The sequence below is a fragment of the Mercenaria mercenaria genome, chromosome 7, assembly GCF_021730395.1.
Source record: "Mercenaria mercenaria strain notata chromosome 7, MADL_Memer_1, whole genome shotgun sequence".
Taxonomy (NCBI): Eukaryota; Metazoa; Mollusca; class Bivalvia; order Venerida; family Veneridae; genus Mercenaria; species Mercenaria mercenaria.
The window spans coordinates 5,259,303-5,375,892 of record NC_069367.1 but is presented as its reverse complement, the minus strand read 5'-3'; the positions used below and the strand labels follow the sequence as shown (position 1 = coordinate 5,375,892).

Here is a 116,590-nt window from a genome sequence, read left to right as displayed (position 1 = left end):
TATAAAGGATCAGCATATTAGTTAAATACATTTCTTTCGATTCATTATTTATTTTTCGTGATATACCTGTTCATTTCGCCGTATTTACGCACTCATATCGTATAGGCCGATATTTTGTTCCGTTATCAGCAAATAATCAGAGTCTTTATCGTCATCGGCGTGTTTATAGCTTCCTAAAATAAAGTTTATAATATTTTTTTGTAGTCTATTATATATTGAAAAACATTTTTGATAGATGATGTCAATTGTCGGCGATCCTTTAGAATTATGTCTTTTGATATGTAATTATCTTTCACAGTATACGCTGCCTTAGAATAAAGAGTTCATTATTTTGTTCAAACAAACAATTGGAACCAATCACGATTATTGACTACTAAACAAATTGTCGGAGAAATTGTGTAGTAATTAATTTATTAAAGACGCACGTTAAGAATGAATCACGGTATCTCAAATAAACAGGTTATACACAATAATAAATAATAAATCACAAGAAACGTAATTTATTTAAATAACATAATGATCTTTTATAAAATAGTTTATTAATTAAAGCCAGCTACCTTGACTTACATGTTCATGTACGATATGGAGATATAGAGCCGCTACCTAGCCACTGCCTAAGCAATTTCAATCAGCGTTTGCTTCAAAATCCCCTCTCTCTCTAAAATCTTTGGCTGATATGAAGGTCCAGGATATCGCAGATACAGATAAAGAGATCCCAGGAAAAGAAACGTACAGCCCACACAAACCTATGCCTGATATTGAAATTTCAACACAAAGTATCGAAAAACTTCTTAACAACCTTAATCCCCATAAAGCTGCAGGGCCCGACCAAATAAGACCGGTCGTACATAAGAATATTAGCCAAAAGATCTCTCCTATCCTTACAAAACTCTTCCAAAAATCCCTGCAGTCCAGTAATCTGCCAGATGTATGGAAAATGGCGAAAGTCGCTCCCATTTTTAAGAAAGGCTCTAGGTCCAACCCAGCCAAATATCGCCCAATCTCTCTTACCTGCATCTTGTGTAAAACCCTGGAACACATTGTGTCCTCTAGCAAAACAAAACACTTCACAATGAACGATATGCTCTATGAATTGCAGCATGCATATGGTTTCGGAGAAAAGAGGTCTTGTCAAACTCAGTTACTAATGTTAGTAGAAGATATCCTTCAATTCTTGAACCTGAAAAGTCAAGTTGACCTCATACTCCTTGATTTTTCAAAGTTTGATATGGTCAACCATGAAAAACTACTCTACAAGCTGCATTTCTATGTTGTAAGGGGTCAAACTCTTAAATGGATTAAAGCTTTCCATGATAACAGGTCACAGTCAGTTGTAGTTAATGGGTCCACATCAGGCACCATACCAGTCTCCTCAGGTGTTCCACAGGGTTCGGTCCTCGGGCCTCTCTTATTTCTTATCTATATCAATGATCTACCTGACTTTGTTAAACACTCTAAAGTTCGACTCTTTGCCGATGACACGGCTATCTATCTTTCTCTGACTGTCTCTTCCCATTCAAGCCTACTACAACAAGACTGACAACAACTGGAACTCTGGGAAACAAATGGGACATGAAATTCAATCCATCTAAATGCCAAGTATTACAGATCACTAAGCGTAAAACACCTATATCAACACATAACCCTTTACACAATACCATCTTACATACAGTACCATCTGCAAAAAACAATATCACACATCCTTATATGGAATGACCACATTGACAACATCACCAAAACAAGCAAATCAAACATTGGGTTTTCTAAAACGTAACATCAAAGTGCACTCAGAAAGGTTAAAACCACAAGCAAACAAAACACTCGTACGGCCCCAGCTGGAGTACAGATCCACTGTGTGGTCCCCCCACTCTGATACTGTCATTGATCAGCTTGAGTCTGTGCAGCGCAGGGCTGCACGCTGGGCCAAGCGTGATTACGGTCGTACTTCCAGTGCAGACAACATGCTAGCTGACCTCCCTAAATTGGCGACGCCTTGCACTCCGTCGCATTGACCAGCGCCTGGTTATGTTTTATAACATCTTGCATAACCAGGTCGCCATCCCACTACTGGACTACCTAACACCCGATACGAGATCTTCCAGAACCAGAACCACTCATTCCCAGGCATTCGTTCAAGTATCACCCTCATCCAACTATCATAAATTTTCATTCTTCTCTCGTACAGTATATCATTGGAATGCCTTGCCTTCAAATGTTGTCAACTCGTCTGGGCCAGTGTTCAGTCACGCTGTAAGCCAGATTGAGCACGTCTCACCTTAAATACACCTGTCATGCTTTTAACCTGTTTTTTTAACCTTTCTTCTTCTTGCTTTTTACCAGTACTTTTTACTCATTTAACATTCTTGCTAGTTGACGCACAAAGTCTAGGTCCCCAGCAGGGGTTTGACTAAATAGAAGATAGATGGATGGATAGATGAATGGATGATGGATAGATGGATGGATAGATAGATGAAAATCGAGGCTTAACCCCTTACTGACTAAATGAGTGTGTATGTAAAAACATCAGTGAATGAAAAATATTTGATAGACATTTAAAAAGCCGAATGTTATTGAAAGGAAAATACATTATCATTCTGATTTATAGTTAAAAAATCTTGGGAAGTTTGTTTAGATGTGGATTTTAATTAAACTAATAATGGAAAACATGACCAAAGCTATCCTGTACACCCTGGAAAAAATAGTTAACTATTCGCTATACCCTAAAGTACTGTATAGGTATGACGGTAGTAATGCGCCGTGGTAGTTCCTGACACTATACATTTGGGGTTTTTTTTCGGGGGGGAGGGTGCGGGGTGGGGGGGGAGTAAAAACGCATTTTCATGCTAGGTATTGCTTTTATTTTCAATTTGGTAGGTAATCATATAGGCCTTACAAATTATTTTAGAAGGGGTCAGATATATGAAAGTTGGCAATATGTAGTTTAAGGATGTTGCTTAGTGACAGCTGAGGATGCTGAGGAAGTTTGCGGAAGAATACATTGTTTGCAATAGTGATGTCATTCAAAGTTAGCCGGTGCTCTTGCGTTATGGTCGACATATTGTTGTTTTTTCTGTGTTTTTTTAATAGCATTTGGATTATTTTATACAAGGAACATGGTCTGGCAACAAGTGAAAGAATTGAAAAGTAAAATCAAATATTACAGACTTTGACAATTTAATATAATGACTCAAAGAAGAAATATATTTAATATCGTCATACATTTATGACCTAACTATAGTAAGGAATTAGCGTGGGAGTTATCTGGTCTAGTCGCGTAACTGCCGACAGTTTTTTTAACACAAATTTTTCACTTGGCACGGCCAGAGAGGTCTAAATGAAAGGTGGTTTCTATTTAAATCTCATTGTGGGTGTATTTTTGGACATTTTGGAAGAAAAATTTGGAGAGGAGGTTGTACTTGATGAAGTGAAACTCATTTTTAATACGAGTAGTACTTCCACAGCAGTGTGATTTTGATGTGTTTTTACAGTAGGCAAATGTGACAAGAGAAATATCTCTTAGAAGACACATGGCCCCTACTTTTTTTCATTTTATGTCAGATTTATCATAACTCTTTAAAATGTAGTAAGGTTTTTTCTCTAAAATGGGTCTAACTATGTTTGGTAGTTTATTAAAAATGTCAGTTTTATAAAGAATAAACATGGAATAATAATACATAAATATAGAACTATCCACATTTTATAGAAACACGACTTCAGGTAAACATTAGCAATACCATCTTAAATCCTGTCGTAATACTGTCTGGCCGAAGCAGTAGTGGGAAATACTACAAAATACAGACGATGCTGCAGTTCTAGAAGCTTAAAAATAACTGAACACTATAGTAAAACGCATGCCTTTCATAACTAAGAATCTTATTTCAACTTCTGTTCAATAATACTAACAAATTGCTTTCAATTAATATGGTTAATTTTTAACCGCAAGATTCAGTTTTTGATTTCAATGTTAATTTATGGGTAAAAACTGTCTTGTGGAACCTGGAAAATATTACGCACAGTGCGTCTTCAATTCTGTTCATCTGCTGTCCGTCGGATATCTTTATTGTCTTCAAATTGGTACCCCTAATACAGTCGTAAACAGTAGAAATAGATGAAAACATATCAGAAAGTAAAATATTTGAACACCTGCTACCACGTCTGTCGGCATGAATTTGCAGTCTGCATGAATTTGCAGATATATATGTACAGTGACAGAGGGCAATGCTCCCTTGAACATACGAAAAGGTCACGAATTAACAAAAACCGCTTTCTAAAAAAATTGTATTATGAGCAGGACGTCGTCATAAAAAGTGTATTTCAATAAATGTTTCTTACATCTTTCATCATTACAGACATGAATCATTTACAACAACATTGGAAGTAGACATATTAAAGCAAACTAGCTTACGGTTGTCCTTTGCCAAAACACCTGTAAAATTGGTAAAATTATCTACTAGTACATGTATTGTCTAAAATTAAAAAGTAACATATTTTTTACGTAATTTTGTTGGAATATTATTAGGAAATGTGGGATGAGAGTCGACTCATTCTTCTTAAGGAGCCGTTGTTTTACTTACTGAAGTGCATATACTGACTCTCAAAAAATAGCAAAACTGTTGTAAAGTAGCAAAAAAAAAAACAAAAAAAAAAACACTAAAGCTCTTCAATGATTTGGGAATTTTGTATTCTGAACTAGGAAAACAATCACTTTTTGGGGATTGGGATTGCACTGTTTAACCGGATGTGAATTCATCTGGAAAAAATGCCTCGACTCGTTATTATATACAATGCTTACCTATCTAGTTCCAACTTTAAAAAGAATATATGAAAAAGTTTCAAAGGGAACTTACCTTTCCTCGGTAATACATGTACAGGATTAGATACATACAATGACTTCCTAGTTTGAACAAGTTAAGCAAGAGGATAACAATGAAAGAAGCATAGTCTTATACAGTTCTTTTCCTTCGCGGACAAAATAATTTGTGCAAATATTTGATCTAGGATCTGTAAATTGAAACTGAATATAACTGTAAGGAGGAAAAATAAAAATAAAAATAATTTGTGCAAATATTTGATCTAGGATCTGTAAATTGAAACTGAATATAACTGTAAAGATGAAAAACAAAAATAAAAACAATTTGTGCAAGTATTTGACCTAGAGCTGTAAATTGAAGTTGAATATAACTGTAAAAAAGAAAAACAAATATAAAAATAATTTGTGCAAGTATTTGACCTAGAGCTGTAAATTGAAGTTGAATATAAATGTAAAAAAAAAAATAATAATTTGTGCAAATAACTGAGCTAGGAACTGTATCTGGACAAAATTTAATAAAAATGTAAAGAAAAAAATTTAAACATTAAAAACATTAAAACATTAAAATTCATGTAGTCTAACAATAAGAAAAAACATGTAAGAAAAAAGAGACAGAGAAGGAATGATTAAGGATCGTGCAAATCTAAGGGGTCTCTTGCATCGTTTATGTCGGATAGTACATGTGAAAATATGGTAGTGTCCAGATCAGAAAAGATTAAGTTTACCAAATAAAATTGGGTCAAGCTCAATATCAAATTTAGATCAACAATTTAAAAGATCTTTATCACATATTTCATGCGATAGATGAAAGCAAATGTCATTGGATGGCTATAACTTCAGATCCCCTTTCTAAATTCCAGTTTGTTTAGTTCTGCTCATTGTTGTCTCGTTTAGGGCAAACCCATTATTTTAACTAAATGTCTCTAAATTATTTTTGTATTTCTGGCTTGTGTAAATGTTGAATTCTGCTCAGCCCGCGGCTAGAGGGCGTGAACGGTAGCATGTATTTCCACTACCGTCAATGAACAGGCTGTATCAAATCGAGCCTGAAACATTTTTGTTTTTGTCGTGTTGAGCAACTTGTGGAGTTTCCACTTTTTTCTACTTGTTTAACTATTAAAATAACGCAGATTTCTTGGGATGGATTACAGTGTCACAGGTTTCATTGAATGGATGAAAATGTCAAAGAATACGTGGAATGAAAGAAAATATCTCAGATTTCGTGGGACGAATAAGAGTATATTTTATAGGATGGATGACAATATCGCAAATTTCGTGGATGACAATATCGCAGATTTCGTTCATTGGCTGACAATATCGCAAATTTCATGGATGACAATATCGCAGATTTCGTTCAATGGATGACAATATCGCAGATTTCTTTCAATGGATGACAATATCGCACATTCCGTTCAATGGATGACAATATCGCAGATTTCGTTCAGTGGATGACAATATCGCAGATTTCGTTCAATGGATGACAATATCGCACGTTCCGTTCAATGGATGACAATATCGCACATTCCGTTCAATGGATGACAATATCGCCGATTTCGTTCAATGGATGACAATATCGCAGATTTCCTTCAGTGGATGACAATATCGCAGATTTCGTTCAGTGGATGACAATATCGCAGATTTCGTTCAATAAGGGACAATATCGCAGGTTTCGTTCAATGGATGACAATATCGCACATTCCGTTCAATGGATGACAATATCGCAGATTTCGTTCAATAAGGGACAATATCGCCGATTCCGTTCAATGGATGACAATATCGCACATTCCGTTCAATGGATGACAATATCGCAGATTTTGTTCAATAAGGGACAATATCGCAGGTTTCGTTCAATGGATGACAATATCGCCGATTTCGTTCAATGGATGACAATATCGCAGATTTCATTGGATGGATGAAAATGTCATACATGTATTTTGTTGGATTGATGAATCGCAGCTTTTGTTCAATGGATGAAAATATCGCAGATTTCATTGGAAAAATATCGCAGAATTCGTGGGATTGAAAGACAATATCGCATATTTAGTGGGGTGGATGAAAGCATATTTCATAAAATGAATGACAATATCATTGGACGGCTGAAAATATCATACTTTTGTTGGATTGATAAAAAAGGTCGATGATTTTATTAAGTAAGTTAACATATCACATATTTCATGAAATAGACGAAAGTAGATGTTCATCAAAGTAATTAGAAGTAATTACATTTATTGAACAATTTAATGTAAAAATCATATGCAAAATGTGAAAAATAACTATGAACATTTTAGAATATGACTTTTAAATATGCTTTGGTTATTCCAAGACATATAAAGAAAATAAAATGAGCCGTGCCATGAGAAAACCAACATAGTGGGTTTGCGACCAGCATGGATCCAGACCAGCCTGCGCATCCGCGCATTCTGATCAGGATCCTTGCTGGTCGCTAATGTTTTCTCTAATAACAATAGTCTTTGAAAGCGAACAGCATGGATCCTGACCAGACTGCGCGGATGCGCAGGCTGTTCTGGATCCATGCTGGTCGCAAACCCACTATGTTGGTTTTCTCATGGCACGGCTCAAATACATTGTAGTATCCAAATGTTCAAAGCTATATTTCATCCTTCAAATGTGCTATGGCTTCTGTAGTTTACAGCAAAAGTATTGAAAGCACATTTTCATAATCAATGTTTTAAAGTACATTTAAACTGTACTCATAATTCATCTTTTGTTTGCTGAAAGCTTGGCCCAGCGGTGTTAAGCGGTTCCACAAACCTTCCAATAAACAAAGGTACGTTAAGCCTGTGATCCCAAATCATAAAAAGGAAAGGATGGTCCGCCGTAAAATCCAGCAGTGTCTGCTTTGTAGAGCATGTCACCACGACAGCGGCAGTAGCGGCAGTTGCTTCTGTACCCTCTTCATTGACATCAACAAAGGCTTTGTGATACACCTCCGACACATAAAGATCTCCCCCCATTCCAGACAGGTTAGCATGAGGCAGAAACAAATCGTTCATTCCTAAATCAGACAGAACTTTTTTCAGCTTCAAGGAAGTTTCAAGTTTGAACTTCGGTAAAGACACGTCAACTGTGCTTGGATCGATTTCAGAAACCAGATTTCGCAAATTCTCAAGAGCGAGTTGTTTCTCAAGGACAGGTAACCCATAGTGAGCACGTGGTAAGACAATAATCATAGCCAGTTCTTTCCCTTCGTACGGCAGCTCCAGAGTTTTGCAGGCAAGCGATCTATTTTCACCATATTTTACCTTTTTCATGTGCCTGCTCATCATGTCTACCAGTTCCTTGTCTGAATTTAGTTTTGTGAAAGTGCCCTTCTTCGTATCTTTGGGTTCAAACTGTGTTTCCCAGTTCCCTTTAAAATATATGGCATTTACAACTACCATAACTGTGTCCGAACCCAACGAACCTTTAGGGAGCAAGTCTTTGATTTTGCTATTAGTCTCCCTTTCAACCCATTTATTTATCTCAATACGTGCTCCATCCGCATTTGTTGTATAATCCATTGACTTAACCCCAGCCTTGAAATGTTCTGAGACAAGAGAAATATAATCTTCGAGTATAATGTTACTGGTATTTGGAAACAACCGATTAGCGGTACTTAAAGTGACAGATTTACTTCCCTTTTTGAGAGTGTTGACAAAAGTCTCCATGTCTCGAAGTACAGCCTTTTTATCCAGTTTCTCAAGCTTCAGAATCTGCGTCATCTGGTCTTCAGTCTTCTTGCGTGCACCAACGAATAGCATTGTCAAAACTACCATCATACTGGTCGGAGACATGAACACATTTCCTGAATAAAAGAAACGAGATATCTAGTTTATTCAAAGACCATCAAGTTTAAATACCAAGTATACTGACATTCGTCAATTTCCGTTCGTTTCCGTATCCTACTATGTCGTGAAACATCTGAAAACACTGGAATATGGCCTATATACGTGTGGGAAAACTGTAGTTCGAGTCACAAAGTCATAGCTGGGCTTATTGGACTGTGTATTTATTACAGTCGATATCTTGATATTTGGCTCAGTATGATAGTGGAAACCGAAATAAAAAAATCATCTCGTTCAGTATTCAAGCCAGTGATTTGATTGATCTTGCTTCTGAGCAAATTTAGTGAACATTCATGTAGAAATTAATTCATAATTATTTAAGGCTTTGAAGATGCACCTATTTAAACCTTAAAGATTTGAAACATGTGGCAATATGTCAATACAACGCATTTATGACCAAAAGATATTACGTAATGGTAGATTTCTCGAAAGCAAAGTGCACCAAAAACTCAGCCTCAGAGCCACGCATTTGCGGAGTCAGCCCACAACAAAAAGAAGCTGTAACGGAAAAATAGTTTTCAAACGTTTTAACGTTTAATAAAAAATGTCAATATTTCACAGTCCCGATCTGGACGTTATAATGATGTATTATAATTATCCAAAAGGTAATGTCCATGGCCCCATTTCCATATCAGTTGAAAAAGACTGAGATCAGAGATTTTACCTGAAAATTGTTCACTGATGACATACTTGTAGATATCGACTGTGAATTCGTTTATACAGTCTGATAATACCTTGTCACTGGAAGCCATTTGACTTAATGATGATTCTGAAATTAAATAGTAATAAGAACCATAAACATACTTAGTTATGAAATGAAACATCTGACATGAAACACCAGGCTTCCCATTTGGGACAGACTGAGATTAAAATGTTGAATAAAAGTCAGTAGGGACATGTTGAATGTCACATTTGCTTACTGTAAACTGACATCAAAATCACACAGCTGTGACCTGGAAGTACTACTCATACTAAAATTGAGCTTGAATTCACCAAATACAACCTGCTCTCCCATTTTTCCTACCAAAATGTCAAAAATACATCCACAATGAAATTTAAACAGAAACTAGCTTCAATGTATACCTCTGTTGCCAAGCCAAGTGAAAAATTAGTGTTCAAATACCTGGCAGCCGTTACGCGACTAGACGGCTCCCACGCTGGTTCCTTTAGTTTAGTTAGGCCTATAAGGGGCAATACATGTTATTTTCTGAAACCCCTCGAAAATGAATGGAAATGCCATTAATCTGTTCATTATGATATAAAACGGTAACAAATGGCTGAAAACGCTTAAATTTCTTGTATTTTTGGAATTTAGATCGAATTTTCGACCAGGTGGCACTATTTTGGTTTGTTTTAGGACCTAGTAAATGTCTTTTCTCGCATTTTAGCACTTCGGTTGTCTAAATAATATTGAAATTAGCATGTTTCTGAATGAAAATGACAAACATCGTAACGATTAAATGGATGTTTAATGTAAATTCCACGAATAAGGTAAAATTAATTGAAATATTGCTTGCACAGGGCTAAATTTTGCATATTTTGGGGGATGGGGGTGACCTGTAATGAATTGTCATTTCTCTATATTTTCTCAATATTTTGCACCAAAACAAAGCAGAATCATTGTGAAATAGGTGTACCTTGAGGATGAATGCAAATTCATGGAAAAATCAAACAAAAATTTTCTCTTATAGGCTGATCACTACCAAATAGAATGTAAGCCTCCGCAGGTCTAGTCACAAGTAGTCCAAATATAAATAGTACTAATCTTTTTTCCTTTCCTAGTGCATTTTCTCGGCAGCAACGTGCTTACTTTTACCCTACCGCGTTTCAGTATGTATCACTTTGCATTCTAATGAAATCGGCATGTTCCTATCGCATGCTAGATAAAAATGGCGGCGTAAGAATTTAATGTCACGAAAAGAGAAATTGAAAGAAGCGAAAAGTAGTAAATTCAGCGGGTTGTATTTAACGAACTGTAGTTTTCTTATATAAAAGTTAACACCCCCTTTTCTTTTTGTTTTTCTAAAGTAGCGATCTAGTTCTTTCTGGGAATATAAGTGTCTGAAAATCTGATATGCTAGAAAATGTCGAAACACCGTTATGAAGTGAGTGGATTTTATATGAAATAAAGAACAGCTGGATTTAGTGGTGTTCAGCCTATAACATAGACAGAAGAGCGATAGAGTCAAAGGATTCCAAATGATGTGACCTACTTCTGGTTTCATTATCTTGGACATAATCCAGCAAGGGAGATAATTTAAAACTCACTAAAGTCCCTTATGGTTATATACCAATAAAAGAAATTGTTCTTTGTTTCATATAAAATTCAGCTATTTCAGAACGATTTTGTTACAGTTTCTAGATTTTCACTCCGACGTAGACCTTTTTTCCACAAGATATCCATACATTTGCTTCAAGAAAACGAAAAGAAAAAGGGGTGTTGAATAGTATGCAGTGAAATGCAAGTCAACTGAAGTAAGGTACCCTCATACTGCCGCATTTCAGAAAGCGGTCCGTAGAATAAACACCCTATTTTCGTTTTCAAGTAAACAACTCGAAAACATGCGAATATTAGCATGAAAAGTGTCCTATTTCATGTAAAATTCATTCCACGAGTGAAATAATGCCCATTTGGCTCCCGATTTACGCGCAAATGTGTGAAAAATGGAAAAAATAGAATCTATTTATTAGGGACTTCTTTCGACTACACCACGGAAGCACAGAAGCACATTTTGGACCTAATTACTGCATTATAACCTATAAGAAATATTTTTTATCAAATTTCATAACATTTTCATCTCTATTTTCAAGAAAAATGAACATGTTAACAAGTTTCATTGTGAAAATTCGAGATTTTAGAGAAATATAGACATTTAAGTGAGGCCACCCCCTACCAATTTTCTGGGCTAAATTTAGGCTCTATGGTCGCTTCATTGTAAATTTTGGTAAAAGTTTCACCTGTATGCATTATTTTTCACTTTGACTCAGTGTGATATATTATTCATTCCGTCATGAATATGACTCAAATGGATGCATTTTGTGCATTTTCACACATTCTGAAGACAAAATAATGGCCTTTCTATTGCAGAAATAGGCGCATCTACTCAAAATATGGTCAAAATTCAAAATTTTTCCAAATTAATGATTATTTTGCATTTGAAACATCATTTTATAACATATACAATCGATTTATGACTATTAAGACTAATTGTGATGTGTTTCGAGAAAAGTCTTATTTTAGCTCTTATTTAGGATGTCGGTTGTGGTTATTACTCATCTGGCGAACTCTAAGATTAAAATGTTGAATGAAAGTAAGTAAAGGAAACTTCCAATGTGGGATATGTTGAATGAAATTCAGTTGGAGAAACTTTCGATCTGGGACAAACTACAATTAGAATGTAGAATGAAAGTCAGTAGGGGAAACTTCCAATTAAGGAAACTCCGCCACCGATACTTTTGTAACAGCTGCCTGTTCATAACAGATAGTGACAGGCTATATTCTTTTTACCGAAATTGAAAAATTGAAAAGGTTGTCTGCATTGAAAACAGCAAAAATACAAACGAATGATAATGAGATCTAAATATATTGACGCGCCACAGAATAACTGTATTCCTTTGTACAGTTTTATTTCCATGATGGTAATTATAAATTATTTGCTCTAATAACTTGAGAAATCGAAGCGACTGCTTATTAAATGGCAGTGACATTATATAAGGCCAAGCAAATGTGTTTAATGTCTAACATTACATTGAATAAATGAAGCATTATGCACATCATTTGGCGTATTAAACTGAGTTTAGACCACTCTTTATTTCTGCATGGTAAGGTATTATTTTAATGTTTTAAAAACAATACTGAATAATAAAATCTGTGAAAAGATCCTTTGAAGAAGAATGTAACCAAGAAGAAAAATAGCAGACTCGGTTTGATTGAGCCTGTTCTTGAGAGGTAATGAAATTTGCAACACCTCCCTGAAGATATTAAGTGAATAGGTTCCCAACGAAATTGTTAAAGCACATTAATTCAGAGACGGCTGAAATTGTCCACATTTCATTTTGTAGTATAGTTGTATTGTAGCTGTATTGTATACCAGAATTATCAGAATGGTTTTCAAGAAGTTCATGTGGCAGAAAAAATCTAGGTCACTACATTGTGGTGGATCTTTAAGAAGTGTTGAAGTAATATAGTCATCCAGAAATAACTGCAAAACGTTTTAATGTATTAACATGTCAGCAAATCGAAAGTCTTTACGAATAACTTGTTCCACTTTCACCTCCTCAAGCGTTTAGTTACATAATTATGTACCACCAAATCTTGTCAAGGCTCAATTTCTTTTTAATAATCAAAATATTTAGAATGAAATAAAATCAACATGGGAATATCGAAAAGTGTTCAATATGCAGTAGAAGTTTCCAAAGGAATGCATAGGTTTACAAATAAGTCATCACCTAAAGAATTAGCTACTCTCTAGCAAAAACGAGAGTTAATAAAGTGTTACGTATATATTAACACATACCATATGAAAAAGAAACTTGCAGAAACGTTAATTGCCAGTCTATAAGAAAAATGAAAAATGAAAAATCATAAATTACATATTTTTCCATTAACCGTTGACTTTTAAATTGAATACCAACATTGAATGAATGAGCAACGGTGTGAATATTGTATGATTAATAATGTGCTGCATGAAACAGTACAGTGTTGTTATAAAGGTTCTTTACTAGAAAACAATTTATCCTGTCTTGAAACAGAAGTTTAAATGTTTTCTTTTTCTTTTTAATAAACAAAATATTAAAATGAAATAAAATCAACTTAGAAATATCGAAAAATGTTCAATATGCAGTAGACTATGGTTGCATCGTTGCTAATCCATATCATACGATTGTCACAAGAGAGTATCCAGATACCATAATTGAGCCGCGCCATGAGAAAACCAACATAGTAGCTTTCGACCAGCATGGTTCCAGACCAGCCTGCGCATCCGCGCAGTCTGGTCAGGATCCATGCTGTTCGCTAACAGTTTCTCTAATTTAGAGCATTTTGTTTACTATCAAAATCTTTTAATTATGGAAATATAACACCCTTTTTGATTGGTTATCTTTATTCTCCTCTCTTAGGTCATAGGTTATTTTATACACTCAGTTAGGTCACAGGTCATATTTGTATTCCTACGCCGTGGTTGATAAAAGAATATACTTTCGCGCCTTTCAGCACAGTTCTGTCAGACACATATCGAGAAAGATGTTCTTTTGAAAATTGATAAAAATTTTGGCGGTCTTCACTGTGGCCATTGTTAAAACTACATTGTTATTTTGGATTATTTGATGTCTACTTGAGGAATGATATTTGGACATTGATTGAGTGAAAAGTTTTCAGTGCTGTGTTCCGAAAGGAATACGGAATTGTCGAGTTCGTCGGAATTGTGTGCATTATTGTTGTTTATTTTAATAAGAAAATCAGAGAGAAATAAAAACTCTATAAACTATAAAATCATGAGCGAATCAGGACTGAAATCAGTGGTCGACACAAAGGAAACCGAAAAAGTCACAAAACCTGTTTCGTCGTCCAATACCGAAAAAATCCTTTCGGATGCATCCGCAAATGAAAATGTGAGTCTTACAAAAAGTACGGAATCACCGGAAAAAACACTTCCGGCAAGCCGAGACGAGAAGAAAGAGTTGCTAGCTCGTCTAGCTCAGTTAGACGAAAAACAGAAAAGATTACAAGAACAGAGAGAATTAGAAAATTTGAGAAAACAGATAATAGAAAGAGAAGCCTACATACAAGACCTAGAAAAGTCGGTAAACGTAGAAACAGTGACAACACCATTAAAATCGACTACCTCCACAACTGGCACAAGAAAATCTTCACGAGGTAAATCCGAATCATCTACAATCAATGCAGGAGCCAGACCCAAATCGACCAGCATTCCACAGACAACAACGACCAACGTTATTGAGGTGACACCCAAGAACAAAAAATCTCGATTGGCAGCATCACTGAATTTCCCAGCAGATCAACCTACAGATCATTCAGGTACGATTAACATTGAAACATTACGCAAATTACCAGGCCTAAGAAAAAAGGCAAAGAAACAATTGGCAGAACTTGATCTATTTAGTTCGTCAGATTCTGACTCTAGTACAGATTCATCAGATGATTCCTCTGATTCCTCTTCCTCTTCAGAGGATGAAATATTTGATAGTTCGAGCAAATCAAAAAAGAAATAAAAAAAAAACATAAAAAACATAAAATAAAGTCTGGAATCACATCTAAATGTTCAGATTCTGTAAAAAACAAACAGAGATATCCACATTCAAACTTAAGATTCGATTTCGTTAGCAAAAATGTTTCTTTTGACAATTTAGAGTTTGACCTATTTGTGGCTGGTGAACTAGAAATTATTTCGTCATCAAAAACCAGTAAAAAAGAACAAAAAGGGCGATTAAATTTACTTAAAAAGTTGATGTACCTCAATTCTTCCTATGATTATTCAGCAATTAAATCATTGTATGCGGCGATATTAAGGGAAATTGAGTTAGGACACAGTAACTGGGGGGTGGGGGACGACTTTGATTACGTAGAATCTACTGTACTTGCTAGACACAATCGAAAAATCAAATCAAAAAGTTCAAAGGGTGAATTTAGACCGAGACCAGATTATAGTCTACCTCAAGACAGACCCGGTAATGGTACAAATGAAGATTCCAGGATTTTGATCAGTTTCTCTAATTGCAATAGACTTTGAAAGCGAACAGTATTGATCCTGACCAGACTACGCAGATGCGCAGGCTGGTCCGGATCCATGCTGGTCGCAAAGCCACTATGTTGGTTTTCTCATGGCGCGGCTCATATATTCATTTATTCATTAAAGCCTTAGACATGCACATTACTCATAGAAACTATTATAGCATTGGAAAACAAGTTTCTTTTAATTATTATTATGGATAAAATGGATATGGACTGTTTTATAAACCATAAAGCTCGTGGCACTTATATAACTGAAACAAGTTGACAACGACATTATCATCGCCTATTCGTTACCCCATTATAGCTTTTAGCAAACTTGTTTTATCAGCTGAAAATAAAGTAATCTATCCGAGACGATAAAAGATATGCCTTGGAGTGCTATCACACAAAATTTTGTCACAGTTTGAAGATAAGACTTGATATTTTAAGTAAATAACAGGTAAACTTATATTAAATCTCAATTCTTATTCATTTTGACGGCAAGAAAATCCCCTGGCCGAGTATTGGAGATCTCAGTATTAGCAATGACACCCATAAATACTGATAGAAAAACAAGTTTACCAGAAAAAGACAATATTACAGGCGAACAGAATGACCAAAGTACAGTTCATGAATAACTTTCTTTCTTTTTGAGGGGTTTAAGGTTGGTTGGTTGTTTTGGGTTGAAGGCCGTCAGTTTTCAACAGTATTTCTGTTACATAACGGCGGACAGTTAACATAACCAGTGTTCCTGGATTTCGTACCAGTACAAACCTGTTCTCCACAAGTAACTGCCAACTTCCCCACATGAATCAGAGGTAGTGGACGAATGATTTCAGACATAATGTATTTATCAAATCGACATGGAGAACATACGCCTCGCCTATAGGACTCGAACTCGCGACCCCGCCGCTATCCGTATATCTGCGCTCTCCCTATTGAGCTGAGCGGGCGGACTGGTTGCACCAGCACAATTAAAGGTCATAAAATTATGGCAATTTTCCAGCTTTGATGGTGGAAGAAGATCCTGGTACCCCTCCGTGCATTATTTCATCACGATCGAGCACCTAGGTAGAACCACCGAACTTCCGTAAGCCACCTGGATGGCTTCCTCACATGAAAAAAAATATCGATGCCCCGAGTGGAATTATTTATGCATTTATGCTTAACTGTCACAATAACTAAATAAATAAAACATCTGCGCAAACATACTTACTTTTTCTCTTCCGGGTATACAATTCAGACACCTGTTTAGTATCACTTTCAGTATAGAAGAATGAGCACTGATACTTTAACCGAAATGGTTAGAAGATACTAAATGTTTCTCAAAATGTCCAGAGTCATAATCACACTATACGCTATACGCTATACAGTAGTAAATAAATTTACAATATGTTTTATAAAAAACTAATAGACTTCTGAGAGCTGTAACACATAGCCAGACCCATGTCCAAAATAGAATTACTAGCCTTATGTTCTTAAATGACCTATAAACCACCAAAACAAAACACCAAGAAAAGTAGGGATCATTTATGTTCTAAGGCCATACCAAATTGATTAATAGTTCTTCGGAAAATTTTCAAAAAAAATAGGAGCGGGCGAGCGAAATTTTTATTTTATTTTTTTTTTCTCAATTTTGATTTTTTCAGAGGCGGGTAGATTTTACATGGAGCGAGCGGGCTTTTTTATTTTTTTTCCCAGCTTGAACCCTTGAGGAGGCGGTTATGATTATATATAAAGTTAACATTTCTTTAGAAATAACACAGAAATCAAACATTTACAGTGTGGGTAACACAGTATATAGCTTTTCTATATGTTTTAAAGACTACATGAATGATTTTGCAAATAAATTCTTGCCAAAACTCACTGAATCACTTTATTTTTTTTTATTTTGTAATTTTAATTACTAAGGAATGAGTGTCTTATTTTTAATTTTGATTTTTCTACATTAATCTGAAGATGTGCCTATTTAATGACACAGGATGAGGAATATTAAAGACAAAACAGGCACATGATTGTGTGGAATAACATTTCTTCTGAAACACAGTTAGATGGCTTTGACACATGAACAAATTTGTGCCCCTAGTGGAACTCCAACCCATAGAGGTGAGGGGAAGTAATAAACCACTTGACCAGTGCGACCAAACGGAGTTGGGCATACAGATGCTTCGACATTGCTCGAATCGATTTGGAATAATTTCTTAACAGATCATGATCAGGCTAGCTTAAGCTTTTGTGGTAGAGATTCATTTCAGCCAAAAATAATAACAGGCGGACAAAGAATGATCCCAATATGGCCACCCTTAAAAGTGTTGTTTGTTGTGCTTTGACTGAACTATACATTTAGAGTTGGGGAAGTCTGTTTTTTTCAGTTTCTTTCGTTCGATCAATTTACAGCCAATTTTAAATATATCCTGGCATCTTGTGTACAAACAGGCAAAACTGGGGTTACAAAAGGACAGATTTTGTTAGAAATTATTTTCATATCAACACTACTTATTTGAAAAGCTAAACAATTTTTAACTTGACTAAATGTGTTTTGATAGAATATCTGACTGTTGTACTAAAGAAGTTACGTTCAAAAGGAGTTGGGCCGAGACAATGTGATAGGTCAGGATCTGTGAACAAATATTTTTTTTAAGATAGTAGTTGGCCTCAGCTTTGGGCTCTAGATCTAACATGCTGAATTAAACAACTGATAACAAATGGTTTGAAAACTTTATATCTGAACAATATTTCCAAACATTTTTAACTGCATCCCCGTGCAGGTCTTACACAGGTCTAGGAAAGTGGAATATTTACAGATTATCTGTAAATTTACAGATAATGTATAAATTTACAGATTTTTCAATCTGTAAATTTACAGATTGTGTGTATGAAAACTGATGAAATAACATTTATCCTCAAAACCGCAGCTTGGAATTAACTGGTTTATTTACAGCATGCATAAATTAAGGTCTTTTGTGGGTTTCAGCCGTTTTTGTTGACTTTGATTTTTTGGCATTTTCAGAAAAATCAAAGTCAACAGAAATGACTGAAAGTTACAATTGACCTTTATTTATACATACCATAAGTAAATCAATTAATTTCAAGCTGCGATTTTGTGTCTAAATATAATTTTAGCAGTTTTCAAACACTTGATCTGTAAATTTACAGATTGAAAAATCTGTAAATTTATAGATTATCTGTAAATTGACAGATAATCTGTAAATACTCCACTTTCCTAGACCTGTTACAAGTCGGGCTTCGTTCTTTTCACTGTATTGAACAAAAGTAGAATGTGCCTATTTCATTACCTACCGGCACATCGAAGGCCATGTGTGGCACTAGCACAGACACTCCAGATTTAAAACAAATGATGAACACCACCATAATTCCTGACTTTTTGAGTTTGGATCATCAGCTACATGTATTACGGACGAATGAAATCCGATCAATATCACTTTGACGCATTAAAACAGCGATAAAACCTGTTTTGCCGTTATTATTCCGGACCGCGTAATCGAAAAAAAAAATTTTTTTCGGAGATTTTTATGTACGTGCGGGCGGGTAATTTTTATTTTTTTTTCTCGGGAATGAAATTATTCATGCGGTGGTTCCGACGAACGACATATCAATTTGGTATGGCCTAAGAGTAATTTTGATTTTTTGTCTGACAGGTCAACACTATGGGATAGCTTCCAAACCGACAGATAAAATGTGGGTATGAACAACATGAGTAATAAGTTTACATTTCTATAAATGCAAAAAAAAATCTCCCTGAAAATGCTACAAAAATGTCAAGTATAGGTCCATAAAATAAAAACAGTAACTGACTTACATAAAACATGAAAATATACCTTTAGCTAGGGGAAAATTGAGGATTTTTTTTCTTTTCGCCATTATCTGATTTTCCTGGTGTTACTTGATTACCTATATAAGGACTATTGTTCCTTTAAGAAAAATTGCTTTTCTGTAATGGTGCCAGTTTAATATATTTAGTAACAGTAGCTTATTTGCATGAAAATACCATGTTTAATAGCCTGATAAAACCATTTTTCAAGGTTAATTTGCATTTTCAGTAACACGTGTCACTATGGCTAATACTTTTCGCGACATAACTTTTAACCTTTGGCGCCATATAACCTATACTATGTTGGTGCGCCGTAAAACCCAAATAAATAAATAAATAACTTTTAACCATTTCTCCCAGTCGGAGCTTTTTTGCCCTACTCTTCTATTTTATACTCAAATTTGCAAGCAAATAACATATAAACAGTATTAAATATACAAACTATCTACTCTGATGGCTATGAATATGTAATATTTAGGTTTTGAACATACATCTTCTGAAAAAAAATCCAAGACGGTGAAAATGAAATGTTTTGGATTTTTCAAACATTTTCCCAGCAAAATGCAATGAAAGGATAATTTTCTTTCAAAATCTGACCAAATAGCCAATTTATATCCATATCTAGACAATTATTAATTTTTGCCAATAATGATGCTATAGGCTATACAGTAGTAAATGAATTTGCTTTATTTTCTATATAAAATTAACAAACTTCTGAGGACTTTAACTCATAGACAGTCTTATTAAAAACATGCAACCCTTTTTTTGTTTAAATCCCTATAACCCACCAAAAACACCAAGAAAAGTAGGGGTCGTGTATCTTCTAAAAGAGATTTCTTTTTTATCTGACAGGGCAACTGAACACTATGTATTATCTTCCGAACTGAGTATGAATACCTGAGTAATAAGGAATGTTTACTTTTCTATCAATTCCAAAGTCTCATTGAAAATGCTAAAAATGTCAACAGAAACTGGAACTGGCTTACATAAAGCATGAAAATGTCACTTTAGCTGGGAAAATAATGAGGATTTTTACTTTCCGTCATTATCTAACTTGCCCGGAAGTGCTGCTTGAATACTTATTTAGTTTTGTTGTTCCTAAATATCTGGTCTTCTAGACGTTTTCATATAAATGAGAAACTTCCAATGGTTTTCGCACAGAGCAGGGCTCATTTCAAATCTTTGTAAGTTATTTTTCTTGAAGAATATTGTCAGTGCTGAATAAACGTCTAAAGAAGAGGAGAGGGCAAAATATTTTCTATCAATTTAACTGTTAAATCAGCTAAACCAAGACCTAAAATTGTAATGCTGGTATATGACCTAAGTTTCCTTGACAAATTCTGTAATATTCTTATGTCATGATGAAATGATACCTAAATTCAGGTATAGATCTGGCATATGTTCTCAGCAAAACAATTGCAATGAACATCAGAGAAATAGCTCTACAGAGCAAAGAACTGAGCCCATTATGCAATACCATTTTAGCGTCATTATCCTATTCTATATCAATGTACCTTCAGAAATAATTGAGCTTTAAATATCAAACATAAATAAAGTTATAGCTATTATGAAAGTATGGCCGAATATATTTGTTTTTTTAACTTTTTACGCTAATTTATAGTCACAAGGAATTGTCGATATGGACGAATTGTAATTCATTTCAGGATTCCGGAGGATAATGCAAGATAAAAAGATATTCCAAAGCCAAAAGGTCATGCAGGGTGTAAGTCACATTAAGAGGAGCGGTGGTTTAGTGGTCAAGGTGGCGGCCGCTAGACCGGGGGTGGTGTCGTGGGTTCGAGCCCCACTAGGGTCACAACCACGCATTCTCATATGACACCGATATTGGTTTTTCCAGGAAGCGGAAGGGTGGTTCAAATAAGCAATCAAGCTAAAGTAAATTAGTACAAACTTATGCACACTGCAAGAGTTTCGATGTAAAGTCACATCCGTTAAACTAGTGGTAATCTTATAGGAAGAGGCCAGCCTCTTGTGGGATTTAAGCCCACAGCCTTCCGCTTCAGCGGTTGACAACCCTAAACTGGACACGACTTTACTGTCGTCATAATGACCAACAACTGGCTATGCTTCATTGCATCACCCGTAATCCAGTTGTTTTTCTACCTCAAGCCTGTCTTATCCGAAATAAAAGAAAGATGATCTGTCTTACTCTGTGGCCTAAAGACAAATCCAAACGATCTCTGAGTTTTGTATTTTTTTCACTTTTCCATCGTACTACTGTCCACTGGAGTTCTCTCCCCCGGGACGTTAGAGCTAATCAATTCCACCAGCCAGTCTGTCAGGTTGAACATGTGGTCCTCTTGACACCTGCTCTATGAATAATCTGCTTTAATATAAACGAATGTATTCTGTATTCTCTCTTTTTAGACTCTCTGGCTGGTGACGCACTCCAAAATGTACGTCCTCGTGAGGGTTTTTTCACTTTCCGAGATAGACAGATTATTTGGATAACTCAAGGTTAAAACAAAATTAGGACTATTTGAATCCGCAATAATGCGGATAGGCCCCTACATACAAAATTATTTCACATTAATCTCACAAAATAGTTGACTCACAGTCATAAAAACATGACAGGGGTGTTATAAATAGCATGGGAAGTTGTGCAGCTGGTGTTCTGTTTTGGACTTCACCAAGCCAGACCAAAGTTATGGACCTCGACTTAGTTAAAATTACATACAAAGTGCTTTAAATTTTGTGTTTGTAAGTTTGTATATATCAAAAATATTTCACCTAGAATCCTGAAACCATGAAAGAATATTATTTAGCATGTGAATTTGTGCAACTTTTTTATACTCTGCAAGCTAAGAGTTTTGGCCATTAACCTAGTCAAAAAAATAAAAGTCTTTGTTCAATGTATCATTTCTTTCGCGCCATCTTCCAATTTAGTGTCTGTGTATGTCTATGGGTTACCAACTCTAACAAAAAGTCACATGTGATACAAAGGTAGACGGGTACTAGGTAAATGGGATCAATGATGTGGATAATATTCTATTAATAAACCAATAGTGATTCTATATTTATCAGGTAACTAAGTGGAATTCCTTGCATTCTGTCAGATCAACCGGAAAGTACATTGAATTACTGGAAGGGTTCGAACTCGGAAAATCAATTTTACATTTGTTTCTAGATAACTAAACTCCCCGGCATCCCAATCTATTACAACATCAAAAATTCTAAAGACATCCAAATACTTTTATCATTTTTATAAACTTTCTATTCTGGTATGTAAAGGGGAAGTCTATGTTTATTAAGGCGCAGAATCCTACATATCTATACTGGATACAAAGTGATTTATATCGTGCATGTGACTAGGCGTCTTCTCGAGCGGAAATGTCTTCTGTACGTCCTCTACACCCAAACAATTCTGAAATGACTGAAGCTTTTATTATAGATTTGCTAATAAACCCAATGCTAAGACAAAATTTAATCCAAACGCTCTCTGAGTTTTGTAATTGTTCACCTTTCCACCGTACTACTGTCCATTGGAGTTCTCTACCTCTGGGCGTTATCTTTTTTAGAATCAATTAATTCCACCAGACAGTCTGTCAGGTTGCAAATGTGGCCCTTTTGAAACCTGCTTTTTGGATTACATGTAGTCTGTTTTAATAATGAATGTATTCTATATTCTCTCTTTTTATTCATTAACTCTCTTTTTAGTCTCTCTGGCCGGTGACGCACTCCAACATGTATGTCATCGTGAGGGGTCTGACACTTTCGGTGATAGATGGTTATCTCGGTTTGTTTTATTTAATTTATTTAGATAATAACTCAATGCAAAAAAAAAGTGGACTATTTGAATCCGCAATTATGTGGATACATACAAAATTGTGTCGCATGTATCTCAAAATGTATTTGACTCACAGTCACAGGATTGTTACGTAGAATGGGAAGTGGTGCAGCTGTTGTTCTGTTTATTGGCCTTGACTTAGTGAACAATACATATAAAGTGATTTAAATTTTGTGTTTATATATATCAAAAATATTTCACCTAGAATCATGAAGCCCGCATGACAGAATATTGTTCAGCATGTGAATTTGTGCATCTGTTTTTTCTTTTTTTTTTTACTCTGCAAGACATGACTTACGGCCCTCGACCTAGTCAAAAAATGAAAGTTTGTGTTCAATGTATCATTGTTTTCGCGCCATTTTCTTATTTAGTGTCTGTATGCCTATGGGCTACCAACACTGACAAAAAGTCACGCGTGGTACAAAGGTAGGCGGATAGTAAATGGGACCAGTGGTGTGGAAAATATCTTACTAATAGTGATTCTATATTTATCAGGTAACTAAGTGGAATTCCTTGCAATTCTGTCAGTCATCAACCGGAAAGTACATTGAATTATTGGAAGGGTTCGAACTTGGAAAATCAATCTTATATTTCTTTCTTGATAACTCAACTACCTGGCATCCCAATCCATTACAACATCAAAAATTCTAAAGTCATGCGAATACTTATATAATCTGTATAAACCTTATATTCTGGTATCTCATAGGGAAGCCTGTGTTTATTAAGGCTGAATCCTACATATCTAAATTGAATACAAAGTGAGCGGAAATTCCTACACTAAAAAGAATCTTAAATGACTGACGCTTTTCTCCTGGATTTGCTGATAAACCTAATGCAAACAAAAAAAAAACAACAAAAAAAAAACATTTAACTAAACCCGACAGATGAATGACCCTGTAATGAAGAGCTCTTGCCTGTAGGCTACATTCAGGATTAAGGTTTTTGCCTTTGACTTTCGCCTTAAAATACAGATACTGTTCCTTTACTACACAAGCCTTTATAGCATGCTGTGGAAGATCCATTTAAGGCATAGAAAGCAATCGGGCAACATAACAGCAGACTCTGTCTGTTCAAGAGAGGTAATGAAATGTGGAACACCTATCACACCCCTTAGCACCGGTTTTATTTATTTATTTATTTGGGTTTTACGGCGCACTGGTTTAAGCTGAATAAAGTATCACTGGAATCACCCACTCGAATCCCTTGTTGATAGTTATAATTGAGATACGAATTGATCGAAGAACTGAAAGACTAAGGTAGGTTGAACAAAATCCGATCATCTCTGACTTTATGCTACGCTGTATTATATATACGAAGGATACGGAAATACCCGATATTTCACGATTGAGGTTGGACAGTGTGGTTTGCCTACCTTCAGGCCTGGAACTAGTTAGTCTGGATTATACCTGCCCCTACCCCTGGACTGCTACACAGTGGGGCATACTATTAGTACAAGCCAGTCTGTACAAGTAAGTATTATAGCTCAGATTTTAAGCCACGCCCAGGCTCTTCCATACGATGCAGATTAATAAACATAATTTAACAATGATCAACAAATAAAACATTTATTATAAACGATAAAATATCACAGTAGAGTTAAAAATGAACACAGAAAATATGAGTGATATATGTTTATGTGGTAATAAACACTAACAAACATAATATCAGATGAGGTAGACGAATGTGTTGCCATTTTTCAAGCTGAACCAATTCCCTTATTCAACAAAAGTACTGGCTAAGATTAAGAAAAACTTAACTCATGAATTAACAAATAATATCAACAGATATGAACCGATTTAAAATAATACTTGGCCCCATCCACATTAATAAAAAAATGACATCAGCTAAATCAAACTTTAATTATATTAACATCATTATCTATAGAAGATATATACAAAAGATCTGGATTCGAAACACCTGTGCAGATTTCATCCCCGGCTTGCAGTTCAAAGAACTGAATAAATACACTCGGCTTTCTAAGTTCAGAGTCTTCTTTTAACTTGTGTTCAATAACACTAACATATTGTCTCTTGAATACGGTTTCTTTAATATCACCAGATTCAGTTTTTGATTTCAATGTTAATTGATGGGTTAGGACTGTCTTGTCGTCACCTGCTGGAATCCGGAATGTAAAACGGGAAAAGACTAAGTATTTTCCGTCATCCGGTACCATCAAGCACGGTGTGTCTCTGCTTGGAATGATTGTGCTCTGTTCGTCTGCTGTCCATCGTATATCTTTATAGTCTGTAATGAGATAAGGTATAAAGAAATCAGTATAGAAATATACAATTGTTTTACTTTACACGAGCTAGTCCTGCTTACAATGCATACTTTTTTGAAAAGCGATTTGCTATTTTTATTACCTTTGTAGCTAGTGGCATAAATGCCCCACATAATGGAATAAAATGAAATTGAAGGCAGATATCAAAATTATGTGACATGGTTCAATGAAAAGGGGAATACTGTATTTGTGCATACATGTGATCACATCTAGAAGTAAGCCATGTTCAAAAGTGGACGATGGGATAAAGTATTATTCCATCTTTTTGTAGCCACTATGCTTATTCTGGTTTTAATGTTTAGAGTAGCCATTAGTGATTATCCACGTGACTATTCTGTATCACTTAGTGCCAATCGCTCGAATCAGGTAACATTTTTACTTATAATTGCTTTATTATTTGACATATTTTGATAAAATAAAAAGCATTGAAGACAGGAAAATGTGTCGTTGTATTTTTCTCAAAAACTTTGGCCAAATGCTTTTACACTGAACAAATATGTAGGTAACGTACACACTGGACTTTGGGCAGAGTGTCTGAATACAGTATTGATCAAGCGTGGCAGATGATTTGTGTCCTTGAAAGTACTCGTTTTTCCCTCTTCTAAGCTTTTTATTTTATTGAAATGGAAATTACAAACAAAAATGTTACATAAATCGAGTGATTTTCCCCGTGTGTACGATACCGAAAAATCAAGCTGGTTTGCGACACTATATAACATCTTTCAAAAGATTTTGTCAGTTTATATGCTTTTTAAGATATTAGCGAACACAATTTCATTAATCGTTTGACAGTATTTTAATCAAATTAATGTAAACGTTTGCTTTTGCTTGATGTTTTTTTTGTTGTTTTGTTTTGTTTGTTTTTTTTTAAAAAAAGCTTAGGATAAACATGTGTAAACGAAAACGGTTCAGCATTATTGTACTAATGAGAAATAATCACTCTTTCAGTAATACGGTATGCGGCAGTCTGTCAAGCCAGCCCAGAGATTAAGACTTGTTTACTAGTATTATATAAGGAAAATTACCGCATACTTTAAATGGAGACAATAAACTGTGCCTTTTCGAGTATATTTCTCAAAATTATTTTGTTTAAAGTAGACAGTTATTTTAAAGTATATTGTATAATTACCGGAAAGATACTGCTGATCCAGTTTGAAACTTCCGGATATACTGTCAATATTTTCAAATATTGGCTCTGAAAATAGAGAATGAATAGTTCAGTAATCAACGTGTTTGTATATACAAATAGGTGCTAAAATGTAATAATGACAAATCAAGAGTATTTCAGATTTAATCAGATTAAAATAGTAAGCAGAGCTAGATCTAGTATCTGCGGTACATGAATAGTTAGACAAGCTTACTGTCGCTGAGTGGCTGCTTTTTAATTTCTGACTTTTGCAGCCACCGCGACGTTTGTTTGACCGTCACTGTATACGTCGGATTAGTTTGACTACATGAATAGTATAATACTTACTTACGGTAAGGCGTAAAAAACGGTGTTTGTTTCCGGTATCCCGACCTACGATAAATTTTTGGCCTGACCCTAAATGTTTTTATGGCCTTGGAGAATATTTTGTTCAACTTTTTAACAAAAAGTTGCAAAACTACACTGTTTATGCTTTAAATATGGCCAGTGATGTTAGAAATCAACTTACTGATGTTCTAAAGGCAAAAACCCTTTATTTGTATATATTTTTTGACATAAAAATATTTTCAGAAAAGTCTCCCTTAATAAAAACATTTTTTTCCGACTTGTTTTGAGCATGTTATCGGAAACAAAGAATTCTTTAGGCCTATTGTTATTTACTTTAATATGGTAACTATAAGTATTATTATATATCTACATTATGTACCTACCATGATTTGAGTGTCCTATAATAACCTCGGGTAGCTGAACTTCACTGTTAGTTACCTATAATTATAGAAAATGAAACAAATATTACTTGAATATCAAACAGTCAGCAGTTTCGGTTTCACGAATGTACACGTAATTTCTATTTTTGTAACCGAAACCGAAACTAAAATTGCGTGGATAAAAATAAACTCCTATAAATGGGGGCGTGACTTGTAAACATATCGTTACCATGAGTACAGTCACGTCTCAATGCATTTAGTTCCGGTTTCGGTTTTAAAAATAGATTACGGTAGTTTCGAAAATATACTTTCGTACCTGCTTTCTCTTTCATATTATTGAATTTCATTTTTGATTTTTTGCCAATTTATTGGACTTTACTCAAGGATTGACGGTTATTTGCGCTGGAAATCGTTTTGACTATCCGCCGTGATCCTATTTGAACTTTTTTACATACACTGTCACCAAATAACCAACAACATTCGATTTAAATACTTCGTTTAAAAATATCCAGAAATCCTTAATATTTCAAAGAATCATTTAATTCGAAAGCTGTGGGTTATTTGGTAACTATAAATGTAACGAGTTTCAGGAGAACACGGCGTGTAGTCAACACAGCAGCTTTATATCCAGCCGCAGAGTACCTGTGGTTATTTGTACTTGTATTAATCACATTAAATCTTTAATTACTATAAATAAGATAGGAGATTCCTTGTCATAAAATACATGTAAATCATATAATTTATCTCAAACGGCCAAAACGGGAAAACATATCTAAGGACAATTAAAAATCGCATGGAGGTATCGATACAATTTTCAGCTTTACTGTTATGAAAACAAACAAACTTTAACTGAATGTTTTATTTAAAATTTTAATTGCGATTTTTTCAGAGAAATCATGTTCGAACGATGTCAGATCGAACCTGTGACCCTTGATTTTATTGCATCAATGATTTACATACGAAAATTCAAGTTATTTTCTTTCTACACAAAATACTTAGTGGATGAAAATATTCATCACTGAGTCTCGATTTCTGACTCTAAAATGTAGGTGTGAATGTTTCAACATGTATTTCTTTGTTCGCTTAGCTTACTCGACGCGACAAAGTAATGCTCGTTACATCTTAGTAAATCTAACAAAGCATGTGCAATAATTAATCTAATTTTTCAACAAATTAAAAAAAAAATGTTACCTTGTAATATAAAAATAGTACCAGTCCAAGCGCCATTAAAGATATCAGGACTGTGAATGCTTGAACGGTCCAGCAGCAGCTTCTGTTATGCTTCTCTCCATTCTGTTTCTTTGAAATCTCCGTGAACATAGTGTCGTTCGAATCATAGTCATTTAAAGTAACTGAGGTTGAACTGACCTTTTCAACGAATGGGCAGTTACTTTGTTGTCTTGAAAGCAAGTTCTTTTCTGATATATAAGAAAACTTACACGGTTCTGAGCTCGGTGACAAATTATTTTCTTTCACTTCGTTTTCACTATTCTGTCTATTGTAATCTTTCATATTTATTTTAAACGCGTGTTTCTTATTTCCTAGTTTCACAAACCCTGTTTCATTTGCTTTCATACCGTCTTTACAGCCACTTTGAATACATTCTGCCATGTTTAAGATATTTTGCTTATCCCGTCTTTCTTCCAACAGTTTCTGTTAAAGTTTGGATAACTATCTCGCTATTATATACTATATACATATAATAAACATAATGTATTCCCGTTAATACTATTTATAGCATTGGGTTTTACCAGTGACGGGAACCAGCTGGCGGGAACAACATTGGTTTTTGCAATTTTGATGTTTCTTTGAGTGTGCTTTAAAAACGTACTAAGTTAGTTCTCCGTTTTGTGTATAATTAATAAAAAATAAACTACAAGAATGTAGTTATTCTAGTTTTCCACCTCGCTGGTTTATAATAGTTCATGCGTAAACATATGAACAAGCCACATCATTACGTATACACTTGAGAAATGTAATTGTTCTTAATGGTGTTTTTTTTCTTGATGAACCAGTAAGAAAAAATCTTCCTATTGTGTAGCTTTACTTGTCATCCAATGAAAACGCCGTATTTCTTCTTTTGTCTTCGTTTTATATTTCGTGGAAAGAAAAACCCCTTTCATTATATGTGTTTTGAAATCATTACATAGTACCGTCTGTCGTTCATAGAACAAACTATAAACTGGATTTAAAGCCCTGCTCCGCGGCTATTCAAATTCTTTTGTGTGTATGCAACCCATGATTGTAACAATTGGTAAATTTCTACCTTGACCTTTTTTGTTTATTACCTCACGTTAGTGAAATCCCGGAATGAAAATAATTCGGAAACTTAAAAGATGGAATTAACAGGATTAAGTTCACCTGTAATTAACTGGGATTCCAGTAATCTCCCAGAACAATGGGTAACAGTTAACGGCCACACGCCACACTTTAGCACGCAAAACCATAGGTATTTTATATAGAATTTTATATAAAATAGACTATTTTGACAGGCGTCACTGTTCAAAGTCAGGATTTCCATACCTTTTCAGTGACAATTTAAGGTTAAAAGGTAGGACTGGAGCAGGTCTTTAAGTTTGTCGTTCATAGTACTGAAATTCAGAAACCTGTTCATGCACATTAGCTATTTCTGCGGGCATCTGATCGAGGTCGTAAAAGGCCAACACATGAATATTAATCCGGGTGCGGCAAGTCTTAGATCTGCTTACGAGTGCGCAGCTCACCAAGATAAAAATGTATAAAACAAAAACAAAAAAAACAAAACTATTAATGTGGTCAACGTAACTTGCGCACAAGAGCTGAGGTCATAAAAGATCAAGGCATGAGAAATTTCAATTTTCACATTTACTGCAAAACTTAATCTCGTGCCTACTTTAAATCTACATTTACAGAGTCATCATATATTGACCTTCTTTTTCTTCGTCATCTTCGATTATGACTTCGTTCAGGCCATGCGGTGTTGGGGGTGGTGGTGATGTGTGTGTATGGGGGTGGGGAGGGGACAGAGTGGGGGGGGGGGGCTTGGTAAAAAGTGAAAGACTATCAGGTTTCCCAAGCTACTCAGTCCATCTAGTACTCCCTGGCAGTTGGTGAACCTAACACCTTAAAATAGCCCTATTAAATGTAAAAGCATGTACATACATAAACTGCAGTGCAGGAAAAGAGAAATATTAGTAAGGTTTAAACATGATAAAAGTGAGATCTGTATAATTATATAGTAATTATGGTTGGAACATCAATGCAGGCAGTGCTGATTTGAATCCGAAGACTGTTTCAGCACTGACTACATGAGATGGTAAGATATTTGGCCATACCTTTTTGCGGGTTGAATGACAGAGCGTGAAACGAAAGTCCCAACCTTCGCGCAGGAATATTGTCAAACAATCATCTACTGTAGGCTCGTCTATCGATAAGGGGAAGTAGCACTGTATTGGAGTTTGTGAAAGTCCTTGAGAAATACAGCACTGCCGACTTAAATATCTTTATTCAATCAATTTATAGTAAATGGGTACTGGATTTTTTATGCGGGGGGTGGGGGGGGGGTGGGGTGCTGGGGGTCTGAGACAGTCTATTGATGTTTATCTTTTACCAAGTACAGCATCATTATTGACCAAACAAATGAGCCGATTGCCTATGATTTTATCCCCGTTAATTCCATGCACACATTTATGTATACGTTCAGGTTTTATTAGCTGTGTGACGTCAAAGTGCTAGCGCTGGAGGGTGTGAGGGGAGGGGGGGGGGGGAGGAATGACAGAGCGTGAAATGAAGGTGTTCGTGAAATGTAAATACATTGATTTATTTAATATTATAAATGGGTGCTTTTTTTTTTGGGGGGGGGGGGGGGGGGGGGCGGGTCCTGGAATGTCTCTGATGTTTGATTACATATATTATTGACCAAACAAATGTTTTGCGTGTCTATGGTTCTGACCATAAAAAGTCAGACAATACGTGGACTTAGTCAACGGTTATTATATTTTCTGATAAAGTTCATTCCTTGTACCTTTATAATGATATCCCGCTTAAACCGGCGCTAGTGGGATGTAAGGGATGGTATACATAAAATTCTTTACTTCTTCTGAACCAATCGTGAAACATCGGTTATTTCCGTATTCTTCGTAACTGGTGAATAGACGTTTGCTATTATTTTACTCGGTTGCATTCTGTGCTTTCAATGCGAGCTTTCAAAATACACTGAAGCTCTTAAGTAAACAAATCTCACTGATTAATATTCTTTCTGATATTTGGGACAATAAATCCGTTCAGTATATCAGTATAAAAATCCATTTAAGTCGGTTCAGTGTTACACAATTCATTGCCCCTCTTGAACCGACCTAATTAAGCTGATCGAGTCTGCTAGTATTTTCATTGACCCTTTCTTGGCTTTTAAAGGATCTTTTTAAACAATCTAAGTGTACAGTGGCCATGTAGTTCCTACCCAACTAGAAACTACTCAGTTCGCGATTCATATTATACATTGTACATTTTTGTGCCCCAAATTTTTTTTAAGGAGTGGGTGTATTTAGAGTTCCCATCGTCCGTCCGTCCGTCCGACTTTGTGTCGCGCATATCTCAAAAAGTTTTTGATCAAGAGTCATCAAACCTAAAAAGATTGTTATTCAGTGCGTGCAGTTGTGCACCTATTGTTTTAATTGGTATCTCAAGGACCAGAGCTTTGGAAATTGATCTCTCAGTCAAAATATGCATAAAAAGAGACTAAGTTTGTGTAGCATGTATGTCAAAAATGTTTGACCCAGGGCTCTGAAACATTAAAGGCATATTATTCAGCATGTGAAGTTTTGCACATGAGGTTTTGTTAGAAATTTCATTCAGCCAAACCAAAGTTATGGACCTTTTCTTAGTCAAAAAGCTGTATAAATGGCAACCAAAAATTGTCTCGCATGTATCTCAAAAAGCAGTTGACTCAGCCATAAAACATGACAGGATTACTTTATAACATGTCAAGTTGTGAAACCACGAAGGAATATTATTCAACATGTGTCACTCTGCAATATCAGAGTTATGAGTTTTTACTTAGTCAAAAATAAAAGAAGCTTGTGTCAAATGTATCGGCCAAGAGTCATAAAACATTAAATGATTGTTTCATAAAACATTAAAGGATTGTTTTAAGGCATGTGAAGTTGTGCACCTGGTATTCTCTTTCAAGTTCATTCAGCCACGTCAGAGTTATGTTCCTTGACATAGTGGAAAGTACACATAAGTGCTTCAAATTGTGTGCTGCATATATCTTAAAATCATTTTACCAAGAGTTGTGAAACCGTGAATAAAAATGACAGGAGCTATATAAATATCTGCAAATACAAATCGTCCAATCATGTAGCCTCGCAACACACGTCCGATAAAATTATAGTCTTTGGCTGTTTGTAGGTGCAAATGGTAATACCCGGCTCGAAGGAGCTCTTTAGGAACAATCCAGACTTGTACGAGATAATTAGCAACTATTTCCTTATTGCATGCATATGTCCAAAATAACTTACTGAGAGTTGTAAATTTAGTTATGACTGATGTTCTCTTTCATTCTCCTATGCAATTAATCTCAATGTGTTGTACAATGACTTATAATTAATACAAGTTCTGTTAAAACAAACATATTATAACTTCAGAAACTGTCCCACCTTAATATCTTCTAAGCGGAATAGGTAAAATATAATTAACAATTGATATAAACAAATCGATTTATTCAACATTCAAATTATTAAAAGTTCTAGTCTAAAACAAAACTATTATCTTTACAAATAACTTAAAACTGTGTCCACGTACAATATATAGTCCTTTCGCGACAATGCAGGTTCCTAATTATTGGAAAAAAAAAATCACATCTAACTATTCAAACAAAGCAAAAATATAATTAAATCAATTATAAATATGCATGTTCTAAAATATATAATTAGCAGGGTAACGATTAAAATCGCTTTGTAAGGTAAGTATGTAGATGGTTCTCCATCCCTATTATACTAGGTACGGAGATAATTAACGAGGTTACCTTCTTGGCCAAAAGCATCAAATATACGAATCCACATACTATCGGCTAGGCTCCCTAAAACTACACTAAACAAAAACTTTTAATGGTAAGAACCACTATAAATATTATATATATATATAGAAAGAGAAAGAGTAATCACATTAACTAAACTACGTACTTTGTTGAGTAATCAACTCGAGGTAGAACAATTTAAAATGAACATGACAAATACAAATTGTGCAAAAAAAAAATGCTTCCAGAAGCACCTGGTACAAAGATCTCGTTTCAAGAAGGAAAGATAACGGACACGTAAAGACAATCGGCAATTTCCGTACTTTTACGGTATTCTCCGTATGCGATTTCGGAATTCTTCGGTCTTTATAAATAAAATGTTCTGTTAATGTCCGAAGGATGCCGAAATGTCATGTCAGGATACGAAATCGTACGAAAATTGCCGACTGACACTGCAAACATTCAAAAATACAGTCTTGAAAATCGTTTCTGCCTATTTACAATAGATATTCATACTTTGATTATGTTCACGTCATTGTCCATTCTTGATTCGTATAAAAGTTTTGGACTAGACACATTCGGACAAATTTGGTCATTTGCATCTAAATCAAAAAATTCTATAAAAACACTTGGTTTCCGTAACTCCTTATTAGCCTTAACCTCATTGCTCGTCCGCAGTTTGTTCTCTAATACGCTAACGTATTTTCGCTTGTAGCCGCCATCCTTTTGTACACCCGCACTTGTTTTTAATTTGAAAAAGTGTATAATAGTTGTGATGTTATCTTCGGGAAGGATGTTGAAGGTAAAGCGCGAGACCACGAGATATTTCCCGCCATATGGCACTTTAAGACAATCATCTACACTGCTTGGAATAATTTCACTGGTTTCGTCTTTTAACCACACGATTCTCTTGTGCTCTGAAATGAATACACAAAAAAAGAAAAATAGAAAAAGTGAACAAGAGACGTGGGAATTCCCCCTCAAGCTAGTTTTTTTTTTACATTTTCTGTTGGTTTTTTTTTTTTTTTTTTTTTTGGTTTTTTTTTTTCATTTTCTTATTTTAGTAACATTGACTGAACAGTGATCGACCTTGACCGTAGTGGCCAGGAAAAGAAACAAAAGCCTACCTTGCTAACCTACATACAAAGTTCCATTGCAATATCTCGTTCCTACCTAGAGCTATGGATAAAGTTTCTTTTAAATTTTTAGTTACAATGACCCTGACCTTGACACCTCCCAAATCTTTTACAGATTTTATTGGAATCATGGAGCATTAAGATTTTTTGGTACTTGTATCATGCGCAAATGTTGTGTACTGCTCGACCCCGGGTTAAAACGCGTGGGCGGTATACTGATAGCTTGAAATTCATCTTTAGTCTGCTTGTAACATACATGTGCAAATGTTGTGTACTGCTCGACCCAGGACAAGAAGGATGCATTTCAATTAACGTCGATAACCAGGCTCAATCAAATAGAGCCTGCAACATGTTGGGCAGCCTGTAACGAGAATTTAAAAAGTCTTTATAGAGGGTTTGCTCCTTTACTCAATGATTCAAATCATGATTACGCCATACTAATACATAGTGAATAGTAGCAGTTTAATTGGCAAAACTGCGCCGCGCCATGTGAAAACTAACATAGTGCGACCAGCATGGATCCAGACCAGCTTGCGGATCCGCGCAGCCTGGTCAGGACCCCATGATGTTCGCTAATGGTTTCTCTAATTGCAATCGGCTTTGAAAGCGAACAGTCGGGATCCATGCTGGTCTAAAACGCACTATGTTGGTTTTCTCATTGTGCTGCTCAAATAGACTCCCTTCTACTCACCACGTAAATACGTTTGGTTTATTTTGAAACTTCCGGCAGTGTTTACTTCTGTGGCAGTTTGGCCTACAAGAAAAAAACATTCAGTTAATTTTTCAATAATTTGATATCGCAAAAGTATATATTTTAAAGAGTACAAAGAACTTTATGATATATATTCACTCAAACTAAAATTATTTGTAAGAGTAAGAAGTAAAGTTCTATCTGCATATACGACGACAAAATCAGCCATACATTAAACACCTGTTAACAACACACAAGTTTATGACGGCGGCTGATACGAAAGTTTACCTTTGTCTTTTGCGCTTGATTAGTCCAAATTATAATCAAATTAATTCAAAACAACATTGAAATATGTATATTATGTAACTGTGTTTTATGGTAACTATTTTTTTTTAACTTACCTGGATGAGAAAATCCCATACTTGTTGCAATTTCTTGCTTTTCAGTTGATACCTGAAAGATAGGAAGACCTTAAGATTTAAGAACCTTGTGGTTCGGGTGTTTTGACTTTCAAGTTTCATAAAGATGACATATTATATTGAAGTAGGGGTAAATTACAAATTTTGAAATAATCTTAGTTGTTTAGTATATATATAATTGATTCATAAAATACGTGAAAAGATCACTTGGGAGCATTAAACGCAGCCCAGCACCCTTATAGGAGACTCAGGTTGATTGAGTCTTTTCATTGTGCGACATCCCTCACGCCCCCTAGCACCGGATATTATAGTACAAATGAATGCTAGGGTCAGAAAAAAATAACAACAGAGTTCAAGCGAACCTTTTACAGCCGTCATACGGCACTTAACAAAATAGGTACAATATATTATTTTTTTTGTTAAACTCGAGTTTCCGTTATAATTTTCAATCGTTTAGTTTGACTCACAGGCCATCTGCGCATTTCTTTGGTCAATAATGATGCTATTCATGTAAAAAAAAACATCAATATAGTCCAGGACCCAAAAATTATATAGTAAATAGGTGCAGGATTTATTTGTGAGGTCTTGACTGTCTATTGATGTTTTTTTTCCATATACAGCAGACAAATACGCAAAATGCCTATGGTTAGATTGTAACCGCATACAGTGATATAAGGTTTACATAGCGAATTAACTAAATTTACAGAATGCAAATATGCAGACGATGTGATTTAATAATATACCGAAACCGAAACTGACGGTTTGAACCAGGAAGTTAAATGATAAAAAATGATCATATAGAGTGCGTAGACCGTCCCGCAGTCTAGAAATAAATTTGTAGAAACCGGTTCACCTTGATAAAAAAAAGTCGTAAATTTATTCATATGAGCCGGTGCGGCTCATAATTATGTTTATAGTCTGCTGGATATTTGCAACCTCATATAAACAAACTCTAATGAGTTCTTTGGAAATGGTAAAACTATCCATATTTATTTAAATTATTATTATATGGCTTGCCTGTAAATGATCAAACCAACTGCACGAGGTCCCACAGACCGAGGTCAAATACATTTGATTATTGACTGGTACGCCATCTAATATTAAGTCTTTGATTAAATTTTCACAATTTTACTTATTGTTATTTATTTTTTACTTTTTAGTCCAGTAAACCTGTGTTGAATATAGACCGGCCGTATAGCACAAACTGTGGAGAGGCGTTTTATATAAGGAGTCGTGTAATATTATCATTTATGAGAATACCTTGAGCAAAACGAACACTACCAGTCCAATTGTTAGAACGGACAACAGACACGAACATCCGGACATACTGTAAAGACACACCCCTCCATTTCTCCAGTGTTTTTTCTCATTCCAGGTTGGATCTTCTGTAATTTCACTTCTTCCTAACTGATGCTCACTCTCGATAAGAACAGTTTCTGTCATTTTCTTCTCACTATCCAAAGATGTACCTTTTTCTAGTAGTTTTTCCGTTGCAGATGTAGCACTGATCTGTCTAGAATAAAACGATTTTATGTTTCTACTGTCTTGCGAAATGTCATTTCTTGCTTTATTCAAAGTCGAGTTATGAATCCCAATTTGTGATTTGGAATTTACAATGTCTTTATCTTTCTGGTCTTTTAGCTCGTTATATTCCTTTGAGTCATTTATACTGTTCTGCCTGGCGTAAGAATAAGGTGTTTTATATAAGTAATCTCCAGCGCTTCCATCCATAGAAACAGATCTAAATGGACAGCGGTTAACAATTCCTAAGTTTTCATTCTTCTTAACTTCATATGTATCATCACTTTTAGTACCCATTTCGATTTCATTGATTTCATTTAAATCCATTTTGACTTCAAGTATATTTAATCACCGAATCATACAAGTCGCTTATTGTTTCTAACACTACCGGAATTAAAACAACTAAAGTTATGGAAAAGACAATTGTAACAGCTACAGTCTGTCCTTGCGGTTACTGATTGGGTTATGAGATGTCGACTGTTTATGCATTCACGCAACGCTCTGCTGTCTCTATTTTTAAATCGGTAAAATCCCGCTATGCTATCAGGTCAAGTTTATATTTGGTTTCGTCGTAGGTTTTTTTTTAAACCAGGTAAATTGGAGCAAACTAAATAATGGATACCTGTACTGACACAAAGATCCTAGGATTTGGTCAAATTTTAGAACAGGGCAGGTTCGTTGCTGGTCCATCGAATTATTGCAGAGTTTCTTGACTATAGTAAACGTTAGTCCACCTCTGGCGTAATGATCACTTTCATTTCATTTCAGTCTGATATTGAAAAACAACATAGTGGATTTGCGACCAGCATGGATCGAGACCAGCCTGCCCATCCGCGCAGTCTGGTCAGGATCCATGCTGTTCGCTTTTAAAGCCTATTGGAATTGGAGAAACTGTTAGCGAACAGCATGGATCCTGACCAGACTGCGCGGATGCGCAGGTTGGTCTGATCCATGCTGGTCTCAAACCCGCTATGTTGGTTTTCTCATGGCGCTGCTCAATTATGTCTAAATAAGGGTCGTTAATTTCGCATCCGACACAATAATTATTACAGGTCATATGGCGAAATTCCAGCTTTGATGGTGGTGGAACACCCAGGGTGCCCCTCCGTGCATTATTTCATTACGATCAGGCACCTAGGTAGAACCACCGTCTTTCCGTAAGCCAGCTGGAATTCAGCACCCCGAGTGAGGCTCGAACCCACATCTGTGAGGTGCAAATGATTTAAAGTCAGAGACCTTAACCATTCGGCCACGGAGGACCCTTATAAGGGCGTTGTGAGTTTAGCTGCAGTGAGGCTGCCACATGCTACTTTTCTTTTGTTATGAACATTAACTAAATCACTGTTTTAATTTTCATTGTCGCATATATTTGTCGTACGTTTGTGTATTCACTTTTTTGTTATGAACATAAACTAAAACACTGTCTTAATTTTCATTGTCTCATATATTTGTCGTACGTTTTTTGTATTTTTTAACATTGTAGAAAGTAATTGAATCAATTCGTTTGTATTACCTTGTATTACCCTTTGTGTCTCTGGCGGGATATGATCTCAGTAACATTGAAAGTAATATTTTTCCATCCATGTAATATGTATATTCTCTAATTTGACAGCTCTACTTTATATGTTTATAAAAAATAAGACAAAGCGTGGAACTATAAGGTTTATATTTATGAGAGGGTATATTAAGGAATCAAAAGATGACGGGTTTAAAGTTTTTATATTATTTTATACTAAACGGAAGATTCGTGATTCAAGAGATGGTGCCATTCAAAATGACTTCTGCCCAGTACTCAAACACGTTTTGCAGATATAAAGTTTGAAAGGTAAACTTAAAAGTTAAACTTCATTTCCAATATATTTTTAACAAAACAAAATGTTTTAAAGAACATCTTTAAGTCCTTCGTTTGTACTTTTGCTTTGATTTTTATTACGTAATAATTGTTAATCAGTGTAACCGAATGTTTCAGGTACACGTATTTTTTTTTTCAGCCAAAAATTTTTCAGCAAACTGATCCGAGTCTTTCAGTTGCGATAGTTATGTACGTGAGGTAATCAGTTGGTAATAGTGTTTCACGGAAAATATAAAAAAAGTAGTTTACACGATGAATCACGGGTATCTCAGTGTATGTCATACGTTACGGGCGAAGTTCTTTCAGGTTTATTTTAATTTACTTCTTCTCCGGATTACCTGCGCCTTAATCACTTATATCGTGGTAAACGGGAACCAGTCTAATATAACAAAGAGCTATAAAATGTATTTTATACTTCTTTGAATATAATTAAAATTAGCTTTATTCACAAGATTAAGATTTTTTGTTGGAGATAACCGATTTGTAATTACAAATTGTGTGACCTTTGTACACGATTACCCGTTCGGCTTATCGGGATGACCTATTTTATGATCTAATATTTTACGGGAGAGCGACAGCCTTATGTATTTGTAAAGGTATAAAGTTAACTTGTATTTTCCGAAATGAGATGTACAACTTAAAAAATTTAAAAAAAAAGAGTAAAAATAGTGTTGTTAGAATAAAAATTGCATGAGAGTGAGGAAAATTTATTATACGTAATCGGGCACTTTCTGATGACATGTATTCAGAAATCCTCAGTCATATTCATTTGCCTTCTCCAAACAGTCTGCACACAGCCTAAGTCAATGGAGCGAAAACAAGTAGTGTTACGGAAGTGCCGACAGTGGTGCAGACAGGACAGTCACGTGATATATGACAATGGTAAAACAGGGTCTGGTTCCTATCAACTAGCATGACCATGCTCCTTTTAATTACCCAGACAAGTTCTAAAAGTGTTCTGAAAGTCTTGAGAAATCTTCTAATTTAGTCAACGGAATCAAGAAATGCATTGTTCTGCTCTGGTACCAAGCACTAGTGAGAATATTCATAATTGGCAGGAGCAAAGACCTGTTTTTCATTGTCTCTAGCCCCGACACCATGCCGGTTTACAAAGCCTAGGCATTCCAACACGTCACGAGATGCATAATTGGACAAAGTCTGGAAATACTATTGTTGCTTACTTTCACAGCCTCTCTCTGAATTGTTAAAACTTTTAAATGCTTATAAGTGCATTAGTGGAAGGCATGTGAAAGAGATATATCTCAAAAAGTATTGTTTTATCGGTAAATAATGACAACCAGTATTTGCGACTGAGTGAGTTTTTAGGGACCGTCCTGTTATTCTATAAAAGTTTAAAGTCATATGAGCCGTGCCATGAGAAAACCAACATAGTGGGTTTGCGACCAGCATGGATCCAGACCAGCCTGCGCAGTCTGGTCATGATCCATGCTGTTCACTTTCAAAGAGGAACTGTTAGTGAACAGCATGGATCCTGACCAGACTGCGCGGATGCGCAGGCTGGTCTGGATCCATGCTCGTCGCAATCCCACTATACGTTGGTTTTCCCATGGCGCGGCTCATATGTAAAAAGAATGACATCTAATGTTGTAACGCGTTATGAAAACATAACATAGATCAAAACAACATATACAAACTTGTCAATATTTTATTATTTCTTAGTATAAAAAGTCAACGACTGCTCTAGAGCAACACATATATAAAAATAAAAATACAATTTGTAAAAGAATACGCGGTGTCTCATACATAATTTCTTCATTTTTTTGAGACGTAAGGATAAGACAGGATTAGCCATTGTTCAGTCATAATGAACATAATAATACATCTATATAATAATAAAACATTCGTGTACATAAATTTGCATTTCTTTTATAAGCTTACAAAATGAACACATAACATGAAAGACGTGTGTAGTCTTAACCGAGGTAGATACCTTATACAAATATCTATAAGACAAAACAAAGGAAGACATGTAAAACAACAACATTCATTTTTAACCTTTAGCCTGCTGGCGGCAAGTGATTCTGCCTTTGTGAGCAGTGTAGACCTAGAACAGCCTACATGTCCATGCAGGCTGATCATGGTCTACACTGTTCGCTATCCAGTTTGTAAATTTTCAATGAACACCCCTTGGATTAATAAATGGTACTGCCTAAACTGAATGACGGACCAGTCCATTTTAGAAATTTAGCAGGGTAAAGGTTAACGTAAACTCAGATCTTAAGGTTGGATATGCCTGTTTCAGTATCACAAACAATGAACACGTTTAAATAAAAAAAGGCAATGCTGGTCCTATATCGCTCATCTGAGTTTAAAATGCAAATTACAGATCTTTCTACAACACATATGAACTAGCACACTTTATAAATGCAATAATTTAATACTGGCACCTTTTGACTAGAATATATGTGTTTTTGAACACATAGATTTGGTAAATATAGTCTAATATGCATTTTCGTCGTTGGTAATGGTAAAATATAAGCATGAAACACTTTAACATAACTAAAACGGTTAAACAATGTTTGATTTTATACTGTCTACTCATTATTCATTCTGTGAATTTTCGTAATGTATTTATTATTTGCTCCGGCAGAATCCGTGTTTTAGTAGTTTCTGACCTAATATTCATGCTATGCATGCTCTGGTTTCGTTACTAATCATGTCCGGTTCCGTTACGAGCCATATTCCTGTAGTTGCTGCTGTTACACCTTGAATATATCAATCGTATTGTCTATCGGTGAACCATAGAGGTATTTCATCTTACCGTCTGCGGTGTCGAGACATATACTTCCATTGGCCTCCATACTCGGAAAGGAAATTATGGTGCTTTGTATTAACTCGGGATTATTTCTGTTCTCCGGTACTGGTACCTTAATAATTTTACGCTTGAAGAACTGTTCACCGGTCTGGAATCCATAAAGTCGCATATAGTGAGCGAGCTTTGTAACAGTGTCATGTTTTTCTACAAAAAATGTTAAAACAGAGAAAACACCATACGTTCCTCTTTCAGGAACAATGAGGCACGGGCTATCTGGACTTGCGGTGATTAAGTTGTTTGTTTCTGTGGCAGACTTCCATCTAATTTGCGTTTTATTTGATGCTGAAAATATATAAAACAGTTTTGAATCAGGAAATACATATACCTAACTCGCAGTATGCTGTACTGATACTAAAATGGCCACATGTTCTCTTCAACACTTAAGCAAAATTCCCAAAGTAAAGTAGGCATGCATTAAAAACTATACGTACAGAGAAGCTATTTTTCACAACTTTCACGTGACTGAAGTTAATTTGATAATGCTTACTTGAAAATGCATCCCGGTCCAATTTGAAACGGCCAGTTATTTTCCCGCTTCTTGAATGCCCTGAAAATTGAAAATTGTCATACATTATAGAAATCAGGTTACATGGAATTATTACTCGTTTTCAATTTAACAAGATGGCAAAATTAATATATTTCTCTCATATTTTCTAAGTTTTAAGTCAAGAAATTTAATTCTTTTTAAAAATCAAGTGGCAATTCTTGTATTTCTGGTACCTTTCTCTTTCGAATGAGCGCTTTTCTCACCCCATTCTTAATTGGCAAGCGGCCAAACAGAAAAAAACAACAACAAAAAACAACAACAAAAAACAAGATATTTTTGTCATCAATAGAGTAGTACCTCAATATTTGGCATAAGAGACAGTAAATTTGTTTGGTTACCTTGTAACGCCGAGCTTTGTCTTTGAAAATTATCTATATTTGACGGTTCAGTTACAGATTCAACCTGAAAAATAAATTAAACGTTGAGCCGAACAGCTCCAGCTTTCGATTTCCATTTCAAGTCAATGGTTTACAACTGAGGAAACTATAAAACGAAACCAGTGTTAACTGGAGTTATTAATAGAACCAACTTAACCGATATACGTTTTGATGTATACTATTGAATGATATCTGTATTTCGGATCAATAATTGTAATTGTAATCGCAAAAAGGTAAAAAAAAAAGTCTAAACACTTTAACAGAAATCGTTCTTGTTAGCTTTTGCGACATTTTGAAAGAAGTTTAATCACTATTATAAACAAGTGATAGAAGGGCCAGTAGTTCGTCACTATAACGGTTTGACCGTCGATTGAAAGAATTATTTTTTCAAAGGTTAATTAAAAGCGTAACGACTAATTAATACGAGATGAAGCTAGTAGGAACTCACTGTGTTATTCCTGGTGTAATACATATAAAACACCCCAGCTATTGCCATGACAGAGAGAAGCATCGAAAACCCGTGAAAAATACAATTACAATTCCTCCAGCTTTTCTTCTTTTTTCCTTCGTCAGAAGTGGATTTAACAGATCTATTTTGTGCACGAGAATGTTTCACATTTGATGATGAATCTGCTGTGGTGTTAAAACGAGTTTTGCTCGCCGCACAACTGTTTCCAGATTTGATAAAACTATTTTTATTTTCTGTCAAATTATCACATGTGTTACAGTTACTTGAAACGTCGACGCCGTTGGGGCGCATCAGTTTTTGGCTCTCTTTATTTTCAAATTTACTCGTTTGTCGCACGAAACTCTGCTCACGTGAATTACGTTCACTGTTGATCTCTGTAACGGTCATTACAACATCGTCGCCAATTTCACTGTTTTGCGATGCTGATCCGTTACATTTTAACGTATCTGACCATTGTTGTCCCGCTTCAACGTCTGTCATATTGTTTGTAGTTTACTCTTTTACTTTTTCTTTTTAATATATAATATCTACAGAGGTCTAGCTGTATGCGTTTTAATTCCTTTAAAAACTCGTCTGATCTAATTTGATGTTTAAGGTTCCGAGACTTTAAATATTCATAAGATCTACAGAGTTTCGAAAGGATTTTTGACAATAGAAAATAGATCAAACTGGATATTTGATTTGCGGGAATTCCATTAACCAACTCATTTGATGGTTTCACATGAAACAGGCCTACGTACGTCCGGTAGTGTAAAAAATACCGTGACACATTTTGTAATACACATATTTTTCTATCTAACACATGAAGCGTTCGCTTCTTTGTTACTTTTTTCTACCCCCTCCCCCAACCCCAGATGGCTAGATCAAAAAGTGTTTAGATTTTGCTAGGGCCGAAAGAGGGTTGAAATTTCCCTGATTGAGTGACCCCCATATTTTCAACCTAATGTCACGCATAATACATTGAACGATTCACCGACACAGTTTTTAACTTCCGGTTTAAAAACAACAAAACAGACACACAGATTAGATTCAGATTTAGATAAAATATTAGGCAAGATGTGTTGAAGTAGCGGCATTGTCATGAGTTTCCACTTTGTGACAATAAAATTTGTCAATGACAAAAGTTGTTTCGTCGCGTTAACTTCCAGTATTTGTCAAAACCAGGGGAAAGAGGTAGGCGTCAAATAATTTGTGCACAGTCGCAAACATTAGAACATGCAGTCACAGTAGTCCTTACATAGGTGTAAGAAAGCAGGGTTCTCACTAGCAATTTCAAGTTGCAGTCCTGGGACTCCCAAAGCTGAAAAAGTTGCAGTCCCAACTACTGACTAGACTGACGGACAGACTTTAACGTTTCGTCAAAACACAGGCCTCTATTATACTGTCAAATTAAGTGTAGACTGACAGACATTTTTTCACCCAAATATTGTTCAGGTGAGATAAAAAGGTAAAGGTAAAATAGGTAAAATGTAATCAAAAATTAATATAGGACAAAATCACACCTGGACACCCCCACCCCCTGCTGTTTCTGGTCTTCCTGGACGAAATCCTCCTGTGAAATTATCAAGGTGGACAAAATCCCCCTTGTGAAAATATCAAGGTGGACTAAATCCCTGGTGATAGTTTTTTCTTTAGCTTTTTATTTCAGAATGGAAACGTATATAAACATACAGTGAAAAGAATTATACTTTTATTTTATTACTTATTAGGCCTTTTATTTTTGATCTTTCGGTTTACGGAACCGCTGCTCTAAAAAACGTGTTTTCAGAAAAAAAAAAAATTGGAAAAACGTGATTTTTTTATTTCCTCCGCTATGACATGAAAGCTTGCAGAAGAAAAAATGCATCTCGTATTCCAAAAAAAAAAAAAGTCTCGTTCTTCAAATATCCGTCACGGCGAACGAGTCAAATCAACATTAGGGATTCCTATAATTCTATTTTTAAACTTCATATCTTATGCATGACGTAAACGTCCAATTAGGCCTAAAAAAAGATATGTTTGTTTCCTGTAACCCGACCGACCGTAAGTTTTTACCGCCGACCGCAGTTTTTTTATGGGCCGAAATTCGAGATTCTGATCATATCTTTATTGATTATAGGGATAATTTAGTTGTACCCGACCTCGTCGCGCATAGTAACGAACGTTCCTGGTACCGTCGACATGAAACAACATGGCGAAAAGCCCTCGAGGTTCCGGGTTTTCACCCGCGAAAATCGAGAAGTTTTCTTTGATGCATATCGAGTTCAAAAGTTCTGCCCCTTGTCAATCAAAATCTCGGTGAATTTCAATACTGTTCGGCGCCACAAGCGGAAGTATGGCAGTAGGAGGAGCGTCATATACTAATTAGCTACTGACAGATGTCAATCACGCCACGCGCCGACTGACATGTGGTCATCTCGCGGTTTGTATTTAGTACAATAATGTCCTTCATTATGAAAGGTGTTTATTTATCAATATGTAAACGTTAATTGATAAACAATTCGTAGAAGAGCAGCCTATTATCATGTTTGTACCACTTGTTCAGGGGTCACGCTGTCGGTTGCACTTGAGCCATTTGCGACAAAAGATTAATTGTGGCCCCGAAAATCTCTAATTGGCGAAAACGGCCCGAAGCTATGTCTGTCTGCAAAACTATGAACTTTGCCTGTTACACAATGTTTACTGAACAAAAGGAATCAGTGTAGAAAAAAACTTGTATGAACAACATCTGTTATTGAAAGGCGGGAGTAAATTTTCAACAATTTTATTTACTGCAGGCCTCAACCTAAGCGGTGGACCGTTGGACCGACGCAACCAAAATATCGACAGGTCCACTATCAAAAGTTGGGTAGACCGACGGTCAACCAATTTTCAGTCACGGTCTGCAAATAAAATAAAACCCTTAAAAGTGAAAAATAGGGGGGGGGGGGGGGGCGAAATCGTACCCATATCGGCGAATTCACAAAACGAAAGTTGATTTTGCCTTAGTACGGCATTCTACAGTTATAAGCATTGGCGAGTTAAAGTCAGGATAGCACGAATGGACTACTCCACCGATCGGGCGAGTGGTTTTTACGTGGTAACTTTACCAAATTGAGTAATTACATCAGGCAAAATTACCTGGATTGACTGGAATTTACCAGCGAATCGTAAAAATATCTTTAAGGTATTAGGCCCCTAATAGTAATGTTTTAAAAATGGCATTTGCTTTGTATATTCTTACAGTTGACCATGATTCGCACTGTGTTGCAAATTTTTAAAAACTTTTACCGTGCCGTTTTTTATAAATTTTGTGTAATTTATGGTATTTCCTCAAGCTCAAGTAGAGACAAGTTTCAAAATGATGGCCTTTATCTAAAGCGTTTGCAGAGAATTCATTATACCATTATTTTTTATGAAAGAAACATCAAACTGTTGGTAAACAATTATAAAACTTAAAATAAATCTGTCAATATCATTTTTTCTAGGGTGCCTCAAGTTAACGGATTTAATGAGACAGAATTCTAACTCCCAACACCGTAAAATTAAGGTCGAATCCTGCGGGTCTGTTTTGAATTTTGCTCACTTTATTCAAAAATAACCTTGGGGCAGAAGTAAAACCTACCAACATTTCTTCCACAATATGTAATCTAAAGAATGAAGGCAAAATAGAGAAATTTTACCGCATGTAACTCGGTATTTTTAAAGATGTCTAACTCTACCCCTTCTGTTTCAGAGGTAAATTTGCTTTGAACAGCAAGAAATCGCTTATCAAATGAATTTTTTCCCACTTTTGTACAATAAATCAATAACAAGTCTTGAAAGAAGTAAAAACTTGCTAGAAAAAAAGGAAAATAAAGAAAAAAAAAAGTTGGTCGCAGTGGGGCTTGAACCTACGCCCCCTGAGAATTGCAGTCAAAGTAGGTTTATGGTAGGAATTGGATACTCTTCAAAAAGGAGGTACTCTATTATAGGCCTAATACCTTAAAACTGCCTGGTAATTAGTACGTCAGAAAACAATCAAAGTTACTTCAAACACTACGTAATCCGTCGTTAACTATTAGAAATTGCCACCTATGCAATGACGCCGACAATCACATGTATTCAAGTTGATCTGTCTCGCGGTGTAGTGGACGCTGATTGGCTATACGCGGTTATCGGTGACAAGCGAGTAACACCGCCCACATATTTTGCTCTGGGGTCAAACCTTGTGTATTCGCAGGTTTACGTAATCAATTAACTTTCGATTGCGTTTCACTGCAGAAACGTGCGTCCGGGGACTCCCAAGTTGCAATAAACACGCGTATACCAGGACCAATTATGCGTACAGGGACGCCGATTTCGGCGTAAACTTCCGAGAACCCTGAGAAAGTGTTTTTCACATTTCTCCCACAGCATATACTGTTTCTTATATACCATAACCTGCCTCCTACTTCCTACCACCATATCACTTAAACCCCCCACCCCCCATACACACACACTCTTAGAACAATATTTGTTTTTAGAAAGTGTCTAGCCGTCCAGTAACGGGACGCCTAGCCTGCGTTCTAGCCGTCTGGTAATAGATTTCCTAATGAATAAGTAATGATACCTGTTACCGGTATTTACTAAAGATATTGATACTTATCTGCGAAAAGAAAAATACAGTGTGATGTTCAAAACTTTTAGAAAAACTGCAGGGATCTAAATTACTAGGAGCTCTGTAGCCCATGGCCCCTAGATTTTGGGCCGGGTCCCTAAATTGTTAGAGAAAATGCCCATATACCTAATGTTAAAAATTTATTTTCAACAGTCTGGGCCCCTAAATAAAAATAGCTCGTTTACCGGTATATCCCTAAACTGTAGTTAAACGTTAAAATTATCCATCAACCTTACATTAACCACTCTTACAAAACTTTTTTTAATGTCTTATTAATCCCCCGCCGTGGCGGAGGGATTATAGGAATGGTCTGCGTCCGTCCGTCCTTCCGTCCGTAACAAAATCGTGTCCGGTCCATATCTCCTAAACCCCTTAAAGGATTTTCATGAAACTTGGGTCAAATGATCACCTCATCAAGACAATGTGCAGAACCCATGAGTCAGCCTTGTCGGTTCAAGGACAAGGTCACAACTCAAGGTCAAAGGTTTGAGCCTGCCATTTTGTGTCCGCTCTATATCTCCTAAACCCCTTGAAGGAATTTTATAAAACTTGGGTCAAATGATCAACTCATCAAGACGATGTGCAAAACCCATGAGTCAGCCATGCCGGCTCAAGGTCAAGGCCACAACTCAAGGTCAAAGGTTTGAGCCTTCCATTTTGTGTCCGCTCTTCTTAAACCCCTTGAAGGAATTTTATAAAACTTGGGTCAAATGATCACCTCATCAAGACAATGTGCAGAACCCATAAGTCAGTCATGCCAGCTCAAGGTCAAGGTCACAACTTAGGGTCAAAGGTTTGAGCCTTCCATTTTGTGTCCGCTCTATATCTCCTAAAACCCTTGAAGGATTTTCATCAAACTTGGGTCAAACGATCACCTCATCAAGGCGATGTGCAGAACTTATGAGTCAGCCATGTCGGCTCAAGGCCAAGGTCACAACTGAAGGTCAAAGGTTTGAGCCTTCCATTTCGTGTCCGCTCTATATCTCCTAAACCCCTTGAAGGAATTTTATAAAACTTGGGTCAGATGATTACCTCATCAGAACGATGTGCAGAAATTATGAGTCAACCATGCCAGGTCAAGGTCAAAACTCATAATTTCTGCAGCCTTGTCGGTTCAAGGTCAAGGTCACAACTCAAGGTCAAAGGTTTGAGCCTGCCATTTTGTGTCCGCTCTATATCTCCTAAACCCCTTGAAGGAATTTTATAAAACTTGGGTCAAATGATCACCTCATCAAGACGATGTGCAGAACCCATGAGTCAGCCATGCCGGCTCAAGGTCAAGGCCACAACTCAAGGTCAAAGGTTTGAGCCTTTCATTTTGTGTCCGCTCTTCTTAAACCCCTTGAAGGAATTTTATAAAACTTGGGTCAAATGATCACCTCATCAAGACGATGTGCAGAACCCATAAGTCAGTCATGCCGGCTCAAGGTCAAGGTCACAACTTAGGGTAAAAGGTTTGAGCCTTCCATTTTGTGTCCGCTCTATATCTCCTAAAACCCTTGAAGGATTTTCATCAAACTTGGGTCAAAAGATCACCTCATCAAGGCGATGTGCAGAACTTATGAGTCAGCCATGTCGGCTCAAGGTCAAGGTCACAACTGAAGGTCAAAGGTTTGAGCCTTCCATTTCGTGTCCGCTCTATATCTCTTAAACCCCTTGAAGGAATTTTATAAAACTTGGGTCAAATGATCACCTCATCAAGACGATGTGCAGAACCCATAAGTCAGTCATGCCGGCTCAAGGTCAAGGTCACAACTTAGGGTCAAAGGTTTGAGCCTTCCATTTCGTGTCCGCTCTATATCTCCTAAACCCCTTGAAGGAATTTTATAAAACTTGGGTCAAATGATTACCTCATCAGAACGATGTGCAGAAATTATGATTCAACCATGCCAGCTCAAGGTCAAGGTCAAAACTAAGGGTCGAAGGTTTGAGCCTTCCATTTCGTGTCCACTCTGTATCTCCTTAACCCCTTGAAGGATTTTCATCAAACTTGGGTCAAATGATCACCTCATCAAGAACTCATGAGTCAGCCATGTCAACTCAAGGTCAAGGTCACAACTGAAGGTCAAAGGTTTCAGCTCTGTATCTCCTAAACCCCTTGAAGGATTTTCATGAAACTTTGGTCAAATGATCACCTCATCAAGACGTTGTGCAGAATTCATGAGTCAGCCATGTCAGTTCAAGGTCAAGGTCACAGCTAAAATCAAAGGTTTACCCTTTCACTATCCATAGCAGTGGCGGGGGATTTAGCTGTCTATTCAGACTGCCTTGTATTCTTAAATTTTCTGACATTAAATTATAGCCGCATACTGCATGGTTCTACTACTTATCGCATGGTGCAACTCAATCTTTTTCCTTTTGATCTTTACATCACGATATACATGCAAACATTCTACACTGCCAAAAACTGAACTAACTGTGCTGATATAGGCTGTATACCAATAAAAGGAATTGTTCTTTGTTTCATATAAAATTCAGCTACTTCAGATCAGTTTTGATATAGTTTCTAGATTTTCACTCTGTTGTAGACCTATTTTCCAAAATATATCTATACATTTGCTACAGGAAAATGAAACTTAAAGGAAAAAGGGGTGTTGAATTGTAAAATTACAGTGAATACAAGTCAACTGAATTCAGGTACACTCATATAACCGCATTGCAGAAAGCAGTCCATAGAATTAAACACCCTACTTTCGTTTTCAAGTAAACAACTGAAAACATGCCAATTAATATAAGCATGAAAAGTGTCTTATTTTATGTAAAATACATTCCACAAGTGAAATAATGCCCATTTGGCCCCTGCTTTATGCACACATATGCTAAAAATGGAAAATTCAGGAACATAGGTTCAGGCCCCACTGGGACCAAATTTTTTTTCCTTGTATTCCTTTTTTTCTAGAAAGTTTTTATTTTTTTCAACACTTATTAAATGATTGAACAAAATTATTTGATAAGTAATTTGCTGTTCAAACTTCTTCTTCTTGTCGTTCGTGACATAGCGATATTGCATGGTGCTGTGGTTCGTTAAGAGAGTGCCAGTGGCCCAGCACCTCTGTCTTCAACTCTCTAGGTTTCTTTCGGGTTACCTCACCCTTAGTTCCAAGTTAAAACCCTATCCTGGGAACACAGGAGCTATTTGTCCCATAGCTGGGGGTCTGTTCATAGGCATCAGGGCGTGTCCACACACCGGTGGGCCTGGCATGCCACATGTCTGGGGGCAGACCTCCTCCGAGTCCCCTGCAGTTCTGCCTGAGGCCGCAAGGTGCTCACTTACCCTGTGGCGCCAAATCGGAGGCACCGCAAAAGGGCTTGTCTGCAGAGAGACTATGTACTGGCATGGAAGACTTACGCACTCGGCTCCTTTTTCACCAGAAGGCTAGCCAGCGGTGGAGGCTGAAAGCGGAAGGTGACAAGCACACAACACACAGCACACCACACTTGACGCATCAGCAGACCAATTGCCACACGTTGTTCAAACTGAATTTACATCTGAAACAGAAGGGGAAGAGTAACACATCTTTAGAAATACTGAGTTACATGCAGTAAAATTTCTCGATTTTGGTTTTACTCTTTAGAGATGTAGGTAGGCTTTACTTCTGCACCAAGCTTATATCTGAATGAAGTGACAAAACTTGAAACAGACCCTCAGTATTTGACCTTAATGTTTGAATAGGTTTTCAAAGAAAAATTGGGCTTGTAGATTAGGGCTGTGTAGGCAGATGAATGGGATAATGAGTCTCATGTTAACCTTTTTGTTAACCTTTTTGTTCATGCAATATCTGGACAAGTATTTCACCTAGGACCTTGAAACTTCATAGGTATGTTGGTCTTGATGTGTACATGACCCATTTTGATTCCGGGGTCACTGGGCCAAAGGTCAAGATCACAGGGACATGAACATTAAAAATTGTTTCCACACAATATCTGGACAAATATTTCACCTAGGACCTTGAAACTTCATATGTATATTTGTCTTGATGTGGACATGACCCCTATTGATTTTGATGTGAAAGGTCAAGGTTACAGGGGTATAAACATTGAAAATGGTGTTTTTCTTACTTAAGATGATTTTTTTTTAAAGTAATATGGACTGTTTTGTAACACTTTGTAATACTTCACACTTAGTCATATCACAGTTTTTTATTTCTTTAATTTCATCTTTCTACCTGTCCTTTTCTTTTTTTAGCTCACCTGTCACATAGTGACAAGGTGAGCTTTTGTGATCACCCTTCGTCCGTCGTCCGTCGTCAGTCCGTGCGTGCGTGCGTCAACAATTTCTTGTCTGCATGATAGTGGTTTCATTTATGATTTTATTTTAACCAAACTTGCACACAACTTGTATCACCATAAGATCTTGGCTCCTTTCTTGAACTGGCCAGATTCCATTATGGGTTCCAGAGTTATGGCCCCTGAAAGGGCCAAAATTAGCTATTTTGACCTTGTCTGCACAATAGCATCTTCATTTATGATTAGATTTTAACCAAACTTGCACACAACTTGTATCACTATAAGGTCTTGGTTCCTTTCTTGAACTGGCGAGATTCCATTATGGGTTCCAGAGTTATGGCCCCTGAAAGGGCCAGAATTAGCTATTTTGACCTTGTCTGCACAATAGCAGCTTCATTTATGATTTGAATTTATTCAAACTTTCACAAAACTTGTGCTGCCATAAGATCTCAGTTCCTTTGTTAAACCGGCCAGATCCCATTATGGGTTTCAGAGTTATGGCCCCTGAAAGGGCCAAAATTAGCTATTTTGACCTTGTTTGCACAATAGCAGCTTCATTTATGATTTGATTTTAACCAAACTTGCATTCAACTTGTATCACCACAAGATCTTGGTTTCTTTCTTGAACTGGCCAGATTCCATCATGGGTTCCAGAGTTATGGCCCTTTAAAGTCCAAAATTGGCTATTTTGGCTTTTGCAGCCATATTGAGACTTCATTTATGGTTTTATTTGATACAAACTTCCAAAATATCTTCAACAACAATAAATCTTGGATTTCATGACAAATCAGATCCAATCGTAGGTTCCAGAGTTATTTTATATCTGATTACCTCCCCTGATTGTAATCAAAATGGATTTATATCAGTAAGTACTTATAGGACTTATTTGAAATTTCATTATTGTCATTAGTTGGACTGAGCCAATCAGGGTAGATAACTATGGACTGATTTTATTTCAAATTACCTCCCTTTATTTCAAATTAAAATGGGTATATCTCCGTAACTAATGAAGATACTGATCTGAAATTTCATTTATGTCAACAGATTTATTTGGCAGATCCTTCTTTTGTTCACTTACAACAATTTTCTTTTTAATTACTTCCCTTTTACGTTACTATAAATAGCTTATTTTTAGTAACTTTTTTATTATTGGCCGTAGGGAAAAACCGAGACCACTTTTCTGTGGTACAACATGGATGGTATCTCCAATTTTTAGGTGTATTTTGACATATCTGTACCTTGTAAGAATTTTTTTTTTCTTTTTGGTTAAATTTCTTCCCTTTGTTGTTCCTGCCCTTTGGACTTAGATATTTTTTCTGAGGACCTTCTTGTCCTCAAGTGCTATGATAACAGGTGAGCGATATAGGGCCATCATGGCCCTCTTGTTCCCTTTTTCCTTCAAGAGTGATTATTGATTTGGGTTTTATTTATTGTATGGCTTTATTAGAACTTTAACTCTTTATCACCTAATTTGGAAAACCCGGCCAAAACGCCATTGGGCGTTAGCTGCTTGTTCAATTTTGGAGTTAGAATTCTGTCTCATTAAATGCTTCTACTTGAGGCTCCCTAGAAAAAAAAGATACTGGCAGTTTTATTTTGTGTTTTATAATTGTTTACCAATAGTTTGATGTTTCTCTCATCAAAATTAATGGGATAATGAATTTGCAGCAAACATTTTGGACAATGGCCATCACTTTGAAATTTGTCACTACTTGAGCTTGTGGAAATAAAATAACTTATACAAAATTTATAAAAAAAAAAATGGCACAGTAAATTAAAGTTGTTTAAAAATTGCAACATAGTGCAAGACAAGGTAAATTTTAAGAATATACCAAGCGAATGCCATTTTAAAACATTTCTATTAGGTACCTAATACCTTAACTATATAGTAATGCATGCATTCACTATAATTAAGCCCCATATGCTCTAAACACTCATTATTTAAATGTTCAGAAACTCTGCAAAATATCTTAACAGTCAGTATTGACTAACTGACAGTATTGACCAATCAACCAGTATTGACCATCAGAGAGTATTTGATGGGGCGGTTTTAACTGGTTAAGACAGTCTATTAAAACCAGGGATGGTTCTAACTGCCCAAAATGGTCCAAAGGGCACACCAGAAAATATCTTTTTTTTTACATTTCTCACACTTTCATATTAATATCTTGGTCGAGTGCATTGTCCTTCTGACAGCTTCTTGTTTCCAGGCAGACGTATGCTTACATTTTACCTTTCACGCATACCAGAGGTGTACCATAGTTCCTTAGTTTTTTTGTCTTGGATTTTTAACACTTAGCCTGTTGGCAGCAAGTGATTCTGCCTTGGCGACCAGTGCAGACCAAGATCAGCCTGCACATCCGTGCTCTGATCTTGGTCTGCACTGTTCGCCATAATGGCAGTACCTTTTTGGTAAGCACCCCTTTTAACAGTTAATTTAATGGTACTGTCCAAATTGAAAGATGGACAAGTTTATTATAGAAATTTACCAGGGTAAGGGTCAATAAACCTCTAATGGATGAGAATGCATTTTACAGGGAGATGTACAAGTGTTTGAGGTTGAGGACATAGGAGGTGGGAAGTTGTATGTGAGCTGGTCAGGGGAGACAGTAAGGGGATCTGGAGGGACTGATGGAGTTCTACAAATTAATGGACTTTTTGGTGCAAAAGTTGGACTCAAAGATGAAGACAAGGTGAGTAACTCCGCTGAGATAGTTTTTCCTAGTAGTAGCAACAGACCAGACATAGGAACTCTCAACTGTGTGTTAATCCACACCAGGGATGGGGTCAATTACTTTGTAATACAATGCATTACCATTACATTGAGATTTACCCCATTACCATTACATCTATTTTGAAGATAATGCATTACTATTACCATTATATTTAAACATTTTGAAGAACAGTACCATCAAAGCCTCGAAGTTTAAGAAACATTAAGTCCTGTGGTTGTCAAACTTCATATGATGATTGCCTTTAGCCGGAAGATTAAGGTTTCCGTAGGGGCCCCTGTGGCCAAGTGGTTAAGGTCGCTGACTTCAAATCACCTCCCTCATCATTGTGGGTTCGAGCCTCACTCGGGACGTTGAATTCTTCATGTGAGGAAGCCATCCAGTTGGCTTACGGAAGGTCGGTGATTCTACCCAGGTACCCGCTTGTGATTAAATAATGCATGAAGGGGAACCTGGGGTCTTCCTCCACCATCAAAGCTGGAAAGTCGCCTTATGACCTATAATTGTGTCAGTGCGACATTAAACTCAGCAAAATAAAAATAAAATAAGGTTCCCATGAGCTTATGGCTGAAAGCAGTATCTGATCAATAACTAGGAAAACTGACCTATAAGCTGAGAATGTCATGATATGATTGTCAGTGGTCATAAGATGATCTAGAATTTTTAGGGTCATTACTTCAGGGGTCCAGGTCACACCATACACCGTCATGTCGGAGTATTTATTTTACATACAGCTGATGTTCATGATTTAGAGTTCTAATACATCATTTTTACCACACAGATTACATACATTGTACATTTTTTAGCTCGCCTGTCACATAGTGACAGAGTGAGCTTTTATGATCGCATTTTGTCCGTCTTCCGTTCTCAATTTCTTGTGAACACGACTGAGACCACATTTTGCAATCAATTTTAATCAAATTTGCACACAACTTGTATTGGCATAATATCTTGGTCGCTTTTGAAAACTGGTCAGAGCCCATCATGGGTTCCAGAGTTATGGGCCCTCAAAGGGCCAAAATTTGCTATTTTTGGCTTGTGAGCACGATAGAGACCACATTTTGCAATCAACTTTAGTAAAACTTGCACACAACTTGTATTGGCATAATATCCCGGTTCCTTTAGAAAACTGGCCAGATCCCATCATGAGTTCCAGAGTTATGGGACCTTAAAGGGCCAAAATTTGCTATTTTGGGCTTGTGAAGATGATAGAGACCACATTTTGCAATCAACTTTAATCAAACTTGCACACAACTTGTATTGGCATAATAGCTTGGTTCCTTTCAACAGTTGGTCAGATCCCATCATGGGTTCAAGAGTTATGGCCCCTTAAATGGCCAAAATTTGCTATTTTTGGCTTATGAACATGATAGAGACCACATTTTGGAATCAACTTTAATCAAACTTGCACACAACTTGTATTGGCATAATATTTCAGTTCCTTTCAAAAACTGGCCAGATCCCATTATGGGTTCAAGAGTTATGGCCCCTTAAAGGGCCAAAATTTGCTATTTTGGCTTTTGCAGCCATGTACAGACTTCATTTATGGTTTGATTTGATACAAACTTGCAAAATATTTCAACGGCAATAAATCTTGGATCAAGATGGATCTGTCAGATCCAATCATAGGTTCCGCAGTTACGGCCCCTGATTGAATCTGTTAATTTTTACCTTGTGAACACAATAGAAGTGACATTTTGTATTTGATTTTAACCACACTTACACACAACTTAAGTCACAATAAGATCTCAGTTTGTTTGAAAACCGGCTAGATTCGGTCATGGGTTCTGAGGTTATTGCTCCTGAAAAAAGCAAAATTTTCTCGTTTGGCCCTTTCAGCCATATAGAAGTTTCATTTATGCTTTGATTTGATACAAACTTACCAGAATGATTATCTTGATAATTTTAGGCCTGGATTGCAATTGGGTCATGTGGGGTCAAAAACTAGGTCATCAGGTCAAATCAAAGGGAAAGCTTGTTATTAAGTTAACACTCTTGAGGCCACATTAAATTATGACCCTATCTTCATGAAACTTGGTCTGAATGTTTATCTTGATGATTCCTAGGCTAAGTTCGAAACTTGGTCATATGGGTCAAAAACTAGGTCACCAGGTCAAATCAAAGGAATAGCTTGTTAACAGTCTGCATGAAAGTAGTCAGAATGTTTGTGTGCAGTAAATACCAGTATCGGATGAATTTTTATCCGGGTCATGTAGGGTAAAAAACTAGGTCACCAGGTCAAATCAAAGAATGAAGCTTGTTTACACTCAAGAGGCCACGTTTTTGATCCAATCTTAATGAAAATTGTTCAGAATATTTGTCTCTATGAAATCACTAGGTAAAACATGTTTACACTGTTATTGTAAGTTACTCAGGTGAGCGACTTTGCGCCATCTTGGCCCTCTTGTTTAAAAACCACTTTGAATTCATTTGAACAAATATTTTTGCCAAACATACGCCATGCATCATTGTTACAGTAATATTTTTGGCTGTTAAGTTAGGTTTTACTGCTTCGAGTATTGATAAGGGGAATCTTTACAATCTAGTCATATTTGCACTATTTCCATGAAGCTCTCCAAATTGATAGTGATATATGGCATGATTCAAGGTCGAAAGAAGTGAAAGTGTATTCAATCCTACCTCAATTTCTTGAAATTGTGGGGTTTTTTTTTTTCTGCGGCAATAGATTGATGAATAATATTAAGGCCCTGTGCTTACAAAGAATAAGAGCTATACAATTTTATTTCTGAAAGTCCATTGGACAGCTCATTGAAGTTACATGATACCTCACCCAGCGAACTACATGTAACTTTCAGTATTCTGTTGTGTAAGTTGTTACAATATGGAAGTTTGTGGTATCAGACAAATGCATACGCTGAGAATACACTTCCGTTACTTCACACACGGAGATATGAAAATGTATTGTAATATTTGACCAATGTGTGGGCAAGTAACAATGTATAGCAATATGTTCCTTAGTTCTTTTTTGGTTTCATCTTGCCAGTTACTGTTTCACAATAAATTAGGAGTGTTTCTCATCATGTATATTGTTAGTGTTTTGTCACACGTGGATCCAGAGGGTGGTCTAAAAAAGGGAAAGAAGAGAAGAAGGAAAAAAAATTCAAAAAGGCCACATTAGGACCGCATTCAAAGTGTATGTGGCAGCTGCTACATACGACCCCGACATAATTTATAGGGCCTGAGTATTACTCATCAGTCTGTTGCCACAGAAAAAAAGAAACAAAGAGTTTCACCTTTAAGAAAACTTAATTTTATTATTTTTCCCAAATTTAATAGGTAAGCTCGTAAAAATGTGAAAATAAGAGGTGTATATTCAATAATTGTATACAAATTTGCAGTGGAAAAGGCGTTTTTAAATGCTCCTAAAATGCCCTCCTTGTTGGGCAGGTACTTTTCTATTTCAGCATGTTAAACAAAAACTTATTGACAACCCTAATTTTACACCCACAAAAAACATGTCAAATTATTTAGTGATATTATAAAGACACATGATTGTCATAGTAAGTGTTCAGTTTGACGCCCTTTGAGAAAATTGGCTGGATCCGCACATGTTTGTTGTGTTCTTCTGATATTCTTTTGCTAATGTTCTTATATATTTCGTATTTTAGGTGATAATACGTCCAGTGTCCAAGGTGCCGATATGTACACGATGTTCTGTTGAGCCTGTGTCATTTGATGACTGGGAAATACTGGTAAAGATATTCTGTTGCTTTAAGAGCCCCTTTAACAAATCGCTTTGAAGCCATTAACCTTTAGCATGCTAAATTTCTAAAATGGACTGGGCCATCATTTAATTTGGGCAGTACCATTTATCATTCGCAGGGGTGTTCACTGAAAATTTCTGACTGACTGAATAGCGTACAGGGCTGACCATGATCAGCCTGCACATAATATTATGTGCTCTGTTCTGGTTGCAAAGGCAGAATCACTTGCCACTACTAGTGGGCTAAAGGTTTAGCATGTTCTGATTTTAGACATTGACTGGTTATCAACTTTTTTCTTTCAATGACGCTTCTCTATATCAGTTTGATAATACTGCGTACCCTTCAAATATATGTAGGGCTCAACAAATCCAATTTTCCACTTACGAATATGTGTGGAAATTTTTTGAGGGCAAGCGGAACTTAAAATAGTACTCGTCCTGTATGACGTGTATAATTTTTTACCATAACTAAAACAACTCCAATGAAAACAGAGGTGCACAGAAGTCAGGTGTATAAATCATAAAAAACAGAAGTAGATTTATTGTTCATTACAAGATTACAGTATGTAACATTTTCACCGAACTTCAAAGTAGACTCTTTTTGATGAAAATAGTTTATCATTAGTGAACTGTGGAACAAGTTCTAAATTGCAGCAGGGCAAGTCAGAATTTTAGGCAGCCCGACCTGCAGGACAACTTGCTTTCAAAGAATTTGTTGAGCCCTGTTATGAACTCTTTAACTGCAATTGTTTGTTCAAGAAGTTTTAGAAAGTGAAAATCATTTTTGTGGGGGGATGTAAACCAAAACTGGAAGAAAAATCTTTGAAAAGCTTTAGCAAAATATAATGCAACCAGGCTGGATGTCATTGCGTCTGTTAACCTTTAGCCTGCTGGCGGCGAGTTATTCTGCCTTTGCGACCAGTGCAGACCAAGATTAGGCTGCACATCCGTGCAGGCTAATCATGGTCTGCACTGTTCGCTATTCAGTCGGTAAATTTTCATTGAACACCCCTTCAAATACTAAATGGTACAGCCCAAACTGAATGATGGACCAGTCCATTTTAGGAATTTAGCAGGCTAAAGGTTAAATAAAGGTTATGCAATGTGCAACACCTCTCATGTAAGTTTGATTCACTTGTAGTCAGATTTGACTGAAATATTGACCTGAGCAATTTAAAGCAAGTAAGGGTACATGACTGTAGGTAGTGAACTTGAACTGTTCAACCCTTATCCTGTTAAATTTCTATAATGAACTTGTCCGTCTTTCAATCTGGACAATACCATTAACGTTTAAAAGGGGTGTTTAGCAAAAAAGATGGGGACTGAGTAGCGAACAGTGCAGATCATGATCAGACTGCATGGATATGCAAGCTAATCATGATCTGCACTGGTCACAAAGGCAGATTCAATCATGTCCAGCTGAGCATGATAAGGGTTAAAGTTATTATGATCCATTTATAAGGCTTTTAGTTTTGTGTTAAAAACATAAAGCAACAGTTTTCTGTCAAAACTGTTAATATTGCTCATGAACTTGAACATAAAGGTATGTAATAATCAAATGAAAAGCTTGTTAAAAACCTAATGGTCACATTTATGACCTTATCTTCCTTATGTCAGAATGTTTATCTTGATGATTTCTAGGGCAAATTCGAAACTCGGTCATATTGGATCAAAAACTAGGTCACCCAGTCAAATCAAAGGAAGAGCTTGTTAACACTCTTGTGGCCACTTTTATGTCCCTATATTCATGAAACTAGGTCAGAATATTTATCTTGATGATTCCTAATAGGCTATGCTAAGTTCCAACTGGGTCATATGGGGTCAAAAACTAGGTCACCAGGTCAAATGTTTTTGGTCCAGTCTTAATGAAAATTGGTCATAATATTTGTCTCTATGAAATCACTAGGTAAAACATGTTAACACTGTTATTTTATGTTACTCAGGTGAGTGACTTAGGGCCATCTTGGCCCTCTTGTTCAGGGCCATCTTGGCCCTTTTATTTTTATACATGTTGGGAAGCTGTTTGTTTCATTTGGGGTCAGTACTGGCACAGATCTTGGAACACTGTTTAGGTTAACTGACCAACATTGAATATCCAAAGAAAAAACTGTTGAAAAAGGGCCTTAAACCCTTACTACTAATACTAGACTTATCAAATAAAAAATTGACTACTCGGAAAGGTTTAAAGTTCACAGAATGTAAAAAGAGTAAGTTCTTGAAATGTAGACAGTGCATGAAATATTTCTCAGAAAAACAATTAGGAAGGGTTATGTCAGAAAACTCTCCAGTGGTATTGATCTTTCTGATAGCCAGTGTATGCCTGAAATTTTGGCCAAAATACACTTATCCAAAGGAGTAGTTTCATACATAGTTATCTAAGCCATTGTGATATTGCTATATGCCTAGACTAGTACTTTCATTTTAAGAAGGTGACAGTTTCATTACACTTAAGTTCATAGAAATCATTTTTTGTGTGTGTGATTGTCTTAGTTTTCAAGGACCCTATCATTTGTTTGTGAGTAGATCCTCTTTTCAGAAAAGAACTCCTTTTTTGTGTGATTGTTGTACTTTTCAAGTTACACTCCCCTATCATTTAAGTTTGTAAGTGGTCTCTTTCCAAAATCCTAGAAAGAATTTCCACTACCAAGAAATGGTTTTACAAGATAAAATGTTTCAAGAGTGCAGTAAGCTCAAGGTTATCAATGATTTGTCAGGTTGATGCATGGCACGTTTTTCGGTTTCAGTATCTGTTAATAGAGAGAGAAAATTAATGAGAAAAAAAAATTTAGTTTGATAAAGCTTCTTTCTCAGTTAAAAAGATAAAATTAAACAGAATGTTAACATATACTATACTTAAAGGTACTATCCCATACATTTTAAGTGAAAATTAATTTCTCTCAAAAATCCTTAACCATCATAACCCTGCTGAATTTCTAAAATGGAGTGGTCTATCATTCAGTTTGGGCAGTACCTTTTGTTATTCGAATGGGAGTTCACTGAAAATTTACGGACTGAATAGCAAACAGTGCTGACCATAATCTTGGCCTTCACTGGTTGCAAAGGTCACTAAGAATCACTTGCTGCCAACAGGCTAAAGGTTAAAAAGTGAGTGCTCTGAAAGTGGCTAGTGGTACAAACTTATTGACATATTAAGAATTTTGCAAGATACAAGATACTGTTATAAATAACCAAAAATATTGTGCAGAAGATAGTAAACTGTTACAACACTTTTGAAATAATGCAGAAAATTTACATTCTTTTTGCATGTTTACCATTATCTAACTTCTTTTTATCATTTTTTATTGTCATGTAATATATACATTCTGTGCCAAACTTGGTGGAAATGAACATGTTGAAAATTTTCACCTAAACTGTGGGCTGCCGAGGTAGCTTTAAAAAAAAAGAAATGTAAACAAATAAATGACGATGCACTCCTCCAAATATGAAGAGGTATTGTTTGTTTTTTCTTATGCTGGATTTTTGCTTGATTGGATCCTTGGTAGGCAATTTGGTTTCGGAAGAATAACTGGAAAACACTTGAATCAACAGCTGAGTTGATAGGATAGTTTTCTGGGGTCAGTAAATGACCTGTATTGTTTCAAAGAAACTGTAACACTTTTCATTCAGTAAATTGAGAAAGCTTGGTTCTATCTCCGTCAAACTTTTTTTTTTGATGGGCAAAGATCACAGTTTCATTTAGATGGAAAAAGGGTTTCAAATCAGTAAGTGGAGAATATGTGAGGCCTATGGCTGTCAAACGTCATTGCCTATGGTCAGTAGATGATCACTGTTGGTTTTACCCTTTGCCTGCTATATCTCTAAAATGGACTGGTCCATCACTGAATTTGGGCAATACCATTTATTATTTGGAGGGGTGCTCACAAACTTTACTGACTGAATAGCAAACAGTGCAGACCATGATCAGCACTAGTTGCAAAGGCAGAATCACTTGCCTGCAGCAGGCTAAAGGTTAAGGGTCATTATACCCCCACAAAACAAAGTTTAAGGGGGGTATATAGGAGTGAGCTTGGCGGTCGGTCGGTCCGTTGGTTTTTGTGGTTTCCGGATGATAACTCATGAAAGGCTTTACCGATTTGAATAATTTTTGGTACACAAGTGTAACATCAGAAAATACAGGCCAAGTTCGAATTTGGGGTCAATAGGTCAAAGGTCAAGGTCACAGTGACCATGAACAGTTAAACAGTTTCCGGATGATAACTTGAGAACGCTTGGGCCTATGATCACATATTTTGATACACAGATGTAACATCATGAAATACAGGTCAAGTACGACTTTGAGATCTGTAGGTCAAAGGTCAAGGTCACAATGACTCGGAACAGTTAAAAGGTTTCCAGATGATAACTTGAGAATGCTTGGGTCTAGGATCTTAAATTTTTGTAAACAGGTGTAACATGATAAAATACAGGTCTTGTACGACTTTGAGGTTAGTAGGTCAAAGGTCAAGGTCACAATAACACAAAACAGTTTAACGGTTTCCAGATGATATCTTGAGAACATTTGGGCCTAGGATCATGAAATTTGATAGCAAGGTTGGTTATGACTAGCAGATGACCCCTAATGATTTTGAGATCAGCAGGTCACAGGTCAAGGTCACAGTGACCCGGAACACTTTAACGGTTTTTGGACAATAACTTCACAATGCTTGGGACTAGGATCACGAAATTTAATTGGGAGGTTGGTCATGACCAGCAGATGACCCTTAATTATTTTGGGTTCCAAAGGTCAAAGGTCATTTAAACCTTTTCCGGACAATAACTTGAAAACACTTGGGCCGAGGATCATGAAACTTCATAGGGAGGATGATCATGACCAGCAGATGACCTCTATCGATTTTGAGGTCAGTAGGTCAAAGGTCAAGCAAGTTCAGCTTTGACATTTGCTTAGTTCTGTGACAAGGCCATATTGTAGGGGTATAATTCGTCACTCCTGTGACAACTCTAGTTAGATCTGGTGTCAGAGCGACCTAGGGGCCCTTGGGGAGAATGCTTCGACAAACAACTGTCAAACTTCAATCATGGAGAGTATCCTGTGGGCAGTACATTATCACTGTAGTTTTTGTCTTGTTTAGGTCAGAGGTCAAAAACATGGCCTTCTTGATACCAACAATTACCTACATACATGTCATCATGGGTGACAAATTGTGTTTTGCATACAGCTCTTGTTTATTTTTTGCCATCATGGTGGGCTATAATTTCAAATCACTCTGTGTCCGTGGTCCATCGTACGTCCGTCCTTCTGTCTGTTAACAATTTCTCGTTATTGCATCTCCTCAGAAACTACTGAGGGGATTTTGACCATACTTTGTCAGAATGATGAGATTGCCCTAGTGACTTACTTCAACATTTCTCAAGCTACAGGCTTTAAAGGTGGATAATCAGATTTTGGCCATGTAACGGATTTGTTCGAAACTTTAGCATCTGATCATTTACACTCATTTATGTTCACTTAACACTTAATACAAGTTAGATTTTCACTGGAGGTATTTTTAAAATTTCATTTTCCTATCCTGGTTGCCCAACCAAGATAGAGTTATTTTATCATAAGTTTAAATTTGATAAACATACTTTGCCTAAGGAAATGTATAAATATTAGACATATTGTAATATATTTGTAAAATATTTGCATTAAAAATTATGTATTTAGATGGAATTCATTAGAAACGCAAGTTTGAAAAATTATTATTACCTCCCTTTGCCTATCTTGGTTGCGCAACCAAGACATATTGGAAATAAATGAATTCAGAAGCTACACACAGCTTTAAAACTTGCATTTTGGTTCAGATTGTTCAATAGTTGATATGTCTATCAAATGCAAATGTAAAACTAGACATTGTATCGAAATAGAAAGAAATACCCAGCTTTTTATATACTTTCATATTAAAGGGGAGTAATTACAAAATTTCATAAAAATAATAAAATATACATTTCAAATAGGAATCTAACTCTATGTAATCGGTCTTTTTGTTCCTTAAATAATTCTCTACCAGAATATACAAAAAGTAAAAAATGTCATTAAATGTTGATTAAATGTGATTGACCACCTTTAAATTTGAACCATATGCATAGTTTTGTGTTCTGAATTCAAAGTTGACCTTGTGTTTTATACCTAGTACCTATTTCCACATTTCTTAAGCTACAGTCTTCAAATGTAAAGCACATGCATAGTTTTGTGTACCAAAATTAACTTCGACCTTGAAATTGATCTAGTGACCGACTTTCACATTTCTCAAGCTACAGCTTTCAAATTTGGACCACATGCATGAACCACATGCACAGTTTTGTGGACTGAATTGAACTTTGACCTTGATTTTGACCTTGAGCTAGTCTTGAAATTTCGAACATTCAAAAATGGCTCATTGGTGGGTGCCAAGATCACTCTGTGATCTCTTGTAATTACTAGAATTTGAAAATTAAAAGAGTAGGTTGTCAGCATTTTGAAGGAACTGTGTTTAGATTTTATTTTGGATGATTTACTGTGTAAATATGGTCTTACTACATGTTTAACCCTTAGCCTGCTGCAGGCGAAATTTAACAGCCTTTGCAAACAGCTTGGAACCAGATCAGACGCCGATTAAATCGGCGTCTGATCAGGTTCCAAGCTGTTCGCTACTCTGACAATATTTCTTCCAATTTTGGAGCAAATTGAATGAACTTTACAATTTTAGCAGACAACATTTCCAGCAGACGACAATTTATCTAGCATGCTAAAGGTTAAGCAATAGTGGGCATAAAAGACTTTCATTTTAAGCACTTTCTGTCTGCTAAATTCATAAGTTATCTTAGATTGATCTGGTAGGAACTGTTATATACAGAATTGATTGTCTATAGATGTGTGTCCTGGGGGAGTGCTGGGGGCATGTATTATTATTAGAGGGGAGGTTTGTTGCCAAGTGGATATGGTCTCTGACCATGAAACCTTTGCCTCTCACCAATGTATGTTTGAAACATCGCTTGGGGTGAAGAATTTGTCATGTGAGGAATCCATCCAGCTTGCTTACGAAAGATCTGCAGTTGTACCCAGGTGCATTCCTATGTCTGAAACAATTCCTGAAAGGGAAACTTTGAGCTTTTTGCTATCATGAAAGTGGGCGCGGAGGCCTTGTGGTTAAGGTCGCTGAGTTCAGATCACTTGCCCCTCACCACTTTGGGTTGGAGCCTCACTTTGGGCATAGAATTCTTTTGTCTTATTCCACCATTAAAGCTGGAATGTCAACATATGACCTATAGATTGACCATTGTCACATTAAACACAGCAAAATAAATGAATATCAACCATGAAAACAGTAAAACCTAAATTATGTCTCTTTGTGACTCTAAACCTAAACTGCCAAAAAGAAAAAAGATTTGTGTCAGTGTTCATTCTTACCACTCTAAAAATGTCTGACCTGTTACTTTCGGCTATTAAAGTGAAATTTTGATATGTTTCAGGACAGACATACAGCATTCATAGAGTCACATTTGTTAGATATTGTAAGGGTGATCCAGAAAGACAAGATTTATCCCATCTGGGTAGAGAAATCTGTCTGTGTGTTTATCAAAATAGGTAAGTTTTATATATTTAGAAAAAAAAAGAGAAATATTAAAATTCTAAAAGCAGATTGCATTGTCAATGAAACTTTTCCGGTCATCTGATTTCAGCTGATCTAAGTTTTTAAGAATAAAAACGTATTAGGAATTGTCGTTGTTAACATTGGCATTGGTTAAGTTTTTATTTAGGTCCACTTTTCTTGAAAACATATTTATTAGCTGTGCCCCTAAAATGTTGAAGAATTTGTTTATCATCATTAGATAATTTAGTAGGCCAAGAGTCATACCTCTCCAGTGCATTTTAAAGAGTTTTGGCCCTTTTTGTACATAGAAAATGTATTGGTTTTTAAATTATTGCTGAGGTCCTGTCTTGAATACATATATGATAATGGCATGAATCTTTAAAAGCACACTTTTAGGTAATCGTTAGATAAGTAACTTGACCAAGAACATTTACTATCACTTTTATTATGTCAGGTTTAAAGTGTTTCAGTCATAACTTTGGTCTTTGTCAAAATGTATGCAATATTTGTTATCTTATTATGCCCACCCCCACCCCCAACCTTTTTACTGTCTGACCCATAACAAAGGATTTTAATATTACTTGACACAAGTGTTCCCCATAATGAGACAATATGTCATGCACATAACCAGATCTCTAACTCATAGATCAAGGTCACACTCAGAGGTCAAGTTCATGAGGTTTCTTTCTTCACTCAGTGTGCAGATCATAACTCTGCCACCCATCAGAGGATTTTGATTTTTTTTGGCACAAAATGTTTCCCAGAATGTGGCAACTTGTCATTTGCAACACCCAGACACCTAGCTCAAATATCAGGGTCACACTCTTGAGGTCATAGGTCAATAGGGTTTTCGCCATTTTCAGTTCATATCATACAGGTTGTAAGACATTATGACCAAACATTTACTTAGATATTACATATCCATTCAAATGCAGCAGTATTGGGTCCTGGGGTATGCACTTTTTCAAAAGTAATTTCTTCTTTAAAAAAAGACTTTGTTATTTTGTCAATCCTTTGTTGTTTGACTAAGCCTAAAAAAATATAATATGAGGCTATGAGCCGCGCCAGGAGAAAACCAACATAGTGCATTTGCGAACAGCATGGATCCAGACCAGCCTGCGCATCCACGCAATCTAGTCAGAATCCATGCTGTTTGCTTTCAGAGCCTATTACAACTAGAGAAACCATTAGTGAACAGCATGGATCCTGACCAGACTGTGCGGATGCGCAGGCTGGTCTTGATCCATGCTGGTCGCAAACGCACTATGTTGGTTTTCTTTTGGCGCGGCTCATTTAATATTATAACAGGTACTACTGCTCCAGAAGCAGACTGTGTATTGCTGGTAAATGAAACTGAAGTATTGGTTTCACCTAAAGTAAGAAACTCTGCCATTGGTCGACCTGCTGTAGAAGAACCAATCAGACGGGCCAGTGCAAAAACTGAGGAAGTGCCATTCTTGCCTAACCCTAGCCAATATGAAGATGAGAATTTTGATACTAAATTCAGGTCTACAGATTCTGAAACTGGTATAAAAGGTAAGGGAGGTTACTGTGTTACGAAAATTTAGGACACACAGTATCATATCTTGGAATGGCTAAGATTCCTTGATGGAGTAATGTTCAGTTTTCATTCTCAAATATTACTTTAAATGCTATTTGAATATTTTTGTTAGAAAATACCAACAATATAGTAAGATTACATCAAATAAATGTATGTGTAATGTTTATGCTTGTTTTTCTTCATTTTCTGATTTTCATCCAAAAAAATTATTTTATCATGATAGATATGGTGTTCATGGTGACAAAAAATATATTTGAATGAAATGTATTTACTTTAGACCTAATCCTTGTTAAACAACAATAGATTTTGATTAGGTTGTCTCTGTGATTTCAGATTATCTAGGCTTTAGCAAATCAACTGATAGGAAAATACGTGAGAAATCACCATACGATAATATATCTAGTCAATGGAAAAACCTGTTTTCTTACTTGGGATTTCGGTCACGCATAGAAAGTCGCGCGATCACATCTGATGATGAAGATGATGCTTATGATGATGAGGATGATTCAGTCGACCAATCAGAGCCGCAGTTACAAACCGGACTTAACTTAGTGTTACGTGTGCAATCTTTGAAATACAAAGTGAAAGACACTGACCACATTTCTCCGGAATGCAATAATGGACATCATCGTGGCAGCGAGTCTCCAAGAAAAAGTGGAAGCTCATCGCCACGGAAACAGAGTCGAGAATCGCCATCAAAATCGAGCAGAAATATGTCTCAACCGAAATCAAATTTTAGATTGAACTATTTTCCGCAGCAGCCTAGTACTATATATATGGACAAGTCTGATGTTGAAAAACAACTGAAATGTAATCGATCAGAGATTCCGCATATATTTTACGCAAAACTTAGAAAATTAGCCTCGCCGAAGGAACAGCAACAGCAGCAGGAGAAATTAAATACGAGCTCAGGAATTGGAAAACAAAGCATTCGTAAAACAGGTAAAACCGAAGGCGAAACTAAAGATAAGGTATCGCCACATGCAGAAACTCCAGAAACGCCGCCAGCAGGCACGGAAACTAAAGCTGAAAATGAGTATCCTTGTGTTGTGCGTGTTATAGTTATTGACCGAAGACGGCAACTGTGTAACGATCATTATTCTATGATTGTTAAACGAGTGTTATCGGAGCAACCTTTATTAAAAGGTCATGTGATCATACCCGATATGTTAAGACGCTTCCTGAAATTAGACATTACGAGTAGAGTTTGGATACAGACGTTTAAAGTTAATCCATCCCAGACAACTGCATTCTCTTTGTATCCTCTAGGAAACGTGGTATGTATTTGATTGGTACACTAATAATCAAACTTTAGTTTGTAGTCTTTAGACATATGATTTTGTTAGTTATCTGCACTTTCTTTTAACATTGATGAAAATGCCGGTAAATCAAAATATAGGGAACTACAATATTCAGGTGTTGAAATCCAGCATATTGTCTTAAATGGAATAATTGCCTGCACTTGAAATCTCTGAGATACACTTGAGGGTCTCCCACCTAACTAAGAGACCAAGTACTGCTTCTTACTTGGAAAGATGGCTTTGCGTGTATCAGTCTAACAGGCCGGGCAGGTTTAAGACATGACTCTGTATTTGCAAAGACCTAGGTAAAGTTTGACATGCCTGCTCTCTCTCTCTGTTCTTTTGGCTTTCGTTTGCTCCGCCCCTTTGGTCAGATCACTGTGGGTAGCGGAGGAGTTTTGCACCATTTAGGGAGTGGCTTCCTTTGTATGTAAATTACCTCTGGACACATTTGTCATGAAAGGGGTGCTATGTACATGTAATAATATGTAAAAGTTCTGGTTAATAGCACATCGTAACATCACAACAGTTTTGAAACCTGAAAATGATATGAAATTGTTATATCAGTCTCAACTCTTCATTAACATTTAAGGTTTTTACCCGAAACTAATACTGATAGAAAAGTAAAGTGAATGTTAGCTTTTTAAATTCTAGGGCAGTCAAATTAGAAAAAAAATAATTTAGAACGTCATCATTTTGTTACTTATAAAATTGAAATTTAGGTGATTTTTATAGTAACTTTAACATAATAATTATTTTTGCATTTCTTTTTAATGAAAAATGAACCCAATTCCATGCTAAAAGTTATGTCAGTCTGTTTATGTCTGTTTATATCTGTTTACTGGCAGCTGACATTATTTGCAAATGAGCTGTGATTTTTGTATTCCAGCCAAACAAAATTACAGCAGATAACCTAGGCTTGGCATTCAGGAGCTGGTTAAATCAAGTGACAGTTGAAGATTACCCGATGGTTGTATTTGAAGGAATTTTTCTCCGATTTCAAGTCTACCAAGGTAATGCATGCATAGTGATTATTATTTGAGCCGTGCCATGAGAAAACCAACATAGTGGGTTTGCGACCAGCATGGATCCAGACCAGCCTGCGCATCCGCGCAGTCTGGTCAGGCTCCATGCTGTTCGCTTTTAAAGCCTATTGGAATTGGAGAAACTGTTAGCGAACAGCATGGATCCTGACCAGACTGCGCGGATGCGCAGGCTGGTCTGGATCCATGCTGGTCGCAAACCCTCTATGTTGGTTTTCTCATGGCACGGCTCATTTGTATAGCTTTGTGAGTATTAGCATTTTTTTCTTTTACATTCTCCCAAGATGTTAAGTATTTGCATCATGACCCTCTTGTTCAAATACTTAACATCTTAGTAATATGCTTGGTACCAGTTAACATAAAATGGATTCCTTGACTTATGTTGTGATTTTTGTATTAGTTTGGTTGATTCTTTAGAAACCTTCTTTGTTCGTACATATATTACGGTAAACTTATATAAATTTGGGGCCTATAAATTGCTCAGAACAACAAATATTTATGCCCATGAAATTATTAGATTTCACAGAAAATGACAGTTAAACATGTTAAACGTGACTAGACAATGCCCCTTTTTATGCCCCCGGCATCTACTGATGCGGGAGGCATATAGTGATTGTCCTGTCCTTCTGTTTGTCCATCCGTGCGTTCGTCCGTCCGTCTGTACAAGGTTAACCAAATGGGACTGTTTCGTCTAGCATCAATACCCCTTACTAGAATGACTTGATACTAATGCAGATGTAACCTGTGACCATTCCTCATCTTCAGACATTACCTGACCTCAGTTGACCTTGAACTTGACTTCATTTTGGACTTAAGTTGCTTTGTATCAACAAGAATGCCACCGGGGGCATCAAGCGTTTATTGAACGCACCTCTTTCTTTATCCTTTTACCAGGCAATGTTACAGACATTGCTAACCATACAGAGGTCTTTGTTGGGATGACGCATGTTTTTTTCTATTCTGAAATCAGCAAATCCTGAAGGATTGGTTGGTACTCGAGCCTTTTAAAGCCAAAAAATAGGGGCCTCCACACATATAAAAAGATGTGGTTATAGTGGTTGGGTGTGAGAAACTCACTGTTCACACACATTTACTCTCCTCTTAAAACACTCGCTGAAATGTGAAAAACAGCAATTTTATGATAGATTGGTAATTTTAGTTCGGTTCATTTTACAAATCTGGTCATGAAATGTTTTCTCATCTCAACAGTTTAACGTTTTGCCTGCTTGAGGCAAGTGTTTCTGCCTTTGTGACCAGCGTAGACCAAGATCAGCCACTACATCAATGCAGGCTCATCTTGGTCTGCTCTGTTTGCTATTCAGTCAGCAAATTTTCATTGAATGCCCTTTTGAATAATACATGTAAGTGGTTCTGCCCAAATTAATGATGGACCAGTCCATTTTAGAAATATAGCAGGGTAAAGGTCAAATGAATCTTTGTCATTATTCTGTTGTTTTTTGTTGTTTTTTTTCCAGATGTATATGTAGAAAGCCAGTTAACATACAAGGACCCAGATCCCCAGAGCAAGAGCTGTTTCACCATGCTGCACCCAGGAGTGTTACGCAATGCTAGTCTGACAGTTGTGAGTGGGACCCGCGCCGCCGACCTCACACACCCAGTGGTCCAGCCCATGCTGGCATACAACAGCATTGCCAGTATTGATCCACCCGTACCTAATGCTGACCTCAGCTCTGTTGGGTAATACCTTGATATTAACTCTCTCAGAATTTTTTTATGCCCCTGAAGGGAGGCATATTAGTTTTCAACTGTCTGTTCGTTCGTTCGTTAGTTCGTTAGTCACAACGTTAACTTTTTGCTTGAAGGCACTTTATTTGTGAACCGCTGCAACCGCTGCACCCAGGACCTTCAAACTTCCCATGCTGATAGTACTTATTGAGTACACGACCCCAACAGACTTTGGTGTCACCAGGTCAAAGGTCAAGGTCACAGGGGCCAACAATAACTTTTTGCATGAAGGCACTTTACTCGCGAACCGCAGCACCCAGGACCTTCAAATTTCACATGCTGATAGTACTTATTGGGTACACGACCCCTACAGACTTTGGGGTCACTAGGTCAAAGGTCAAGGTCACAGGGGCCAACGTTAACTTTTAGCATGAAAGCACTTTACTCGCGAACCACTTAACCCAGGACCTTCAAACTTCACATGCTGGTAGTACTTATTGAGTACACGACCCCTACTGACTTTGGGGTCACCAGGTCAAAGGTCAAGGTCACAGGGGCCAAGGTTAACTCTTTGCATGAAGGCACTTTATTCGAGAACCACTGCACCCAGGACATTCAAACTTCACATGCTAATAGTACTTATTGAGTACACGACCCCTATTGACTTTGGGGTCACCAGGTCAGAGGTCAAGGTCAAGGAGCTGCGGGGGGCATTTGTCACCATTAGTGACAGCTCTTGTTTAACTAAGTATGGCTAAAGATGTTATACAGTGGCGCAGGTCAAAATACACTGCTAAATGGTTTAAATCAGAAGTAAAATCTGTTCCAGAGCCAGGAAGTCTCTGTTCATAAATAGGCTGACCAGTCCTAGCACTATCCTCTTAATGCTGAGCGCCAAGCAAGGAAGCTACTAGACTACCATTGTTTACATCTTGGTATCATGTAGCCAGGGATCACACCCTTGATCTCCTGTACTCAAAAATGAGCACTCTTCCATTAGACTCCTGAGGCGGTGGAGAAATAAGTAAATTTTCCATTTTTTTTTTCAAAATTTCTAATCCATAATTTCATGCCATACCAAATGAGTTGTTTTTGCTTAAACCACAAGATTTTATCCCCGAGAAATGAAATGAATTTAAACTATGGCACTTCTTGTAATTGTTGGCTTTCATCCCCTAGTTCGTGGTGTGAACCTCATTTGGAGAATGTACAGATAACCAGTGTTTACAGTAATGCTGATTTTGGCAAAAAAAAAAGCTCTCAGAGGAGTTAATAAGAAAGCTTCGAGATTTTAAAACAGTCAACCTGCAGTTTTGTTTATTATTAATTACAGTGTCTCATTTTCATTTTAAGTTTTATTCATGCCATACTGTTTTATCTATTTTAACTATAGGGGTATGTCTGACCTGATAGAGACAGCTATTTTGAACATAGAAATTTGTCTTGGTTCTCGGCGGCTGTATAGAGAAATTTGCCTGACTACCCCTGGATTACTTAATGGAATGCTCTTACTTACTGGGCCCAAAGGAAGTGGAAAGACAACTCTTGGAAAGGCATTATGCAAGAAGATGACAGAGTTACCCAATTTGGCTTACACAAATGCTATAGACTGTAAACCATTACGAGGTAAAACATGGCTTTTTTGAAATAATAAATTTGCTCATATTTATTATGATTGATACGGCCTATCTGACTTCTTTCATAAAGAGCTATTCTGCCATTTTTCCACATGGGTATTTTGTTATTGTACGTCTGTCCTATTGGCTAGTACCTTGTCAAAATGACCTAACTGAAAACCATTACAGAGAAAATACTTTCTTCCCTGTACACCTAGTGATACATTTGATATGAAGTTTTTCAAAACATAGATTTACATTATGAGGCTTGAAAAACTTCCTTGGATGGTAAATGGTTATTGGTTATTTAGATTTCATCTGTCAGTTCTAGAAGGAATGAGGAACTTTGCCTTAGTGAAATATACATTATTTTTAAAGTCTCATATGTTGGGAAACACCTGCTTGACACAGACAGACTTCCTTATTTTGCCAATTTTGTAAATAATTGTTTCATTTTTTTCTGTTTATGTAACATATTTGTAACAGTTTCTTAATATCATACTTATATAGATCCCTTTATAAACACTTTTAAAGATGCTTTACATACATGGGCAGCCACTTAGGGTGCCAAATTCTGCCTGTACAGACAGAGCAAATTGTGACCAGAGGGATTCTAAGAGGGTGAGAAAGCCCTCAGAACGGGGGAGAGAGAAAAATCTTTTAGATACAGACATGTCCGGCTAACTTAGCCTAGCTGTTTGAGAATACACATTCTGGTTCTTTTACTTGCCCAGTGTACCAGTACTCATGAAGCCCCCTTTTCTGAGAAGAGCCAGTACTGGCATTAGTTTGGTAGGAGACACTTAAAAGCATCTGTGAAATTAACAATCTTTACAGTGCCCACATTTTATGGATTTTTGAGAGAAAAATTAGCCTGAAATGTGTGAATGAGTGGCTTTAAACCCAACAAAAACTTATGAATGGTCAACTGTTTATATTTTCCTGCAGGAAAGAAGGTAGAAACTATACAGAAGGTGCTAGAGTTGATATTTGATGAAGCTGCATGGCGACAACCTTCCCTAATCTTCTTAGATGACCTTGACCATCTGTGTGGGGCTCCAGCTGGGCCAGAGTTTGAAATGACGGGCGAGGCCCTGTATTCAGCAAGAGTTGCTGAAGGTAAATAGATAGAAATTAATTTGATCATTACTGATTGTAAATAGTACCAATATCTGTATTAAGCAGACAGTTGCGTTAAGTAGGTAGCCAGTTAATTTCCCAAATTGACTTTTGATCTAATTTTTACCTTTCTTTAGCTGTCACCTAGCAGCCAGTCAGTTAACTTCCAAAACTTACTCTTTGTTCTATTTTCGACTTGTCTTAAGCAACCACCTGTCTTAACCCTTACCATGCTGGATGTGATTGATTCTGCTAATAGACTATATAGGAGATATTAGAAGAGCTGTCTGATATTTTGTGCTTTTGATATTACAGAATTCATATGATTATCTGATATCTGACACAGGATAGCGGCCTCCCTGGCTGAGTGATTTAAGGTCGCTTCCCCCTCACCAATGTGGGTTCAAGCCTCACTTGGGGACTTGAATTCTTAATGAGAGGAAGCCATTCTGCTGGCTTATGGAAGGTCAGTGGTTCAACCTACATGAAGGTACCCATCCATGATGAAATTGTGCATGGAGGGGCACCAGAGGTCTGTCTCCACATCAAAGCTAGAAATTTGTCATACAACCTAAATTGTGTTGGTGTGACATTAAACCCATGAAAACAAACTGACACATGGTAGTTTACCCTCTAAAGAGCACATTACATTTATCTGCACAAGGAATTATGCACAACATAATGCATGATATTACTTGTTTTTTCCTTTTCCTTGTAGTTTTGAAGGACCTATTGAGAAAAGATGTTAGAAACATGAGCAATATTGCGGTCTTAGCAACCAGCCAATCACGGTCCTCGTTACATCCTATCTTGGTGTCATCAAGGGGAACACATCTTGTACAGGAAGTGATGAGTATCAAACCTCCAAATAAGGTTTGTTGAAGAGTTCTGTGAGATATTTTCAAAATTAAGTAAAACTTAAGAATTTATGCATTTGTAATTTCAGTAATAAAATATTTCGGTTCCTGGGTTATGTACAAGGAAGTGCAATATTATAGGCTACATTTTCATCATATGAAGCCGTCATTCAGCTTATTGAAGAAAAAAAACATTTAGAATTAATAATAAAAAAAGTTATCCTAAACAAGTAAAATGCGATCTTATTTATGAAATATGATATGAAATTAAAGTTTTAAAATGAACACAAATACGTTATAAGGAAGCAGAAAGGTGGTGATGATTTGATGGAAGCTTACATTGGTTCACAAAATAGTTTTTAAGGAAGTTTCATATGAAGGAACAGTTTTGTTACTTTAATGTATTAAAGGGACTTGACTGCAGATTTTGGGTAAAAAAATATCTTTCTTTAAAACTGAAGTTTGGTCAGTGGCATATTACAAACAATATAATATCAGGTTTTGTGTCTAAACTATTTGAAAGGTATGATATCAAGAAAAGAAATATGCTCAGTTAGGAATCAAACCGGTGTTACCTAAGTAATAAAAAAGCTATCCAGTACTATCTTGACCAGTAAACCAAAGAGTAATGTTTACTTATGGAGCACTTACATGTACATAAAGCTTATAATTAAGGCAGTTTACATTCGAAACAATGTGACAAACACTTCTCTAATTGAATCTAAAATTTTGTAAAAACACCTAAATTTGAATGCTACTGTGTTTTCAGAACATAATAATATATCATAAACTAAGTTTCAAAGCCTTCTTAAGAAATAATTAAAAGCAGTAATTTCCAGGTCTCTTAAAAATTTCTTTTGTCTTTGTTTCACGATCTGGAAGTCAGTCCCTTTAAAACTACTTTGCCAAAGCATGCTTGAGAAGTTTCATCACTCAAATTTTGATAAGCCCACCCAGTTGGACCAGTACGTTAGAGTTGCTGTTGAAATAGATTTGATTCCAATAGGCACAACAAACATCCTCAGTAATGATTGATGGGTGAGGCGAATAATCTCTGTGACAATTTGATAGAAGGCATTGTGTCCCCCACCTCTGATTCATGTGGGGAAGTTGGCAGATACAGAATCCAGGGACACTGGTTTGCTTTATTGTGAGCTATAACATAACTGAAATACTGCTGAAAAACAATGTTGATAAAAAAACAAAAAAAAAACAAACAGACTCTGATGTTTGGACTAAGACAAGACTTGTAGAAGTCACAAGGGGATTAGCAAAATGCTGAAAACATCTAGAGTTTTGAGAGATTAACATAAACAGTATATAAAGTAAAATGGCTGAGAATTACATGAATTGCTCTAGTTAGACCTTATGCTCAAGCAAGCCATGTTTAACTTAGTTGAAATTTGCTGAAAAATTGCTTCCAACCAGAAACTATTTTATTTTTCAAAGATTTCTCCGATTTCATTTTCAGACTTAAATGTTTTACATATTATTTACAGACCCAAAGAAAAGAAATCCTTGACACTATATTGAGAAGTAAATCCATGGTAACTGAAAAAGCCTTGGCATCATTAAACCTAGATCTACTTGGACAGCGGACTGAGGGGTTTGTGGCACGAGACCTGGAATTTATTATCAGCAGAGCTGTTCATGCACATATACTCACTCAAGGCAGAGGTGAGTTTATGAAAAATAAAATCGGTTGTGAATTTTTTGCCCTCCAAATTTTTGGAGTGGGGGCAGGGATGTACTTAATTTTTGCATTTGTCAGGCTGGCTGTCTGAATTTGTGTCATGCATATCTCAAAATGTATTTCACCTAGGTCCATTAAACTTCACAGGATTGTTATTTAGCATGTGAAGCTATGCACCTGGTTTTTAGCTAGACTATTTGAAGAATAGTCTTGGTTAAAGTTTTGCATGCAAGTGCATATAGCTATCAGTTAAAGGCATATAACTTTGAAACTTATTTTTTCTAGGTCAATTACCAACGTCATTGGTTCAAGTCCCATAACTCTGAAATGTATTTTGAGCAAATTATGCCCCCTTTTGGACTTAGAAAATTCTGGTTAAAGTTTTACATGCAAGTTACTATCTGCAGAACAAATACAGATATTAAGTTTAAACTTCACATGTGCCTTCAGAGTTATAAAACTAGTTGAGAGCATCAAGTCCCATAACTCTGACATGCATTTTGGTCAAATTATGTCCCCTTTTGAACTTAAAACTCTTTCGATCTTTCAACATTTTGGGTAACATTTTCCTGCTTCTGGGACAATAGTTTGAATAGTCGAGCATTGGCTGTCTTACGGACAGTTCTTGTTTAAATGGGATTTCACTCAGCCAGACAAGAGTTACGGCCTTTGAATTACTCAAAAATATACATACAGTGACAGGAAAGTGGACACCAGTGTCTTATGAACACACATGTAATATAACTTTTCTATTACAGTGCTTTCAAAAATAAGTGAAAATGGTTACAAACAAAAATAAATTGATCAGTCAACTTGAAAATTATTTGATAGGATAATCAGATTAGCCAAACCTTGTAATGGTATTCTGAACAAACTCTGAAAGTACAGTTCCTTGTAATGGAAAAGGACAGTATTACAAAGAATACATGTATATGGAACTGACAATCACTGGGAATTTACTTACCCTACCCATAATATGTTTGTCTTTTCTGAGAAAACTTGGTTAATATATTTATTTACTAAGGGTGTGACGATACATTGAAATATCGATGCATTGCGATCCTTAGTGTCCCGATAGTATGGATCAATAGAAAAGTCACGATCCAATAACAATCACCGATAGTTTCATCAACAATTGATAGTTTCGATACAAAATGTAGTTTTGAAATTTTAGTAAATATACAAATGATTAATAATTTATAACCCAAGAAACAGAGCCAGCTTTCATTTGTGCATTGGAAAATGTTTACGTTTCCACTACAATAATTAACCTCATGGACTTAAACTACCATAAAGGACTGAGAAATTATAAAAAGTGCTGTGTCTTACTGTGTGTAACAATGCCAGTTGGTAGTTTTACTGTATAAAACATGGTAGCCAATAACTATTGCAATAGTATCACAATAGTAACCTGCAATAAAATAATATCACAATAGTCTTTCAGCAATATCAATAGTATTGCAATAGTCAAAATTGGCCTCATTAGTCACCCTTAATATTTACATGCTTTGTGTTTGTGTTATTACCAGGAAATGCCTTAATTTCTTTTATACACTTTCATGTCTGAAATTGACATGTTCTTGTGCTTGGCAGTGGTGATTGTGTCAGCATTAAACTGGATTTGAGATCAATCCCATTTTAAAATATGTATAAAGGGAGAGTACTCCAATATAGTTGGAAATACCGTACTAAGGGAATTACTGCCCCTGATGGATTATACTCACTGTTGTGAAGACAAAATACAAAATTGTTCTATATGATTTTTGTTTTGTATTTGTTTAAATGGCATAAAATTTCTTTTATGCACTTGTACATCTGGTAAAAAGAGAAAAAAAGAAGAAAGAATAACAAAATTAAAATCAGTTCAGTCAATCTGTTCTTATTTGTCTGTTGTTGAAAATATCCAAGTGGTAAACTTTTATTATAATCCTCCACCATTAAAGCTGGAAAGTCGCCATATGACCTATCATGTGTCGGTGTTAAATCCAACCAAAAAAAAAAAAAAATTACCTCATATAAGTATTGTGACTGTTTGCAGCTGTCCAAGATGATGTGGAACTTGACCTCACCCAGAATGATTTTGATGTTGCCCTGAATGGATTTACCCCAGCATCTATCAGGAATGTTCCACTTCATGAAGCAGGGGAATTAGGATGGTCAGATATAGGAGGTCTAACAGATGTAAAAGAAACATTGATAGAAACACTCCAGTGGCCAACAAAGGTAAGTAACTCTTTAAACGAAGGTAAGTAACTTTTTGGGAATAAATATCTTCAAAAGGACATGTACAAACAATTTAGGAGGGAGAGCACAAAACATGAGATATTATGATTGATTCTGTGACAAGGCAAATGCCCTCCAAGAGACAATATGTAGAAAGAAACAATAATTGCTTTTCAGTTTGGCTATTATTTACATTTGATAGTTTTGGGGACCTTACTTTTTAAAGGCAATCTGTTACCATAGTCCTCGCCAGCTAACTGATACAAGAAAAAGTTGGGTTTGGAAACAAAATATTCAGTTGGATTGAACACAAGTGCTGTCTCAGAAGAAACTGGCTGTAATACTGTTACTGTCAGACTGTTTTATTTTGTGGGTGGCGTGAAGATTTCTTGGATATGGCAGGTAACTGTGATAAAAAATAATCGTGCTTTGAAAACAAGGTGTTCACTGTTCAGTTGATATATATCATTGGACTAGATAGCATGTACTGTTTTGTAAATTTGCATTGTTTTTGTTACAGTATCCAGCATTATTCTCAAACTGCCCATTACGACTGAGGTCAGGGCTGTTACTGTATGGGGCTCCGGGCACGGGTAAAACCTTACTTGCCGGTGTGGTGGCTAAAGAGTGTGGTCTTAACTTCATCAGCATCAAGGGACCAGAGTTACTGAGTAAATATATAGGTGCTAGTGAACAAGCTGTCAGGGACACATTTATCAGGTGAGTATTTTTAATTTTACGACATTCTATAATAAAAATGAAATGTTGAGTGTATATTTCTCATCTGCCATCAAGTACTGAATTTTTGGAATTTGTTTGCCAGTTTGAAAAATTGTATTGTGGTTAAGGTCAACGATTTAAAGTTACTTGCCCCTCACCTCTGTTGGCTCAAAAGCTTTCCAGCTGACTAATGGAAGGTCAGTGGCTCTTCCACAAGAACCCATTCATCCCCAAAATACTGCTGGCAGGTACACATTGTGTCTTCATCCACAAAGAGAAGCTTGAAAGTTGCCTTATGACCTATGACTGTGTCAAAACAAGGAGAGGTTGTGCAGGACTTTTCGAATTCGGTCATATTTATGTGAGCCGTGCCATGAGAAAACCAACATAGTGGCTTTGCGACCAGCATGGATCCAGACCAGCCTGCGCATCCACGCAGTCTGGTCAGAATCCATGCTGTTCACTTTCAAAGCCTATTGCCATTAGAGAAACTGTTAGCGAACAACATGGATCCTTACCAGACTGCGCGGATGCGCAGGCTGGTCTGGATCCATGCTGGTCGCAAAGCCACTATGTTGGTTTTCTCATGGCACGGCTCATGTAGAGCATTTTTAAAAGATAGTGAGTACATTTTGTATATATTTTTCAGTTTATATATATATATATATATATTTACATTTTGTATATATTTACAGAGCTCAGAGTGCCAAGCCATGTATTCTTTTCTTTGATGAGTTTGACTCAATAGCTCCAAGGTAGGTATAGAAATGTACATATCCAGTATGTAGTATATCTTACTTGAATATGTCTGTCTATCAGATGTATTTTTTTTCCGAATATTAAATAATTTAATAATGTGGTCTTTTGTAGAAGATACTGACACATTTAGTTGAAAATATATACAAATGAAAGCCTTTTCCTTGTATAAAGATGTTAAGAGAGAGGCAGCTATTGCGATACCTTTGCTTGTAGTCAGTAGAAGTTATTTGTTTATTTTGAGTGAAAAAAAGTTACTAATAGCTTCAACACACAGCGATTAGCATTTAAGAGGATGTTTCTAGGACTGGTTTGCCCAGTGTCAGTATGACTGGGTGGGGTATCAGGTCATGTGTGTATGAAGCTTGGCATTGTGCTCTACTACATAAAGACGCCATTGTTTATATGACTGAAAAACTGTTGAAAAAAGATGCTAATCCCCAACACACACACACTTATCCAAAAGTGAGGCACAGACATTTTTGCCCATGATATGTGAAAATTTTCTCATTTCAAGGGATTATACATGTATATTCCATATTCATACAAAACAATTAGATTTTATTTCACATCTTATGTTGACAAGATTAATGATTTATAAGAGACACATTATTTTTTTAACCAAATGACATATCTTACTTTTAGATTTTGTAACAGAATTTAGGAAAGATACTTTGTATGTTTACAATGCATTTTTAGTTATTTTTGCATAATAGCATATGTTAACTTAAATCATGCTTTTGGGCCACTTGAATACAAAATCAACAAAGTTTCAAAAAAAGAATTTGTTCATACTTCCTTTGACTTTATTTTTATTTATTTTTTTTTTGTTTGTTTTCCCTTGTTGAAAAAAAAACAACACAGGCTGGTATCATAGCAATGATGATTTGTATACATCTATTTTTATCTCCAGTGCTGTAGATCTACATTTGGATGTTTAATTAAGTATTTCCGTTACACATTATAGTAATTTTAAACTGTGTGAAGTTGTGGAAAAAAAATACCAAATTTGACATGTAATTATTTATATGTTATTATTTATACATGTAGTCCTTTCCCATGTGTGGGTGTAGAATATATCTTAGATCACCTGGTTTGTTGTGTTGTTAATCTAACTATAAGGACATTTGAATTGCTGTTTGTATTTTGTTGTGGGATAACCTTTGATCTAATACTATATATAGCTCATTGAATAAATAGATCATTCAGGTCAACTGCTATTTTTAGAACATTCTATATTTAGCATAAGTCGTATGTACACAGTGTACATTTTGAAATATTTGTGTGTGAGTGTGTTTGTGGTTGGTATTTTCAATAATCTAATAAAAATGTAGGTGACAAATTGTACTTTTTAATGAATTAAATGAATATCCAGAAGAAGTTTGATAACATGTTTGATTAAATCACAAAATTACCTAAGAAAAAAGAAATGGAATATTTGTTACATGTAATACAAAAATACTTTGAAAAAATACAAACAGGTCACAATTTCCTGTTTGTAGGATTTACGTCAGTTTCCTCAAATGTGTGTTATATGTAAAATATAAATGATATTAAATTGATTGTATCTTCCGATCTTGAACTTCTGTTGTAAGAGTGTTATTATCAGTTATTCCTCTACCATCCTGAAAGTATGTCAAGTGACTCAAGTCTCCCAGAAAAATATAATCATTTCTTGTATGGGACATAACTTAAAAAAAAAATAAAAAAAATTGAAAAACTGTAAAGATTTAAAGGGCAGCATTTGACCACATGTTCTCTGACAAACATCAGATGCAATATTTTCTCAAATGGCATAGCCACAATTGATACGCTGCATTAAACAATGTCCCTTTTAAATTCTTTTGTCCGCAGTGTAACTTTTAAATAGTTTAATGAAATAAATGTATTTTTTGACCCCATCCCCCTCAAATGTTTTTTGGGTAGGGGGTGGGGGCTCAATAAATCAACATTTTAACATGTTATTTGTACTTGTAAATGCCAAAGTTTATTAAAAGATGATTGTATAAAGAGACCACTTCAGCAAAGTTCTTTCTGTGGTCCCTTTAGTACAATGTCTACTGTAGACGGTGCTGACCCTTTTAAGTATTATTTAAGTTTCCTTTTTGTAGCTCGACTTTTCGAAGAAAAAGTAGAGCTATTGCACTTGCCCCGGCGTCGCCGCGCCGTTGGTTGAAGTTTTTGATAAAGTCAAATATCTCTGTTACTATCGAAGCTATTGACTTGAAACTTAAAGTAGATATTTACTATCAAAGTCTACACCAGGAGAAACAATCCCCATAACTCTGATTTGAATTTTGACAGAATTATGCCCCTTTTTAACTTAGAATTTTTGGTTAAAGTTTTTGATAAAGTCAAATATCTCTGTTACTATCAAAGCTATTGACTTGAAACTTAAAATACTTATTTACCATCAAAGTCTACACCAGAAGAAACAATCCCCATAACTCTGATTTGAATTTTGACAGAATTATGCCCCTTTTTAACTTAGATTAAAAATTTTTTTTTTTGATAAAGTCAAATATCTCTGTTACTATTAAAGCTTTTGACTTGAAACTCAAAATAGTTATATACAATCAAAGTCTGCACCAAGAGACACAATTCCCATAACTCTGGTTGAATTTTGACAGAATTATGCCCCTTTTTAACTTAGAATTTTTGGTTAAAGTTTTTGATAAAGTCAAATATCTCTGTTACTATCAAAGCTTTTGACTTGAAACTTAAAATACTTATTTACCATCAAAGTCTACACCAGGAGAAACAATATCCATAACTCTGATTTGAATTTTGACAGAATTATGCCCCTTTTTAACTTAGAATTTGTTGTTAAAAGTCAAATATCTCTGTTACTGTTAAAGCTTTTGACTTGAAACTCAAAATAGTTATTTACTATCAAAGTCTACTCCAGGAGACACACATTCCCATAACTCTGATTTGAATTTTGACAGAGTTATGTCCCTTTATAAGTTAGAATTTTTTTTACTGGCAAAGCTCTAATTCAGAGTCAAGCACTGAGAAAAGTCGAGCGCGCTGTCTTACGGACAGCTCTTGTTCTACATGTATGAACCATGTTTGGTGAGATATATTTCAGACTTTTACAGATGAATTTTAAGGAATGTTTTTTTGAAGTGATACTTACCAGAGATTTTGGAATAAACAGTTTATAATGAACTATTACAGGAGAGGGCATGACAATACCGGGGTTACAGATAGAGTTGTGAACCAGTTACTGACACAGCTAGATGGTGTAGAAGGTTTAGATGGTAGGTATATTCAATATGATATTTCTTATTCTGGTGACATGTGAATACCAGTACATACAACCAAGTTTAAATGACATAATAAAAAAAAAACATCCTGCCCAATTGACCTATATATGTCATCCTAAATAAGTGATACAAAACATTTACACAATCACCTCCTTCTGCTGTGGGTTCAGGCTTAGGGTATAGAATTCTTTTGAGGGGCCCATCAATGCTTGAAATAATGTCTGGAAAGGCATCTAAGGTCTTCCTCTGCCAAAAAATCCTTGAAAGCTGTCATAATGACCTGTAATTGTGTGGATATGTTGTTAAACCCAACAACAACAGGTATCAAATGCAAGCTATAACAATATGACATTTGGGCCAAAGTTTTCTTGTATGTTCCTCCTAGTAGTCTAGCCCTACACTTCTATACAGACAGAAATTCTGAAGAAAAAGGTATTTTTATTATTCCTTCAGTTACTGTGAATAAGACATATCTTGCCGTATCATGCTCGGCATGATTGATTCAGCCTTTGCGGCCAGTGTAGATCATGATCAGCCTGCACATCTGTACAGTCTGATTGAGATCTGCACTGTTTGTTGTTGTTCAGCCAGTATCATTTTGGTAAACACCCCTTTTAACAGTTAATGGTACTGTCCAGGTTGAAAGATGGACAAGTTCATTATAGAAATTTAGCAAGGTAAGGGTTAAAAGCAAGAATTTTCAAACTGATATTCCTGATTTGAAACATATCCATTGGGTACCAGAAGAAACAACTGAAATAGTTGTTAGGAACACAAAAATAGTATTTTGATATGTTACCAAATGGTGTAAATAGTTTTTGAATATGTTACCAGGTGGTGTAGATTGGAGACTTAGAATCTGATAATCTTTCTAAGAAGAATTAAAGAGAACATCCTTAAAATTTAATTTGCTGTAAGTCTTCTAAATTTATGTAAATACTAAAAGCTTTGAAATTTGGCAGTTTTCGTACATTTAAGAATACTTTTGTTTTCTTACCAGGTGTGTATGTGTTAGCTGCAACAAGTAGACCAGATTTGATAGATCAAGCCTTGCTGAGACCTGGCCGACTGGATAAATGTCTGCATTGTCAGTTACCTAACAAGGTTTGTCAGTACAATATTACCTCACTATTCACTTTGTACAGATTTATTGATCAGTATTTATTAAGCTCGACTTTTTGAAGAATAGGTAAAGCTATTGCACTCGCCCATTTTGTCAATGTCCAGTTTTTGAATGGAAGCTGGTATCTTAGTAACCACATGTTGGAATGGATTGAAACTTCACACACACTGCAAAGGTTCCATAACTCAATTTATTTTTTAGAAAATTCAGTGTTTTTTCTTTTCAGGCCATCTTTGGGCTAAAATAGGGCCCGGATTTCTGTTTTTTTATCTACCGTATAGACAGAAAGACTACATATCCTGAAGGCTTTATCAAGTGCAATGTCCCTGGCAGAGGGTATAGACTTGTAATTTTAATGTGTTTCTATTTTCTTTTATCTACGGTACCTTACAGGTAGAGAGACTTCATATCCTGAAGGTTTTATCAAGCAGAATATCCCTGGCTGAGAATATAGACTTTCTGTTTTAATATGTTTCTCTTATCTACCACACAGGTAGAGAGACAATATATCCTGAAGGTTTTATCAAGCAGAACGTCCCTGGCTGAGAACATAGACTTTCTGTTTTAATATGTTTCTCTTATCTACCACACAGGTAGATAGACTACATATCCTGAAGGCTTTATCAAGCAGAATGTCTCTGGCTGAGAATATAGACTTTGACTACTTTGCGGAGAACTGCCATGATTTTACTGGTGCTGATTTCAAGGCATTGTTATATAATGCTCAACTTGAAGTGATCCACGAGTTCACTTCGACAGCTGATGATGGGGCTGATACAGATATAGGAAAGTTTGGAATGAGGTCAAAGAAAGGGTTGGCATCTAAACTGAAAAGTCGTTCAAAAACTGATAAATTGAAAGTAGAAACAAAGGTAAGATTAACTATAATTTTTTGTATTGAACTGTTATTTTACATATGAGCCGTGCCATGAGAAAACCAACATAGTGGGTTTGCGACCAGCATGGATCCAGACCAGCCTGCGCATCCGCGCAGTCTGGTCAGGATCCATGCTGTTCGCTTTTAAAGCCTATTGGAATTGGAGAAACTGTTAGCGAACAGCATGGATCCTGACCAGACTGCGCAGATGCGCAGGCTGGTCTGGATCCATGCTGGTCGCAAAGCCACTATGTTGGTTTTCTCATGGCACAGCTCATATTATAGGACAATTTGATCAAGTGGGTGAACTTCTTTATGCCAGTTCTTACATTGCTGAATTTATTTCTCTATTAAACAAAGAAGACTGACTCTTGTGTGTTATTACCTGTATGCAACAAATTCACTGTTTGCATGTCACAGTTATTATACCCCCACAAAACGAAGTTTGGGGGGGGGTATATAGGAGTGAGCTTGGCAGTCGGTCGGTCGGTCGGTCCATTGGTTTTGCATGGTTTCCGGATGATAACTCAAGAAAGGATTGACCAATTGAAATAATTTTTGGTACACAGGTGTAACATCAGAAAATACAGGTCAAGTTCGAATTTGGGGTCAGTAGGTCAAAGGTCAAGGTCACAGTGACCCTGAACAGTTAAACAGTTTCCGGATGATAACTTGAGAACGCTTGGGCCTAGGATCATAAATTTTGGTACACAGATGTAAAATCATGAAATGCAGGTCAAGTTCGACTTTGAGGTCTGTAGGTCAATGGTCAAGGTCACAGGGACTCGGAACAGTTAAATGGTTTCCGGATGATAACTTGAGAACGCTTGGGCCTAGGATCATAAATTTTGGTACACAGGTGTAACATCATGAAATGCAGGTCAAGTTCGACTTTGAGGTCTGTAGGTCAAAGGTCAAGGTCACAGTGACTTGGAACATTTAAACGGTTTCCGGATGATAACTTAAGAATGCTTGGGCCTAGGATCATGAAAATTGATAGGGAGGTTGGTTATTGACTAGCAGATGACCCCTAATGATTTTGAGGTCAGTAGGTCACAGGTCAAGGTGACAGTGACCCAGAACATTTAAACAGTTTTCGGACAATAACTTGAGAATGCTTGGGACTAGGATCAGGAAACTAATCTGGAGGTTGGTCATGTCAAGCAGATGACCCATATTGATTTTGAGTTCCAAAGGTCAAAGGTCATTTAAACCTTTTACGGACAATAACTTGAGAACGCTTGGGCGGAGGATCATGAAACTTCACAGGGAGGTTGATCATGACTAGCAGATGACCTCTGTTGATTTTGTGGTCAGTAGGTCAAAGGTCAAGCAAGTTCGGCTTTGACATTGGCTTAGTTCTGTGACAAGGCCATATTGTGGGGGTATAATTCGTCACTCTTGTGACAACTCTAGTTAAGTCATGGTGCCAAACATCATAGCGAGGCGCTGGAAAAGAAAACATCATTAAACACTCAAATATTTGGTGGATATCTTCAGAGATGTTGATAATAATCTCTGATAATATGTTAGAATGGAAATAATATATCTGAAACAGTGATTTGTCATTGAATAAAATCATTGTTTGTCATTTAGATGCATATCATTGATTATATCACTTTGGCTGCACTTTCGTGATAAAATTCCTTTGCATCTGAACTCCAAACAGTGATTTAATTCAACAACACATCACGGTTTCTTGGCTGATCAGGCTGATCTTGGTCTGCACTGGTCTCAAGAGGCAAAACCACTTGCCACCAGCAGGCTGAAGGTTAGATGGTTGAGTATTTCAGAATTACATTAATTTTACAGTTTTTTTATGAATCAGAAATGAAATACAAATTGTATTGCAGAGGGAAAGACACAAGTCATTTTCTTCCGGTACTTTAGCCTACATACCTAGTCTAGAAGAGGGTGTGGTCCAAGTTTCACAAGAAATGGAAGAAAGAATAGGAAGTCAGGTGAGTACCATTTAAATATATCTTTGGTTATTATAACTTGTAATTTGACTATAATAGGCATTTATTCCCCGTATAAAAATGCATTTTTAGCTTGACTGTACGAAGTATATGGAGAGCTATCCTACTCACCCTGGCGTTGGCGCGAGGGAAGACTTAACTCCCTGGGACCGAAATGCGACTGTAGGCGTTATATTTTCTACCCCCTTAGCGTCGATATCCGACTATACGTGCTTTATCAGGACTCCCCAGGACGGCGATTGACAAGTATAGTCGCGGCACCGAGATCATGCTGATTGTGACATGTACTTGTTATTTTTTGATAATCTTGGCAAAAGCAAAATTATTTTGCATACTGGGCATCCACTGTGTTTCGTTCATACTGTATTTCAAAGGAGTAAAATAATGTCGTCTGCCAAAAATCTTTCTTAAAGTAAAGAAAAATATTCATTATCATGCAGCTTTTGACATATCAGTTCCGTCCGATGACGATTCAGACGATGAAATTCCATTATCAGTTAAATGAATGGTTGGAAAAAGTTAAGTTTTAGAAGGCTGAAATATTCGTACACTTACATCGAATACGATACAAACGGAAAAACATTAACACAACAAAACATATTTTATAAAATACAAAATCAACGTGACTACATAAACATATCATTGTAGATTTAATAATCTTATAAAGGTAAATGTAAATATTACAACTTAACTGTCACAGCACGTGTCACAAAAACGTTTGTGTAAATGTATACATCAAAATTAACCATAATCGATATTCACACAAAAACAGGTGTCAGTTTTAAGTATGCTTATGAAAATATTCTTTGTAAATATTGTATTTCTATTTATTGGAATTCAATGTCTTTACATGTGAAAAATTAAGCGAACCAGAAACGTTTAAATATTTTCAACGCAGTAGGTTCGTTAAAATTGTAAATATTTCGAAGTGAAAATATTTTTCTATTTGGATATAGGTTACGGATGAAATAGGATATAAAAATATTTTTTCAAACTTCGAATATTTTGTAAGTTTATTTTAATTTATTTTAATCACCCATGACTCCCTGCATGATTTCAATTGACTGCATGCGCGTGAGATTGTGATATGATCAGAAAATGTTCTTCGACGTTAGGTGGAAATTCTTATCTCGCCGCAGCAGATATGTTACGATATGGGCCTCAGGGAGTTAAGGAAGCTGGAAATATGTGAGCCGTGCCATGAGAAAACCAACATAGTGGGTATGCGACCAGCAAGGATCCAGACCAGCCTGCGCATCCGCGCAGTCTGGTCAGGATCCATGCTGTTCGCTTTCAAAGCCTATTACAATTAGAGAAACCGTTAGCGAACAGCATGGATCCTGACCAGACTGCGCGGATGCGCAGGCTGGTCTGGATCCTTGCTGGTTGCATACCCACTATGTTGGTTTTCTCATGGGGCGGCTCATGTCATATGACCTAAACTGTGTTTATGTATGCTAAAACACATTAAGTATAAAACCTGTTCTTTTAGGTGTCACATATCAGACTACGAGAAAGGAGAGCATCAGATCAGTTTGTGGTAGATAACACACCGGATTCACCATTCCAAATGAAGAATGTTCTAGTTGTAACACAGCAACATATGATGTCAGCAGTCAGTAAAATGAGGCCATCGGTGTCAGGTGAAGAACGTCAGAAATACCAGAGAATGTTAGTATTTCTAGGTTTTTCCTGCAGCCATGAAACTTTATGCTGTTGAAATAAACCCTTATCATGTTGCACATGGTTGATTCTGCCTTTGTGACTAGTGTAGATCATGATCAGCCTGCATATCCATGCAGTCTGATCAAAATCTGCACTGCTTGCTATTCAGTCAGTATCATATTGTTAAGCACCCCTTTTACAGTTAATGGTACTGTCCAAAGAGGTGATATTTTATGAATTTTAGCTGTACTTGGGCTACTTTTACAGGAATGAAGCACAGCAGTATGTAATTTATGTATGATATATAAAAATGTATGTTACATGTTTTTTTTATGTGTACATACATGCCTTACATCATATTCTTTTGTTAATGGATAAAATATTATTAACATGAACAGTCAAATTTTGTTCAGTTGATCTCGATGAACCAGGCAAAGTTAGTTATCAGTAGTTTGAGTACTGGAACAGTTTTCATTATATAGGCGTTTGACCAGAACCGGATGATGAGTTTTGAATAAAGAATGTTGTTCTGGTTATTCGAGTTCCAGCGAAAGAAGTTTGACTGTAATAGTTTCATGTTTACAATTAATTTCTAAAATTTCGTTAACGATTAATAATTTATATAAACTGCTTTTTCTATAAAGAAATGTGTTTTTCAAATCCATGGTAATGAGATTAGAAATTAATGATAAGAAATCTGTTTATTTCAGATATGACAACTTTGTTGCGGCAAGAGGCGGCCATTTTGACACTGGATACATGGAAGCTGAGAACTTCAAGATGAAAGCAACTTTAGCATGAAAATCAGAAAACAGTGCAATCTAAAAAAACAAACAATTTTTTCAAATGAAAGATCATTAAAATAGTGCTTACCTTTTAAAAAGTACAGTGCTATACAGTCTTTCATTTAAAGGAAAAGATAGTCAGCAACAGAAGGCTATTATTATAAAGGTGGGACATCCCTTGATGTGTGCAAAATGGTGTTGCATGTTTAATATTAGGGTGCATTCAAAAAGTTCAAGGAAAGTCTTGCAGATTGTTTGATTACAGAACAGACATTGGTAAACTGATATACACAGTATACACAGCCCTTGAAAGATTGGAAAATGATCTTTAGGGAGCAGAACTGTTTTAAAAATAATTGAATTGACTCTATAAACCTTAATGCATGCAACTTTTTTCACCCATTGCAACATCAGTATGTTTTCTCTTGCTGTTGCTTCACAGAATATTATAGGGTTTCCTGTTGTGATAAGAGAATTTTTGCCCAACTTTTTACTGTATCTCATTTTATATTTTGTTATGTAGAAACTGAAAGTCATTTTTTGATTTCACAGAATTCAAGCATATTTCTACAAACTTTAAATTGATTACCGGTATGATTATTCTTGAAGATATACTATGTACATTTTCCCCAAAAATATTTTATCATTAGATATCAACTTCAGATGAAGAAATCCTCATGTATTTAACTTGGCTTTATATAAAAGAAAACAAACTGTGTATGCCGAGCTGCATTTAGAATAACATGTTATAATATGGACACTCTCATCCATCAGAAGTTGGTCAAAATCCCAAGACAAACCTCTAATTTACTTTCTTTTGTTTATTTGGTAAGCATGAGCACTCGTTATAACAACTGGGAGTGGTTTCAGCCAATCAGTGTTCACCATTTTTAATCGGCACAGCGAATTTAAACTTTAAAAACCATCTTAGCAAAGTACATGCTAACAATGAATAAGACAATATTGCATGCCTGCAGTTAATAAAGATTTATTCCTGTAATCAGATGTCTAGAAATGTACCTCATATTTCAGCGTCATTATTGGAAAGAAGATGGTCATGCCTTTTACAGCTGATTTTGATAGGCGCTCAAAAATTTGTCACGAAACATTGCTGATTGGTTGAAACTTTTTACCTGTGATGCAGCAAAACTGAAATAGCAGCAAACTGTGCCAGAGGTTCAACTAGGGAACCATGTTAGACTTCTGGGTAATTGTATGATGGAAGTAATTTGCTTTAAAAAATTCACCATGTTTTTGATGGTATTATAAAAAAAATTCATGCCGTGGCTTGTTATACATTAGGACATACACATTAATAAAGTGTGTACTACTTTTAATGTAACACAAAATACTATTTATACACACAAACTGGTTTATTTCATGTTTACATAAATACTGTAAAGTAATTCCAAATTTCAACATGTCCGAAACGTTGCGAAATGACTCTTAATTTCAGTTTGGTAGTGGTTCCATTTTACTCTGACTTTATCATAGACACCCTGTGTAAAATTTCAAACTTTAAGTTAAAACAAAAGTATTAAATCCATATAATATTTAAATGAAACTTTGAAATTTTGTAGCATCCTCTTGGGTATATGTGGTTAAAAATTTTGATTTGATTTCTGATATAGTTTGCTTTTTTTTCTTCTAAAGTCACTGTATACCCAGCAAAAGGTTATTCAGATTAATTAAATTTCAATCTGATCTGATGTAGACAAAAGTAAAATATGATGGATATATGTATTCAATTAAGGTAATATAATCAGAATGAATGTTTTTGTTGGCCGACTTGAACAAGAGTCACTGCTTTGTTGCAAGACAAATTTATGCCGAAGTTTCTATATTATTTATTTAATTTCATATATTTACATTCGCCCTGTTCTTTTCCATTGAAAATTTTGACGTTCATTTCCCATGAACAGCAAAAGGAACGTTGCGAAAGTTACGTCATCACTGCTTAGTGATAACCGGCCGCTGTTTTGACAATGTCCTCGTATAGTCAGGGAGAACGTTCCTTAGATGACGTCGCAGATATTCCGTCTGGCGCACAGAATGGCCGGAAAGCTGATTTTAATGTTAAATGCCACAAAATATGTGCAATTTATAATATTATCTTGTTTACAAATGGAAAGGAAATATAATGTAAATATAAGAAATGAAACTATTTTTTTCGGTGTTCATGCGAAATGAATCGCTAGCCCAATTTGTGGATTTGCCGATCCTATTCTGTTGTTCATTTCGCAAGAACACCAAAAAAATTCATTTCATTTCTTAAATGAATACATGTACTATCTATGGGAACAAAATAAGTAACAGCATTTAGTCTTTAGTCTTTGAAATTTGTGAGGAAAACCCATGCTATGGTAGATTTTGGTGCTTAGACAAATATGTACGGTATTTTGTTTAAAATTACTATATTCTCTGTACTCTTGTCTATGTAGATTAAAAAATATGTGTTTAAGTCATGCAGGCATGGCCTAAATTTTGAATACTCAATAATATACACCTGTTAACCGGCAAGTCATTCAATATGTGTTATATTACATAACATGAGAAATTACACCTGTTAACTGGCAAGTCATTCAATATGTGTTATATTACATAACATGAGAAATAAGTTTCAGAAAGTTTTTTCTCTATTTCTGATACAGTGTTTGAACTATGCACTAGCAAATAGCACAAACTATTGACTGACTGTTTATATATAAGGAGTTGTGTAATAAAGTTTGTTATTGCCTGTATATGCCCAAACAAATTTGAGTGCTGGTTTATTACTGCTTTATAGCCATGCTAGTATTGTTCTCTATGGGTAAATTGTTCATTTTTGATGTTGTCCTTAAGCTAAAAGAAGGGTTATAAATTTTATCCTGTAGGTAAACTGTAAATTTTGATATAGCCTTATAACATATAGGTTAGACTTTATATTTAGATATCCTGTAGCTAAACTCTGTAGTTATATTTTGAAGTAATACTGTAGGATTGGCTATATATTTTGAAGTAGTCCTTTAGAAATAGCTATATATTTTGGAGTAATCCGTTAGGAATTTCTGTATATTTTCGAGTAATCTTTTTAGGAACAGTTGTATATTTTGAAGTAATCCTATAGAATTTGCTACATAAAGTTATCCTATAGGAATGGCTACATATTTTGAGATAATCCTTTAGGAACTGCTATATATAATTCGAAGTAACCCTATATAAATTGCTATATATATGTTGAAGTAGTCGTGTAGAAATGGTTACATATTTTGAAGTTATCCTATAGGAATTGCTGCATACTTTGAAAAGTAATTCTGTAGAAATGTTAAAATATTTTGAAGAACCAGTATTCTACATACTTTAAAAGTAATCCTGTAGAAAGAGTTGTATGTTTCGAAGATATCCTTTAGGAATTGCTAAATATTTTGAAGTAATCCTTTAGATTGCTTTGTATTTTTATTTTTTTAAGTAATCCTGTACGTTGAGGTAATCCTATAGAAGTGCTACATACATGTACTTTGAAATAATCCCATAGGATTTGCAATATATTTTGAAGTAATCCTTTGGAAAATGCTTTATGTTTTGAAGTAATCTAAAATAGACATGGTTATGTATTTTGAAGTAATCCTTTAGGAATCGCTATTTAATTTGAAGTTATCCTGCAGGAATTGCTGTATATTTTGAAGTAATCCGATAGGAATTGCTGTAAATATTGAAGTAATCCGATAGGAATTGCTGTAAATATTGAAGTAATTCGATAGGAATTGCTGTAAATATTGAAGTAATCCGATAGGAATTGCTGTAAATATTGAAGTAATCCGATAGGAACTGCTGTAAATATTGATGATTATGTATCTACTTTTAATAAGTTTCGATATTGTCCTGTAAAAATTGTATAAGAATTGTTGTAATTGCTATAAGATATGATTTGAGCCGCACCATGAGGAAACCAACATAGTGGCTTTGCGATCAGCATGGATCCAGACCAGCCTGCGCATCCGTGCAGTCTGGTCAGGATCCATGCTGTCCGCTTATGGTTTCTTTAATTGCAGTAGGGTTTGAAAAGGAACAGCATGGATCCTGACAAGACTGCGCGGATGCGCAGGTTGGTCTGGATTCATGCTGGTCTCAAAGCCACTAGGTTGATTTTCTCATGGCACGGCTCATTTAATGTTGACCTATAGGTATCTAGTAGCTTAGTTTCCTTAACATTTTGTTTTAATTCTAGTGTTTGATCTACTTAATCTGTAACATTTTTTGTTTGAAATTCGACTTCATTTTGCCAGGTCCAGATATAAACCATACATCGTTTTCAATGTGTCTGTAGGTGGAAGTAGGACATTTTTTTTTTTAATTTCTGAAATATCTTTAAATTAAATAATGTGGTTAGTTTTATGGCAAAACAATGAATTTTTCCCATTTAAAATTGGGTACAGTCACTACCTTGAAAATATTGTTGTAGATTTTCACAATATTTTGCCATGTTAACGCCACTTTCATGCTTACCAAGATATTCTGACAGTTTTATATAAAAAAGAAAACCATTCACAAATATAGTGAAAAGTGATTTAAAAAAGCAACAACTTTGTTTCAAATTGCTGAAACTTACAATGTAAAATACCTCACGTATCTGATACTTAGAGAAATAAAGGGGAAAAAAACTTGTCACAGAAAAGGCGGATCGAACATTAGACTAAGTGTTTGCCATGTATACTAAGACAAAATAGCTTTTCATGTTAGGGATATGTATTTCTATATTAATTTCATGTAAGCAGTTTCAATATTAATCCAAAGTTTTTTTTAATTTTTACTTTAATATATTATTGTAATCAGATACTGTGATAAATATAAATAAACACTGCTTCCTCAATATACATTATAGTAATTTATTTGTATTTAGACTTATTTATAGTCACCCCTAGTAACCCATATGGACAGCTCTTCCACAAGACTGATAGTGATTTTAGTGGTAGGATAATGCAAGATAAAGAAGACGCTCCATTTTCAGGGTAGAGGTATTCTATTATTGAAATTTCTTTAACCCTTCTAACTTTTATAATGAACGTGTCCATCTTTCAGTTTGGACAGTACCATTAACTGTTAAAAGGGGTGCTTACCAAAAAGATGCTGGCTGAAAGGCGAACAGTGCAGATCTTGATCAGGCTGCACAGATGATTGTATATCCCTTTCGTTTGAATTTGTCATGAAAAAGAAGCACATGTTCTGGGTTTAAACCTAGTTTTCTTTAGACCCAGTTATCTTGAGGCCCAGTCATTTAGACCAAATCATATATAGACCCAGTTACCATTATACCCATTAAAAAATATTTAGACACATTTATGGTTAGACCCAGTGATAATAAGACCAAGTTACCTTGAGGCACAGTTATCTTTAGACCTTGTTATAATAGTAAGACCCACTGGCACCTGATCAGAAAGAAAATGCCTCCGTACGTGTTACACCCTACCCCTAGGTATTCTATAAGAACCATGGTCGTGAACGGGAAAATATACTAACCCATTTCAATCGCGTATTTCATATCTAAAACACGCAGTTCAGTAAATGTGTACTATTGATATTAAACAAGTGGTAATTTATCTTCCGTTGTGTACCGGTCACATTTCATCAGTAGTTCTTATCTTAGAAAAACAACGTGTAGTTTACAGTTTTTTCACAGGTACTCAAAAAACTTGCTTGAACTTCCCTGGTGAAGTTCCGTTCTAGTTTATAGACACACTCTGATTGGCTGATATGAAAATGTATGTCAGTCGTCATTTTACTACACGTGTACGCTAAAATGTTTATATGCAGCATAAATGTGCAAAATGAATTAAATAAACAGAATAGATGTATAACTATGCATGATTTCAAATTCAAAACCATATACAAGATGAATTTCATTCATCATTTCGAGTCTTATCGTAAAACTGTGAATATATTGCATTCTGTTTTTGTTTGTTTACATTTCGCTTAACATGTGCACACTGTCGTGACCTCTAGACCGGATGTTCATTAGGGAAGTTCACGCAAGTTTTTTCTGTAACGTTGACTAAAGCATAAAATATACGGAGCATCTCTGCAATATGGAATATTGAGACAAGGTGACTGGTGCACGATTGAAGATAAATTATCGCTTGTTTAATATCAGTAGTACACATTTACTGACCTGCGTGTTTTAGGTATGAAATACGCGATTGAAATGGGTTAGTATATTTTCCCGTTCATGACCATGGTTCTTATAGAATACCTAGGGGTAGGGTATAACATGTACAGAGGCATTTCTTTCTGATCTGGCGCCAGTGGTAAGACCCAATTATCTTAAGACTCAGTCACATTTAGACCCAGTTATATTTTGACCCTGTCCTATTTGCAACCAGTTGTCTTTTGATCCAGTTATTTTTACCTATTGTTCGATTGACTGTCATAATTAATTAGACCCAGTTATATTTAAGAAAAATGACAGTCATGTTTAGATCCAGTTATCTTTTGACAGTGTCATATTTGGACCCAGTTATCTTTTGACGGTGTCATATTCACACTGGCCATAGCTTTCGCAGAAGCGGTGATTCCAACGCCGGGGCGGTGGAGGATTCGTCGCAGAAGCGGTTGAGAAATATGGCTGACTGACTATATTTATGTTGTCATCGGTAAGTTGTCTAATGACCTTTTTCACGTTTGACTGAAAACAACTAGTGAGACAGGAGCCCACATGTGTACTCTTCCAACCAGAAACACTTGTTCAGTGCAATTCTTTGTCATTAATGTAAACACTTCTGTACAGTTTGACGAGGGACTGCCGTTGTGTAGAATTTCCATTAAAAATGGCAAAATCTTGTACAAAACGACCACTGAGCACGTTTGCAGCAAATCGTAAGTACGGCCCTGTCAAGCAAGGACTATTTCTTCGTAAAAGGTGAATTTTCATTACAGGCATATGAAATAAAATCGACCAAAAATGATTCCAACGCAGTGTGCGGTGGGTACAATTGCAACGCATTACGGTGGATCTTGTTTCTTTAATGTTCGTTATGGACTTTTAACTTGAGTAAACAGTATTTTCCTGGGATTTTGATTGGGGTAGGTCCATGAAATAACTTTGACATCAGACAGCAACAGAAACGTAATGTTTAATAATAATATACTATTGATTTGCACTTCCGTTCTGTTGAATGCACTTACGAAAAGCTTTATTTCAAACAATAATTATTTTACCAAATCAACTGCCAAATAATAACGCCATGTTCTTTCGTACTAAATATACCTCAGTTATGATTATTGATATTATAGCATGAAGGTTTTCTTCATTTTCCTTTTCCCTTACTATATCCAAAATATCAACTGACAATATCGATTGTTGATTAAATGCTTACCACATGCGGCTTTTACATCATAGAATAGACCTACTTATCTCATATACAAATTGACAGGGTTTCAGCTGTCCCTTATTTTTGTTTTGGCCACATAATATCGAAGTCGGGTTCGCATTGGGGTGGGGGCAGGGGAGTATTCTCCAACACACTGCACATGCTGCAACCATTTGTCATTTTTATAGGGTTTTTAATCATGTTTTAGCATATTTAAGTATGTTCCCAGCTGTAATTTCTCTTCAGTTGTTATAATAAGAATAACTTGTAAAAGTCGTAACTCCAGTAATACAGCTGCTCAATGGCATTTTGTTAAGGTATGCTAAGCATTGGTAATTGTATTGTACTTTAGTCAAGTTGGTTTATCATACGATGCAGAAGTCGCATGTGGTCAAATCAGAAAATTAATATTGTCACTTGATATTACTTATTTACGGATGTGCAAATCAATGTCATATTTATTCTAAACTTTCAGTTTCTGTTGCTATCTAATGTCAAAGTGATTTCATGGCCCTACCCAATCAAACTTCTTGGAAAATGCTGTTTACTTCAATTTAAAGTCAATAGCGAACATTAAAGAAACAAGATCCACCGTAATGCGTTGCAACTGTACCCACCGCACACTGCGTTGGAATGATTTTTGGTCGATCATTTTGTATGCTTGCAATGAAAAATCCTCGATTACGGAGAAAAAGTTTTTGCTTGACAGTGTCAGACTTACATTTTGATGCAAACGTGCTCAGTGGTCGTTTTGTACAAGATTTTACCATTTCTGATAGAAATTTTACAAAAACGGCAGTCCCTCGTCAAACTGTACAGAAGTTTTTACATTAATGACAAAGAACTGCACTGAACAAGTGTTTGTGGCTGGAAGAATACACATGTGGGTTCCTGTCTCACTGGTTGTTTTCAGTCAAACGTGAAACACTCGTTAGAAAAAGTACCGATTAGAGCGCAAATATAGTCAGTCGGCCATATTTCTCCACCGCTTCTGCGACGAATCCTCCACCGCCGCGGCGTTGGAACCACCGCTTCTGCGAAAGCTATGGCCAGTGTGATATTTAGACCAAGTTGTGTTTTTACAGTTATTTAGACCCAGTTATCTTTTGACAGTGTCATATTTATACCCAGTCCGCCATTTTGACCCTGTTATCTTTTGACAGTGTCATATTTAGACCCAGTCCGCGACATGTTTTGACAGTCATTTAGACCCAGTTACCTTTTGACAGTGTCATATTCAGACATAGTCGGGGCATGTTTTGACAGTTTTTTAGACCCAGCTATCTTGAGGCACAGACATTTTTGGACCAGATTGTAATTTAGACCCAGTTATCTCAGGAACGACAGGGTGCATTTCCCAATATATCCAGCTTCTCTGTGTCAGAATCCTCTTCGTATTCGTCCTAATATCTCTTGAAAGTCAATGGAACTCGACAGTGTATGACAGAAATTAGTGTGCGAACATCCTTTTATAGCCTAAATCTTCAGTGACTCATTCTGACGAGACAGTTGTGAAACTGATTTGTATGTATAACAGGCATGCTCTAAGTTTATTTTTTTCCGGTTCCAGTCCAAAGTTATGAAATCCTGTCAAAAAATGTAGACAGAGAGACAGATGGAATATAAAGTCATGCAGTAATGAAAGGGTAGCGAAATTATGTAACATCATTCATGAACTACTAGATTTAATGAAAAATAAACGCGGTACAGAAAACACAGCCCAAATATAATGGCAGCCCAAATAAAATGGCAGTTTCGCCAATTCCAGGATGGTCGTCTTTCCCTCCAGATAAAAGCTAGTACCTCCATCAGACAGAAAATCTCGCGATTATTTTATCCCGCTTTGTTACTTGTGGCATTGAAGTATCTTTATACTTTACTTCCAAAAATAATATTTTCAGTCGTGCGTATTTGAAGCCTAATGTAGTAACTTGTACAGCATCCATTGATACCAACCCAATCAGAGCGCCTCGTGCTTTTAATTTTCTCCTATTGAGATTCTCGCATACAGGACAGGATTTTCTCGGGGGTGTAAAAGTATAATAATCTTGCACTGGTTGAAGATGCAGATGAAAATACCTGGCTCGAGGGCAACTGTTTAGGCGGTAACGAGGCTCTGCCGAGTTACCGCGAAAAATGCAGTTACCTGAGACCTAGGTATATCCATCCGCACCTTCAGCTAGTGATAGATTTTTTTTCTTGCATACCGTTTTCTTCAATTAATAACAGAAATAAAATAAAAACAAACGCTTTTCTGTTGGGCACTATTTCATTATAGTATGAATTTATGCATTCATTCATAAATTTCAGCATGTGAGTCATCTTATTGTTTGGGATATAAGATGACTTTTTCCAGCCCCGGCAAAAACACGGGAAAGTCCTGTCTGGCTTGCAAGAAAAACTGTTGTTGCATATCGGTGGTATAAGATGACTAGCCTGTTGTAGTGTATGAAAGAATGCGTAAAATCATACGTTACTATAATCAAACAGTACTTTAATAAAATCATTCCTTTTATTTTATTTCATCTAATACTTGAATAATGCGGTATGCAGAACATCGCCTCGTTATATCCTGGAGTCAGATATTTCAATCCGCGTCCTCAACAAGTGAAAGATTCTCGCCAATAATATTTCTGGTTGAAACGCTTTGGTCCCCATAAGTAAAAGGCTGAACTTGAGAAATATCAAATTTGTGTTTTGTTGTTGTTTTTTTTATATATCAGAAATGAGTCGCCACTACGTGTGTGAAAATACTTAAAAGAGAAGAAAAACTGAAGACATATTTTATTTTGAATGTATCGATTGCATTTAAATTGGGCACGATATTCTTGTGTTTATTTTGATATTTGTTACCAGAAGTTTCGACAGAATCGGAAGTATGTCAACAAATATTAGCATTAGGTTAACCAAGTCAAACTTCAAGACATCCCTTGTACTAATTGTTCACATAAAAAAGTCTAATAAGTTATATTAACAATTGATTCATTGATTTTTCATAGAATGATTTATTACAATCAACGGGCATACCTTCCTCACAAAGCGTTCAAAATATTCATGATATGCTAAAGTAAATATTACGGAACAAGCATCATTGATAGGCATTCACCACTTCTCCATTTGTCAAATAATTCAAACACAGAACTATTCTAAACAAACACAATCTGGGAGCTCATAACAAGCCTTGTGATGAATTGTGTTTCTTATGTCATAAATTATGCCGAAGAATTTAAAGATTATAATTACTTCTCCCCTCACGCTGGCCTCGCTGTCAAAAGAAGTCAAAAGATCTTGAATAAAACATCTCCTCTTGTATCAGAAGAGATGTTATATTTGCTAAAGCCTGCAGAAAACAGTGTTAAATTCAATCGCGCAAGAATATGTTTTGTCATTCTCAACAAATATGGCCTTTTTAGTCAACAAAGACCCTTTTCAAACGCGGAAGATTAAAAATTTGTTCAATTATCTCCGATTTGTGAGTGATGAAACACGATTTAAAAGGAATTCTGATTAGAAAACTTGTTCTTTTCTTCGATGACAGTTTCTCTCCGAGAAATTGACATTTTATGACACCACTGATGAGCCGTCTTGTCTTTCGATGTTTGTTTCGCATTGTTTACACGCCCTGAACAAACAAATCACTGCGTAGTAATCAGTAATCTGTTGCCGGAAATAAAGGCCTATTCAGCCTCCAAAGAAATAATCCATAGAAACAGTTGTCAGAAGAAACATAACAAATGTCTAGGAATCTCTTTGAGGTCTCGCATCAAAAAGAAAGAAAATGAAAATTGTTTGCTCACTTCTATGCATCTTGTTTGACTGTGATCTGTTTCGGTCTGATGGGATTTACATCTTTATAAATTCGTGTCGACTTAAAAGAAAGGAAGATGCCGACTGCAGCACATAAAAGGGCAAAGTTGTCATGCCGATTTCAGTTGCAAAAAACTCGAAGTAAAAACAATGTGTTATATCACATCAATTTTTAAAAGTTCGTATTTTCCTTCCAACAAAGTTAGTGCTTTTCGACTAACATGCGTACGGCAAGTTTAACCTTTAGCCTGCTCCTGCTGGCGGCACTGTTCATTTTCAAATGTTCTTATTTAGTATAGCAAAGTCAACTTTTGAATAAAATAGAAAAGTGGAAACTCAACAGGTCGCTCAACACGACAGAAATGAAAATGTTGAAGGCTCGGTTTGATTGAGCCTGTTCATGGGCGGTAGTGGAAATACATGCTATCTTCCATGCCTTCTAGCCCTGGGTTGAGCAGAGCTCAGCATTTACACATGCTACAAGTACAAAAGACATCCGCAGATGTGTTCATACGGCAGTGCTCTCGAAACCTTCAATAATACGCTAGTGCATGTGTACTAGTAATTCCATAAAAAGCGGCGTATGATTCCCAGTTAAAACAATGAGTTTGTCCTAAAGGAGAAAACAATGGGCAGAACTGAACAAACTGAAATATTAGAAAGGGAAAAGAAGAAAATTTAAAAACAAGTATTCTATCTAACAATAACCTTTTTATTCAGATCTTAATTAGTGTTTCTTGGTGAACGCCAAGAAAAAGAAGAAGGAAGAATTAGTGTTTCTCTGCAAGCTATTTATTATTTTGGTTACGTCGCACCACACGTATAGGTTTATATGGCGCCAAACAGGAACACAAATTTTGGTTTCACATCATCTTTACCAAAATTGTATCCTTTGGCGCCATGTAACCTAACGATTGTGCGCCGTAAAACCCAAATAAATAAATAGATAGCTTGCAGAGAAACACTAATTCTTCCTCCTTCTTCTTCTTGGCGTTCACAAAGAAACACTAATTAAGATCTGACATAAAAAAGGCAAGCATAGACTGAATCAGTCGTTATGTCCTTAAACATAAATTATACTGCCATAAATCCTCGCAAATAGCACTTTTTGAAGAAGAAGAAACAATATTTCTTATCTCTGACTCTAACTGTTGATATGAGCCTAGAGAGGGTTTTCTTAGAAATTATCATTGCCAATAGGAAAAGAAATAAACTTTATTACAGATTATTTGATCTCAACAGACTTTGTAAGTCTATGCACGATATGGTGGCCTATATCCCCATCAAATTTAGTGAACAAAAATGAGCCGCGCCATTATAAAACCAACATAGTGGGTTTGCGACCAGCATGGATCCAGACCAGCCTGCGCATCCGCGCAGTCTGGTCAGGACCCATGCTGTTCGCTATAGGTTTCTCTAATTGCAATAGGCTTTGAAAGCGAACAGCATGGATCCTGACCAGACTGCGCGGATGCGCAGGCTGGTCTGAATCCATGCTGGTCGCAAACCCACTATGTTGGTTTTCACTGCTCAAATGCCGTTTTCTGCAAAGGAAATCAACCATCGACTCCTAATTCATACACTAATAAAACCCAAAACATGATCATAGGTTGTCTTTCGGTGAATGGTATGAACCATTTATTGGTATATAGCTACACCATTCTATGAAGAAATGCAATATCCACATATCCACATGCGTATTGCTAACGGGAAAATCTTTCAAGCTTTCAAAAGGAAGCGGGAGGGAGAAGAACGTAAAATGCATGGTAAGCTTCAACCGTTAAATAATTTAAAATAATCCGTTAAAAAAGCGGTTTTCTGAAATCGTGTTCCCCTAAAATTTGCATCATTTGCGCAATTAATTTGATTGAAATAAAATGCCATCACCTATTATGCCTTTTTGTCAACTCGTTAAAATGCGTTTTGTCAACCGCTCAATTAACCTTTTCGTAGCCCATTATTTCTCCGCCAATATCAATCCGTTCCGTGTCCCAAGGGCGACAACTCACCGGAAATGAGGGTGTCGTTTGGTCTAAGGTAATTGAAGATGAACACGAGGGTATTTTTCCTTTCAATTAAAGACTTTCTAAGAGCAAGTTTAGCCACAAGGAACAGCATTGTACAAATTGTAACAGATTAATGAAGAGGGTGAAAGGCACTCTTATTTCCTCGAAAAGGCAGTCTGTAATTGATATTGTAGCATAAAAAGGCGTTCGGTGTCTGGTTTAGATAATTGTAACTAATGTAGACAGTGTTTAATTAGCGGACATCTTTCCGTTGGCAATTCAGCTGAGAAATGATTTAGAAAGGAGTGAAATATTAATTGCATGGCTATTTCTTAGATGTAGTTTTTGAACTCGGTTCAGCCGTATAATATGGCATGTGAATCTTCTGTGTTCGCATTTTTTACTCCACTCAGTCCTGTCAGTAACTTATGCTAACATTTTTCGATTTAAGGTATTGGACCCGTAATAGAGTATCTCCTTTTTGAAGAGTATCCAATTCCTACCATAAACCTACATTAACTGCAATTTTCAGGGGGGCGTAGGTTCAAACCCCACTGGGACCAAATTTTTTTCTCCATGTTTTCCTTTTTTCTAGTAAGTTTTTACTTCTTTCAAGACTAATTATGGATGAATTGTACAAAAGTGGAAAATTTTCATTTTATAAGCGATTTTTTTGTTGTTCAGTGTGAATTTACCTCTGAATCAGGAGGGGTAGAGTTAGACATCTTTAAAAATACTGAGTTACGTGCGGTAAAAGTTCTCTATTTTGCCTTCATTCTTTAGATTACATATTGTGGAAGAAATGCAGATAGGTTTTACTATTGCCCCAAGGTTATTTTTCAATGAAGTGAGCAAAATTCAAAACAGACCCACAGGATTCGACCTTAATTTTTCAATGTTGGAGTTAGAATTCTGTCTCATTAAATCTGTTTACTTGAGGCACCCTAGACAAAAATGATTTTCACAGTTTTATTTGTGTTTATAATTGTTTAACAATAGTTTGATGTTTCTTTTATCAAAATTAATGCATAATGAATTCTCTGCAACGTTTTAGATAGTGCCATCACATTGAATTTTGTTTCTCTTCTTAGCGTGAGGAAAAACCATAATTATACAAAAATACAAAAAACCGCACGGTTAAAGTTGTTAAAATTTGCAACACAGTGTGTAAACATGGTTAACTTTAGAATATACCAAGCAAAAGCATTTTTTAACATTACTATTAGGGGTCAATACCTTAACTACAATTTACGTCTCATTGCGCTGAGAAAAAAAAGCATGTTCAAAAAGACTACATAAAAATAAAGGCATGTTTCATATCAATCCACCCAACATACAGAAACTTTACTGTTAATGGTCATGTGTAATATTTGACATAACACAAAGAATTAAGCTAATTGTTCTAAAAATCTGTTCACGTCATTATTTACGCAATAAATATTGGTAAAGAAGTTTTTTTTAAAAATCCTTTCATTTCCATCTGATCATTTTCCCAAACATAAAAAGAAGTTGTTGCCACAAGAAGTGACCAGTGAAAGTCCAACCACATATTTTCCCATTAACTAGTTATTTTTTGCCAGAGTAAACTGGGAATTATTTGAAATTGTGTGAAGCTTTGTCAGTACTTCCGTGAAAATATCCTACAATAATGAATTTACTTGTATCCCACTGAGCAAACATGTTTGATCTTTAAAGAAGTTTAGTTTAAGCAGGAACTAAACTTATTGTGTCTCAAGTCATTTCGTCCTTCGCCTCAGATTCATGTGGAGAAGTTGGTAGCTGTTTCGGTAGAACAGGACAGGAATGGTGCAGAATCCAGGAACACTGATTAGGTTCACTTCTCACCGTTACATAACAGGAAAACAGTTTGAGGACGGCGATAAACAAAAACAAACGAAGTAAATTAAGGATTTGTTTTAGAATTATCTCTTATAAATATGATCATGTTCCATATTGTATACACCACACGGCAATCCTTTGTTACTGTCTTTCATTTAAACAAACTCCCTGCAAGCAAAAAGTTTTAAGTATTTGATTGTCAGGTCAGTTAATGTACTTAAAGAGTGACTTCAAATACATAATTTGACAACAGCAATTGAACATGCAGAACAATATTTTTAGAGAAGGGGGGGAGGGGGGGGGGGCGGGTATTTAGTGTAAGTTTTTACTTAAAGGTCACGTGGTTCAATCCCTAGAAACATGAAAAATGATACCCTTTTAGGTGCTCAGCATTAAAAGGTTAACTAGTGATTAATATAAGTGTGAGAACTTGTATTACAATCGATCTAACATGTTTAAGTGCAAAAATGTCATCTTAACACCCATTTTGACATAACGTCTCTGATAAGAGCGACATCTTGTGTCACAAAGAAGGTAGGGGAAATGTGGAAATAAAAACACCGACGGTCGATAATGTGATCTGCGATTATTTTTCTAACATATTTTCAACCTATATATAAATGTTTGTTTTAACATTATTCAAAAATAGTTGACTGTTGGATGTAAGATGATACGGAGTCCCTAAAGTGACACCCGACACTTTTATTTTAGATATTATACTTTTATTTCGTATTTACAAAACGATACTTCGTTTTTACGAAACGTATTTCGTTTTAACAAGACAAACTTTTGTATTTACGAAATGTTACTTCATAATCACGAAATTAAAAAAAAAAGAAACAAGAAATGTAATACCTAAAATAAAAGTGGATGTCACTTTTGGGGCTGCATAAGATGACAAAGTTGTTTTATATCATACAATAAAAAAATGATAGAAGTTGTCGTTTATAAAATAGATTAATCACGTTGAATATGGATTGAGTTACGTTCATATTGATTTTACAATTATAGATATTGATTTGATCGCTCAGTGAATGGATATTTTCTCTGTAATGAAATAATCCCTTCACACATGGTTAACATTAAAAGTGCAACTTATACGTCTATGAAACGCACAACGCAAAAAGTCACGCTGACACTGTCTGTGTTTGTGTTTGTGTTACCAAGTTATTATTTTTTTATTTAGAATGATTTAAAATGTGGCTGTATATGCTGTTATACTTTTCCTACCAGTGGAACCTAACTGATATAGAGTGTTAAGAGAGAACAAGGATAGAGAAAACAACAATGGAATTGAGTTTTTAACACCAGGGCAGTGACTTTAATGGAATACTAGAACCAGCTACCCATGTAAAGCGGTGTTTTCAAATAACATGATTTTATGTGAAATTTGCATTGGATTTGCTGGCAACTGCGCGTGCAGACCAGATTAATTCTCAAAAAAAAGAGTTAAAATCAGGTAGACAGACAGACAATGGGCTGCATATTTCAAACACTGAAAATTGTGATAATTATTCTTATCCTTGTAAATATTGGAACTGGGTACACCAAATTTTACCAGCTGCTTGTTGACTTTGTAGATAAAGTTGGTGAAATCGACGGCATAAAATCATTCGAAGATCTTATTTGGATACCATTCCTGATTGTTCAGGTGTCATCGACTATATTTCAATTCGTACAACTATATTGTCTTTTCCGAGAGCTCTGTGAGAATAATTTCATGTATAAACATTGCTTCAAATGTTGTTTCATTCTTACAGTATTGATATATCTCTTATCTGTGCTTCCAAAATCCGTATTAACCATTATCTATTACAATTATAGTTCCTGTATTACCAAATGGTGGAAGTCAGTGGCGGATTTCTTTGACAGTTTGCTTTCAGGAGTTTCGGCCCTTGGTTTCCAAATTATCTTGTTTATGCCTGTAATATTGAGAACTCTCCGCTCAGCCGGAATGTGTCGAAAACAAGGAGGACCGATAGGAACAAAATCTGATGTTGCTGATAATGATCTAGATCTTGAAAAAGACAACTCTGATAAATCCAAGTGCTGTTTCATGATTTGTTGTAAATCTTCGAGGCAGAACTCCACGGAAAAAGAAAATACCACAGGTAATGAAATAAAAAACGATAAATCAAACACAGCCTTAAGAAAGATGACAAAGACGGTAAAACATACTGCGAATAAGGGAATAAAAATCAAATCTTCCCTTGAAACAAGGAAGAAAGTTCTGGAGACAAAGGCCATAAACATAAAAGTGAAACAAATGAACAAATTAGAACAGAAAGTTGAAGACAGAAAATTGCGGATCAAGTCAAAATTTACAAAACAACCAGACGAACATGAGAAAGGCTCAAGAGATGTTGATGGTGATGATGATGGTCCCGAAAAGGAAACTGAAAAGAAGAACGCTCTAATGGTGTGCTTGACAACATGTAAAAGCAAAATGTGCATTTGTCTTGAAAACAGAACTCGTTGTTTTATCATATCAATGGCGTTAGCGAATTTTCATCTGTTAGTGTACGTAGTTGAACTGGTTTTTATATTCTGTTTTATTTGTTAAAAAAAGATAATTGTTATCAGAGCAATATCATAATGTTTGATTCAATAGGAAATCATAGCTAATGAGCTAATGTTTCTTCTTTTTAGTCTATTACTTAAATACGACTCAAAACAAAAAAAGTTGGCGTCATCTTTGACGTTTTCCAGTTTTAAAAGCATTGCGAAATAAAAACTAAAACATGATTCCAGTTTACCAATAGGTATATGCAATGTTTTTTTTATTACTATCATTATTAAGCCGACTGTGACTTAATAGATTTATGTTGATGCCTGACAGCACAGGAACAATTAGTAACATGTTTAAAGAAAAGGTACAAACGGATCGTTTTTATTCTGAGAAGTATCACGCCAGAAAACGCACATAAAACCAGGCTATTACTCACATGTTACCAACTGCGCCTCACCTGTAACATGCGCAGTAAAGCTCCGTATGAGCTCGAGTTGGTAACCAAACTTGTTCAAATAAGAGCTTAAAAAAGAGGTCTGATATTATGTAAATTAGAAAAAATACAGTACTGAAATTAAGTATATATCGCTTCTGTATCACAATGTCTTTTATACTTAAGCAAAAAAAAAGAAATCAAAAATGGAGAATATCAATACGAACAATACAGAAAATGAGACCTCCTAAAACCTCCTAAAGCAGCCGCACATAAGGTGGTTCTAATTAACTTACAATATAATACCCAACGAAATTATAGCTCTTTTCATAGCTCTTTTTGAAATTAATATATTTGGCAATTTACCTATGTTCTTTATGTGTTTAATTTATTCCCCTGATTTACACCACAATTAGAGAAAATTACACCACAGTCAGGAAGCCTCTTGTCAATTGGACGTTTCAGTCGTCTGAAATACCACGCATTTGAATTACATATGAAGTACATTGAAAGTGGTTATTGATTAACATTCATTTCCATGATCTGTGCATTTCATTTTTCTGTTCACTACCACATACCATATCTTTGCAGCAATGTATGCAAGTATGTTATGTTTGCTATAGCAAAATATGTTATCCCCGTTTAATAAAGTTGTCATTACTAATATATCTGAAATTATTCTTATTTTTATTACCATTTTTTAAAGTTATTACTAAAACAAGTAAGGAATGGCCGCAGTCTCAACTCATTATCATTAATACCAACAAAACCCCCAAAACACTCCTTTACGGATTCGTTGGATATTTGACGTATCACCACAGAAAGAAAGAGTTATTTTACATGACAATTGCACAGCATATAAAATAAGTATAATTGTCAATTTACTGACTACATTTCAGAGTAGCGCCTTAAAAATCTTACAGTTTGCAAAGAAATTTTACAAATCTTCGTTTTGATGCATTTGCAACAATGTACGAGTGCTGAAATTTCGAATAACTTGGTAAAACATCGTTTTCAGACATTTTGAAAAGTGTTTATTTTATTTCTTTACTAATGGAGTTCTTTATTTTAAAGGGGGACAACTTTTTGAGACTAGTCGATGTTCAGGACAGAATAGGACAATAAGTTTAAACATGTAATGGACAGAGATTGTTGGTAAACATGTTTATTAGACGTTAAATTTACAGTTCATTGTATTTTTTTTTTTTGGAATAATCATGTCTGTTTCACGTGCGACTGACAAACTGTGATATCTTGCATATTACGGACAAATAAAAAAGTGGCAGTCCTAAGATTAAAAGACAAAATGTTTTTCGTTGATTTACTTATTATTTTTTCTATTTACTTATTATTTTTTCTATTAGTCCGACAAACGTATCTTGTCAGATTGTATCTAGGGAAACAACTATTGTAAGTAGATGTATATAATGACTTTCATGTAACGGACATGATTAATCTGTAAAAGGAGAATTACAAACCATAAAACTAAGTTCTCACAATTGTTTGTAAGCGATCAACATCTTAACCGACATTGTAGATATTTAACATATGTTTTCCGGTTTTGTCGCGTTTTTAAAATATTCTCAAAAGTTGCGCCCCACCCCTCCATTGAAAAACATTTCATTTGTAAAGAAACGAAAATAAACACTTGTCAAAATTCCTGAAAACGATGCTTAACCTAGTTATTTTAGCACTCGTACATGACTATTGTTGCAAATGTATCACAACGAAAATTTGCAACATATCTTTGAAAACTGGTGAGATTTTAAACGCGCTACACTGTCTAGAAGGATGATCCCTTAATGTGGTCTCTTTTCGGGAATTCAAGTATAAACCAATAACTTGACAATCGGTTTCTAAAATTATATACCTATAAGTAAAACAATTTTTTTCTTTCTATGATTTTGTGACGTTCAAATTTCAATACGTCAAATATCCATCATTCCTTCAAGCCCAAGTAAAAATATGAAACAGTTTTGTGTTTTGAAACACTTACCACCCCCACCCCCATTAGGCAGTCCGTAGAAGGTTACATTCTACCAATTCAATTCCGTATTTATTTCATATTAATAACAAAACATTCAGACCCCCCCCCCCCCCCCCCCCCCCTGGACAGTCCGTAAAGGTTACATTCTACCAATTCAATTCCGTATTTATTTCATCTTAATAATAAACCATTCAGACCTCATTTTCAGCACTTTAGAGCATTTCAGTGATATGAAAACCATATATGGTCATTTAGTATAACATGTCTTCGCATCAAAAATAGAAAATATTAACATGTTATGTTGTATATAAGAAAAAATAATCTGTTCTGAGAAACATCACCCTCTTAAAATGCCCCCATGTAAACAGCCGTTTAGCAATTACGTGTAGGTAGACATTTTTCGCAAAGAATAAAACTGATTTCAGGAAATTCACAATGAAAACGGCATAGATCTTTTCTCAATACAATAAGCAATAAAAAATAAGCCAATAATGTAACTGTCACCTCCTCATTTCACTCATTATACCAGCTTTTATCCATAGAATGGAACTACATTTTGGACTACTTCACATGTAACACTGAGTAGTCACTTCCAGTTTGGTGTAATCCGTCCTAGTTTTTTCTACAACACTCATTAAAAGGACAACATCATTAAAGACAAAATGCTTATATGAGTTCAGACATGTTAATAAACTCTCTGTGTGTCGAGGCAGTCTGTCAGATTGAAGTGAAACTCCCGAGAATCTATCACCTCCATGTAACTATGACTGATACAAATGTTAACTATGCTAATTTAAAACAGGACGATTATGGACTTGTTTGAAAATTATTGTATCTGTTCAAAGTGGTGTATCTATAAAATGTTAAATGGCATACGAACATCACTACACACTGCTTGTTGTATTAGTATACATTCTTTGTTTGTTTGTACTAATCCTCTTTAAGCTTTTTGAAACTATTTGTATTCAAGGTGGCATGTTGCACCGTGCTAAATATGGTGCGGCTCGCAAAATATATATACCGTCTCTGTCACAAAAACTGCTACGTATGCAACAGCAAGAAGCACGCTTATTACGAAACATGGCATAGTTCCTTCGCAACACTTCCGGTCTGCTCCCTCTGCTCCCTCGTCTTCTGGGATATAGCTACAGCACAAGCACATCATTGCTATCAATTTTCCAAATCTTCGAAGTCTCGTGTAAATTTCTGTAATATGAAATAAAATTTGCAGCATAATAACACTTGCTCCGCCGAGTAAACCTTTGGCAAGATCTCTGACGTCACGCCTCCAAACAGCCAATGAAAATGTCCCGTTGCACACGCACCAATCTCGATAAAGTATTTCCAATATGGCCGACGGAATCGCTGACGTCATATAAATCATTACAATGAGTATGAAAATCTTCCCGAAACATTCTTGGTGCAGTTTATTGTCCTCTCGTATCTCTAGCCCAATATAATAAATCTCTACCGCAGCTAAGATTGTTCCAATACTTTCAAAGACAACATAAAGATACCAGTAAATGTTCGGATTTTCACAAGAAGAAAATTCAGGCGCAGAAAATATCGTTGTGTTATATCCATAACTATCCGAGATCTCTTTGTACATTTGATAAAACTTAAACCATCCCACTGCGACATCAACCAATGTCAAAATTATTGTTGCAACCTTGCAACACTCTTTCAAACATGACGCCATAGTTAATCTCTTTTGTGACAACTTACTTAAACTTATACATATCCGTGATATACGTGTACAGTAGATGTTGAAACTACAGTCTCTCTTCTTCTTTGAAATGTAAGAAATTATTTCTTCTTTGACATTGTGTCGTAAAAAGTTACGTCTGTGCCAAACGGCACTAAACATCCATGTTCGACCGTTATTACTGAATTGATGAATAGTTATGCTCCATTGAAATGTTGTTAGTTTAGTGTTTGAAAACCTGTTGCAAATGTCGGCCGCTAATATCAATAAGATTACGTCTTAAGTAATGCACAACACACGATGTCGCTATGGAGAAATTAAGACTTGCACAAACATCCATATTAATGAGAATTTTGTAGATGTTTGATAAAACAGATGCATCAGTGAGTCACATTAGCCATTATGGAGGCAGTCATGTGAAAACTGTCTTACATAAAGGTAAAGAGTTTATAAATACAACCATTCAATCAGGTACGTACTACAGACTTGAAAATATTCGACTTTTTTACATATATTCGCAAATAACGACACTCGCGAATTCAAAATATTCACGAATAATGTCACTCGCGAATTCAAAATATTCGCGAATAATGCTAGACACGAATTCAAATATTCACGAATAAAGCTACTCGCGAATTGGTAATATTCGCGAATAAAGCCACTCACGAAATCAAAATACCCGGCGAATATTAATCTCCATCATGTCCTAAACCACAAACATTCACGTTTTCCGATCGACATTGAGACTGATCACAAACAAAAAAATCGCTTAATAGATCCTGCGTGAAAATGACCCAATCTACAGCATCATGTGACATATAAATATGTGCTGTATGACCAGTCTAAGTTTAACAAATGTCTACTTGGCTAATAGGTCAACAAATTAATAAAAGGAGAAAGTTAATTTATTGATATCATGTCATAAAACACTTATTAAATGGCTTACCAGTCCATAGTTGGAACTATTGCGTATAGTCTAAACTGTTCGAAAGTAAAAAATATTGGGTCTCGGACCTCGGGCAATAATTTTGCCTATTGACCGGGACACCATTCAATAAGTGTACGCTTTGTCATTTTAATCCCGTTTCGAATTTTACTAATATACATAACATTTACATACTGTAAACCTAGACATGTTCGCGGACACTATATTTCGCGTTTTTCAAAACATGAACATTTTCGCGGATACAAATCTTCGCGGAATCATATCCATCGCGAATCCCGCGAATATGAAGTCGCACGTGAACATATTTAGTATAATAAGATAAAGTGCATATTTTCTGACCTGGCGGAGATATTTTTAGTACAGGCTGTACCATTTAAATCAATAGGTCACTTGATGCATATCGGATTTATTCATAGAAATCGATACTTTCCGTATCAACTATGAAGGAATGAAACGAAATCTAACGATGAAGCCGATTACCCTAAACTCAACGATAGAATGACCCATTTATGACCTTTCTATAAATATCTCCGCTAGGTCAGAAAATATTCACTATAAGTATCACTGCATAGTTGCATTTATAGTATTTTCGAAAGCATTCAGTTTTATTGTACCCTTCAAGTATAAATGCACCCTAATCCTTTTCATCCATATCAACGGTTATTCACACCTCCAATTATTGACAGTAAATTGCTGTTATTACACTGTCATTTGTCTGCCATTTAAATAGGCGATTAATCCATACTTAGCAGAAATAGACACAATATTTTACTTACAAATAATATATCGTATTGGCTGCCGACTGCAAATTGCATGTATATGTCGTTCGATAGATGCATATATTCATATTGCTTTTGTTTTTATCCCCTGTTTGCCTTACGGATCGATATTGAAAATGCTGTTGCTTCATAAATAAGTAAATTGTAAATCAATTGAAATAATGTGGATTTGTGCACTCATGTTATACAATTACGGTACTAGAATATGAATTACTAAAATCCAGATATGCGTAAGCACAGAACCATTTTTAATAGAGATTTACCCTAAGCCTTCTCTACGCAAGGGAAACAATCTAATTATATAGTTACATTTTTGAGTGAACACCGCTTCTTAATCCTAATCCTGCCCATGTTATATCAGTGCAAAGGAAAAGTAACCTATCTATGATAAATGCCATGTATAATTACACAGTTATGCATCTAACAGTCTTGAAAATGATTTCTTCGGTTTTCTCATATTTCTAGATATTTTTCCCATACTCTGACGCATATGTGTGGGTAGTTGAGATTGTTCTCTTTCCAGCAGTAGCCTTTTCAACATATTTCACCTTGTGAAATTCTGTGAATCTTTTACTTTTTAAAAAAAATCGTCTGTTTGTTGACAAATTTCACCACAAAAAATGTCCTACTTTCCTCAGGGCAATCGATTATTTGATCTTTACATAGTTTTGTATTCAGGTTGCTAATCCATGTGGCAAAAAGGCATGCTTTTATCATGGTTAGAGGTAAAACGTGGGTAGTTTGGATGAGGTACTAGATCATTTGTCACCTAAAGCCTATCATAAAGTCTTTGCGGAGTTGTCTCCATTTTTTCCAAATATTTCATCCGGGATCATTTTTTTTCAGCTCAAATAACTCTTTTTCAGGAAATAATATTTTAATAATTTTTCCAGTCTTTGTATTCTGATGCAGTTAACTTCACATACATATAATATAGATACAGTAGCTCCTACTTGAAGTTTGTATTTTCAGTTACAATGCCTACATTTTGTAGCGATCTGCATAAGCTGAAGCTAGAATGTTTCGCGTTTTTGTTAGAAAAGAGTTTTTCACGGCTATTTAATTTCACGAAAATATACTACCCGCGAAAGGCGCTAGTTTAAAAAGCGCGAAAACAATTCTAGGTTTACAACCTACTGTTTATAATATTTACATTTGTGCATGTGATGACTTTACAGTGTGCGAGTTTCGAAAGAAAGTAGGCAAATAGTTTTGACTATTGACCGGTAAGATATTCAATAATTGTTTTATCTTGGAAATAGATTTTAGTTTTGTGTGCTTTGTTGGCAAATAAAATACGATTTTGAGTTCAGATGCGTAGAAACGGTGAAGCCTTATCGGAACTCAAAATCGTGTTTTATTTGCTAACAAAGCATGCAAAACTAAAATCAATTTTCATTCTAACACGTTCGAATCAAACCAGCAAGAGATATTTATCTGGAATAAAAAAATGCGATTTTAAATACGAGGGAGTAAACCTGAATGACCAAAAGTAGACCATTCTGCAAAACGTGTTCTAATCGACAAGACAAAACACAGTAAAATCCTTCTTTGTTTATATAAAAGAAAATCTTAAAAGTGTTGGAATATATGATATCAGAAGTAAATTTGCATATTGTTTTCGTCAAGTTTGGACCTAAATGTAGCAAAATTTAGTGTTGAACCTATACACAGGTCAATAACACAAACTATAGACCGGTGATTTATATAACAAGTCATGTAATGATATTCAATATAACAACATTTAAATTGAATATATATGTTTTGTGTATTCTGACTCGACATGTGATCTTTACTAACCAAATGTGTGTTTTATTTCACCATGTCTCAAAGATACATGTATAAAGAAGAGTTTTCTTCCAAACAGCATGTCACACTAGACTTCTAGCACCTTAATTCGCTTTTTGATGTTGCTTTTTGGAAATTTTAGTATGTATTAAATAGTATAAACATGTTTAGTACACCCATTAACAATATTTCTAATTTAAAAATGATTAACTTAATATACCTTAAAGGAACACAGATAAGTTCGCTTAAGCCTGACTTTAATTTCCGTGATTACCAAAATCGCAGTAATAGCCTTAAAGTTCCGCAGAAATTAATTACAGACTGCCTTTATTCGAGTTCTTTGTACGACTTCCGTAATGCGGCTTTACGACAATCGGAGTAGCTTTACGACAATTGGATCTCAGAAACACAAATATGTCATTGTATTCTAAACAAACTTACATTGAAACGGAAAACACTGATGGTATTAGGAAGGGGATAAAGACTTATAAAAACGAAATAATAGAGAGATAACGCATTTATTCTAATTACAATCACATCTCGAAATGATAAGAACAACGGTTGCAGCCGTGAAAATAGAATACAACTTGATATTGGTTTGGAGAATTTCACTTCACAGTCTGTTGATAATTCCGAGAGTTTGTAAAACAAATTTATCTTTAGTGTTGGCATTGATAGAAAACTATAAATACATGATAACATCAGTATAAATGGACATATTTAACTATTAATGAATATACCATGTTATTATCAAGAGAAAGAAAATTTTTGCATATAACTTGTGGTATCATATATTACAGAAGCAGAACATAGCGATAAGGACCGACAACTTGGCACGGACGTTTTGTCACATTTATCACAGAATAACTTCCCTTGTAATATCCTTTGCAATTACTAATAGATGACTTTGGAAACCATTAGGCAGGTTTTCACAGGGCACCCGTTTGATACATTTTGGAACTGGGTAGATGTAGGGTAGTTAAATTGATAGGAAAAATTGTCAAAACCAGCTGATATACATATTATTTTTATAAATATGAAATGCCGTCGTAAAATAAGGATTGGAAGCTAAATGTTGCAATTTTGCCATAAATCTTGCATTCAAGTATGATTAATCTCAAATGGTACAATACAATACAATACAATACAATAAGTTTTATTTCAAGTCGGCAAGACACAAACATATGAGGTTTGTGTTTGTTTCTCGTCGAAGAGTACGGGACCCTTTGATATACGACATATTCGGAAGAACCTCTTTAACATTGAAGACATTTAAACAACCAGAATCTTTGGTCCACTGAACTTCTCTTCTTTTTTTGCA

General features: G+C 35.8%; 6 protein-coding genes across 7 annotated transcripts; 2 read left to right on the top strand and 4 right to left on the bottom strand.

Annotated features, from left to right (window-relative positions):
• Window positions 1-6,941: 6,941 nt before the first annotated feature.
• On the bottom strand, window positions 6,942-16,661 carry LOC128558405 (leukocyte elastase inhibitor-like). The gene is made up of 3 exons (XM_053547417.1): window positions 16,602-16,661; window positions 9,320-9,424; window positions 6,942-8,615 (listed from the first exon to the last, which is right to left on the bottom strand). Exons 2-3 carry the CDS (start codon window positions 9,405-9,407, stop codon window positions 7,522-7,524), a joined length of 1,182 nt encoding a protein of 393 aa, XP_053403392.1. The 5' UTR covers window positions 9,408-9,424; window positions 16,602-16,661; the 3' UTR covers window positions 6,942-7,521.
• On the top strand, window positions 14,149-14,886 carry LOC128558745 (uncharacterized). The gene has a single exon (XM_053548928.1). It carries the CDS (start codon window positions 14,149-14,151, stop codon window positions 14,884-14,886), a length of 738 nt encoding a protein of 245 aa, XP_053404903.1.
• A 7,915-nt stretch (window positions 16,662-24,576) lies between the features above and the next one.
• LOC123555085 (uncharacterized) lies at window positions 24,577-28,995 on the bottom strand. The gene is made up of 4 exons (XM_045345651.2): window positions 28,352-28,995; window positions 27,164-27,218; window positions 26,436-26,501; window positions 24,577-25,269 (listed from the first exon to the last, which is right to left on the bottom strand). Exons 1-4 carry the CDS (start codon window positions 28,769-28,771, stop codon window positions 24,875-24,877), a joined length of 936 nt encoding a protein of 311 aa, XP_045201586.2. The 5' UTR covers window positions 28,772-28,995; the 3' UTR covers window positions 24,577-24,874.
• Window positions 28,996-33,072: 4,077 nt separating this feature from the next.
• Window positions 33,073-37,398, bottom strand: LOC123555086 (uncharacterized). The gene is made up of 4 exons (XM_045345652.2): window positions 36,662-37,398; window positions 35,384-35,435; window positions 34,983-35,045; window positions 33,073-34,072 (listed from the first exon to the last, which is right to left on the bottom strand). Exons 1-4 carry the CDS (start codon window positions 37,247-37,249, stop codon window positions 33,666-33,668), a joined length of 1,110 nt encoding a protein of 369 aa, XP_045201587.2. The 5' UTR covers window positions 37,250-37,398; the 3' UTR covers window positions 33,073-33,665.
• Window positions 37,399-40,426: 3,028 nt separating this feature from the next.
• Window positions 40,427-43,710, bottom strand: LOC123555090 (uncharacterized). The gene is made up of 3 exons (XM_053547416.1): window positions 42,983-43,710; window positions 42,098-42,559; window positions 40,427-41,892 (listed from the first exon to the last, which is right to left on the bottom strand). The coding sequence occupies exons 1-2, from the start codon at window positions 43,481-43,483 to the stop codon at window positions 42,440-42,442; spliced, it is 621 nt and encodes a 206-aa protein (XP_053403391.1). The 5' UTR covers window positions 43,484-43,710; the 3' UTR covers window positions 40,427-41,892; window positions 42,098-42,439.
• Window positions 43,711-44,006: 296 nt separating this feature from the next.
• LOC123555089 (peroxisomal ATPase PEX1-like) lies at window positions 44,007-92,693 on the top strand. 2 transcript variants are annotated; one of them, XR_008371582.1, is made up of 22 exons: window positions 44,007-44,176; window positions 54,365-54,520; window positions 58,189-58,272; window positions 65,733-65,847; window positions 67,163-67,390; window positions 67,749-68,692; window positions 69,606-69,729; window positions 71,235-71,457; window positions 72,839-73,071; window positions 74,010-74,180; window positions 74,899-75,053; window positions 76,537-76,714; window positions 78,769-78,953; window positions 79,474-79,673; window positions 80,369-80,428; window positions 83,610-83,692; window positions 84,699-84,802; window positions 85,415-85,693; window positions 87,552-87,659; window positions 89,170-89,348; window positions 90,053-90,293; window positions 91,160-92,693. XR_008371582.1 is itself a non-coding variant. In XM_045345653.2 (21 exons), exons 1-21 carry the CDS (start codon window positions 44,084-44,086, stop codon window positions 90,141-90,143), a joined length of 3,993 nt encoding a protein of 1,330 aa, XP_045201588.2. In that variant the 5' UTR covers window positions 44,007-44,083; the 3' UTR covers window positions 90,144-92,693. The 2 variants fall into 2 exon arrangements, 1 of the variants encoding a protein (XP_045201588.2); XM_045345653.2 differs by having other exon boundaries at window positions 90,053-92,693.
• Window positions 92,694-116,590: the final 23,897 nt, after the last annotated feature.

Coding starts and splice junctions, on each gene's coding strand:
- LOC123555086 (XM_045345652.2), bottom strand. CDS start 37,249: ATGGATTTAAATGAAATCAATGAAATCGAAATGGGTACTAAAAGTGAT. Junction 35,436..36,661: donor TAGTGTTCGTTTTGCTCAAG/GTATTCTCATAA, acceptor CCTATCTTTCAG/GTATCAACTGAAAAGCAAGA. Junction 34,073..34,982: donor AAACCAAACGTATTTACGTG/GTGAGTAGAAGG, acceptor TATTCATTTCAG/AGCACAAGAGAATCGTGTGG.
- LOC123555089 (XM_045345653.2), top strand. CDS start 44,084: ATGAGTTTCCACTTTGTGACAATAAAATTTGTCAATGACAAAAGTTGT. Junction 44,177..54,364: donor GTCAAAACCAGGGGAAAGAG/GTAGGCGTCAAA, acceptor TGCATTTTACAG/GGAGATGTACAAGTGTTTGA. Junction 58,273..65,732: donor TTGATGACTGGGAAATACTG/GTAAAGATATTC, acceptor GATATGTTTCAG/GACAGACATACAGCATTCAT.
- LOC128558405 (XM_053547417.1), bottom strand. CDS start 9,407: ATGGCTTCCAGTGACAAGGTATTATCAGACTGTATAAACGAATTCACA. Junction 8,616..9,319: donor CATCAGTGAACAATTTTCAG/GTAAAATCTCTG, acceptor TCTTTTATTCAG/GAAATGTGTTCATGTCTCCG.
- LOC128558745 (XM_053548928.1), top strand. CDS start 14,149: ATGAGCGAATCAGGACTGAAATCAGTGGTCGACACAAAGGAAACCGAA.
- LOC123555085 (XM_045345651.2), bottom strand. CDS start 28,771: ATGGCAGAATGTATTCAAAGTGGCTGTAAAGACGGTATGAAAGCAAAT. Junction 27,219..28,351: donor TACTATTTTTATATTACAAG/GTAACATTTTTT, acceptor CTATAATTATAG/GTAACTAACAGTGAAGTTCA. Junction 25,270..26,435: donor GGATCAGCAGTATCTTTCCG/GTAATTATACAA, acceptor ATCTCATTACAG/ACTATAAAGATATACGATGG.
- LOC123555090 (XM_053547416.1), bottom strand. CDS start 43,483: ATGACAGACGTTGAAGCGGGACAACAATGGTCAGATACGTTAAAATGT. Junction 42,560..42,982: donor ATTACACCAGGAATAACACA/GTGAGTTCCTAC, acceptor TTTATTTTTCAG/GTTGAATCTGTAACTGAACC.